Below are 112,197 nucleotides of genomic sequence, written 5' to 3' on the forward strand. Positions count from 1 at the left end.
GCCTCGTCTGTGACAGGGCACCTCCATGGCATCACCCAGGAGCGTGAAGCCAGCTGGCGGTGCCGGGGGGGTGGCCAGTGACCCGGACAAAATCCAGAGAAACTGGCCTTGACCAGCACAGGGTCCGCTCTCGCCTCCCCTTCTCCTGGAGGGTCCCCAGCATCTCCTAGACCTGAGGACACTAAGTGCCCACGAAGACTTGAAGGGACCCCCCCTCCCCCCTCCCACATCGAGAAGAGAACGTTTCAAAAATGTTTTTATTTAATTAAAAAAAGACAGAACTAACAACCCAAAACCAGTAGTAGGTACGGGATTCACAGGGGCTTAACTGGCGAGACACACAGGGGCAGGATGGAGAGGGCGTGGGGTCGGGGGAGTGTGGGGGGCACAGGCCACCCAGTGCCCCCGTGGGCGCAGGTCTCAGAGCGAGGGCAGGCGAGGAGGAGGGGGCAACCAGAACCTGGGGCAACGGTGGGAGAAAGGCTGTGAAGACCAGAGGCGCTGAGGTGGTTCTGCCCCCTGCTCTTCTGTCCCTCCTGTCGCTTCTTTCTACTTTCTTCGTCCCGAAAGTGGGCCCTGCGTTCTCTTCCTGGGACTGGGCAAGAGGTAGGATTCATTGGAACACAGCTTTCTCCACGAAATGATGGAAACTTCCAGGGCAGCAGGTGGGAAGGTGGCTTACGTGGAAGAAAGGACAAGGCTGCCTGCTTTTGGAAGTGACCTTGCTGGGGATGAGTCCCCAGATTTTGCCCCCATCCTTCTAGCTTGGTGGGATGGTGTCATGGCCTGGGGAGGGGGAAGGCGGGCAGGGGCAGGCCACGAGCCCGGACACTCCAGCACTCACTGCTGTACATGCTTGGACAAACCACACAAAGCCAACCTCGACGGGAGGGAAGGGTTTCGAGCAAGCGCGGAGGGGCCCCGGCACGCGGTCACTGGGGGCGGGACATGTGGAGGTCCCCTCTGGGGGCGGCGGAGGATGGCGACGACCATGACCCGGATCTGAACTCCCGGGGCCGAGTCCGCCTAGGGGGTCCACGAGCAGGTGGCTGAGGTAAGAACTTGCTTGTCACTTCTGAGTACGACAGCTACCGGGGTTGCGGACAACTGCTTCAGAGGGATTACCAGGTCTCAAAAAGTAAGAAAGGATCTGTCTTCAGAAAGCACGTGTTTATATAAAAGAGGCTCAGCTCCGTGTTCCAGAAAGCTTTCCTTCTGAGCCCGGACACGCTTCCACATTCTCTGCTTGCCTCCAGAGGGGAGAAACGGTTGGAAAAATGTCAAGCATGGAACCTGCCGCCTCACTTCCCAGGTGCTTGGCCCTTTCATCCAAACTTCCTCGCTGAGTGCTTTCGGGGCGGGGTGGGGGCAGAAGAAGTGACAGGAACAGGGGCTGAGGCAGGGGCTGCTGCCACTTTTCAAGAGGGAATTGATGTAACTGCTCTCCTGGCATTTCTGCAAGAAATCAGGATGAGTGGCCACCCCGGAAACGGGGGTTTGTTCTGATCTTCTGGTCTCTGTTCACCCTCGGGTCTCCCTTTCTTGCACAAGGTTCGGGCTCTTGTTGCCAAACAGCTGGAGGGAAGGTCTGTCCCTATGGCCCCCCAGGAGGGGCAGAGCTGCTCCTCAGGCCAGTGCGCAGAGGTGGGGGGACAAAGTAAGAGACCACCCTTCCTCTGACCCGTGGAATCTTCCTGACTCTCAAGTACAGTCAGTGACTTCTGCCCTTTCCATGTGAGGCAGAACCTTCCAGAAGCAGAGAGGAGAGCCTTTACCTCACGCCCAGGCCAGCGAAGACGCCCCCAAACCCCACGGATTCCTCCGCAGGCCTCGACGTCCCCAGGCTGAGGGAAGCGGCCCCGGACAGCACAAAGGCCAGAGCACCAGGTGGTCACAGGCTCTCTCCTCAGCGTCAGTGTTACCTCAACAAGCGGCCGCTGCCAGAGACAGACAGACAGAGAGACAGAAGGAAAGGGGGCAAGCTTCGGCTTCCTCGCCTGCGGCTCACAGACGCCAGAACCTTGGGTTCAAAAGCAGCTGACCAGCATCCAAAGGCCCCTGCGGGCCTGGTGAAGCCCGGGCAGGGAGGGAAGGCCCCGAAAGCCTGTTCTTCTGGCAGAAGATGTGTTTCCAAGAGGAGATAATGGCTCGATTTTGTTTTCCCGGGTGGGGCAAGGCTGTGCAGCCTCAGGAGAGCTCTGGGGCCTCCTGGGAGATTTCGGAACCCCGGGGCATCAAAACACCCTTTTTGGGGATAAAATCAGCCTTCTTGCTTCTGATTCCCATCTCCGGGGCTTCGCTCCAAGCCAGCCCGCGACCCATTCTGGAGACCCGGGAGGGTGGGGTTTGGCCTCAGTCTGTTGTTGGTCCGTCTTACGGGTCAGATGCCCCCTGTGGGGTCCAAGCCGCCCACCTGGGGAGAGGCCGGTGCCGAGAGGACGGGGCGGCTCACACCGGGGTGGTCCGCCGGTTGAGCATGCTGATGTGCACGTCTCCCTTCAGGTCCTGCTGGAAGAAGTCGTGCACCTGCAGGAAGCCGGCCTCCTGGTCGGGGCTGTAGCTGGCGGCCGTGGTCACCTTGAGGGGCTCCCTGGACAGCGTGTACATGGCCAGCTCGCCCATGGGAATGGCCCCGGCGATCTTGAGCCCCACCGGAGACGCGTCCCTGGACGGGGAGGCCTCGGTGGACCTGGAGCTGGACCGCGAGTGCCGTCGCCGGTACCGGTAGCTCGGCATCCTGGCGTAGGGCGACGAGGAGGGAGCCTTAAGGAACTCCCGTTTGGTCTTAAATCTCAGCTCTTTGTTTTTCTCAATGTAAATGTTTACGGCCAGGACGCCCACGGTCTCAGCCACAATGAAAGACAGGGCTCCGAAGTAAAAAGACCAGCCGTAGTTGTAATGGTTTTTTTTGTCTTCGTCGCGCTTGTCGCTGGGGTCTCCCGTGTTGCTGGAAATGTACACGATGATGCCGATGATATTACTGAGGCCTGAAAGGGAAGCAGGAGGGGGGTGGGGGTGGGGGTGGGAACAAAGGCAGAGAGAGGTTAGACCCACAGCTGGGCAGGGGCAGGTGGGTGGGGCAGGGGCTGGTGGGAGGGGCATGGGCAGGTGGGCGGGGCAGGGCTGGTGGGCGGGGCAGGGCAGGGGCTGGTGGGCAGAGTAGAAGGCAGTTGGCAGAGCAGGGTCAGATGGGTGGAGCAGGGGATGGTGGCCACTCCCCTTTTTGGTGGGTATGTCTTTGTTCTGGTTGCTAATTTTAAGTAAAAGTAGTTGATTTTGAATGGGTAATGAAGTACAGAGTTTGAGTGAGTATATAATAAAACACAGGCTCTTACTACCCAGTTCCCCTCCTAAGGCAGCTACTGTTATCTTCTCTCATATATCCTTCTCATATCCATATCCAGTCTCTCTCCCTCCCTCCATCTCTCTCTCTCTCTCTCTCTCTCTCTCTTCCATTTTTTGCTTTGCACAATGCTCTTTGGCCCCTTGCCTTTTCACTCAACTGTCTCCACCCGAGAGACAGTTCCCTATCAGGACAGGAAGAGCCATCTCTGTCTTTCTAACTGCTCGTGGCGCCAACCCCGCCGCAGGGGCATCTACCCAGGCCTCTGCTCCGGACATGCAGGTGGCTTCCAGCCCTCGGCTATGAGACAGCCTTATGTCTACACCACTCCACACACACGTGAGTAAAAATGTGATGACTTCCTTGAAGTGAAACTGCTGCCTCACCGGGTGTGTGCATTTAAAAACAAACTTTTATTTGGGGATAATTTTAGCTTTATTGAAAAGGTGTGAAGTCAGTACAGAGAGAGCCCCTTTCCAACTCCCCGTTCCGTTTTCCCCCATTAACTTCCTAGGTTACCATGTACATTTGTTACAACCAGGAAGCCCATCTGGCGTGTTACTATCCATTTACCTTCCAGACTTTCCTCGGATCTCACTGGGGTCTCCACTAATGTCCTTTTTCTGTCCCACGATCTTGAGTTGTGCTTAGTTGTGTTTGAATTCAGAGTCCCAGCCCAAGCACCCTCCATAGTGGCACAAAATGTCTCATCAGCCTATAATTCATAGTATCAAACTTCTGGATCTTTGCCAGTCTGGGAGGTGAAACCCGTTAGTGTGTTTATGTGATTTTCTCTCATTATAAGTGAGGTTGAGCAGAGCCGAGCTGCCTGGGTTTGAATCCTGGTTCTACCAACTCTCATCTCTGGCACTTTGTGCAAATTACTTACCTCTCAGGGTCCTCACGTGCAAAGTGAGAATGCCAGTGGCACGCACTACACTGGGTGGGTGTGTGGACTCAACGAGCTAATGCATACAAAGCACCGCGCCCAGCACACAGAGAGCATGCTTTGAGTTCTATTACAGTCTATTGTGTTTTATCGTAATGTGTTGTATCATCTGTGCCCTGCCCAGGTCCTCTGTCCATCTTCCTACTGCACCAATCCCAGCGTGGATGGGTTAGAGTATTTCCTGCTAAGGGCTCAGTGATCCAGCTGTAGGTCTGGACTCCTCGTCCCTTCCGCTGTGCCCCAGAAGAGCCCCCACTGACACGGGTTTTCACAATCACGGTTTGCTTCCTTCCGTCCCTCCTCTCCCTGCCTGCTGGCTTTGTCTCTCCTTCCCCTATTCTGCACAAGTCATAAGAATGCTCTGTAAATCACATCCCAACTGATTCCATGTTCCCAAAGAAGTTACCGGCGTCCTCTTCTGACTCTCCCAGCCTTTAGACCACACTTCTCCTGAGGCTCCGATCATTTCCCACCTAGAATTATGCACGGCCTGTCTCACCTCACCGCCGGGCCCTGCGCGTGAATCTGGGTCTGCGCTGCCTTGGCCCACGATCAGGGCTCCGTGATCCAGGGAATAAACGGGAACCAACGAACAGCCCCTTGCTTGCCTGCACGGCCATTGTGTTACCTCGCTGCCACGTCCTCTCCTCTGTGGCTAGACCTGTGCTTTCAGCTGAGTGTCTCTGCACCCCGGGCGCCACAGCCCCTCTGGAGACCCAGGGCATCTGGAGATGCCTTTGAGAAGGTTCCTCCGGGGGGAACAGGCAGTGCAGGGGGCAGCACGCTTTAGAGGCTGACAGCCCTGGGCTCAGCCTGTCTTTGCCGCCGGGTGACTTCAGGGAAACCGCCTGGGGCACGTGACCACCTCCTCAGGAGCTGGGGTGATGGGGGTGCACTTCCTCGGGAAAGGAAAGGGGACGGGATTCAAACGGCACAGCAGGATTCAAGTCCACACCTTGAGCGATCTGCCTGCTTGGAGGAGGAGAGAGAATGGGGTGTGTCCCTGCCTTCCTGCCTTGGCGCCCGTTCTGGGCTAAGGTGAGGAGAAGGGACAGGACGGGGACCTGGCCACGAAGGAGCATCCTGCTTCTCCCTAAGGAGATCCTCCTTCTCAACACATGCTCACACACACTCACACACACACACATGCTCACACACACATGCTCACACACACGCTCACGCACACGCACACACACACCCCGCAGATGCGCGCGCACACACACACACACACACATCCCGCAGATGCACACATGCACACTCACACACACACACACACTCACACATACATCCCCCGCAGATGCACACACACATATATTTACTGCCCTGGAAGGAGACAAAGACTGAAGTGGGCCGGGAGAAAAAGCACAGGAATGGCAGCCAGGAACCCTGGCCCTGAGATTCTGAGCCGGTCCCTGAGTTGCTGTGGCCCGCAGTTCCGCGATGCAAACGGCAGTCACCTTCCTTCTCCAAGAGAAGCCATGAAAAGAGACGGGGATGAGATGACCTCTGGGGACTTACGTGGGCCGCGCAGCTCGCAGGCCCCTTCCTGGGCCAGTGAAGGACGCCCGGCCCCGTGGCTGGGAGTCTCACTGCCACCCCCATGGTGCCACTGGGCTGACTTAGGGTTCAGAGACCAGGCACGGGACCCTCGCGCCGCTCTGCCTCACGGGTCCAGTGTGAGAACAAGGCTCTTGGAAAGCGAGAACGCCGTTAGGACAGTGCAAGGAGCTTTGATGACAGTTCAGGAAAGAGCTGCGGGCGGAGCTGTGACATTGCTCACGCTGATACACGGGGACGAGGCCTATGAAGTCAGCGGCTCCCGCCGCAGCACGACCAGCCCTGCTGCACCGTCTTCATCCCGCCGGGCCGCCCGGAGTCTTGAGGACGCCACTGGCCGAGCTTGGCCCCTCAGACGCCCCTCCACGCCCCCAGCCCCAGCGACTCAGGCCACTGGGTTCTCCCCTGGACCAGGCGTGAGCTCTGACCCGCCTCCGGCCTGCAGCGCGGTGTGTGTGGCTAGGCTCAGAGGAGCGACGGTGTCAGGCCCTTTCGGACCCACTGGGCAGGAAGCGGGTTACTCTCACCTGCAGCTCTGGGGACTGCAGAGGTGCTGTTGCCTGCCTCGGAGCCAGGAGACTCGGGCGGTCAGGGTGGGCAGGTGGGGCTGCCCCCTCGCTCACCCTGCCCCGGGCGCGCGGGCTCCTCTGCTCCTGCACCCGCGCCGGCCCTGTGCCCCCCCCCCCCCCCCGTCTTCTCCGGGTCAACTCCTTCAGGCCTTGGCCCCTGAGCGTCCCTCCAAGGACCGCCCGACCCCCAGCTCAGCCAGCTCCCCGACGGGGGCTTTTGAGGCACCAGCGCTGCCCCCCTGTGGCCTTCCGCGCACCGGGGCTAGTTATTCTTATTTTTAATTGAGATGGAATTCCCGCAATGTAAAATTAACCCTTTAAAGTGCACAATTTAGTGGCATTTAGTTCATTCACAGTGTTGTGCAACCACCACCTCCGCGTGTTCCAGAACATTTTCATCACCCAGGAGGAGACCCCGTACCTGTTAAGCAGCTGCTCCCCACTCCCTGCCCGGCACCCTGGACTTCTGACCTGCGTCACCCGCGGCGACGTTGCGATCTGCCCCCCGTCATCCCCGCCGCGCGCCGCAGGCGAGTGGTCTGTGCAGCGGGGACCAGAGCGGACGGCTCACCTGCGGCCACAAAGAGGATGCCGGCGCTGAGGACGATGTTGTTCTTGCGGCTGTGGAGTCTCCCGGCGCCGATGCAGAGCCCACCGAGCAGGAGGAGGACGGTGCTGAGGATGGGGAAGACGCTGGAGGCGCGCACGAGGCCTGGCCGGCGGGAGACACAGAGAGAGGGCCGTGGGGCTGGCCATCCTCCCGGCCTGGCCGTGGGCGTCGGCCCCGAAGCTCTCAAGGCCCTTCCGCTGACTTTGAAGATTCCCATCCCGCCCTGGAGGCCCGAGGTGGGTAGGGAGCTGGGGTGGGGCAGGGTGGACCACCAAGTGATGGCCCCGGCCTGCTGGTCAGTCCCCCTGGGCGCCACGTGGCCTGGAAGCACATCTGCCCACGTCTCAGGCTCTCCCTGGACGTGGGCCCCGCTTCTGCCAGCAGGACGGGGGGAGACCCCCTCAGCGCCACCAGGGAGACCACAGCAACAGGCACGAAAACACTGTCAGACGGCCCGTCACAGCTCGTGGACCCCGTCTCCGTGAAGCCTCCGGGATGCTGGGAGCGGATCCAAGAGAGGCAGCTCGGATGGGCGGCCGAGGGCACGGGCTTTGCCTTCGGTGGGGCTGGGTACCCTGCTTTGTGACACGCTGGCTGTGTGGCCTTGGCCAAGGTGGGGCCTCCCTAACACTGGGTTTCCCTAGTAGTGGAATGCAGTTCATAACAGGCCTACGTCTAGGGTGGGTTCTGCACACCTAACAGGCTTGTTTAGCAAAGGCCCTGCTCACAACACACACTCCTTAAGTGACAGCCTTGATCTCCCATCTCCGTCAACACCAGCGTTATCACCCCAGACCTCGTGAGGTCACCGAGGAGGAGGTGGCTGGACCGAGGAGCACGTCCACGGACTGCGGGGTCCCCCAGAGCCAGATCTGCAGCTGTGCACTGCCCAGCGGGGCGACCAGGGCAGCTAGCTTCAGACCACTTCACTCCCCTCTTTTATAACCTGGGGAGAGTAGTAATACCTACCTGTAGGGGTTGAACTCTGGCCTCCCAAAATCTATGTCCACATTCTAACTGCTGGTACCTATGAGTGTGACCAGATTTGGAGAAAAGTCTTTGCAGCTGTGAGTAAGTTAAGGCTCTTGAGATGACACCGTCCTAGATTACGGTGGGCCCTAAGTCTAGTGACAAGCGCCCTAATATGAAGAGGAAGCGACACAGCAGAAGAGCCCATGGGGGGAAGCCATGTGAGGACGGAGGCAGAGGAAAGAATGATACAGCTCAAGACAAGGATGCCGGGGCTGCCAGAGCTGGAAAAGGCGGGAAAGATTCTCCCCTAGAGGCTCTGGAGGGAGCACAGCCCTGGCAACGGCTGAGTGAAGACGTCTGGCCTCCACTCTGTGTGAGGGTAAATTTCTGTTGTTCTAAGCCCCCCAGTTTGTGGTGATTTATTACAGCAGCCTTAGGAAAAGAATACACTACCTGCAAGTGTTGTGATGAGAATCTGGTGGAATAAGGTACATCAGGTGCTTAGCAGGGCCCTAGGGGATGCGGGTCCCCCTTCCTGAGCATCTGGCTGGGAGAGGAGGCAGGAGGAAGGGAAGGGGCACGCGAGCAGAGCCCCGAGCTCGGCCTCCCAGCCCAGGAGAAATCCCGGCTCCGTGGACCCTGGGGGCACTGGCATGCCCCCCTCCAGAGCCAGCTGAGTTCGTTTGCGGCCTTTCAGCCTCTGAAGGCAGCGTTTGTCTCCCTGTTTGTAAGCCCACCAGTGTGTGCCCTGCTGCACAGAGAGGGGCTTGTCCGGGGCATTGAATGAAGCTCTTCTCTCCGCCTCCCCCTCCTCCTCCCTCTGCCTTCTCACAGCCGCAGGTTTTGGGCGGAGGTTTCCTGTGGGCTTTTGAAATGCGCCTCTGATCTGTGCAGGCCCGCAAAGGGGGACCGGGTCCCCCTCGATGCCCTCGTTCTGCAGGTGGGTCAGAGGGGTTGCAGGGAGGGAAGCCTGGAGCCTCTAACATCTCCGAGGTCGGGCCTGGCCCAGAGCCGTCCATCCTGCCCACGTAAGTCACGTGAGCACCATCCTTTGCCACGTGGGCTCACCCGGAGCTCTAGACATGCAGGCACCAACCGCGGTGCAGGCTGGGCCTTGCACAGAGCGGGGCTGAGGTCCAGCCCACGGCCCTGTGGCTACATCAAGCTCTGGCAAGGATCTGTGTTTGCCCAGAGGGGGGGCATCTCCTCACTCGCCCTCAGGCTCGCCGTGGGCTCCCAGCAGCCCTGACACCAGCATTCTGGGGTCAGCACAGAAACCACCCACCAAACCCAAAATGCGGCGCCTGGAGAAGGGGGACCAGGCCCAGGGCAAGAGGGACGGGAACCCCTGAGGCCAGCGGGGTCAACAGAGGGAAATGGCAGGGAATCAGGGAAACTCAGGCCGGATGGCCGCAGTGACCACGACCTTGCTCTGTCCTGGAATGTTGCCCACCCCCTCTGGCTCCAAGCTCACAGGTGCCTGCACTGCGGGGCTCGATTTCAGGGCCAATTCTCGCTGTTTCTGCAGCCCGAGCGCCAAACCACCTCCCTGATGGAGAGTCAGCTCTGCCCTCCCCACCACCTCCACCGGCAGCCGAGATCACAGGCCCCGAAGCCGTCACCCCTTCTCTTCCTTGGGCTCCTTAATGAACCCCGCTGGCCCCCTGCAGTGCACAACTGAGGAGACATTTCCTTCCCAAATGAGCTTTGATTGCTGATGTGCAGCTGCCATCATTTTATTTGGGGAAATCGCTGCTGGGGCCCTCCCAGCCCTCACGCCCTGCCCGGGGCACCGCCGGTGGGGTCTGAGGACAGCAGGAGCCTGAGGCTGGATTGGTGAGCGTGCAGCACACGCTTGGTTTGCCCCTCCCGGACCTCGGACCACCTCTCTCCATCCTGCTCTGGGCCCTGGGAGGCTGAGGCCAGGGGCCGGGTCATCGGGGTCCCCTGACTCCGGCTTTGGGAGGAGAGTGCAGGGGACACGGTTACTCCCCCGGCTTCCTTCCTGCAGGTGAGGACGAGGAAGAGGCGGCTGCACCCCGTCATAAAGGCCACAGCCCCTGCCAGGCCGCCTGTCCTTGCAGCTCCCCTGGCACAAGTGTCCACACCTGCCTCTCCCACCTGTTCAGGCCGAGGGCTGTACGGGGTCCTTCTGTTGCTAGCTGCGGTGTGTTCACCGCCCCTTGTAGGTTTCCCTCAGCCCCGCCCACACCTCTGTAATTAGTCCTTCACTGAATGCCCTTCCTTCATCCATCCGAGCACCCCCTCTGCTTCCTGCTGGGACCCCAGGAAGCCACATCGTCTGACCTCTGGGCCGATGTGCCACAAGGCCCATCCAGAAAGAGATCCCAGCACTCTGGGGACCATGAAGGGGAAGGGCAGGGGAGCAAAGAGGCAGAGCCCGCGCCAATTAACCTCAGGCAAGTTCACGTGGGAAGTGGGGAGGGAATGGCGTGTTTCTCCAGGAGCTGCTTCCGCGCAGTCCCAAGGTGACCAGGGAAGCAAATCTGCCCTCAGAGCCTCGGGGACCATCTGACTGCCCTGGGGCGGCAAACAAGGGGAGGTCCCGCGTCAGGGCTGGCTTTCACCAGCCACCGCCCCAGATGGCTGTGCAGGCCACGCACCATGCAACTCACAGAGTGTTATGTATACGCTAGTCTATGCAAATGACAGCCCTTGAGTTGTGCAGTGTGCAACCTGCACAACCATCTGTGGCGGGCCTATGGACTATCATTTGCTGGGTTCAGTGGTGGCCTGCAGAAAGCAGAAAGAGAGTACAGGCGTGAGGAAGGGGAGAAGGTGAGGGAGGAGGAATGGGGGCAGATCTGGCTAAATTATTTCAGGTTCTGGGCCTGGCCAGAGCAGCCTGACGCTGCCCCAGGCTCCAGGGGAACCACACGCTGTTCTACTTCACTAGATGACTCAGAACCAAAATCCTTTCTCTTAGAAAAGAACGATCCATAAGCAGGTGCAGAGTGAACTCTGCTCCCTCTGAGGACACTGGTATCGATTCTCCATAAATGAAGCTGGCCTGAGCCCCTGGGGGAGCTGCTGGGAGCAGCTCTGCGTGCGTCTTGGCTCATGCAAAAGGGGAAAATGACTTCAAAACGGTGCCGTTTTTTCCATTTCCAGGTTCCTCCCCAGGCTGAGGCTCCATCCTGTCTCCCAGGGAGGTGCCCACGGACGAGATCTGGATTTAGGGTGTGGGGCTGGGTTTGTCCTTTGAGTTCCGGGTTCCAGTCTGGGGGCCAGCCCCGCTGCAGGACCCGGGCAGGGGCAGCTCATGGGCTCTACCAGTCTGTGCCGGAGACACTTAGGGCCACATACCCGAGGCCGGTCCCGGCACCTTCCTCACTTTCTCCCACAGGCTGCCTGGCACCCAATGGCTGTTTCAGCGCGTGACTTAATCTGATTTTTCAAGACTAGAATGCTGGGTGCAGATGGGGAGGGGTGGGTAGGTCCAGGGCTGGCCGGGCCGTGTGCTTGGGGTGTCACAGCCCCCAGGATGCTGGGCCCGGGCAAGCCTACGTCCTGACCTCTGGACCAGCCACAGCAATCAGTTCCTCTGAAGACAGCGGCCCTGGGGAGCAGGGATTCCCCACCCTCACTCCATCTTCCCGGGCCGCAGCCGGGCGTGGTCCTATCAGCCAAGTAACTCCACCGGGACACCCAGCACATCGCGGCAACCGTGAACAACACTCCATCCTCTGGACTAACAATTCGGAATCAGAAAGGGAGGGAGGGGAGCACCCAGGGACCGGCCCCCTCCACCCCCACGGGGCCCATCGGCCTCCCCGCCACCGGCTCCCGCTGCACCCACGGAGGAAGCGGGGGGTCGCCGGCACTCACGCAGGAGATACTCCGAGCTGTCGTGGTCGTAATCGTTGTCCTCCGGGAAGTGGTTGATGCGGAAGCAGTGCCCCTTATAGACCCCTGCGGGGAGCGAGGGAAAGAAGGGCGTTAAGTGTTCCGCGGGCTCCACGTCCTTGCGCCCCAGACTCGCCGGCCGGGTGTGCCTGGCTCTGGGCGTGGAGGGCGCAGAAGGGCCGCTCCGATGGGGCGTGGGGCGCAGAGGAGCGCTCAGCGGGGGACGCGCCCCAGGCTGACCGCACCGTTACGCTCCGCGTCTGGACACCCGCGAGAGTGAGGGGCACCAGGACACGGGGACAAGAGGCCTCAAGCAGAACATCCTGGGCCAGCAGGACCCAAGGGGACTGCGGAGCCAAGGCTCGAAAAGTGACAAAGACCTTCCCAGCGGGATGGCGGAGGGGCCAGCCGGGCAGAGGCGGGGCTGTGAAGAGGCAGGGCTGGGGCCGTGTGTCTGGGGAGGGTGGGAAGTCCAGTGCGGCCAGAGGTGAGAAGGACCCGCGCAGGGAGAGGGGCCGTGGGCCAGGATGAGATCTGCCGCCCACCTCCCTGCGGCAGTGTCCGTCTGTCTGTCTGTCTCCCCTTCTCCCGCGAGCACACAGTTACGGTGAATCTCTCCTAAGTTACAGGCCGAATCTGCACACGGTCGGCAACGTGACTGTAATCCCCTCACTCGGTGTGATAGAAGGAAGAGAAACTTCCGGAAAGGCCCAGACCCTCTCCTGCCCGGTTTCCCTCCCCGCTCAGAGAAGTAGCCTTCGCGGGACACCCTGAGTAGCTTAGTGACGGCAGGAGGACTGCCCAGTCCTCCCTTCTGGAATCTTCCACCAGCTCTCCCAGCGCCTGCTCCCCTGCAGTGTGGGAGTGCCCGGGGCAGAAGCGGACACAGGTCGGGGGGCACAGGGTGCCGGGCTCTGTCCTGCCAGCCCACCCCTCACGCCCAGGCCGGCCCCCCGGCCCTACAAGGAGCTCGTTCTGACCCCCGCACGGGCCCACCTGCTTTCAGCTGGAGGCCGTTCTCGTTCTGCAGCTGCTGCTGAGCGACTCGCTGACCCTCCCACGTCCCGGCCGGGCCTCCTGGTCGGGCACACGGTGCAGGAAGCAGGGCCCGCGCCAGGCCAGGCTCCGTCCCCGTCCTTCCCAGGGAGAAGGGCCTCGACGAGCTGGGGGCACCTGCAGCGCCTCCCGTTTACCAGTCAGCTGCCCCCCAGCCTCCCCTCAGCTGGGCCCATGAGCTGCTGCCTTCAGAGAGCTCGGGGGCTGGTCTCCAGGCCACTGCTGGGCAGGCTGGGTTTGGTCAGGGACAGTGGGGGACAGTCTGAGGGTGTCAGAGGTGGCGCCTTGAGTGGGATATGCTTCCACAGTGTCGTCTGAGCCGGGTCAAGTGTGAGCGTTTTAGCTTCCTGCCTCAGTCTCCTGCTCTGGAGAATGGGGACAACCACAGGCCCCCTCTAGGGATCTCGGGAGAGTCATGTGAGACGCTACTGAAAGGCACTTCAATGATTCTTGGCCGGCGCTGACGGCTCAGGGGAGATTTGCTGCTTTGGGACGCAGACGTCACCCACCCTTTGCTCCATGGCTCTTACTCTGGTGGAGAGCCCTGAGTACCTGTGAGCCAGAGGAAGGAGCCCAGGGCAGGCTGGTGTCAGGATGGCCAGAGCAGGCCGCACCCCAGATTCAGGACGTTCGTGGAGATGCCGAGCAAGCGTCTTCCAGGCATGGCTGGGCGAGGTGGTGCCCTCTGCCCTTCTTCCCTCTCCCCCTGCACACTTTTGGGGCTACTTTACAGGTCTAAACAAAATCACCAAGTCCCCCGCGCTTGTGGGAACAGTCAAACATTAAGAGGCTGAAAAAGAAGTAAATAATCTCTCTTCAGAGTTGATCTCCGGGGTCGACAGTCGGCTGTGCGTCTTCCCACGTGTGCACGTGCGTGAGGCTCCCCCTGTTTTTTAAAAATTAATCTTTTTACTTGGAGATAATTGTAGATTCACACGCAGTTGTGAGAAACACTGCAGGGCGATCCCGTGTACCTTTCACCCGGTTTCCCGGATGAGAACATCCCAACCAGGATCCTGACATGCTACAGTCAGGAACATTCTACCACCTGGAGGATCCCTCGTGTTGCCCTTTTATAGCCACACCCACCTCCTCCCGGTCCCCAGCCTCTGGCCCTGACCCGGGGCAACCACTAAGATGATCTCCATTTGCACAGTTTTGTCATTTCAAGAAGGTTCTATACATGGAATCTTACAGCATGTAACCTGTTGGGCTGGTCTCTTCCACTCAGCATAATTCTCTCGAGAGTCACCAAGTTGTGGTAAGTATCAATAGTTTGCTCCTTCTGACTGCTGAGCAATATTCCACAGCACGGATGTACTAGAGTTCATGACCTCTGGATTGTGTCCAGCGATTACACCTGTGGTTTCCAGCTATTTCCAATAACGCTGCTATGAACAGGTTTTGGGATGAACCTAACTCTTCATTTCTCCGGGCTAAATGCCCAGGAGAGTAATTGCTGGGTGACGTGACGGCTGCGTGTTTGTTATAAGGGACTACCAAGCTGGTTTCCATGATGGTTATAGCCCTTATTCTGAAAAAGGAATAATACAATACACTTTACTCTGTAACCTACTTTTTTCATGTAATAATGTATACACACTTCTCTAGGTCAATACCTATAGATTTTAAAAACTTGTTTGTTTTTAATTAAAAAAATAATAAGTTGATACTAATCCAAAAGTTGCTGGCAATCTTAGAAGGAAATAGCACAGGGACTAGGGAAGTAAAGCTTTTGTTCCACCACTGACCATGCTAAAACAATGCTTTGCCAGGAAACCACATATTTACATATTCGATCAGAAAACAAAGCAGGTTTTGAAACTAGCTTGCATGTAGACACGTTAGTTCCAAATGCCCTTCCAATGTATTTTGCGAACCTCCACTCTGCATTTAGGGTGCTATTTTCTATTTGATAGAAACTGTAAATAGGGATCACACTGCCCAACATATTAGCAGATTTTCTGACACATTCTTCTTAGTGGCTGCGTAACCATGCGTACTTATGGCTCATCGATCCAACTATACGATAGGAAGAGACATTTCCCTTTCTCGGGGCCGTGTGTACACACTGCAGATCCCACGGCCCGGGATTCTGCTCAGAGCGTGCTGACAGCCCGCTCTCCCGCGTCCCCGCCCCCGCCCCTCCTCTGCTTTCCTAACTCCCCTCCGTTCCTCCTTCCACACCAAGCTTTTGTGCACAGACTGAAGGAACGAGCATTGCCTTGGGTTAAACTGTGTCCCCCCTGCACCCCACCTCTCCCCCCGGAAAACTCATGTTGGAGTCCTAACCCCTGGTCCCTGTGAATGGGACCTTATTTGGAAACAGGATTTTGAAGATGGAATCAAGTTAAGATGAGGTCACACTAACTTAGGGTGGCCCTAAATCCAGTGACTGGTGTCCCTATAGGAAGAGGGAAACCTGGACCCAAGGGAAAAGGCCGTGTGAAGACAGAGGCAGAGGTTGGAGTGATGCGTCTACACGCCGGGGGATGGCAGGGATCGCGGGCAACCAGCCAAAGCTAGGAAGAGGCAAGGAAGGAACGTACCCAGAGTCTCAGAGAGGGCAGGGCCCTGCTGACACCCTGATTTCGGACTTCGGGCCTCCAGAACTGTGCGACAACTGTATTCTGTTGTTCCAAACCTCCTGGTTCGTGATGGTCTGTTCCAGCGGCCCCAGGACACTAACACAGGAGCACTGCTGGGTGAGAGGAAATGCAACACGCCTCGTTCACTCACTGGGGGCCAGCCTTGCAGGAAGGCAAGCAGACGTGCTGGCCCTGCCTGCTCCTCTGTCAGCGGCAGGGGCCCCCACGCGATGTTCAGGAAGCTGCGTGTACTGCATCCGCAAAAGCATCTTCCTGTTGCAACAAGACTCGTGCAGTCTCTCAGGCTCACGCTTCCAAAGCCCCTGGAGCAGGTTCCCCACCAGGGACTCGAATCCTCTCCCTGTACCCTCCAGCTAGCGACAGGGACCTCGCCACCTCCCACCCAAGGCCTTGTTTCCAAACAGCTTTAACTTCCAGTTCCTGAGAGGTTGTCCGCCTCCACAAGACCCTATCCACGGGTATTACTTATAATCCCTGGGAATAAAAGAACCATCCTATCGTGCGTCAACCCTTCAAGCCACTGAAGAGAGGAATTGTATCCAACAGGATGAAGGACAAGCTAGTTTCCAGCCATCCAGGGTTTGCGCAAAAAGTGGGGCCCAAGGTCGAGGATGAGAGGAGGCTGGCAAGCTGCCAGCAGTCGGGACCAGACGCGTCCCCCGGCCCCAGTCTAAAGAAGTGGGGTCTGAGGAGGAGGAGGGCGCCTCGAGCAGAGAACGTGGGTACCTCCCCTAAACGAGCGTCCTCTCTAGGTCCACTATCCCCATTTACTTCAGCCGTTTCTTTACTGATGCTTCCAAGACCCTCGCCCGGCCCCGCCCGCTGCTCTGGGTCAGCCCCGGAGCGCAGCCCTGCCCCTCCTCTTCTCGGGGTCCCGGCTTCTGTTCTCGGGACCCGCTCTTCCTGGACTCGGCCTCCCAGGATGTGTTCATGAGTGGCCTCACCTCCCCCAACCTGTTCAGTTGGACTAAAGTCCTTTAGTCTGAAGGACTTCACATCTATCCCTGTCAAATTGAATTTTGTGAGTGTTGGCCTCAAGGCATTTAATAGGGGAGAAAATTAACGGCTGATGTGAGAAGAGAGAACGCCATTTCCCATCCGTTTCACACGTGCTCTCTCGGTAATTGGGCCATTTGCTGCGTTATCTGCTAAGTGATGAGCAGGGGGGGCGGCTAATTTGGAGATCCCAGACGGACCACACAGCGGGAATGCCGCAGCACTCCCGGGGTCGTGGCCTGTGCTCCCGGGGACACGGGGGTCCTCTCCTTTCGCGGGACAGGGAACCACTGCGTGAAGAGACTTCTTGAGACACGTGGCCCCAGACGAGTTACTTCTTCATCTGTTAAAGCTCGGGAACTGGGCCCAAAGGCGTCCCTCCTGCTCTAAGATTCTAGGACTATTTTGTGTGCCGATGTTAACATATCCATTCATCTACATACATCATACTAGAGGTATTTCTCTAAGCCTAGGAAACATCTGGAAAGAAATATCCTAAAAGGTGTCCACTGTTTCATTTCTCGGTGAATTCAGATTTTCCTCTTTACATTTTCTCTGTATTTTCTAAATTTTCTACAGTGTCTGAAAATGAACCAATGAGGTTTATTGAAAGAAAGAAAAGAAACTGGATCTTTGACTCCAGGGAAAACGTGGGGCTGTGTCTGAAGTGACTGCAGGGCCGCCCAGATGTGGAGGCTGGTGAGTGGCGGGTGACCCGCCGGGGGGACGTGTGTGTGGGTGACGTTTGCCCCCGTGGGGGAACATCCCCATTGCTTGCCTCTGGGCGGTGACGGTTGTGCCCTGGGGTTACGCCCTGATAGACCGCGAGGGTGACCGACCCCCAGGACTCAGGCGGTGACGGGCACGTAGGACTTTCAGTGCTAAACCCAGGAAAGTCGCAGGCAAACCAGGACGAGTTGGTTACCCTGTGAGTCATTTCAGGGTGTGACAGAAGCCTCCATAACAGGCCGCCTCAGAGGTCGGTCGCAGTTAGGGGAGCGCTGGAGAAAAGGATGTTGGACGGTGACTTGATAATAATGGCGATCTTCGTGTCATCCCTACGGCTGCTCGCAAAGCGCTCCCACAGGCACGGCGTCTCCCGCTCCTCCCAAGCACGGAAGCAGCGTCGGTGCCGGCTGAGCGCACAGACGCCCCGGGCCCACCTCTCACTTCTCTGCCCACCTTTATCCCAGCCGCTCCTCAAAGCCGCGACCAGCTCCCTGTGGCATCACCTGCCCGAACCTCGACTCAGCTGCTCCAGTTGCTTCTTGCTTTTTTGCCCGCGGTACCGGGTAGGTCACCTGGGGGGAGCTGCACACACACTCACTTGCTTGCGGAGCTGGAGGTTTGGGGGGCGAGGGCCCCCCAGCACCGGGGTGACCTTGGAGCAGGAGGGCGGCAGCCGGCAGCTAGGCGTTCCCATCCTCCACCCATTCTACCTGCTTCTGGGGGCGCGTCCCGGCAGGACCAGACCAGTGATGGTCAGCTCAGGGCCGCCCCTCGCACCGCCTTTCCCTCTACCTGGGTTCCCTCTCCCACCCTCCCCCAGGCCCGCTCCCCAGGACGGCCACCCGGGACACCCCGCCTGCACACAGGCCCTGGCTTGGGCTCAGATGAAAGCTGGCCCATCAGCCCATCTCATCTTTGTGAAAACACACCTTTGAAGATGCAAGAAAGAGGCGTAGAGGTGTCACAAGCCCTGCTTTCCCAAGTCCCAGGGTAGAGGCCCAGCTCGGAGAACTAGGCCCTACCTTGGGCCGCAGAGGAAAGACGTCTCTGCCTCGTTTTAGAGAAGAGGAGGCTCGGGGCGCCCATGGCACAGCAGCTGCTGAATCCAGCTCCTGACGTCTCACCACACGTTCTTCCCAAGCGCCCGACGCCAACGCCCTTCCAGGAATCCTCGCGAGTGCGGGAAAGGGCTCTGATGCAGGGAAAGGGCTCTGATGCAGGGTGGGTCCTCCCCAGACACATCAGGGAGTGAAGCCAGCTAACAACCGCGAGTGCTGGGTTAGCTTTAAGACAACGGTTTCCTGACAGTGAAGCAGGAGGCAACTGGCGTCTCCAGGCTTTGGAAGAGGCAGCTCCGGGCGGCAGGGTCGGGGAGGCCCGGTCGGCAAGGCCCCTTTGGGCTCCAGGACGGGTGAACGTGAGTCGAGTTGGCCCTCTGTATGGGTTTCCAGCTGTGCCGTTTCAGGGGGAGATCCGGTCGGACAGCAGGGGAGGGATGTGAGGCGGTTTCGGTCCTGGGCTCTCATCCCCGAGTTGAGGCTGAGCTCCGAGCCCGAGGTCGGGGCTCCGGTGGGAGGCCCGCACCCGGGAACAGGTGCTTCTCAGCGTGGGCTGTGGGGAGTGCTCAGACTTGTGACTTCAGAACACCCCTGGTCACCAGAGGAATGGGAAAGCCCAGACGAGGCCCGGCTGCTGGCGAAGGCCACCCAGACCGGAGAGGAGGTGAGGGAGAGAACCCCATGTGGACCAAACATTCCAGCAGCCTTGTTCGAATCATCTTACGTGTGGGAAAATAATCAAACTACATTAAGCGTTCTAAATAGCTATCAATTTGGACTTTATAATAATTCGAGGTGGCCGTGTCCTAACTAGTCCAGATCAGGGAGGTCTCACTGGACCTGAGTCAGACTGTCCGTACCAGCCGCAGCCCTGGTCCAAGGGCCAGATGGACCAAGTCCCTGTCTCAGGCGGGCAGTGGGAGGAGCTCAGAGCCCGCCTGAGCCTCCGCTGCCCCCGTGTTTCCCCAAAGCTGCCCGGCCCCTGGCCCCAAGCCCCATGGGAAGGGCGGGAACAGCCCGGCAGGCCAGGAGGCCTGTACGTTCCCAGGAGGGCACAGGCCTTTCCAGAAAGGACCCAGGGCTTTGTGGAGGAGGTGGGGGCTGAGGGGTACGGGGCTGCGCTGATGGGTGAGGAGGGGAGGGGACAGTGTTATCCTCAGGATAAGAATAACATCAGGGGTTCACTCAGCACCTGCATGGCCAGGCACTGTTTAAGCACCTGACATCTGTCAACTCACTTCGTCTTCATACTAACCCTGTGACGCAGAGACAATTACTGACACCATTTGCTACCAAGCGCCCTAGCCGGGATTCGAACCGGGGCCGCCCAGCTCCAGAGTCCGGGCCCTAACCCTCCCTCCCACACTCGGGAGGCAGAAGGGCATGGCGTGGCCTCAGGGCTACGGGTAGTTCTGATTGGCTGCAGCGTGACGGGGAAACATGGGTCCTCGACACTCTTTATTGGTGGGAAACCTGTTCTTCCAGAGTCTTGGGCCAAGGGCACTGGCTCAGGTTCGAGGCTGGGTGAACCTTGCACTGGAAGTGGAGGTTTTCAAGAGTGGGCCCCCTCCAGTCAGGACAGAGAGGTCAGGGAGAGGTGGAGGAGGGCGCGAGGGCAGAGCTTGGCTACGGTGGCAGCTTAGGGTTTTCCAGAGGTGCTGATGTGTATAGAGGGGCGCTACAGGGGTCCGCATACGCGAAAGGGCAGAAGTGGACAGGCAGGCCGGCCTCGTGTTCTGGAGCCCCGGGTGGCCTGGCCTGGGGGGAGAGCGGCCGTGGGGGTGCGGTGGAGGTCCCGCAGGGAGGCTGAGGAGATGGGGCCTAACCGCACAGCCGCCAGGAGGGCGACGGGGTTGGAAGGCTTGAGCGGCAGCCTCTCCTGAAGGGAGCTGCCTGGGTGAGGGCGGCAGGCAGGTGCGAACGGAAAGGGCAGCCCAGGACGACGGCGAGCGGCGCGCCTGTTTGGGGGAGACCCTGGCTCCTGGTCTTAGACGTGTCTGCAGATGAGGGACCGGAGCCCAGGATGGAAGTGACCTCGACCATTCCAGCACAGGGAGGCAGGGGGGCTGCCGTTACAAAGCACCACAGACGCATTCACGGTCTCGCGGTTCTGGAGGCCAGAAGTCCTAGAAGACGGTGCGGGCAGAGGTGGTCCCTCCCGGGGCTCGGGGGGCATCCCCCGCACCACTCCCCGTCCCCAGCGCCTAGTGGCGTGCTGTCCACCACTGGCACCCTGGGCTTGTAGAAGCATCACCTCGATCTCTGCCTTCACCTTCACACGGTGTTCTCCCTGTACGCCTGTCTGTCTCCAAATTCCCCCTTTTCACAAGGACACCGCTCATATATGACCAGGCCCATGCTCATGACCTCATTTTAACTTGATTAGCCTCTATAAAGACCCTATTTCCAAACACGGTCACACCCTGAGGTACCGGGGTTAGGACTGCCGCATACGAATTTGGAGGGACGCAACTCAGCCCGTGACACCGGGTTAGGGGCAGACGCGACTGGCCAGGCGTCCGTGCTCCCGGCTGCCGCCGCAAAGCCAGGCTCCAGGCCTCCCCGGCCCCGCCCCATCTCCAGCTCCCTGTAATTCCCCCTCTGAACGCCCCCTCATCATCGCTCCGCTTCCATGCTTATCTCCAAAGAACCTCCTAATAACTGTGATTTCCCGGCTGGCACACGCTGGTGTTCTCCTGAGGGCTGGCCTCTCTCCAGCTGTAAGGCGGCAGGCTGTGGGAAGCCTCTCCCCCGGGCTCCTGCAGAGAACTGCCAGGCTTGGAGTGGCAGCGAGGGCTGGGCTGGACTTTCCTGGGGGAGCCTTAGCTCCCTGGCTTGTAAGTGACCCTGTGAGACCCTGTTAAGCATTACGACCTTATGCATTATGAAGTTCCTTCATCCAACTTACATTTTTGAGCACCTGCTACGTGCTAGATGCTGGGGACTCAGATGTGGCAGAGTATCTGCTCACTATCCTTCTTCCTGGGCTCAGGGCTACACTGGATCTCTCAGCTTCCTTTGCAGGTAGAGGGGCCACGGGACCCAGCTGGCCAATGGGGAGTGGGCGGAAGTGATAGGCGTCCTTCCTGGAGAGGTGGGTGCACCTCTCCCTCTGCACGGCCTCCCCCGCCAGCCCGGGGGGTGGTGGAGCCACAAGACGGGCACAGCCTGGGTCCCTGAATCCTTTGTGGAGGAGAGCCATCCCCAAAGAGGACAACCCACCTTGCATCGAGGGCAATAAGTCCACTTCGATTTCGTCTCAGACAGTCTACGTTTTGGCGTGTTTCTGTTTCATCAGTAATCAAGAAGTCAAGAAGAGACAAGACAGGCGTGGTCTCTGCCGTCCTGGAGCTTTCCAGGTACACAGCCATCCAGTGACGCCTGAGGGCGGGGTCTGAAGGCGGAGGCCAGAGTTCCAGAGAGCACGCCATCCGCGGCTGCAGAGGAGCGGTCAGGAGAGCTTCTCCTCGTCGGGAAGGTGGGAAATGTCTTTACCACCTTTCAGAGCGGAAGCGGGGCCTAACCCTAACCCTAGCCCATGCCGGTCAGAGCACTTTGAGAAGATCGATTGTGATGATGTGGAGGGTAAGTCTATAGTTTGAAACTTCTCGTTTCTCGGAGCTGCCTTCAGACCGGACTGTGGAGTTTGGGGAGGAACCCCCGTGTCCTCCCCACGGCCAGGTGCTTGGGCCTCACAGCCTGCGCAGTTGCTCTGAGCCCCAGCGCCCGGGACAGGTTTCCCTCTCGCTCTTTTCTCCTTTCTAAAATGAGCTCGTAGGTCACTGAAGGGCCTTGCCGTCCCTCTAGGATCTGTTTGGGGTCTTTTTTTTGATGTAGATGTCGTTTATCCATTCAACCCTTTGCCCACTCTTTCCTTTAATTCAGTAGCCATCTACCGATGCCAGGCCCTGCGGGGGCCCAGAGGCGCGGGTCCGGCCGGCAAGAACGCATCGCCTGGTTGGGGAGGTGAAGTGCCCACATCACCTCAGAACAGGGAGCTGGTGACACGTGCTACGGGGGAAGCCGCAGGTTCAGGGGGCTTCAGGAATGAGGGCTGGTGCTGGACGGGTGTCTGGGCAGCTCGGGGGACGGGCTGCGTTCACACAGAGCTGAGGAGTGAGCGTGGCAGCTGGGGGTGGCAGCGAGGGGGGAGCCCAGAGGCATGTTTGGGGAGTGAGCTTCCGGAAGAGAGCGTGGGCGCAGGGTGGGTGGGTTGAGGGAGGAGGGACGCATTTAGACTTTGGCTCAGAGCCGGCAGCTTCCTGCAGCTGCCAGACAGACTGTGGCAGCCTCAGGGCCCGCGGGGGCAGGAGCGTGGGCCGGGGGGGGACCTCGGGGCAGCCCGCCTCACCCCTCGCTCACCGTCAGTCATGAGGAGAGAACGTCTCAACTTGCATCGTGTCAGGCCCAGCAGGGGAGAATGGATTGCGCAGACACCTGGACCCGCCCTCAGCTCCGGGCTGTAAGCAGGTGGCAGACAGGGGCTCCCGCTCCGAGATCCTTCCTAACTTCCCCAACAGTCTAGGGGAGCCACCAGGTCCAAAGGGCGTTTCCCCCAACGGGACGGTCGGAGTGGGGCTAGTGGAGGATTTGGGAAAGAAGTCACCCTTGTCATCGGCAACAGGAGAAAGATGGCACCCGTTTCAACGGGGCCGGACTCTGGTTCAGTGTCCACCAGGGGACTGGGGTCTGTGGTGCAAGCTCCTGCCCCCAGGCGGTGGGATTCACAGAGGGACGATTTCTGTCCCCAAATTCTGTCTCTGTAAACCCGGAACCTAGAGATCACAGTCTGGTAAATGGAGGCACCTCTCGAGGTCCTAGACTCTAAGGATCTTGTGCTGAGACAGGTGGGCTGGGGCAGGAGATGGGGAGAGAAGGGCGGGCCATTGCCGGTGCTCAGCCCATCCTGAGGCTCTGATGGCCCCCTGGGGTATGCCCGTGGAGCCCCTTGCGCTGGGAATGGGTCTCTCACAGAGTGCCCCCCGCACTTCCCAGCGGCTGCATCGCATGGCCCTGCCCCAGCCAGGGATCCTGGGCACACATCCAGCCCGAGCTGGACCAATCAGAGGTACTCTCAGGAGTTTGGAGTTTGGATCAGAAGCAGAGGAGACCCAAGGGCAGAGAGACTTTGGGGGTGCTCATGAATGGGGAGTTCTTGGTGGTCCATGAGGCCAGTTACGGAAGATTCTCCCCTTTTTCAGTCTTGGCTGTTAATCTCGTTTAATTCCTTGGGACCCTCCACACACTCCCAGTAAAGTCTTCCTTTGGGATTAAGTCAGAAGAAGTTGGTTTTTTGCCTGCAGGAGAGCTTGACCCACAACGAGCTGCACCTTCATCAGAGATTCCAACCCAGTTCTCGCGGGCCCAGGTCATACTTCATTCCTCAGGGCAGGTCTGTGATGCTTTTACGAGACGTGAAAATGACTGCAGGTTTCCGGGCGACCACGGAACCCCGGGGAGAGAGGGTAGAGGATACCGGGGGACGGCAATGCCGAGCGTCAGCCCCCAGGTTCCCACGTGGAAGCACGTGGCCTGTGAATTTCAGCCTCTTGAGATCACCGTCACCTGGGAAAACGCTCGCTGGGCTGGTCGGTTGGTCGTTTCCTTTCTCCTCGTCTATAAAGTGGGATCCCCACAGATCTGGCGCCGTTGCCTTGAGGAATAAGGGGAGAGTGTGTGACCAGCACGGACAATGTTCCCATTCGTGGTGGCTTCTCCTCCATCTCCATAAAACAGAGCCTTCCGGGCTTCCCTGGTGGCGCAGCGGTTGAGAGTCTGCCTGCCAATGCAGGGGACACGGGTTCGAGCCCTGGTCTGGGAAGATCCCACATGCCGCGGAGCGGCTGGGCCCGTGAGCCACAACTACTGAGCCTGCGCGTCTGGAGCCTGTGCTCTGCAACAAGAGAGGCCGCGATAGTGAGAGGCCCGCGCACCGCGATGAAGAGTGGCCCCCGCTCGCCGCAACTGGAGAAAGCCCTCGCACAGGAACGAAGACCCAACACAGCCAAAAATAAATAAATAAATAAATAAAATTAAAAAAAAAAAAAAAAAAGAGCCTTCCTACCTGCTGGTGGCCCACGAACCAAGCCCTGGACCCAAGTCTCCTCCCATATACGTGCTGCTGTTTCAAGGAACGCCTGCTGTGAGGACCCCAGAGCCCCACCTCACAGCCCAGCTCCCTGGCGCTTGGCTGCAGGCGGGACCCGGGCCTCCCTCTCTCATCATCCGTGTCCCTCGTCTCACTCTCCAGCCTCACACCTCCTTCAACCCTTCGCCCCGGGGCTGCCAGGATTTTCCAGGCTTCCTGCCGAGATTCATAATTGAACGGAGCCGGGGAGATTTCCCCGAGAGCTCGTTCTCTCTCCTAACACAGGGAAGTGGGTGTGCGCTTATTGTCTCTGTGATTTTTCTACTTGAATCTGCTTGATAACTGCTGCTTGGATGAAATCTCAATACCAAGGTTCAGGGTTTTTTCTTCTTGTTTCTTCCCTTTAATGAGCAAATATGAAGCTCCAAGGGGCAAAGCAGCTCGCTGCAGATTGCAGGCTTTTCTGCTGGTTTGGCTCTGTGGATCTCTGGAAAGTTATGTTCCAATAACCTGAGAGTTTTAACTGAAGGGCTTGGGTGAGGGAAGGAGGATCATAGTGTGGAATTACAAACTTCTAGAAGGAACCCTTGGGACCATCTACTTCATCTTGTTCACTTTACACATAAAGAACCTGATGCCTGGAGAGACGAAGGGCCATTTCTATGGCGACAGGCTGGTTGGTGCCAGAGTCAAGCCTAGAACCCTGGTCTCTGGACTCCAAGTTCAGTGCTGTTTGGCCCATTGTCCTCACTGCCTGCTCTGGTGCAAGGGTTCACAACCAGGGAAGACTTTGCCTTTCAGAAGGAGACAATGTCTGGAGACAGTTTTGATTGTCAGAACTTGGCGGGGAGGGAGGAGTGGTGCTATTGGCAGCTAGTGGGCGGAGGCCAGGGATGCTGGTAAACACCCCACCGCGCACACAGGACGGCCACCCCCAGCCCACAGGGAACGATGCCGCCCAAAATATCAGCAGTGCTGTGGTTCATGACGTGCCGGTGGCCTGCACAGAGCTGAGTCCTCCCTTCCCAGGCCCACGGCAGACTCTGCGAATCCATAACAGCAGTCTTCTCCTTAATCACGGTCTAAAGGCTTCTCAATGCAGTTCTCCATGCAGGAGCTACGTGTCGAGATGATACCTTTCGATCATCCCAGCGCTAGAGACCACGGAGATGGTAGGTTCTGAAGTCGTTCTGCTGGGTCGAGTCCTGGCTCTGACGTCACCTACTAGCTGTGTCATCTTGGGTCCTAACTAATCTCTCTGTGCCTCATTTTCCCCATCTGTGAAATGGGGATCATCCACGGGAAAAACTTCAGAGGGCTGTTTGGCGGATTAAACAAGTTCATGCAGTCTGTAAATGTCACCGTGCCTGGGACAACATGTAAGCTGTTATTATGATAATCAGCCCTGCTCTAGTGACAAAGAGGCAGCTGGTCCTATCACAGGGGAGCAGGCCAGTTCTGTACCCTGTAGGACTGACATGGACTCTTCCTTGTCCTCATATGCCCGTGACGTTGCAGCTCAGAATGTGCAAAGCCCCCCAACCCTTAGAAGGCCCAGCAAGATGACTGCTGCCCCCTAGGCCCATGGCCAATGGACTGACCGACAAGGGCTGGCTCCCCCTGGGCACCGACTCCCTGCAAAGCCCTGTGCTAAGCTCTTTCCGTTTTCTCATTTACGCCTCAAAATAACCTATGAAATAGGAGCTGCTAGGAACCTATTTTACACACAAGGAAGCCGAGGCTCTGAGAGGGCAGGTAACTTCCCCAAGGTAGCAGAGCCCCAAGCAGCCGAGCCGGATTCTCACCTGCCCCGGGCTGACTCCGGAACCGGGGCCCCAGCGCCAGTGTCCTGAAGGCACACACCTGCCCGCCGACCAGCAGCATTTTCTGACAGTCTGGGCGGGGCTGGGGGCTGCAGGGGCTGCATGTCCGCTTCCCGAGTCTCCCCAGGTCGGGAAGAGCTCCTCCTGGGCAGCCAGAGACTGGGTCCAAACCCAGTTTTCAAGACCGGCACCTGCAGTCCAGAGTGCCAGGTTCAAATCCTCCCTCACCTGGTGGAACCGGGGCTGCCAGGGCACTCGGTCAGGAGACACCAAGTCGTGGGCTGAGACCGGACTCGGAGCACCTGGGCTAATGAGCCACACCCCGCGCCCCATCCATTGTCGCCAACCCCCAGAGCGCCCAACGTCCGGCCTGTGCCCCGCCCACTGTCGGCGACTTTCCAGGGAAGGCGTCACGATTTTGGACCCTGTGCCTTCCGTCCTCTTTGGAGCCAGAGAGGGCGTGTCCATCCCGTTCCCGCCCCCCACGAGGGCCCCCGATGCTGGCAGAGCAGCTGTGGACGCCCAGCCCCCCTCAATTCAAGTCTGCGCCCACACTCCGGGGCCTGCACGTGCCAGGCCCCCGGCGGCGCTGGGCTCCGGCGGGGCGTCGGCCGGAATCTCTGACTTGGCACCAGCGTGCTGGGGAGCCCGTAACGGGGTCAGGAAAGCCGCCCAAGGAGCTGGCACTCGAGCTGAGCCCTGAAGGATGACCGCGAAGGCAGCGCGGACGCTCCAGGCAGAGGGAACGGCACTGCCAAGGCCCAGAGGCGAGAGGTCAGGAGGTCGGGCTGCGTCTGGGGAGGTGAGAGGAGGCCAAGCAGTGTCTGGAGGCGGAGGCCGGGGAGGAGATGGGAGGTGGCGGGTCCTCGGGGTCAGAGGGAGCCTTGGAGAGTGTCAGACCAGCCATCAGGTGGGATCCTCAGAAGGTCTGTCCCTCCCCAGGGAGGGGGACAGGGCGGCAGCTGGAATCCAGGCTCTGGGACAAAGTCTCACCCAAGGTCACCCGCTGGTCTGGGGCAGAGAGGGGGGATGCCCCGCCCATCTTCAGAGTCACCCCCCACCCTGCCCCCGGGGAAAGCAGCCTTGGCCCCCTCGCAGTGGCCTTCCCAGGCTGCTGTGCCCCGTTCCTCCTGGCTGTGCCCAGACTCAGGGCCTGGAGGACTTGGCCACCAGCCCTCACTTGTCCTGTGCCCCTCCCAGCGGGTCCCAGAGGCCACACCCGCACCCTGTCTCTGCTGCTGGCTCGGGTTCCAGGGCAGGTGCCCTGCCCCAGCCCCAGGCCCTTTCATTCCCAGGCACAGCTTACCTTCCCTCCCATTCCTCCAGGAGGCTTGGAGCTGAGGCCTGGGGCTTTTGCTTGCATGAAAGCAAACAAACTGCAAAAGCCAGCTTCCCTCCCTCCAGGGCCCAGCAGGGCTGGCTGGGGCATTGGTGGGCCGGGACACAGCAGGTCCAGGCTGGTTGGGAGCGAGAGGATGACAGAGAAACGCCCAGAAACAGAGCAGAACAATTGTGTGAGTCAAGCAGTCCATTTACGGGGAGGATACAAGTTAACGGGAAGCCGTAGTGCAGCTCCTCAGCATTAAGCAAGAGAAATGCTGTCAAGAGACACAAAGAAAAGGCGAAGAGGCTGGGAATGCAGCGGGATTCTGCTCAGAGGGAGCCCGGGGTCAGGGTGGGGAGGAGTCCCAGCCATCACCTCATTAGGAAGCAGTCAGTGTTTGGACATAACTCAATTATATGTCATCTCCGGGGGCTTCTCAATCTATTACTCACCACTCCGTCCCAGGCCCACTGAAAGTCGGGGGCGGAGTCGGCCCTCTCCTTCCATCATCTACGGAAAGCCCTGCTCCCCAGAGGGCGCCCTGTCAGACAGCCTGAACCTGGAGCCTCCCCCAGCCTAACAGTTTGCAGGTGCTCCGGTTTCTTACCAGACGCACAAGGGACACGGGACAAAAGTCTGCAGAGGGGACCCTCGGGGGTCAAGCGGCTGCTCCCATGCTAACTACCCCCGATACTAGGACAACTACCACCATCCCCAGCAGCTTGGTCCTCACCACAACCCTCTCCTGTGCCGGCTGCGATTATCATCGACTCCATTTTACAGATGAAAAAACTGAGGCCCCAAGAGGTTAAGTGACTTGCCCAGGGCTGCCCAGAGCTGGCATTAGGACGCAGGCAGCCACCCCTCAAAGCCTGAAACCACTCAGCCCTACCGCCATCCACACACTCTCTATATCAGGGGTCCCCAACCTCCCAGTACCGGTCTGTGGCCTGTTAGGAACCGGGCCGCACAGCAGGAGGTGAGCGGCGAGCGAGCGAAGCTTCATCTGCATTTGCAGCCGCTCCCCATCGCTCGCATTACCGCCTGAGCTCGTCTCCTGTCAGATCAGTGGCGGCATTAGATTCTCATAGGAGCGCGAACCCTACTGTGAACCGCGCGTGCGAGGGATCTAGGCTGCGCGCTCCTTGTGAGAATCTGATGCCCGATGATCAGAGGCGGAGCTGAGGCGGTGACGCTAGCGCTGGGGAGCGGCTGCAAATGCAGATTATCATTAGCTGAGAGGATTGACTGCACAGAGACCATAATAAATCAATTGCTTGCAGACTCATATCAAAACCATCCCCTGCCCCCGTCCATGGAAAACTGTCTTCCACAAAACCAGTCCCTGGTGCCAAAAAGGTTGGGGACCGCTGTGCTAGGTAATACTTACGCACGGGCACCCGCTGGCCCGGCAGGGGCCGAGGGAGGCCCAGCCGTGTGGTGGAATGTCCCGCCAGCCCCGGGCCATCTCAGGAGGGCTGCCTCTCACTGGCTTCCGTTTCAGGCAGGCACCAAGTGGACCGAGGTGACGGGTGTGTCTCTTGGGAATGTGCGCAGGAGGGTTCTGGGGGAAGCAAAGCCCCAGAGGGAGGACGCACACGAAAGGGACCTGGAGACTTGGAGCAGGAGGCACGGAGGGGACTGGGCAGGTCCCCAGGCCGGGCCCCAGGTGAGCCCAACCCCACGCTGCTGCTGGCACGGAGCTGCCTGCCTCGGGGGACACTCAGGAGGCACGGACCGCAACGACCAGAACCGATCGGGGCTCAGGAAAGCACACGTGAACATGCCTCTGAGACCTGACCCTGGGGACGCCCAACGCAGGGGCCTCCGGATGGACGCGCCCCCCGCCCCCCGGCACACTCTGTCCAGAGGAGCCCTCGAGTGTCCTGGACCCCGACCAGTCAAGCGAGGGGCTCAACACCCCTGACCCAGGCAGCTCCTCCCGGGTGTGGTTCCCTTGCTGGCTTCCATGGCCCTTCTCTGCCGCGCTCTCTCGACTTCTTCCAGATGGTCCTGCTCGGGCCCTTTCTCGGGCTCCTCCCTTGGCAGGGGCGGCGGTCGGAGTTTCTCTGCTGCCCTCACTTCCCGTGCTCACAGCCCCTGGGTGACGTTCCACCACCCTGGGGGCTCCGGTCCCCCATCCATCCACAGCTTCTCTGACTTCAGACCCAGCCTGCAGCAGCAGGTGGACACTGCCACCCAGATGTCCAACAGGGACCAGACCATCGCCCTGCCCTGGGCGACCCTCGTCCTCCTCCCTGTCTTCCTGCCCCCGCCCGCTGGGGGGCGCTCTCCTTCCTGCCTGCGTTTCACCCACCAGCCAGTCTTGCAGCAGTTTCACCTCCTGAAGATGCCTCTGACCCCTCCCCGCCTGCACCCCCATGACCTCGCCGGGGCTGGGCTTGCACGGCCTCCCCCTAACGGGCACCCTGGTACAGCCTCCCTCGAAACTTCCTGCCGCGGGGACTCTGACCACAGCGCCGTCGGCGACTTTCGGGGCCCCCGGGATGGAGTTCGGGCACGGCGGCCACCTCGGGCTGCTCCCTCTGGACCCTGCGTCCCCTGCTGGCCGCACCCTCCAGCCACCGCACAGGGGTCCTCGCTCCCGTCCCGAGCCATGCTCCGCTTCCGGCTCTCCCTGGCCTGGAGTTTCCCCCGCCCCTTCCGCCTTGTACACTCCCCAGGTCATCAGGGCCAGCGCCGCCTCTTCCCAGAAGCCCTCCTGGACCTGCTTCCCTTCCCTTTTGAGCGGCCATAATGCTCCGCGCACTCCCCCGTCACTGCTGCGTTCTGCACTGTATTGAAATTGTGTCTCCCCCGAGCCAGAAGGTCAACAGGTCTGAGACTCACCTGTCCTTGGACCTCCAGCTCCTGTTCCCAGGTGCCTGATTCATGTCGGCGAAACTGCACTGAACTTCTGCCGCCCAAGGGGGCTTCCATGGGGCCGGGGAAGTCGGGGAGCACTGCTGTCTCCTGGCCCCCTGGCTCCAGGCCCACGTGGGAGGGTGGAGAGAGTACCCACGCTGCACTGCCCTGTCTTCCCCTCCAGCGAAGCCCCCAGAATGCCCCATAACAAGTCCTGAGAAGCGGTGGGAGGACGTGTGCAGTGTCTCTGCTCATGAGACGCCAGTCAAAGCGCTGCTGTCATCGACCCTCCTGGGCCAAGACTTCACTGCAGGAAGCGCGACCGAGGGTAACATGGTGAATGTGACTGTTCTAGAGGAGGATCCCCTGGAGATCCTCCCTCTGAGAACCACCGTTGTGAATCCAGCATGACCGGCTGTCAGACAAGCTCCATTTTAATCCACTCCGAAACCAAAGGTTGAAGTGAGAGCCGCAGGGAAAAGGAAAAACTCCGAGGTCTGTCTGGATCCCATTTTCAACACAACACAGACTGTCCTAAATCCTAGAGTCTTGATGTTTCACAAGAAACGCTGGCCCCCACGGAGAGGCGCGGACTCACAAATCCCGACCCTGGCAGGTCTGGAAGGGTCTGGTCCTCCCACCTTGCCCTCCCCATGCCTCCCCTTTTTCAGCCGGCACCGTGAGAAGCCGCCCCGGGATGGCAGGGCGCGGGTCACTCAGTGAGCCGTTTCCCCCCACATTGAGACCCAGATCCAGAAACAGGAACATCAGGCACATCCCTCAGCGCCTGGCAGGACTGCTCCCGTCTGTGGACAGAAGCCCGCGACACCCACTTCCAGGCTTCAAGTAACGGCGGGAAAATGAAGCTCGTTCAGGTGCCTCGACCCAGGGCAGCACAGCCGTGGAGGCCTGAATATTTTAGATCTAATGCCTCTGAGTTATGGCCTTTATACCTTTAGATACCAGAATAAACTTGATTTGAAATCGCCCTCAGGGGAAATTCGTTAAAGAGAAATAAAGATGTCAGATGGAGTCTAAGGTACTTTGCAAAGTCGCTCTCACCACCGGTGCTCATGAGGCCATGAATCTCTGGATAATCTGGGGGGGGGGGGGGGGGGAGACTATTCCCACCCTCCTCGTATCGATGCCCTGACTCCCCCATTCCTCACCACCTCCCCCCTGTACTGGAAATATCACTTCTTCACTCACCCTCTGCCCCCTGTCAGCCTCTGAGAAGGAAGGGAAGCCGAGAGCTGGGCGTGTGGCCCCGGCCACGCTGCTGTTCTACTTACTGCCTGTCCCCATTTTACAGAGGAGGAAACTGAGGCCCCAGGAAGTGCTATGAAGAGCAAGTGGAGAGAGCCAGGACTTCAACTCAAATATCTGGTTCCAAAGTGCATGCTTTCTACTGACATGACACCCAGCTCAGGGCTCACCAGGACCCGGCCACCGGAGGAGCCAATTTGGCAGTCAGCTGAGTCTATTACTGTTCATACTCAGCAAGTGGCTTAACTCCTCTGTGCCTTGTTTTCCTGCTCCAAACGGCCTGGATAATCCCAGGCCCCACCTCCGCGGGTGCGGATGAGGTCCTCGGGAGGACCTCGGCACAGGGCCTGATGTGGCTTCTCCACGTGCGCCTGCGCCGGGAGGGAAAGCACTTTGTAACGTTATCCCCAACCTTAAAAGGCTTCTGTCCTCGACGGACAGGACGTGCCCAGCTGCCTGTGTGTGGACAGGTGTGTGGGTGAGTGGGTGCCCGGAAGCTCCAGCTGGACGACCATGCGGGGTGGTGGATGGACAGACGTGCACCCGCCCAGGGCCCAGCCCAGCCCCAGCGGGGCTGAGAAGCTGCCTTCTTCCCCAAGCGCACGCGCTTTGCTCTGCGTGGACAGGCACTTCGGGTGCGACCTGCAGGCAGGAGCAGACGGGGCAGATGACAAGGCCCCGGCAGCAGGCGGCCCGGCCTGCCCAGCCTGTCAGAGCCACGACTCCCACGAGCCCTAACTCACAGGCTGCTGCCAGCGCTCATTCATAAATGATGGGAAGCCACTCAGCAAATGCCGAGCCCGGAAGCGGCGCAGCGCGGCCCCCGTGAACCCAGCCCGGCAGCCTCTGGGCTGCGAGGCCGGCCCGAGATCTCTCCTGACCCGTCCACGCCCGGGCCGGCGACCCCAGGCCAGCTGCTGACACGTGGGGCCGCTGGGCGCGGGGCCGGGCGTCCCCTCGGGGGTCTCCCTGCGGGAGTCGGAGGCAGCCAGGTTCCGAGGGCTCCGTTTGCTGATGGGGATCAGGACGGCGGCTGCAGTCGGAAAGGTCAGCCAGGTGTTTTCCAGATGTCTGGGGAGCCGCAGAACAGAGAAAGGAGAGGGAAGACCCACAGTCCTTGTTGGGAGACCCTGCCTGGTCTGGGGTCTGGGGGCAGTGAGGTTACAGGGCCAGCGGGCTGGCTTCGGCCAGGAGGCGCCCCCGATTCCATCCAGAGAGCCCGGCCCTGTTTCAGTGCCAGAAGCCCCCATCCCTGTCCTCATATAACTGGATTTAGGAAGACCTTCTGGGGGACAGCGGGCTCCCCCCAGAGGGGTGCATGTACTTTCTGGGCCCCTGAACCTTCTTCCATAAAGGGCCTCCTGGTGTCGCCACAGACAACGACCCCATCTTCCAGAGGGTCCTGCGTGGGTCACGTTTCCACCTACGGCCCAACTGAGACAGAACCAGATTTCGTTGGGCCCTGAAGTTTGTGTAATTAGACAGGCCCTCTTAAAGAAAAAGAACACACAATTACACATACACAGTTAGAATCCGGGACTAGGAAGGGCCCCTGCAAGGCAGGACCTGAAGCTTTGGCTTCTGAAGCCTCAGGGTAAGCCCACTTCGTGCTGATCTTGTCGCGAGAAAGCAATGCAAACACCCCCCTCCCAGCTGTCACCTGTTCAGGAAGCCCCCACTAGACCGGTGGTCTCTACGTCAGGCTCTGGGAGCCTTGGGGGGCCTCAGAGGCGTGCACACAGGCGGTTCCTGTCTGACGCTCTCCCAACCCCTCCGTGGCAGGGCTGCTTTTAGCTGGCTTCTGAACACAGACCCCTCAGTCTGAGAAAGATGGGCATGGTGGCAGGGCTGGGTCCGTTTTGTGCAGCTGGGAGGACTTTCTTATTTGATATACACCCTGTGCTTGGGGGAATCAGTGCTAGGTCAAATGCACGAATGAATGAATGAATGAATGAATGAATGCGGTTAAGGCTTCGTGAGGAAGGCCGCCTCTAGGTGAGCCTTGAGGACAGAGTTGGGTGGGCAGGCAGCTCCCTCGGGGAGGGCCCCATGGCATTCTAGCAGGCGTGGAGGGATGTGAGGCTGGAGATGTGAGCAGACAGAGGGATCTCAGCCTGGAACTCTCCTCTGAGGTGCCCCAGAAAGCTCGGCCTGCAGACTGTGTCTTGGTACCTCTGATTTCTCTTCACTTCAAAACCTCAGGGCCGGGCTTCCCTGGTGGCGCAGTGGTTGAGAATCTGCCTGCCAATGCAGGGGACACAGGTTCGAGCCCTGGTCTGGGAAGATCCCACATGCCGCGGAGCAACTAGGCCCGTGAGCCACAACTACTGAGCCTGCGCGTCTGGAGCCTGTGCTCCTCAACAAGAGAGGCCACGATAGTGAGAGGCCCGTGCACCGCGATGAAGAGTGGCCCCCGCTTGCCACAACTAGAGAAAGCCCTTGCACAGAAACGAAGACCCAACACAGCCAAAAATTAATTAATTAATTAATTAATTAATTTAAAAAAAAAAAAAAAGAACAGGTTCCCCAGGACATAGTAAAAAAAAAAAAAAAAACAAACCTCAGGGCCATGTCATGCCCTAAACATAGAAGGTTTCTGGCCCTCGGACGGCAAGACGCCTTGCTGGTTGCCCACTTGCCCAAGAATCACCAATGAACATGAGGTCAGGAGCGGTCAGGTCCTCTCCGGGGCTAATGCCTGAGGGCTGCCCAAGGAGGTCCATGCCCTGTCCAGGTGGGAAATCTCTGGTCCGTACAAGACTCTCCTGAGGGTCACGACAGAGAACGGGCTGAAGGGGCCAAATGCACAACGAGTGATCACGCAGGAGGAAAGACACCTGCCGCCACTTCCCCGCCGCCACTGCCTGGCTCGGCGCCTGCAGGGGACAGCACCCCTCCCCCTGTGGGATCTGGCCTCTGGGAAGAGGGGAACCAGGCTTCACACTGCACAGGGAGGAAAGCCTCTCCGGAGTGTCTGTTCTGTCTGGGGATCTCATTTCAGCTTCACTTTTCCAGACAAAGCTGCAGTGATTCTTACTGTTTGGGAGCAGGGGAAGGGGCAGCAGAAACTGAGAGACACTCGGGCCTGAGATCAGGCTGGAGCCCGGCCAGGCCTTCTGGCTCCAGGGCCAGGTGCCTTCCACGTGCTCTGCCCAGCCCATGCTTTCCTTTGTGAAGGAGACACCCTTGCAAAGGGAGGGGAGGGAGCTGCCATTTACCGAGCTCCTAGCAACTTCCAGCGCTTGATGGTTTCACTGATCTCATCCTCATGACACCCCCTGGAGTCTAGTATTGTCATCCCGCTGTTGTAAACAAGGAGAGTCAGACTTAAAGGGTGTGGGGAAAATTCTCCAAGGTCACACCCCAAGTCAGGGGCAGAGCCAGGGCTCAAGTTCGCCTTGGTCTCCAGGTCAAGTTCATCTGAGCTTGGTAGGCAGAATCCTAACATAGCTCCCGGAACCCCACCCCTCGGTGCGCTCCCCTCGAGTGTGGGCAGCCTCTGTGAATAGGATGATTGGGTGCTGTTACGTAAGGCTCTACCCGGGCAGGCTGGAGGGGAGAAGAAGGCAGGGGGACACTCCTGGTGGCCTGGAAGAAAGCAGATTGTCAGGTTGTGAGCTGCCAGGGGGCCGTGTGACAATGAGCTCTGGGCACCCCTAGGAGCCGAGAGGCCCCTGGCTGACGGCTAGCAAGAGAACGGGGCCTCAGTCATACAGGCACAAGAAACGAATTCTGCCAGCAGCCAGTGAGCTGGGGAGAGGAGCGCAGCCCAGGAAGGAACACAGCCCGCAGGCACCTTGATTACAACCTCGGGCGACACAAGCAGAGGACCCAGCCCAGCTGGCACAGGCTCCCAGTTCGTGGACACCGTGAGACAATCCACCTGTTGTTTTAAGCCGCTAAGCTCGTGGTAATTTGTTAAGAAGCACAGGATACAAACGTATCTCTCATCCAAACAAGTCCATTTTGCCCAGTGCAGCCTTCAAAATAGCCACAGAGCCAGAAAGGAATAAAAATATTCATGTCGCCTTGGGAGAAGTATTTCGTCTCTCTGAGACTCAGTTTCCTCAACTGTCAACAGGGATAATACTGGTGGTACCTACGTCGCAGGGCTGGTGGGAAGGTTCAACGAGGCGACCCATATCCCTTCTCAGCCCACCCCGCGAGTTCTCAACACACCATTGCTCACAAAACTGCATTTCTTTCGTTCAAGGTTCCCCACTCCTGGAGAGTGGCCTGGGCAACACTTTGGGAGGCTGGTTGATTGGGTAGCCATTTGCGGGGTTGAACTAACTTCCCTGTATTCGCTTCCTAGGGCTGCGTAACAAAGCACCACAAACCGGGGTTAAAACAACAGAAACGTATTCTCTTACTTTCCCAGGCTAGAGGTCCAAAATCAAAGTGTGGGCGGGGCCCTGCCCTCTCTGAAAGACCCAGGGAAGAACCTGCTTCACGCCCTTTCCTAGCTCCTGGCGTTTGCCAGCCATCTTCGGTGCCCCTGGCCTTGTAAGCTCCATCACTCCCATCTCTGCCTCGGTCTTCTCGGGCCTTCTCCTTCTGTGTGTCCCTCCTCCTCCTCTAAGGATCCAGTCTATGGCACTATAGCCCATCCTGGTTATGACCTCATCTTAACCTGATCACATCCGAAAGGACCCTGTTTCCAAATAAGGTCTCATTTACAGCTGCCAGGGTTAGGACTTCAATCTGTCTTTTGGGGGACACAATTCAACTCATATCGCACCCCAGTGCTAAAGATGCTGGGAGGAAAAGTCCCTCAGCATCCTCCTTTTCTCTTTCACCGCCTGCCTCTTCAGTGCCTTTCACGTGACAGACCCAGAAATGGGGAGCCTCCACCCAGGCCTCCGTAGGACACTGTCCTGGAGCCGTGAGGAGCCCCGCTGAGGTCCCCTATCGTTGGCGACCCTCTGAGGAGCAGTGGAGACCGTGATCTGTCTGCCGCTGCCCGACAGCTGCCGGGGCCAAACCAATCGCGGAGGCGACGGGAGACGCGGGCCCAGGTGCCGGGCGGCAGGCCCCGAGGGAGGCCCGGCCGAGCTGCAAAGTCACAGGCAGATGCGGCAAAACCTCCAGAGGTGGAGCTGGAGCTCGGAGGGCAACAGGAAAGCTGCTTCCTCTCTTCAGAGGAGAGCGAGCGCCGCAGGTTCGGGCCGGCTCCGCCCTCTCTCGCGCCCGGGGGTTACAGCGGGAAGACGCACGCGTCCGGCCGGTGGCTCAGCTGAGCAGCCCAGCGGAGTCGCGGCGCCCTGCGCCCTGGTGCTCGTGCCCCAGCCGGCTCCTCCCGACGGCGCGGGCGGGCTGCAGGCGGGCGGGCTGCAGGCGGGCGCCGTCCTCGCCGGCACGCGGCGCCCGGGGCTGGCCCGCGGCACTCGTGCGCTCCGGCTGCGCGCTGGCGGCTGGGGGCGCTGCCGGCCGCTTCCCCGCGGCAGAGCCGAGCGCGCGCTCGCCAGGCGCGAGTCTACCCTCCGCAGGCCCGCGCGCCTGGCTCGCCCTGTGACTCCGGGCAGCTCTGCCCGGGGGGGCCTGGGACGTGAGGGAAGGAAGTGGGGGGTCGGCGCGTCCCTCCCCGCTGCCTCGGGCAGGGTCTGCGGCAGCCGCTGCGCCGCTGCGCCACTTCTGGGGGTCCAGCCCCTCCCGGGAAGTCCCTCCCTCCGTGGGCCCTGCTTCCCCCAAGACCCAGACGCTTGCTGAATGGCCTGGCCTCTGGCGAAGCCACCTCCTCCTGCCGTCTCGCCACTGTCCGGCCGGCAGGGCCTCCTGTAGTGACTCACGTCCGGGCGCCCCACGGCTCCTACGGTCCGCTTCTCAGCTCTTGCATCACCTGGGTCGTCTCTCCCTCCGTTACAGTTCCTCTGTCTAAACACACAGAGTGGCTTCTGTGGTCCTGGATGGAGCTCGACTGATGGAGGAATGAAAACGGCGAAGCACTTAGGCCGTACCAGCGGCTCTTACGTGCACGGGCTCCTTGCACTGGCACGTGGGTAGAGGCTGGGGTTGATATATGGACTCCATTTTGCAGACGAGGAAGATGAGGCTCGCAGGAGTTAAATAACTTGCCCGAAAGAAACGTCCGCCTGAACCCAGTTGTAGTGGAGAGAACACGAGCCACGGGGCAAATCCCATCTTACCCACTTAGCAGCTGTCTGTCTGCAGGCAAGCTACCTAATCTTTCCAAGCCCCTGTTTCCTAGTTCCAGAACGCGTCCATCACCCCAAATAGAAACCCCGCACCCATTAAACAGTTACTGCCACTCCCCTCTCCTCCCAGCCCCTGGCAACCACTAATCTGCTTCCTGTTTCTACGAATATGTCGGACATTTTGTGTAAAAGGAATAATAACACGATATGTGAGCCTTGAGGGTTGGATTGTGTCCCTTTCCTCCCAAATTCCTGTTGGAGTCCTAACTCCCAGGACCTCGGAATGCGGCCTTATCTGGACATAGGGTCACTGCCAAGCCAGCTAAGAAGGCCATTCGGATGGGCCCTAATCCACATGACTGATGTCTTTATAAAAAGGGCGCATTTATACACAGACACGCGCACACAGGGCGAATGTCCTGTGAAGACGAAGGCGGAGGTCGAAAAGCCAGGGGACACCTACGATCGCTGGCGGCCACTGGAGCTCAGGCAGAGACACAGAGAGATGCTCCCTCCCAAGCCTGCCGACACCTCGATCTTGGGCTTGTGGCCTCCAGAACCGAGACAATACGTTTCTGTCGTTCAAGCCACGAGGTGTGGCACTTTGTTACAGCAGCCCCAGCTTCTGCGTCTGGCTTCTTTCACTTAGGATGCTGTTTACGCGCTCCTGCGTGCTGCAGCGTTTCTCGTCACTGGGTTCCGGGTCCTCTGCGGCTTCGTTCTCGAGTGTTGAGCACTTCAGTCCGTCCCAGCGAGCACTGCGGGACGGAGGCGTGACCAGTGTGGGGAGGCCGGCTGGAGGCCTCCGTGAGAAGCCACGCCTACGGGGGCCTGGGGGGCGGAGCTACCCCTGTCCTGCTGAGACACAGCTCCCAGCCCACAGGGCTCCTCTCACTGCCCCAGAGAAGTTTCCAGCTCTCACCCTGCGTCCCGGGGGCGGGGGCCTCTCCAGGGTTGCCTCGCAGTGTGATTGGTGGTCAGGAGCTTGGGCTCAAAGCCCAGGGCCAGCCCTGCCGTTTACACACTCTGCCACTTGGGAGAGTTACGGTCAGCCGCTGTGCCTCAGTTTCCCCATCGGTGAAATGGGGATAGTTAAATAGTGGAGAAATTAGTTAAGACACGAGAGCCTTGTATGGTCTCGTATAGACCAGCTGCTGTAAGGGGCCCCGCTGTTCCCCTCGTGTGCCCCGCGCTTTTGCCCTGGAGCTGGACTTTTCATAAGGTCCAGCTCATTAGGTCCTCTTTCCTCCCAGGTGTTCCGTCTTGCTTGGTGACACACCGTCCACGGTCACCCTGTGATGGGCTCTCCCCCCGCTCACCCGTCCATCTCCAAGATGCAACTCACATGCATCCTCTTCCCCATGCCGTTGTCCTCCTTCAGGGTTCATCACCCCTGGTCTGGACTCTCCCCGCATTTTCCTAACAGGTCTCCCTGCCTCCAGCCTGGGTCCCTCCTCCCCGTCTTCTGTCGTAGAGCCACAGAATCTGGGTGCCCAAGGGCCGAATGCAGGCCCCTGACATGTGCAAAGGACTCCAGCTTTGGGCCCCGCCTTCCTCCTAACACTGGCTCCTGGGCCTCTTCCCATATTGGCCTTTGGTTTCAGCAGACCCAAAGTTCTTTGGCTTTCTAGAACACACTGTGTCCCGCGCCTCTGCAGTGCCCACTTGGGACCTGGGATGTGGGAGGCCTGTGCCCATGCTGGTGCTCTGCCTGGAAATTCTCCTCCTTCCTGTTTCTCAGTGGATTCATGCTCATCTTTCAACACTGGCTCAGATGACCCGTTGTCCAGAAAGACTCCTGTGACCGCACCCCGGGCCACGGAGGCCGCTCCCGCCCGCTCTGTGCGGCTGCAGCTCCCTGCCGCGTTTCCTCATGGACGTGTTATGGATCTGGCTGTCCCTCTGTCTTCCCACTCCTTACTGGACGCTGACTTCTTCGAGGAACAGGGCTGGATTCTACTTTTTACCCAGGTGCTCAATAAAATGTCCTCTGAATGAATAAAGGATGAATAGATGAGTGAATGAACTTGTGAACGAACGAAGACGCGTGACTCTGCATGTTCAGCTCCCCCTGCCTGCAGACTCGTGCGTGTTCTGCAAGACACAGACCAAATGTCACCGCCTCTGGGAAGCCTTCCCTGACTTCTCTGTGGAATCGAGAGCACCATGACAAGTTTCTCTTAATTAAGGATCCCAGAAGAGCCCCACCCACTTAAGAGCCACCCAAGGGCAGGCCCCACCCTATTCAACATGATAGCCAGAGGTATCCTTTTGGAATCCAGGTGGAAGCCCCTCAGGCCTCTGCTCCAAGCCCTCCATGGCTCCTCCCTCAGAGTAAATGGCCAAGTCCTTGCCAGTGGCCGCGGTCCCCTCTCTGACCCGCATCTCCTGCTCCCTGCTCAGCCGCTCAGGCCTGGGACAGGCTCTGGAAGGGCCGTGACACCTGCTGTCCCTCTGCCGGACACGATGGTCCCCGAGGGCTCTCCCTCCGAGGCCCCCCCTAGCCACTCTGTCATCACGACCTTCACCCTGACGCTCCTGGTTTTTCTCGATTACTGTGTGTCTCTCCTGTGACGATACAATCATTCCGTGTACTGTTGTCTGTTTTATTTATTTACTGCTGTGAAAGAAAATTTCCCCACCACCTGAAAGGCTGCCTGGTAAGTAGCAGGCACTCAATAAATGTTTGTTGAGTGAATAAATGAATGAATCTTTGGGTGCCCATGACTCAGTCTGGGGTCTGGTTTTTAAATTCCCAATGAGTATATGCTGGATTTGAATAGAAACTTAAAACATATACTGGCGGAGCTCTGGGGGCCGATGGGGCAGGACGAGGGCTGGTGGCCGAGTCCCCCAGGGCAGGGTACCAAACAGTCTCTCAAAATCACAGCGGCTGGGCCAAGAGAGAAGGTCTCCCTAGGGGTCTTGAAGGTTCCCGGAGAGGCTATAGATCATGACAGGTCCAAGTGGGAGGTCTTGTCATTCTGAGCAGCTCTGAACCACAGAACTCGCTGAAGCAGGAAGACTTTTTTCTTTAGCAGGTCACGCAGCATTTCCAAGAGGTCAGGCACCAAAATAATAGCTGAATGAATGAATGAATCAATGAATCAATGAATCCTTGAGTCCTCAGAACTTAGCACGGGTAAGCGCACACATTCCCAACGAGTATTTGCTGGATTGACAAGAATTGAAGAAAACACAGGCCAGTAGGTGAGGAGCCATGGGGGCAGGTGAGGGCTGGTGGCAGGCCACGTGAGGGGTCTTTGTCACCCCAGACCTGTATTTGTCTGTTTTCAATTTTTGTTGAGGCTAATATACACTAAGTGCGGCTTGATGGTTGTATGTCCACATGCATGCAACTACCACCCAGATCAAGGTACAGACACCGTGTTCGCCCTCCTGGAGGTTCCCTCTCGCCCCACGCCCCGGCAGCCAGCCTTCACACGGGGAGCCACACGGCTGACCTCCATCATCCCAGATTAGTTCTGCCTGCATTTGAACTTGATATGAATGGAAGCATACAGTAGGATCAGACTCTGCTTTTTTATCTGCCTTTTGTGAGCCGGGAGTCACCACGTGAGTGCCAACAATCGCAGTCTGGGTGTGAAAGCCTGCTGACAGGTGGCATCCCCTGCAAGACGTGGGTTCCGGGGGCTTGAAGTGCACACTTACTGCCTCCGTAAAGGAGCTGTCTTGAGCAGAACAATTTTCACCTTCTTTGCTGAGAGCACCCCGTCTTAAGAGCCGCCCTCGGTCTGACAGCTGAATCTTTCCTTTCCAGGCTGCATGAGTCAGCCCCAGGGCCCGGCATCATGCTCTGTTCTGGTCACGATGCTGTGCCCACCTCTTCCGAGAAGCCTGCCGTGCCAGCCCGGCCCACAGCCAGCATCTGGCAACCCCTGGGCTGCGCCTGTGGGGTGGGTATTGCTCTGTCTTCACATCCAGCCCTCCGCCCCCGTCACCCCCGCCCCCAGCGTCCGTGTGGGCCCTGGGTTCCGGGCCCTGCGCCACCCACAGCCTCTCCTCAGGGAGCCGGAGGCTGCTTCTCTCCCCAGCGTGCAGCGGGCACAGGAGGTGTCAGCAGCGGGCTGCAGAAAAAGCTGGGGGCGGGTTTTGGAGTCAGAGACTGGGGCTCAACTGCTGGCTGTGTCCCAGGCGGGTAAGCCTGCCCCAGCCTCCCCACTGCCCACACAGGAAGTGTTACCCTCGCTACGGTGCACAGATGAAACAAACTGTGCACATAAGAGATATTCAGATGTCATAGCTGCCGCTGTCACAGCCCAGGGACGAGGAGGGTGAACCTGGAGCTAGACTGCGTGGGTCTGAATCCTGATCTCAACACGTGCGGGCTCTGGGGCCTCGGGCAGGTTGCTTAACCTCTCCGTGCCTCAGTTTCCCCACGTATACAACGGAAGTAGTGATAGCACCTCACTCATGGGGGACTGAGGATTAACTAAGTCAGTCCATCTGGCTATCTAGCCGTCTATCTAGCTACCTGGTGCCTGGGACAGTTCCTGGCACATAGTAAAGGCCGTGTAGGTAACAGCTCAAACTATAACGAATAGTTTGACAAATAATTAAGTAGTATTAAATCATGGCTGTTATTAGGATGACATAACATGTGGAAAGTTCCTGAGATAATACATGTCATGCTTGGTACACGATGAGTGCTCACCAGACAACCCTTCGTGCTTTGGGTCCTACATGGAGAAGTGGGCGGGAGGGTGTGGGATGGATAAACAGGTAACCGGGTCGGGGGAACAGGGCGCCGTGAGGGCTGAGTAGGGCTGGCCCGGCCACCTCCTGCTCGTGGGCAACTCGACGCCCCACCTCCGATAAGGAGAGGGTCTCCTCCGGGTCTCTGGACCCCAGCCCCTCCCAGAGCCCTTTGCACCGGCAGGCATGCCCCAAAGGCTTGCAGACTGAAAGCCAGAAATGAGCTAGAGAAAGCACCCAGGTTTAAAAGCAAAAAGCAAGAAAACCAGGTAGATTTCCTTCCCGATCCTCCAGAGATGGGGAGACCAAAGGCGGGCATAAACACCACTTCCGAGAAGGTGAAGGGCTTTCAAGGCTGAAGATGAGTGTTTTGTTTTCAGCTCCAGGAAAGACTGAACAAGAAGGAACAGACATCACCATTAGAGGCACAGAGATTCTGATGAGATTCGAGAAACAACTTTCTAGTTCAAGTATTGGCCGTCTCAGCCACAGACGCCAGATGTGGACCTCGCTGGTGCTTGTATCTTAACCACAACTGCCGCTAATGGCTAAAAGCAGCATTAATGAGCAACAAGGACCATTAACCTGGCAACGAGGACCCCTGGAAGCTGATACCCCAGCATCCACTGGCATTTGACCTGTCACCTGACTCACTGGCACAAAGAGCAGGGTGTGGTTACAGCGGCGGTACAGGTCACAGTGGAAACTGCCTTTCCTCCAATATCCACCAGGCAAAGACCTTTTCTAAAGAATTTACACAAATGGAATTGGCAATGGAAAAATTTTGACACAGAAGAATCCTTTATTTTAAAGCATTTGAGGATTTTTTCGTGCAACGGAGCGTGCTTAAATTTGCCACAGGGTGATTTTTCAGGGAAGAAAAAAAAAGCAAGCATCTTCTGTTCAAACTCCATTGAATTCGTATTTTAAGAAACCTTGGACAGTCTGGCTCAGGCAGAAAAATTCCCCCAAAGGAAGATTTCATGGCCAAGCTTTTATATTAAGTACTTGGTTTTACATATGTGATAAAAGTTTGTGAGAGCATATATCTGGGTTTTATTTGCTTTTCACTTACTGTTGCAGTCACTTTGGGCACTTTTATTACGTGAGATGGATGTCTAAGAATGGAAACCCAATGTGTAAATTGTGCTTACAGGAAATAAAGATTTGATGGTGGATGGCTCGAAAAGGCTTTCATCCAGCAATCAATTTGGTTATAAGTCAGGGGCGACCCGAAATAAAACACTGACAAAAGGTGACTGGGCGTGATGCCTGGGGCATGTTCCTGGATGCGGTTAAGGAGAGAGAGAGCAGACACCATGGATGCTGAATGAACATACTGAGCCATTCACCTGTCTGCGGGCTGGAGACTGGCCCTGGTGCTTTTTAAAATTAAATATCAGGTTCATGTATTGCCCTCCCCCCCCCCCCCAAACAGGGTAGAAAATGAGAAAAAGACAGAAGGAGATAAGATAAATCACTCAGAGTTCCCATGACCATCATTAAGAAAAACCATTTTGGCGAATTTTTTCCCAATATTTTTTGCAGGCCTCGGAGAACAGCCATAGCCATATTCACATCTATTTTGTACCAGATAACCTTTAGAGGTTTCACATCTGTGGGTGTCTGACTCACTCAATTTGCTATTTAATAGAATTCTCCTCATGTTTAATAACCCTCCTAATAATCGCAGAGTTAAAAGAATACATTTTTATCTAGTAAATGTCTCAAGAACTTTCAAAAAACTGCCTTGAACAGGAAGGAGGAGACGGCGTCTGTGCTTTAAGTATGGCAGACTCGAAAGGAAAAGGGGAAGAAATAATCAGAAACACAAGTTAGAGAGAAAGAAACAGAAGGCGGGGCGGGGAGAACTGGGGGATGGGCGGGAACAAAGGAGCTGGGTTTCGGAGGAGGGGGTGATGGTGGGGACAGTGGGGATGGAGGCAACCCAAACAAGGACCCTGGGGACACATCACAAACAGCCACTGAGTGGGAAGAGGAGCTGACCAGCGTGAAGGTGGGGGACAGGCCAGGGGCCCGCAGGCAACGCCCCGGGAGCCGGATCGCCAGGGCCGCGGCCACCGGCCACAGGGGCGGCCTGGCGGGAGAAGGAAGACCCTCCCAGTGGTTAAGCCGGTGCGGCCTCTCCACCCCCCAGGCGTCTGGCCTTGACTCGAACGCAGGAATCCGTGGGCAGAAAGATAACAAAAGCTATTTTTCATGCAAGAGGAGTTGGACATCAGGGGAAATCAGAGCCCCTTTGTATGACATGCCAAACTGCTGAAGCGAGCAAATGTCTCGGGCGAGGGCTCAGATGCGAGCCGGAACGGCACGCTGGCCCCGGGGAGCCGGCGTCAATGTGCGCTTGTTATCGGCGGAAGCAAGCCTGGGGCACCCTCCCCCCACTGCGCGGCCGGACGAGCTGGTGACACGGCCTTGGCTGGACTGTCCCGCCCCTGGAAGGAAGCCTGGGTGTCCTGAGATGTCCTCGGGGAGTCCCGTTCCCCTCCCAGCTCGCAGTGTGGTCTGGGCGCTGCGGATGGGCTGGACGCGCCCCTCGGGCCCCACCCTCACGGTGGGCCCTCCTGTAGCCCCAGGCACAGGGCAGCCTCCGGGGCGTCGGGCATGTGTTCCAGCCCCAGGCCGACCGCGGACAGCTCACCTCGGCCCCCCCAGCAAATCTGCACAGGAGGTGTTGCTCACGTACCCATTTTGCCGAGAAAGCAACTGAGGCTCAGAGACGGTGCAACGGCCGGTCGGAGGCCATTGGGAGGTAGAGCCTGGACTCAAAGCCCGACGCACCCGGGCTCCGGGCCCTCCGCCTCACGTCCACCAGACGTCCTCCAAGACACCACTCATAAGCGCTGCTGTGTATTTTGCGCCTACGGCGAAGCAGGTGTACGCAGAGCGCCGTGAGTGTTTCCCACTTGATCCTCCGGACGACCCTAAGAGACAGGCCTTAGCGGAACCCCTGGGAGGAGGCCCTGACATCCGGATGTGTTCTGAGGCTCTGTCCTCACTTTGCCACCTCTTCTCCCGTGGCTTCCCCAGCACCGGACAGTAAGCTCCCCAAGGCCTTTCTGTACCCACAGGGTCCAGCACGAGGCCAGGCACTCAGCAGGTGCCCCATAAACGCTAACAAGGCGCTCTCCAATCTCCAAGGCAGCCCCGGCCCTGCGTGCTGTTTGCGGGGGCCCTTGGAGGAAACAAGAGAGAGGTGGTTCCAGTAACAACCCCTGCTCCCCCCCCCCCCCAGCCACCAACTTCCGTGCAAACTCAGGACCCTCCAGCATCAACCCCTCCAGTCCCAGCTTACCCGGCCCACCCTTCCTCCAATCGAAGTCTTCTCTGGGGAGAGAACAGGACACCCAGGCCTGGCTATGAAATTTTGGGGGGGTCCAGTGCAAAATGAAAATGGGGGTCCTCTCGTTCAAAAATCATTAAGAATTTCAAGATGGCGACAGCAGAGCGTGAAATGATGCAAAGGTGCATGAATACAGCCCTGGTGACACCAATCATTCTATATCCTTTGCACGTGACCCATTATTAGGGTCTGGGTTTTTTGTTTGTTTGTTTGTTTGTTTTTTAACATCTTTATTGGAGTATAATTGCTTTACAATGGTGTGTTAGTTTCTGCTGTATAACAGAGTGAATCAGCTATACGTATACATATATCCCCATATCCCCTCCCTCTTGCGTCTCCCTCCCACCCTCCCTATCCCACCCCTCTAGGTGGTCACAAAGCACCGAGCTGATCTCCCTGTGCTATGCGGCTGCTTCCCACTAGCTATCTATTTTACATTTGGTAGTGTATGTATGTCCACGCCACTCTCTCACTTCATCCCAGCTTACCCTTCCCCCTCCCCATGTCCTCAAGTCCATTCTCTACGTCTGCATCTTTATTCCTGTCCTAGGGTCTGGGTTTCTCTAGGGCAGTTTTGATTTAAAATTTTCTGGATCGTTCTCCCTTCTACGCCACCATCTCCCCACCAAATCTAAGAATGCCAACATTTCAGGATCTCAGTAACACTTCCTACACCATATCACCATATACAACAACATGGGAGAATTTGTCCTCTGCTCTTTTGTCTAGAACTTTGGTTCAGACAATACAAAGGCCCCAGTGCCATTGGTCCCATCAGGGAACCGAGACACTGGGGTCAACAGGCACAGCCTGACATCCCGTCACAAGGGGAGCTGTTTCCATCCATCAAGCAGGTGACTGCCATGTCCCGGTGTCCAGGCCAGCCCCGCCTCCACCCTGCAGAGGGGGGGCCCTCAGCCTTGTGCACTCAGCCCATCTGAAGCTGAGGAGTCTCTCAGGGCACTCCTCTTTGGTTGTGTCTTGGGGAGTGGCTCCATCGGCTGGGGGTGTCTACCGCTGTATCTCCGTTTTACAGATGAGAAAACAGAGGCTCAGAGAAGCCAAGGAATCTGTCCAAGGTCACAGAGCTAACACAGGGCAGAGCAGGATTCAAACGCAGGTCTCGGTGACTCCCCTGCCACACACCCAGCCCCTGTCCCATTAACCATCCCGCAGACTTGGTTCAGAGATCACCTGACCTGACTCTTCAGTACAGTGAAGCCCCTGGTGGGAGGTGTCAGAGGTGTGTGGGGCTAGATCTGCGGAGCTTCACAGATCAGGGAAGGAGCCTGACTTTATCCCAAGTGGGATGTGGCCCCATTGACGGCCATCGAGCTAGGGAATGACACGATCTGATTTCCATTTTTCCAAGCTCTTTCTGGCTGTGTGTGAAGAAGGGCTAGCATGGGGGCGGGCGGGAGGGAGGGGCGGGAAGACGGGTCAGGACACTCCTTGGGGCATCCAGGCAAGACATGACAGCAGCTGGGAGCCAGGTACAGGGAAAGCTGTGGGTGGGTCTGGGCGGTCTATAAGGAATCCCAAGGGGATGTCGCAGGAAAGGGGTTTTTTCTCATCTCTGCGGTGGCCAGCTCTGGGCTGAGCACAAAGCAGGTCATCAGTGTGTCCTGAGCACGAATGATCAAGTGGGTGGGAGAGGGGACCGGCTGACTCTCTGGAGGTGAGAACAAAGTAGCCAGCAGCAGTGCATCCGATGGGTGAGGCTGCCACCAGCATGCGGGTCCTCACTGAGGTGTCAGGGTGAAAAGAGGCCAAGCCGAGTGTTTCCAAGAAAATGAGCCCGAAATCCCGTACCCTCTGCAGCGCCTCTGTGGGAGCCCAGCCACCGTGCTTTTCACGACACTTTCCCAAGTACCCTCTCATTGGGTATTCGCACAACCCTGGGAGGGCACGGGAGGATGGAGGGAAGAGGGGGAAGAACAGATGCAAGGAGAGAGGAGGACAGAGGGAAGAGGGGGAAAAAGATGCAAGGAGAGAGGAGGATGGAGGGAAGAGGGGGAAGACAAGGTGCAAGGAGACAGGAGGACGGAGGGAAGAGGGGGAAAGAGGGAGACAGAGGTAGAGAGGCGGGAGGATGGAGGGAAGGATGGAAGGAGAACGGAGGATGGAGGGAGGGATGAGAGACGGATGAAGGGAAAGACAGGTGTCATTTGCCCATTTGACAGCCAAGCAATCAGAGGCTCTAGGAGGTTAAGGGATACCCAGAAGACTGTCCGGATGTTAGTGACAGAACCAGAACCAGGCACAGGTCTCCTGACTCCTGCCCCAATGTTTCCACACCCGGCACCCTCTCCTCCTTTATCACAGACAGCCCTGATCCCCCAACACTGGAGGTCACAGCTGTAGCCCCGGTGCCTGCCAGGAAGTGGGATGGGGGGAAGCGCAGTCTGGGTGGCTGCCATCAGCGCTCTGGGCGCTGCCTTGGTGCTAGACCCTATTTCAACTCTTAATTGAGAGCCCTCTGGTTCTGATTTTGTGGCTCCCAGAAGCCATTCAGCATGGTTTTGCCTCTGAGAGGTGATGAAAGAACACCACGTTCTACAGTGGCCTGAACATCCCCGGGGACACTCAGCTTCCTCCATTCCCAGACCCTGGAGGCCCGTGAGCTGACCTGGGGCCCCACTCAGCTGAGCTGCAAAGGTTGGGTGACTTATTTTTTCTGGGAAAACTTCCAAGTTTCAGGAAATATGGAAATAAGGGGAAGGCAATCACACCTTGAATATCTACAAGATGCCAGGCACCATGAGGGTTATTTTGCATGCATTTTCCCATAAAACCTTTACAACAATCCCAGGGGTTGATTCAATGATGCCTCTATTTTACACTGAAGGAACTGCAGTTCAGAGAGGTTAGCTAATTTATCTGAAGACACACAGCTGACTAATGGCAGAGCCTGGACTCAAACCGAGGCCCATGTGACTTCAGTGCGAGCCACCTGACACTGCCACTTCCACGTGGACTAACGCAGGTGGGGGAAAGTGAGCTGAGACAAGCGCGCAGCCCCTGTCTGTCTCCCCAGGGCCAGGAGGTGACAGGCTGATGGCGGGGGAGCTAGGGAGGCAAACAATTTTTAATCATTTGTTTTCCTTCCAGGCTCTGGAGCTGGGCTTGAGTCCAGAAACTCCCCTGGGCCTCTGCACACTCTTTTGTAAATGGGGCAATGGAGGGGCAGGGGGTTGTAGTGGGGTGGGGGAGGACACATAAACGGCACTTTCTGGGCACCTCTGCCTCCGTGGGCTTGGTGAGGTAGGAGGCACAGAGGGTTGGATGCTGTGACAGTGGGGACCTTGCTCTAGTTCTGCAATCGCAGAGGTGGGGGAGGGGAGTGACGAGCGGGGGAGGGGCGAGAGCAGCTCCAGTTAGAATCCAAAGCCCTTTCAAGCCCGTGGGCAGTGAGGTCCTTTGCAGCTGGGGGACAGAATGCTCAAGGAGCCCGAAGAAAGAGCTGTGGTTAACTTTACGGAGGACGCTGACTTGAAGGACAGATAGAAGTTTGGGGTGGGTAGACGTGAGGGTGATGGAGAGGTCCTGATGTTTTGGGGAGCAGAAACAGTCAGAGGGTTCTTCTGACCCAAGCACAGCTCTGGTTCCAGCATCCCAACAGGGCGGCTCCCCTGCCTCCATCCTGGCTCCGGGGAAGGGGGAGGGGCGGAGGAGGCGGCCTGATGCCAAGGCCAGGCATGGCTAAGTGTGAGGTCACACCCCACATCCTCGGGCCAGCTGGGAGCCGTGGGTCTCAGGCGAGGTGCCGTCTGCTTTGCAAAGACCCTGGAGCTTCATTTGGTGTGTTGTCTGGACCCCAGCCCCGTCCCGATGCTCAGGGAGCCCTCGAGATGCCATGGGGCAAGGACAGCAGAGAAAGGCCCAGGGGGAGGGAGTCCCCTTCGTCCTTCTGTATTTCTTGCTGCTCACCTCGCGCTACGGTGGTTGCTAGTTGCCTGGTCTTCACCCAGGTGCCGGCCCACAGGGAGACTGGGCCGACAGAGCCCTAACCAGACGGCCCCAAACCTCCTTCTGCCCCCGGCTCTGTACTAACCAGCTGTGTGACCTTGAGAAAGTCCCTCTGTCTCTCCGGCCTTGGTTTCCTTTGCTTGCAGAGTGGAAGGATCCAGCCACATCTGCAGTGCCCACCCGTGTAGACACCTGCTGGGGCGTGACAGGCAGGGTGAGCTGGGTCACCTGCAATTCACGACTCTTAAGAAAGGAATGGAGCCGGGTACCAGTTACATCTGCGGTCACCTAAAGCAGATGCCAGGTCATCCCCTTAACAGAGATGCTCCCCAACACCCCCTTCCCCCCACCCCCCGAGGTTCCGTGTGTTTTCTCGAAGGAAAGAGAAATAAGTGGAGTTCCTTTTAGTTGCCGGGAATCAGATCAGCCCTTGCCCTCAACCGAAATGACACTTCCCTTAGAGCAGCGGTTCTCCATGGGGGGCAATCTTGCCTGGGCCCCCTCCACCATCCAGGAGACTTTTGGCAAAGTCTGGAGACGTCTGTGGTTGTCACAACTTGGAGAGGCGGGGCTGTAGCTGGCATCTAGTGGGTAGAGGCCAGAGACGCTGCTAACCTTGTACAACACACAGGGCAGCCCCGCAGAAAAAACGATCCCGTTCAAAATTTCCAAGGTACCGAGGGTGAGAAATCCCGCCCTGTCGTGAGGGCAGCGGTGGTGAACCCACAACACCTGGACGGGTACGAGCTACTGTGGCTCCCCTGAGCTGTGCTCTATGGAACTTTCCGGCACGCTTTTGGCTGTGGGGGCTGGGCAGTAGTGTGAAAACCTGGGACCCCCGCGGGCTCACACTTGATTTCCTCTCCCAGCCGCGCTCCTTCTTCCATCTTCCCCATGTGGACAGAGCACCGCTGCTCGCCAGCTACCGAGCCCCCCGTCCAGGCAGCTATGCTCGATCCCTGCCCCCGCCCCAGCCTTCCCCCCACGTCCCCCCATCTCTGCTGCTCCCACTTGGCCCCAGGCTTCCAGTCCGGGCACCTGCAGCAACGCCCACACTGGCCTCCTGGCGGCCTCCCTGCCTCCTAGAATCTCTGTTCTCCACAGGTAGCCAGCGGACTTTCTGAAAACGTAAATCAGATCCCAACGCCATCCCCTCCCCACCCCAAGCACAGATCCCTTGTCATACAAAGCAGATAAAGCAGGGTGCTGACCCTGACCTCGAGGCCTCTCCCAGCCCCTCCGCAGGGATGGAGCCCCGCCCCCCCACTCCTCGCGCTCCGCCACCCGCACCAGGTTCTTTCCTGCCTCGGGGCCTCGCCTGCTTCTTCCTCTTCCTGGAAGTGCTCCCTCCAATCCTCCTCTGACAGCTCCTTCATGTCCCTCTGACCAATGGCCACCCTCCCCAGCCTCTCCCAGCGCCCCCGACCCGGCTCTGTTTTCGTCAAAACACTCATCAGCACCTGGAAGCGTCAGCGACCCCATTAGAACTTCGGCTCCAAGAGAGCAGGGGCCACGTCTGTCCTGTGCCCCCCTGTGACTCAGAGCCCCACACGTCTGACACAGAGCAGTGCTCCGTGAGCATGAGTAAATGAGGGGGTGGGTGGATGGATGGATGGATGGATGAGGCATACCCAGCAGGCAGGTGACGTAGCCTTTACACGTGTGTCTTAGCAGAAATAAGGTGGAGAGGCACTGAACTAATCTCAAAGGCTCTCCCAGCTGGAGAACCTGGCTTCCTGTGGGCCACATCAAGGCCACGCTGAACCTGGTTCTAGCTGGAGGCTGTGGGCAGGGCTCTCTGGGGCTTGTGTGGCTGAAAGACAAAGGTGGGAGGAATGTTCCAGATCAGCCAGGCCCCACTTTCAGATGAGGAGACAGGGGCCCACCAGGCTCTCTGACACCCTGGATCTGATGACCTGAGGCCCCTTCCTACTCTGCGTCTGTTACTACGTCCTAGATATCCCCAGAGTCTTGGTCATCTGAGCAGACTGACACCAGGAGATTTACTTTAAAGAGCTGCTGGTTTCCTACTGAGCCTTTCTGAAGCCCTGGACACGGGGCTCCTCCAAAGCCGGCTCTGCTGCGAGACCATTAAGTCAGGCTGGGGTCCACCAAGATCCCCAGCTTCTCTTCACTAAGTCAGCTGGCTCCAGCTGGGTTTTTCTTGTCAGAAGAGAGAAAAGAGTGAAGAACAGAGGAGGGTGAAGAGACAGAGCAGGACATTAAGGGAAGGTAGACATGAGAAGGGACTGCCAGGGCCCCTTCCTGAACGATGAGAGACTGGGCACCAGCTACAGAGCAGGGACAGAGGAAGAGCAGGCCTGTCACAGACTGAATGTTTGCGTCCTCCCCAAATCCATATGTTGAAGCTCTAACCCCCAACGGTGTTCAGAGGTGGGGCTTTGGGAGGTGACTAGAGAGATGAGGTCATAAGGGTGGGGTCCTTATGATGGGATTAGTGCCCTTACAAGGAGAGAACAGAGAGCTCTCTCTGTCACATGAGGACACAGGGATAAGGTGGCCGTTTGCCAGGAAGAAGCTCTCACCAGGAACCAACCGAATTGCCCAGCACCTTGATCTTGGACTTCCAGCCTCCAGAACTGTAAGAAATAATGTCTGTGGTTTAAGCCATTGAGTCTATCACATTTTGTTATGGCAGCCGAGCTGACTAAGGCAGCCCCCTTACCTGTCCCTTCCCAAATCTGTGTGGTTCAAACAAAGGGCATCCCCTGGCTGCGGGAAAGCTGGGCTCATCTGCTCAGCCTCAACCGTGATCCAGACAGAGGCAGGCATCCCTGACACCCAGGAGCCGTGGCTATCTTAAGCCTCATTTTCTCCACCTATAAAAGGCAGATAATTAAGATTTACCTTGCAGAGTTGCTGGCAATTATACAAACTAATGCTAAGTCCTGCACGGAGGTTGACGTGATGGCTGTTACGAGCAACCCTGGAGGGCAAAGGAGGGCCTGCGGACGAGGGGACCAGCTGATGGGCTGGGTGCTGCGGGAGGGGAGCCTGCTCTCTGCTCGCACACCCCCCGGGCCTCACTGGACAGGCTGCCTGTGAGTTACTGCAAGAGAAAATGAAAGACAGGAAGAGCGCCCAGCCCAGTGCCTGGCCTGGGGCAGGAGGGGAAAGGACGGCATTCAGATCGAAACCTCCCTGAATGGGCCTGTGTCCGGAATGTGGTATAAGGCAGAGCTTCCCAGCTGACCGGCCGTGAAAGGGTTCCAGATGTGCCAGAAAAGCGTGCCCCCCAGGAACTGGGCAGGGCCTGGGGTGGCTGGTGCCCCGGGGTAGTCACCGATGGCTGTCCTCTCCTCCCCCGCCCCCAGGGTGCAGTGCAAATACCTTCTCTTCCTCTGGGGGCCGTGGTGTGAATGAAGTTTGGGTACACTCATTGGTGAGAGATGCTGCCCGTGGGGGGGCGGGGGTGGGAGTGAGCATGATGGGGCAAAGGAGCCTCTCACTCGCAGGGGCCAGGGTCTCCCTACCCCCTCCCCAGTAGGTGCCCAGGACAGAGCTGACACAAAGCAGCAGGCCCGGGGCCACCCCTGGCACTGAGACTGCCATCTCAAGGCTCTGACCGAGCTGCAAGTGTGCTGACGGCAGCTCCGTCTATGGGGGACCTGGGCGGGTGGTACTGCTGAGGCTGAACTTTGCCAGGACCCTGTATTCTGGGCCCAGAGCTCTCCCGATGACAGCACAGTGACCGGCTCGCTCGGGGACCCTGGTGTCTGGCAGCCCCCGTGAACATCTCGAGCTCCCAGTGGGCACGGGGGCTTTGCCGCATAAGCTGCTGCCCTCGGGGCCCAGAGTCTCCCCTTCCCTTCCCGTGTCTACACGAGGTCTCCGGTCCCCGGCACACAGTGCGTGCTCCGGAATGCCTGTTTACCTTCTACACCTTGCCTGATTCCAGAATGCGTTAGAGACTGAACAAATGTTGGTGGGTGGTAGCTTTGGTGGAGAAGTCCACAAAGATTTGTTACTCCTTTCCTGTGTCCCCAGCCTTGGGCTGAATGTCACCAAAGATGCAAAGAAAGAAGGAGGTGGGGGTCTAGGGGATGGAGGAAGCAGAGGGCTGTTTGTGGTGGGAACAGGCTAGTCCAGAACGTGGTAGGAAAAGAGAGACAGACAGACAGAGACAGACACACAGAGACAAAGACAGAAACAGAGAGAAGCGAGAAGGGAGTGTGTGTTATGCAGTTTGTGTATCAGTTGTACATTCTCACTTCCAAATGCCTTCACGCTGCCGCAAGCCAGCCTCAGAGCCGGGCTCCTCCACTGGATAGTCAAGTACTTGGTTCTATTTTTAATGGTAACCCAGAAGATGTTTGGGAAAGGGCAGGACAACACAGTGGGGAGAGCTTTGTAGTGAGACAAAGGCTCGATGCTGGCCCTGCAGCCTCCTACCTGGGTGCCTCTGGGCAAGTGCCTTGCCCTCTCTGAGCCTCTGTTCCCCACGCTGCAGGTGGAGGTGAAGAGGGCACCCTCTCAGGGCTGTTGTGAGCGTGCCATGCGGTAACGTGTACAAGGCTCTGTGCGCTGGAGGATTTTGACACTTGTCCTGTGGAGGGGCAGCGGGGAGACCCGGCTTTGGGGGCGGAAAAGGGCCATGTCAGCCGTGGTGAGTCTGGGAGCGGCAGTCTTCTGCACGCGGCCCTGCCAGCCTGCACGGACACCTTAAGTACACAGAGGGCTGGGCTCTCCTGACCTCACAACATCATTCCTGTGAAACAGCCAGGGAACTGAATCTGCTGTTTGTGAGATGCCAGCAAACCCTTCAGAGTCCCACTGTCACAACTGGTGTTTTATTAGCTGCCCGCTGCAGTATTTCTTCAGTTTCAGCTTAGAGGTTGGAGCTTTTCATTTTTTCCCATGAAATGCTTTGGGGTACTTTGCTAGAGAGCAGGTGGAAATAATGCATTGTACACACAGAAGCCAATACTGAGGTGACCATGTCCCCAGGGAGCGGCCCGGGGTTAATGTGTCGTCCGGGTCTCGGCCTGGACCCTCGCTGGCAGGTGGAGACGTCATAGATGGCAGACGGCCGTCGGACTCTGCGATGTGCTTTTGTGAGATAAGCTGGCAGTTTCCACCCAGGCTGAAGGACTGCCAGGATGATTCTAGCGCACCCCGAGGGATCCGGAGCCAGCTCTCCCAGCCCTGGCTTGGTCCAAGGATGTCCTGGCCCTTGGAAGTGGCCTGGTTTGGCCCCCAGAACCCCTGAGCTCCTGGGGGATGACAGAGGCGGCCCAGTTCTTTGGGTGAAGTCCCCAGATGGCAGCTCCCCACCCTCCCTCCGCCAGCAGAGCCAGCTGCCCAGATCAGCTTGGGGCTCTCTTGATGAACATCGAGTGCAAACGGCTCAAGGCAGCTGGCAAGATGCTAAGTGCGGCATCAATCCTAATTAGGATGAGAAATTAATAAAGGAGGCATTCGAGCCACTCTGCAGAGGCCAGGCTCGCCGGCATGGAGGAGTGACTTCCAATTTCGACCGGGAACCTGGAAGGCCTGGGGCCCACATGCGTGGGCTTGGGTCATGACAGGGGCTCGACTTACTGGACCACATACGCAGCACCCAGTGGGGCCTGCGAGGTAGAACACGGGGGCCCAGCCGCCCTTGCTCTGTGTCTAACTCAGGTGCCCTGGCAGGCAGTGACGTGGGCACATCCTCCAGAGGAGAGGAGTAGGTGTTCGTGATCTGAGCATCTGCAACCAAAAATGATGTTTTTCCCAAAGAAAAGAGGGGGGTGTGATGGTGGGCCCGCCGGCCCTTTGTGTGGCTGTGTTTCCCAAACTACTGATTGCACATGCCTGCTCCTGGAAGACTCCACTCAGCCCGGGCAATAAGCTCCAAATTCAAAGGTCAAAGCACCTCCGTTTGGGAGAGAAAGTGGGGGGCAGGGGTGGGCAGGATTCCGGATGAGAATAGGCATCACGGGGGTGGGGAGAAAGGGAGCAAGCGCCACCTCACCTGGCGACCCTGCTTTACAAAGCCTCCTTTTACCCGACCCCAAATACGGCCAGAAGAAGGGCCATCTCTTCCAGAGCTCCCTACCAACCTCCAGGAAGACGCCACCCCGCCGAACTCTTCGCAGGGGCTGGAACTGCAGGAAGGAAGGCTGGGGGTGCGGGAGAACCTCCCCGACCACGGAACGCGGAGTTGACACACGCGGAAAGGTTACAGAAAAAGGAGGAGGAAACTCTGTCCAAGGATTTTTGAGAGGAGCCCTCCACCAACGTCCCCCACCCCTTTTCCAATCTGAAAGCCAAGACCAAGCGGCGAACCCGTGCACAACCTGGAGGGGAACAGACCGCCCGGACAAAGCCACCTGTTAGTTCAAGTTCCGCAGCGGGGCGGGCGGGAGGCGCTGAAGTCTGGCGCACGTCGCCGCTGGAGGAGTCCGGGTCCCTCCCCCGGAGGGAGCGGTCCCCGCAGTCCGGGGACACCCAGTCCCGGCCCCCAGAGGCACTGCATCCGTACACCACCTACTACAGGGCCCGGCCGCGCACCTGGAGGGCGCAGCGCCGCGTCCCTCCTGCCGGGACCCGGCGGCCACGCCCCTCCCAGGCAGTTCGCGGTCCGCGGGTCGCCCCTGCGCGCCCCAGTTCTACCGCAGATTCCCGGCCTTGGGACGACGGCGGCGGGCTAGCTGCCCTACTCGGGGGGGTGGGGGGGAGACTTGGTGACGCTCCCCTCCCCTCCCCACCGAGCGGGGAGGAGTGGGCCGGTGGCCCCCTGGAGGAGTACGTGGCGGAGCAAGGTCTCGGCAGGCGCCAGGCTCGGGCGACCCGGGTCCCCAGACCCGCTCGGAGCCCAGCGCCCCCTCCCACCCCTCGGCCAGGCCTCGAGCGAGCGCGGAGCGGCCCCGGCGCTCCCCGCCCCCGGCCGGCCCCGCCCCAGGATGGCCAGTTCCCATAGCAATCGCGCAGACACCGGTTGCCAAGCAACCTCTCCCCCTGCTCCCTCCCTCCTCGGCCGTCCGCTCCCCCCCACCCTAGCTTCCTCCCGCCCCCTCGCCAGCCTCCGCCTCCCCCGGGGGCGCTGGCGCGGCCCCTCGGGATCGCTCCGGTCTCGGGCTGCGCGCGCGCGCGTGAGTTTCGGTGTGTTTCATTGTGTCTGTGTGCGAGGGGGTGTGCGTGTGCCAGCGGAGAGTTTGTAGGGCCAGTGTGTTGGGGGGGGCGTCCCCAGTCGGGAGGGACCGCGAGGTGCTGCACAGCTGGCCGCGAGGGGACCCGCCCGCTCGCCCCGGCTCCTTTGTGTCTCGCGCGGAGCCAGGGCCGCGCCCACCCCTTCCCGGCCGGCGCCCCGAGCAGGGCGTGTGCGTGTGCGCGCGCGCGTGTGGGTGTGTGTGCGCGCCTGGGCGCGCGCGCGCGTGGCGAGGGGTGCCGGGGCCGGCCGTACCTTCGATGCAGCACACCCGCCACAGCCCCGAGTGGGTGAGGTCGCCGCGGGTGCGGCGGGGCGGGGGCCCGTCGTCCATGGTCAGGTTGGTGCCGTTGCAGATGTACGCGCTGGAGTAGAGCCAGTAGTCGGTGCCGATGGCGATGGCCATGAGCGAGAAGGCGGCGAAGGCTCCGGCCGTGGTCAGCAGCATCTGCAGCCCGCGGTCGCATCGCACCATGGTGGGCGCCTCATAGTCCGCCGCCCGCCGGCCCGGCCCGCCGCGCCCGCCCGCCCTCCTCCCTCCGCGCGCCGCTCCGGGGGCGCCGGGGCCGGGGGGCGCCGAGGGCCGGGGGGCGGCGCCGCGCCGGGGCTCAAACTCCGAGGCGCGGCGGCGAGTGCGGGCTGCGCGGGCCGCCGGGCGGCAGGCGGCGGCGACCGGGGCTCCTCCCTCTCGGCCCGCCCTCCCCGCTCGGCCCGCGCCTCCGCCCCGCGCCCTCCGCGTCGCCGCCGCCGCCGCCGCCGCCGCCGCCGCGCCCCGCTCCTCTCGGCGCCGCCCCTCGAGCCTCGGCCCCCGCCGGGTGTGCGCTCGCCGCTCTTCCCTCTCGCCCGGCCCGGATTTTCTCTCCCTCCGCGCCTCTCCGCTGCCCGCGCTCGCGCGCGCTCCTCTCTCCTCTCCGGTTCGTTCACATTATCAGAGCGAAGGGAGCCGGGGCACGGGTTCCCCAGGGGGATCGAGGGGAAACGGCGTGGCCAGCCTCCCCGCTTTCCCAGCCCAGGACACCCCGCCTTCCTTACATGGCCCTGGGGGCTCTTTAATATGTGGTGTGCGTGTGTGTGTCCCTCCTTCCCCGTGCCCTATCCGCGCCTTTACCTGGTGACGAATGAATAGGCGTGAGTGTGGGAGTGGGAGTGTTCAGGTCAGATTTCCAGAAGCCCCAGATGTGGGTCACAGCTGGGAGACAGGCCAGGCCCCGGCCACTTCCCTCCCCCCACCTAGGTGGCTCCGGGCCACCAGCTCCTGCAGATCCGCCGGCAGGGGCTGGAGGACCCAGACTTTACAGTTGAGGCCGAAGGGAGGTGTCAGCCAGCGGCCCTTCGGGAAGAACACCTGATCCCTGTTTTATGGACAGACGGGGAAACTGTGGTGGAAGCTGCGACGCTCCTCCCCCATTACACTTCGGATGGTCCATGTCTGCCAGTCAGGAACACCCCACTTGTACTGGATTCAAGCGTCTCCACCCCCAGCTGGTTCCCTCTCTCTCCCAGCTCCCTCTTCAATACCTTTATTTCTTTTTCCCTCTCACTCTACTCGAGCTTAACTAGCTTTCCCTCACCTCCTCCCTTTATTGCCAGACTCTGCCTCAGGCCCTGCTGGCTTCACTTAATTGCCTCTGCTGCTGGCACGATCCCAGCCTGGACACGCTCCCTTCTCCAGAGCCAACCCGGGCTCCTCCTCCTTGAAAATCCAACTCCAAACTCTTCCCTCTAGGAGGCTCTCAGAGACCAGCACCTGGATGTCCAGCGTGCCTTTACTTCATCCCCTCCCAAAGCTCACATCGTTGGCATCACTGACGGGTGTCTTGCGGGATGCAGCCCTGGACCCCAGGAAAGGAGGTCTACGGAGAGCTGCTTTCTCCATGCAAGATGCAGATTTCACCTCCTTTTGGCACTTTCCGTGGCCCCTACTACCCAAAGAAAGTTAATTACCCCATGCTGGAATTACTGGTCTCTCTTCCATGAGATTGTGAGCCTTTCCCATACCTGACATATATGAGAAGTGTTTAAGAAACATTTGCTGAGTGAGCAGTGTTTCTTGGCCCCATGGGAAATGGTAGTCTGAGTGGGGAAAATAGAGTCTGTAAATAAGAGGGGGGAAATTCCAAGATAGTATAGCTGCATTAATTAGCACTTGTTGGCCCCTTCTTCTGCCTTTGGGGTGTTTGTTCTGCTTCTTCCAAGTCTCAAAGGACAAGAGCCATCATGTGTATTTCACTGTCGCCCACCCACCACCTGGTCCCGGGGTCTGCACACAGCAGGTACCCAGCGTGTGTCTGAAGGTGTGCACCAGGTGTGAGACCGCTCGCTCTGGCCCAGAACAGGGCTGCCTACCTCTGCCCCTAATATCCACAAGGATAAATTCTGGGTTCTGTTCTCAGAAGCTCCCAGAAAGGCGGATCTCAAGCTTCTCTTTTCTTCTTCTTCTTTCTCTTCTTTTTTTAAAAAAAGCAGCAAATCTTTGCTTCAAATTAAATCTTAAACAGAAGCCCACTGTAAACAAGCCAGGTCTCACACCAGTTAGCCCTGTAGGCGATAGCTGGAGTTGCTCTGGTTGAATGGGGGACCCAAGGTACCTGTACCCACCCCCCACACCATCCCCTGCAGCCCCCAAAGCACCCCTGTGGACCTAGGCTTCCGTGAAACATGGTGTGAAAACTGACACCCTAAGTCAGCCCCTGAGTCACTCGGGGACAAGCACTCCCTTCTGTTCTGCTTGCAGCCTTCCTCGGGGACTTCGAGAGAAGCTGATCTGATCTGTGGGAGTGGGGGAGTGGGGCGAGTAGCCTCCCTCGATCTCCCCTAAGGTCGGAGAGGTGACATCTGGATGATGGGGTCCACCTCCAAACAAGCGACCTTTGGGTTGGTCCCACGGAGGCAGAACCCTGTTCATCGGAGCAGTGTTAGACCAGCTCCCACCCCGCCGTTCTCAGAGGAGGTGTGGGAGGGTTGAAAAAGCGCCCAGCTCGGAGCCAAGACAGTCGCCGTGTCGTGCTGGTTCCACGACTAACTAGCAAGGTGATCTTGGACAAGCCAGCACCACTGGGGAGAAGGACAGGTCTCCAGCCCCCCTTCCAGAATTGTTTTAAGGGTCAAATAAAGTAGGTTTGCACACCGCATCCACTTAGCAACCCTTCATGGAATGAGCAGTAGATGTTCCCTTTTCTACCTTTCTTTGGAGACCACCAAGCAAATTACTTCTCTGTGCCTCGGATTCCTGAGGTGTTGTAAGGGGGGTAATGGTGCGAATAACAGAAAATGTAATATACATCCCCTAGAGGGTAACTTCCTCAAGGTCTCACACCTTGAAAGATCCCAGCTCAGACCCCGATGACCTTAAGGCCAGAGTTTTCCAAGGACACTGAACAGCCTCTTTGTTCTTGCTGAGTGTTGCTTGATTGTGTTATTTTTACCTGTTAATTCACTAGAGGGGAGGGGACTCCAACGGGAGCTTGGTGGTTTGCTTTTCTATCTGTGGGCCCCCAGCTGGCAAGCATGCCTCGTCCTGAGGTAGTGAGGGTGCAGAGTCACAGAAGGACCTGGCCGCCAGCGAGGGGACTTAGAACCAACTCAAGACCGTCTGAGACCATTCATCATGCCTGGGTGAGCACAATTTAAATCCGGGATTTCTGCTGCGCCGGGTTAGAGAGCTCTAAATGGCAGTATGTAACTCCCACCTGAGGTCCCTGGAGTTTCTCCCGGGTGACATTTCCAGAGCTGAGGGGGGATGTGCCCTTCGCTGTCTCTGGAGGAGGCTCTGGACCGCTCTTGTTCCGGAGAGGCTGGATGCTCGGCCTCTTCCCCCAGGGGGCCGCCCAGGATGCGTTTTCCTGTTGGAGTGAGGGGACAAATCATCATACACATTATTACCTCTCTGGACAGCTGAGAAGGTGGAGGTATTTAGACCGGCCCTCCAAAGCTGTCTTTTTCAAAACAAAGTGGTTTCCTTCCCCCTCAGCAGATCACTTGGGTAGTTCCCACAATTCTTGGCTTTTTACTTTGGCTGTGGAGACAAAGCTTCAATGAGCTCAGAACCGTCTGACAATCCCAACTGCAGGGTGACGCAGCGGGCAGCGGCTGTGGGAGAGGAATACAGTATTAGCCAGCTCCCACCCCGTAAGATGCATATCAAAGCCGTGGGGAGGCTGCCTTTGTGGCCACAGGCAGAGGAAGGGGAGCAGGAAGGGAGCCGCCCTTGGCTGGTTTGGGGCGCTCGGTCGTTGTGCTGCAGCAGCGGCTCCGAAAGCCTTTATCAAAAGCTTGGTTCTCCCCCTTTGTCCTCCAGAAATAATGACCTTGTGTGGCAACGTTTTGTCATATCTCATTTCCATGCCCGGAGTGGGTGGTTTGGCTGATTTCACAAGGCTTAATAAGGGGATTTGGGGAGCCTGGGAGGTATGTCAGGTGAACAGACATAAAGAGTGATTCTGAGTTTTTATAGCGAAGGGTTGGGGATGAGTCTTAGAAGGTTCCGGGGCTTGGCTCAGTGTGGAGGCTTATCTGCAACACATCCAATCTGCTCGGAATCCGAGAAGAATGACCCCAGATCCCGGTCCTGACAGCCTCTCCCCATCAGATTAGGTATGCCACAAGAATGACCTTTTTGTTTTTTCTTCAGTATTTCAGCAGGATCCTTTGAGGGAGAGCGCAGATCAGAAAATGGTACTCGGCTTTATGTATTCGAGTTTATTCCATTTCATTTGCGTATCACTTCGGTCTCAGGCAAGGTGACTGGAGCTGGATACGTTCCCTTCCAGCTCTGCCGCACTGAGGCAGTGGCGGGCTCAGTCTCCATGCCAGGCCAGCCCCTAGAAGTGCAGAGGGAGGAGAAGCCGCCTTTCGTGAGTGCCCTCTGCGTGCCAGCGCCTGTGTGCACATCAATTCATTTATCACGACAGCAGCTGTGGCAGGTGGATGCTTTCCCCCGCCAGTTTGTAGAAGAAGAACCTGCAGCTAGACAGAGAGTAACCCACTGAGCCCGGGCACCACCAGGCTCTGTCAGCTACACACTGCACCCCACCCCCCGGGGGTGGCAGAAACTCAGGGTCTTCGAAGTCCCTCCGCCCACATCTGCTTCCTCCCCCACTCCTTGTATTTATCCAGATGAAATCGAGTTCAAAGTCACACGGAACTGGAGAGGTTAAGAAAGGCCTGCACCTTGCAACCCAGGTGGGACGAAGCAGAGTCCCCGTTTCCCCGGGAAGGCGGAGGTGAGCTGGGCCGATGGCAGGTGATGGGAGCCACTGGCCTCGGGAGCCCCCCACCCCCCCAGCTGCTACGCCCATCGCCCGTCCTGGTTGGCCAGAGTGGAGGACAGGGGCCGCCCCCGGTTCAGGAGCAGCGGCTTCTTCGTGACAGCTTTGGCCTCGGACTGCCACCCTCCTGGACCTGTGGGCTTATTCAAACCCATGTGTTTTCAGGCTAGATCCCGTCAGGCCTGCGCTCACTCGGGTCACCATACTGGGTGGCCTCCCCCTCTAGAATTTGTTCGGGAACCAGCCCCGCTGATGAGTGTATTGGTATTTACGACCTGACTTGGCCAAAGCTTCCGGCCCCACACGCTGACAGTTAGCCAGTTATTCTGAGAACATTCTTTTCAAAACAGTTGACATGACAAACAGGCTGAGAGGTTCCTTTGTCCACAGCCACCTCTGGAACTGAGCCAATGCTCAAAGAGCCGAGCCGAACTCCAGGGGAGGGGTCGGCAGTGCAGGCGGCGGAAACGCTTGAGAACGGGGCTGGGGAAGGTGGTCAGTGACCGCTTGTTCTGCCGCGAACGTGGATCATTGTGCTCTTAGCAAAGCGGAGCTTTTCATTCCTAAAATATAACTGCCCTGTGCAGGAGCTCGAAGAAAAGGCAGCCTCTCCAGCAGAACTTTGCTGCCAAGCGCCCTGCCGTGGAATGAAGGCTTTGGATCAGGGTAGGTCTGGCGACTTCCGACACCACCTTTCTTTTCATCTCCGGCTTCCTGTGGCTGCGGGCTGCCCGCTGGGGTAGGGGCTGAGGCTGCCCTTGGCCCCCTTGGGGCTGCGCTTGCCACTGGGTGGGAGAGCTTGCTTTATTCTGCAGACACCTTTCTGGATCATGGAAACCGACCGAATATTGGCACTCTGCTTCCTCTTTTGGCGATTCCCACTCTCTTTGTTATGGAAGAGCTGCTGGGTCTTTGCTGCTTTCCTCTCCGAGGCCGTTTCTCATGAAGAGGAAAGGGAAGGTCATTGGAGTCGGGTCACTGAAGCTTTCCGGTCCTGCTCTGCCACTGGCTGCTGTGTGGCCTTGGGCTAGTGGCCACACCTCTCTGGGCCCTGGTGAAATGGGGAAGGAAGCACCTGCCTCATCGTGGGGCTGTTGCACAGATTCAAGAAGCCCAGGCAAGGCACTGACAGGAGGCTTCCAAGAGCTAAGGTTTCCTCAGCACTTCGTGAGCGTCAGTCTCCATCCTGAATGCCTAACCCATACTAATGCACCTGATTTTCTCCAGAACTCCTTGAGATAGGTACTATGATTGGTCTCGTCTAACCGAGGAGGTAATGAAGGCTCAGAGAAGGTGAGTCCTTCTCCCAGGGTTGTGCGGGAGGGAGCCTGATTCTGCACCGCGGCAGTCAGCTTCCAGAAGCCACACTTATAATTTTGACTTTACTAAGTAAGTGGTATCATTCTGTCCCCATAGGAACCTATGACTGTGGAGCTTCTGGGTGACAAAGACATTATTAAAGTCGTTGCCGTCCTTTGCGAAAACCCTCTTGGAGATCTTGCTGTGGCCAGAGAGCTGGGCCGGTGGCACACAGTGGGGTAGGGAACAGCCCTGGGGCATGTCACTCAGTGCTCCTCCGGTACCACCTCCTTGTAGGGCTGCTGTCAGACTGGAAGGAGATGATCTCTGAGAAGTGTGGTCCCAGCTGACCCCAACCACACCCCTCACCCATCTCCTTCAAATCTGATGTCACTGCTAGATGCACATAACACGAACTGAGAAGTCACGTTTATTGTGCAGATAAACAAGGCAGCCGAGACTCTGGGGCCCTCTTGAAGCGGTCCGAAAAATCACTGGTGTCTTCCTGGGCGTGTCTGCCACAGTACCTGTTTCCCGGCACAAGGGCCGTGCCCCTCTCAGGCCTCCTCCACCCACCCTGGCACAAGGCAGCACCAGGCAGAGTGAATTTGCAGATGCTTGCATCTGGCTCCGTACTCGGCTGGATCTGATAACAGGCCGTTTCCACATAAACAGAGGATGGATAATGAATTGACTTCCTAGAGGAGCTATTTCAAATGCTCTAGATCTTTTAAAAATTCAAGGAGAAGGCTTCTCTGGGCTGGTGCGGTATCTGTAGAGAGTGCTGTCGCCTGTGGGATGGCACTGCCAGGGGGCTGAATTGCCTGCCCTCAGCCTCCACCCAGAGACAGTTCTGCAGGGAATGGTCCTGTGCGTCTCAGCTCCCTGACCTGCGTCCTTGCTGGGCTCTTCTGCGTGTCCAGCTTCAACAACCTCTGTCCCACAAGATGGGTTCATGATGGGATATGATTAACAGAAGCTCTAATTTACTGAGCAGTTAATATGCCAGGCACTTTATAACAAGAAAGATGTTGTCATCCCCATTTTATAGATCATAAAACTGAGGCTCCAAGAAACTTATTCAAGGTCAAAGCTAGTAGATAGAAGAGCTCGTGTTCCAGTCTAGAACTGGCTGTCTCCATGGAACATATTCTTCCCACAGTGCAATAGTTTTCAACACTGGATACCCTTGACAATGGCCTACCCTAGAAATGTACGCCCCACTCCCAGAGATTCTGACCACTCTGGACACACTCAGGGCATCAGTAATTTTTAAAGCTACCAAGGAATTCCTAATGTACAGCCTGGGAAAGAATCAGGGCACAGGGCCAGCATGGCTTTGGACCCAAGTTCTCCTGGAAAGTGTTTGATTCTCAGCTGAATTCATCGCTGGCACCTGCAGCCTGGCTCAGTCTCTGTGCTAACTAACAGGGAATGGCGGGAGGGTGTGTGTGTGGTGGTCCTGGCATCAGCTGGGCTGGCTATGCCCTCGGATCAGTGGGGAAGGTAGCTATTAATCGGGTGTGATCTGGGAGATTCTATGAGGCTCTCCCTCCGCCCTGGGGTGGGTCACGCTGTCTGGCCCTTTGTCTGCCTTTCCGCCCAGCAGGTGGGAAATGCTCCTTGGTGAGGACAAGGGGGCTGTGGCTCTACCTCCAGGCCACCTCCTGGGATGGGAGAGCCTGGGGAGAGAGCCAGCCCCTCCCTTCCAGCACCCTGCGCCACAGGTAACGAGGGAGCCGGTTCCCACCCGCGTGGCTTACCTGGGAGAGTGGAGGAACTCTGGCATCAGATCAGAGGGCTTGAAGGATGAGAAGCAGGTGGGGTTGCTCTGAGGGTCCTGTGCCTGGGCTCCCACGGGGGCTCGGAGCTGTGGGACACCAAACGGCGGAGGCACCCTGCTCTCTCGCAATGCCCGGACCCCATGCGCCAGGGCATCCCAGAGCTGGGTGCCCGGGCTGGGGGCTGCGGGGCTGCCCACCCTGGTCTCCTCTTCCCTCTGCCTCGGCCGATTCCCAGCAAGCTGCCCGCTGCACTTGCCAATGGAGCCAGATGCTGCTTTGGGGAAAATACCTTCTGGAGTTTGTTGTCTGAGCCCTCCCAGCTGACACCCACGGTGGAGAAGATGTGTCAGGATAAATGGAAAATCTCTTCATAAATATTTGGAAAAAAGCAAAAAGGAAGAGAAAAAAGGAACTAACCTTTTGGGATGCGTTTGGAAGCATCTTAGTGATGGCCCTAACAGATGGGGGAAGCAGGTCGTTAACGTTCGTCACTTTGCAGGACGGTCCCTGCAAGAGCAGCCAGGGGCCGTGTCTGGCTCAGGCTGCCCGCACCGAGGGGCCCGTGGCTCGCCCGCGGCTCCGGGGGGAGGCCGGGCCTGCCTGGGTCGCCAGCAGACGCCGAGCACACTCAGGTGCCGACTGCCCTTTATTCATAATGCACAACTGTGTCTCTAAACCCAGCCGCCTGGGACTTTCTTACAAGTGCAGCACGGGCTGAAGAGGCTTCTAGGGGAGCCCCTGGAGAAGAGTAAAGAGGCCCTGGGGGCTGAGGCGCTAATAGGGTAGAGCTGGCACCCGTGCCAGGAGGAGAGAGCCGCACACCTGAGCTGGGAGGCCCCTGAGCTGGGGCCTCCACCTCCCCGGGGACTCGGCTGAGGAGAGACAGGGCGTTTTAAGGCCGGTCAGTGTCGTCAGCAGTCCCAGGCCCTCCCAGGCCTGGAGACCACCTTCGCTTCACCCCTGCCACTCCCAGTTCCGGACACACCAGCCCGTGCGTCCCTGGAAAGAGAAGCCGCCGCTCCCAGCTCCACGAGGCCTTCCGGCTCCTAGCATGCTCTCCTGCCTGCCCTCCTGCAGGGTCACCTGCCCCACTCAGGGGCCCGATGCCCGTCCGTCCTGGGTCACAGGAGGCGGACCCGTCATACCGGAGGAGAGGATGGTCCGCCGGGCAGCCACTGGGATGGGCAGGGTCTCCAGAAGACAAACCCTGGGGAGAACTTCCTTGGGAGGAGTGGGGGTCCCTAAATCTAAGCGTCGGTGCCTGTGGTTAACTTGCGAAGGCAGACGTGCTCCGGGCACCTTTGCCCGGGGGGTGGGTGCACATACTGCCCTCCCAATCTGTAGTGACTGCCGTTCTTTAGTCTCCATGGTTGGCGCCATCGCACCGGGAGAGGGGCTTCTGCGCATCTGCAGTCGGGGCCGGGGGCTGGCGGAGGAGGCTGCGGAGGAGTGATGGGGCGTGAGGAGATGTCTGTCCCCCAGCATGGAGTGGAGGCCCCGGGGACCTTGACCGAGACATTCGGAGGAGCATTTCCTGTTACCTGTGTATCAGTCAGGGTCCTGCAGAGGAGCAGATCAATAGAGCACATACCTGTATGTGTGTAAGAGGAGATTTAGTGTGGGAACTGACGCACAAATATAGAGGCTGAGAAGTCCCACGATATGCCATCTGCAAGCTGAAGAACCAGGGAAGCTGGTGGTGAAAACCAGTCTGAGTCCCAAGGCACAAGAAACCAGGAGCTGTGCTGTCTGAGGGCAGGAGAGGACTGATGTCCCAGCTCAGCAAGAGAAAGAGAATTCGCCCTTCCTCCACCTTTTTGTTCTATTCGGACCCTCACAGATTGGATGATGCCCACCTGCGTTGATGGGGGTGGCTCTTCTTGGTCTCCTGACAAGTGCTTTGCTTTTTTTAAAAAATTTATTTATTTTATTTATTTTTGGCTGCGTTGGGTCTTCGTCGCTGCACGTGGGCTTTCTCTAGTTGCAGCGAGCGGGGGCTACTCTTCGTTGCGGAGCGCGGGCTTCTCATTGCGGTGGCTTCTCTTGTTGTGGAGCAGGGGCTCTAGGCGCACAGGCTTCAGTAGTTGTGGCACGTGGGCTCTAGAGCACAGGTTCAGTAGTTGTGGCGCACGGGCTCAGTTGCTCCGCGGCATGTGGGATCTTCCCAGACCAGGGCTCGAACCCGTGTCCCCTGCATTGGCAGGCGGATTCTTAACCACTTTGCCACCAGGGAAGTCCCGACAAGTGCTTTTCTCTTCAGGAAACACCCTCACAGACACACCCAGAAACCATCATTAACCAGCTGACTGGGCATCCTTCAGCCCAGCTAAGATGATGCAGAGAATTAACCATCACAGCCTGTCTCTTCCTCAAAGTGCAGATGTTGGAACTATTAACTGCTTCCGGAAGGGTTTAGAACCTTCGAGCTGGCACTCGTTTCTCTGTCCATCTCGGCAGGAAGAGGGCTTCAACCACAGGCTGGGTCTGTGTCCACCGGTGGGACGTGAAGTCTGCCTTTCTGCGTCAAGTTCTGTCCGTGTATTGACAGTGAGTCAGTTCTACCAGACAGAAATTCTGGGCTCTGGACACAATTCTAAAAGATGGACTTAGAGAAACTGATGATGAATTAAAAACACCCTGAAAATAGGGCTGGTTGAGAAGCAAAGGATTTGCTTTCTTTCTTTTTTTTCTTTGTAGTAATACATCATTTATATATATATTTTTTAATTGAAATATAGTTGATTTACAATGTTGTGTGAATTTCTGCTGTACAGCAAAGTGATTCAGTAATACATATATACATTCTTTTTAAAAAGATATTCTTTTCCATTACGGTTTATCACAGGGTATTTGACACACAGTAGGACCTAGTTGTTTATCAGGATCGGCTCTCTGAGGGAGCGCCTGACTTACACTTGGCTGTTCATTCAGCCGACCTCGTCCCACAGGTTCCTCCTGGTGTCTGGCCCTGGGCTGGTCGCATTCTCTCTGATGAGTGATTAAGCAGAGCAAATGTGATGCATTTATTTATTGACCCAGGTGACACATGTTGTGGGTTGCATGGTGGCCCCCCCAAAAGATACGTCCGTGTCCTCACCCCCAGAACCTGTGAAGGTGACCTTATGAGGAAAAAGGATCTTTGTAGGTGTCGTCAAGGACCTTGAGACGAGACCATCCCAGATGAGGGGCAGGCCCTAGGTCCAGGGACAAGTGTCCCTACAAGAGAACGGGGAGAGACAGAGGGGCAGAGGACAGTGGGGGGCCGCTGTGAGTCCAGGACGGCCAAGGTTTCCAGCAGCTACAAAAGCTGGAGGAGAGGCATGGGATGGGCTCTTCCTCAGAGCGTCCAGAAGGAACCAGCCCCGCCAACACCCTGACTTTGGACTTCTAGCCTCCAGAATGCAAGAAAATACACATGCGACGTTTAAGCCACGCAGCTGGTGGCAACTTGCAGCCCAGGAAACTAACGCCGCGCACCTGTGAGGCCCAGAGGCAGGAGGCGCTGGGCTGCCCAGTCGGAACCGCAGGGCCCGGCCCTCGCAGACCTTCTGCTCTGGAGCAGGGACAGACCTGCAGGGGACACTGTGCCCAGGGCGCTGGCACCACGGAGTCTGTCTTCTTCCAGAGCTGCTTCTTCACCTGAACGGCATCGCCCGCTCTGGCTGACTCACCTCCCCCGGACGCCCTCGACCTGCGTCCTCTGCAGTCACTCACCCTCGGCAGCCAGAGGGCTCTGGACAAATGCTAGTGACTTCGCTCCTGCTGGACGCCAGGTCCCAGATCTCCCAGCCCGGAGAGTCAAACACTAAGGCCCGACCTGGCCCTCCCGCCCCTGCTGTCCTCTCCCTGCACTGCTGGCCGAAGCTCACCTTCCCTTCTCAGCCTGCAAGCTCTTTCCCAGCTCAAGGCCGTCACACACCTGGCTTGCTCTCTATCTAGCAAGTTCTCTCTTCTCCTTGCGGGTCTCGACTCTTGGTCTCGACTTCAGTGTCACCTTCTCAGAGAGGCCTTTCCAGACCGTCCGGCCGGGGTTGAGCACCTCTTTCTTCTTCCTCATGTACTTTTCTTCTCGGCTGTGATCGCCACCATCACTTAGTGATTAAGAGGGGAGACGTTTCATGCCTGTCTTTTCCACACACGGCAAACCCCAGGAGGGCAGCGGCCGTCTCTGTTTTATTCAGTTCTGATTCTCCACCACCGAACGTAGGACCTGGCAGAGAGAAATGCTCCATAAATATTTGCTGAGTGAAAAGGTAAATGAACAGCTTCCTTGAACCATATGGGGGAGGGGAGGAGAAAAAAGAGCCCCCACTTAGGTGGCAAACTTCTCCCGAGACCCTACAAGCTTATTGTCTCATGACAGCAGGCTTGGAAATGTAATTACTTTGTTTTTCTCTCTCCTCCAAAAGCCTTTTTTTTTAAGTTTGTTTTTTTTTCCCTGGGGAGTAAATATGTGCATTAACCCTTAAGGCAGCAGCAGGAGAAGGGTTTGCGGGTTTAGAGCCAGCTTGCGGAAGTCAGTCCCCCAGAAGGAGAAACTTCCCGTTCAACAGAACATTGGATGAAAGTTAAAATGCACTTGCAGAAATAAATTGGTTGCTATAGCAACTGGTCCTGGTTCTCCCTCACAAGGAAAACATAGAAAGACGAAAGGGGGAAAAAAAAAAAAAACAGAGTTACCTAACTTTGGTCTAGGCTTGAGAGAAGGAGCTGTCCAAATAGAATCAGCGACAACATTGTGAAATGTTCACATCACCAGCATAAAATGACGTTTGCGTGCTTGCATCGGTCTGGCTGCTGGGCTGTCCTCCCCAGCCTGATCTGTCATTTCCATTGCTTCCCTGGCTCCTACGGGTGGCAGAATGTTTGATGCCCGCCTGACAAGGCTTCCCGACCCTCTCAAAGTGGTACAGTTTAATACAGCTCCTGTATTAAAACGCTCCTCTGTGCCAGGTCCTTTGGTAATGAGTAATCTACTTCTAGAAGACTCTCCTGGTAAATTCAGATTTTTATCGATATATGGTTTCCCAGGGTGGCATCCACCCACCTGCGCTGGGAGAGTTCACCGAAAGTATCAGACGGGGGAGTGAAGTCTCAGAGGCGATTCTCAACGGTGCGTTTGGGATTCGTGGGGAACAGTGACCTGCTTACGGGGGGAGGGCAGCGACGGGAGGGTGCGGGCAGGCACCCTGACCTGGCCACGTTGTTGGTGAAATGCAGGGGTCCTCGTGAGGGGACAGCCCAGCCTCGGCTGGTTTTCTCCGAGCAGATTATCTGTAGAGCGTGTGGTTCTACAGAAGCACTTTTAAGTGACAAAGAGGCACAAAGAATGTTCGTGATGAAGGCAGTTGGGGGTGGTGGTCCGTGACGTTTGTAGGTTCATTTCACCCTTCGTCTTTGTTCAGCGTGCGTTTATCGAGCCCCCTCTGTGGGAAGCAGAATCACGGCTCCGCGAAGAAGCCCACGTCCTAATCTCTGGAACCTGTGAATATATGTATATGTTATGAGATAAGGGGGTCAAGGCTGCAGATGGAATTAAGGCTGCTAATCAGATGACCTGCCCGCAGGGGGTGATCCTGGATTAGCAGGGTGAGCCCAGTGTAATCACACGGGTCCTTGAAAGCAGAAGAGGGTCAGAGTGACGTGATGTTGAAAGAGCTGAACCCGCCGCTAACTCTTAAGATGAAGGAAGGGCTGAGCCTCGGAAGGCAGGCGGCCCCTGGAAGCTGGAACGGACGGAAACGATGCTCCCCCAGAGCCTCCGGAAAGGAGCACGGCCCGGCCGACACCTTGACCTCAGCCCAGGGAGGCCCGCACAGCTGTAGGATCATAAACCCGTGCTGCTTGAAGCCACGAAATGTGTGGTGATTTGTTACAGCAGCCCCAGGACACTCCGAGTGCCAGGGAGGCGTGCTACCCACATCCCCACCCCGGCGTTACAGTCCAGAGAAGGGACAGCCGGGCCTCTTGGGGGCCAGTGGGAGAGGGGCAGGGGGAGGACAGCCCGGACCAGGGAGCCGGCAGGGGTCGGGGGCTGGGAAGGCCGCAGAGACGCGTAGCCCTGAGCCCGCAGCAGGGCTGGTGAGCTCGCCTAAGCGGCTTGAATTCCCTCTGAGAGCTGCAGGGGGGCCTCGAAGCTTCTGAGCAGGAAACTGACATGTTTTGATGAACCCGACCAGAGGAATCAGGCAGACGCGAAGCAAGTCCAAAACAGAGCCAAGTGGATGGAAATCAAAGCTCGTCGGGGCCCTGGGCCGAGCCGGGGCGCCCTCCCCTCTGCTCGTCCCAGCTGAGTCTGGACACCTAGGGTTGCCTGACCTGCTGCAAATAAGTCCTACAGCTCCGGGGACCGTCCTGCACCCCAGCACACGCTTTCCTCTCCTCAAGGGGCCCCGAGGCAAAAAGGCAGTGGGCAAGGAGCCGTCGTCACAGGCCGAGCACTGGGCCTGCCGGCCCTTCATAAATTAAACGTGAACTGTAAAAATTGAGTATTTAAGGCATAATTGCCATGATTTTCTAATATAAAAAAAGCAGGAAATGGATCACCAGCCAGAATGAAGACAGGCATTTAATGCATTTCTCGAGCCTGCTGACAAAGCAGTCCCCGGGGAGGGGGCGGCCTCGGGCCACTCGGGGCTGCAGCTGGCTCTCCCAGGCGGACGGACACCCCCAGGCCTGGGGGCTGCTCGACCGGAGCCTGTCCTTGGCGGGCTGAGGCCTGGGTGGCCCGAGCCGGGAAGGAGCAGCAGGTTGCTGCCCTGGTGAAGCTCGGGGCCCTGGGCTGGGCTCGGGCTCGGACTTCGTGTCCGAGTTTGCGTGGCGGCCAGAAGGGCTCTGGGCAAGTGGGAGGTCGGTGGAGAACCGCAGTCTGGGCTCTGGAAGGTTGAGGTCAAGTGCAGACGCTCAGCTGAGCTTCTTGCCCTCAGCCGAAGCCACGGGGCCCACAGGTGGGCCTTGAGGAGGAGCCCGAGTTCACTCCTCCTGTGACTGAGCTCAGGGACCCTCAGTCCTTCTGAGCAAGTTCCCACTGTCCTCTGCGGCTCTACTAGTTGGGTCCTGCCTTGTCACTCCTTCTCCAGTGTGTCCGGGTCCCTGGGTCACCGTGGTGACACCACCATGTGATTCAAACCCCACCACGACCCCCAGGTACTATGATAGCAAGTGCTCTGTACACACCCTCGAAGGGTTCGGCAGTTTTCCACGTACACGCTGTCAGGGGCACGGTGAGGCTTCAGACCCAGGTCCCTGGCATCTCCTGAGCCAGCCTCTCCCCTCTGTCCCAGCCACCGTCCCAGCCTCCTCCCCGCAGTCCCCAAGGGTCCTTCTTAGACCCGTCCTGGGGTGGGCTTGCTCTACCGAGAGGGGAGATTTCTGGGGTTTGGGGCGGCCACTTTTGGAAGCAGCGGCATTCAGGAGCGGCGTTTTGCGGCCGCCTTCAGAGCTGGGTTGTCTCCCAGCCAGACCTGCTTCCCGAGTCATCGCGTGCTTGCCAGACTGAACAGCAAAATGCAGGTGAGAGGCCTGGCCTTGCTCCTGGTTTGGGGGGCCCTCTCTTTCCCTGTCTTCCTCTCCTGTTTCCATCTGGCTCACACCGTCTCTCACCGGCACCCTCCAGCACCAGGCCCAGAAGACACACATTTTCCTTCGCCAGAAGCCCCATCCCTTCACAGACAGCGATTAAACTGAGCTACAGGTACCAGTCAAAGGCTGGAGTCTGCCTTCAGAAAGCTCCCAGCCAGGAGGGGAGGCAGACAGGTGACAAATTCTACATCCAAGTGCTGTGACGGGCAAGGCAGGGGCTGAGGGAGTCCAGCCTGGGCGGAGGTGTGGGGAGGGAGGGGACAGTTATGCAACCCCCCACGATGAGCGGAGCACAGGGGAGACTTCCAGGCCAGGCGCTCAGCACAGGTCTGCTCAAGGGAGGGAGGAGCGTTTGGGGAGTCGGGGGTGGTGGGGACAAGCTGGCAGGAGGGGAGAGGGCTGAGGCTGGCACGGACTCAAGAGTTGGGTCGAAAAGGATTTTGCATCTTTTCTTGAAAGGGTGGGATGTCATCGAAGGAACTTAGGAGCAAGAAACTGAGCGACATGGGCAAACCTTTTGGAGAGCTGAAACTAGCATCAGCGTGGAGCAGAGAGCAGAGGGTTCTAGGAGACCCTGAGCTGGGAGGCTGTGGGCCTCTGGGCAGGAGAAGGTGCTGGCTTGGGCTGGGCAGGGGCAGTGGGATGGAGAGGGGGAGAGACTTGAGCTTGGACCGGGTGGGGGGCGGCACTGGGAGTTTGTCCCGGACAGAGGTTTCCATAAAACCGAACCGAGAAGGAAACAGCAGAGGGACAGCAGCCACTTACATCCCAGACCGTTTCCCGATCCCTTCTGGTCCCGGGACACACACCGTGTTTATTTTCGTGCCCAGCTCCAGCTCTCAGGATGCATCACTCAGAATTGAGTGAACAACGCCACCCTGACACTGTGTGATTCATGGCCCCTGTGAAGGGCGCTTGGGAAGCTGGCGTGGCCTCTGTGGCCACTGGCGTCTAATTGATTGAATACATCAGCTAAGGAACTGCCGTTTCCTCAATGAAACCTAAAATCGCATTGACACTGCAGCTGCAGCTGAGAAGGGCTTCAACCGTCCAAATGCTTCAACAGAGGTGGGCTTGCTGGGACTGTCGCTGGAGTTTATCACCGCGCCCTTGAGCTGGTGTCGCCTGCACTTCCCCAAGGGGAGGAACAGACACAGGGGAAGCAGTGAGCTGTGTGGGAGACTCTTTAGAGGGTGACGATGGTCACTTTTCAGAAAACAGGCCCCCCTGCCCCCAAAGCACACACGCACGCGCACACGCATGCAAGCACACACACGTGCACACACACACACGTGTGTGGCGGGGCTAAGACAACGAATGTTCTATGAGCAGCTCTCATCTGAAGGGAACTAACTGATCCCACTTTTCGTTTTACCAGTCCATTAATTCTTTATTAAGCCTTCTTTTACGACTTGGGAGGCTTTGGGGCCGTGTGGTTGCATCACAGGAGAGCTGTGTAATCCACACGATAATCATTTATTCACCGGCAGGACAAAGGGCGCTTTGTATCGTTAAGAGTAGCCCCTGCTCTCACCCCGTCACTCCTGTCTCACGGGAGACCGGTGTGCCAAGCTCAGAGCTCCCTGAGTCATCTTCCCCTCTGAGAAGAAAGAAAGGGAACAAGATGCCTCAGAGGAATCTCAGAGATGGATCCCAACTCGCCGTCACCTCCCCTCAAGCATTCCAAGACAAATGGTAACATTTCCGGGAAAATCGCGCTTCAAGATGGTTCCCTGATGGCAGGTGGCTTGAGACAGAATTTGTTCCAGGAGAAGGGACTCAGCTCTGTCTGCACGTGGGCAGGGCGTTCTGCTCCCCGGAGCTGCTGGGCAAAGTTCCAGGAAGCCGGGTTGTTAAGCAGGTTTTCAGAGGCTGAGGTCACTGCCGTTCTCTCCTCTGCAAAAGCACAAGACGTCAGCTCCCCCCAGCAGCTGACTTCCTAGCTCCTGAACGCACGGCCCCGTTCATTCACTCACTCATTCACTCCCTACTCCACACAGTTTATCACGTCCCTGCAGTGTGTCAGGCACTGGGGTACAGAGATGGATAACGCACGCGGTCTGCTTGTCAAGGAACTGGCTTTCTGGTAAAGGAGGAAGGAAAAAGCAGGCCAGTAAAAGAGCGATAGAGCGTGGCGTGAACAGTGAAAGAAGCGGGTCCAGATCCCACCTGGATCTGGGCCGGCCTCTGCCCCGGGGCCGGGGGGACAGAGTATGCCAAGGCTTGGGGTGCGTGGCCAGATGGCGACTTCAGGGAACCGTTAGCAGAAGTTCAAGGAGAGGAATGGCTGAGGTTCGCGAGCCAGGTCTTGAGGGCTCTGTCCGCTTTGCTAAGCAGTTTAGGTTTTATTCTGGAGGCAGTGGGGAGCCTGTACAAGTTTTGAAGCCAAAAAGGGACACTCCTCAATGTGCAATGTATGCATTTTAGAACGATCCCTCTGGCTGCAGTGGGGTGAGGCTTAGGAGAGGGAGACGGGCAGCATGAGAACCTGACCTTTGATGTGGGCAGTGAGCGTAGCCAGGAGAGAGGAGGTGAGATCTCCAGGTGACTTATGAGACATGGAGGGTGAGGAAGGAGGGGGTGGATTTTATTCCTGGGATCCCGGCTTGGGGAGCTGTATAGGTAAGATTGCCCCTATCTGTTTCGGGAACGCTTTTGGTAGCAAGACATAGAAACCTAACAGTGACTTAAGCAATAAAAGCATTTAATTATCCCATACACCGAGAAGTCTGGTGGTGAGCCATCTAGGGCTGGTTTAACATCTTGATAGTGTCATTAAAGATCTAGGGTCTTTCTTTCTGCTCTCCCATCCTCAATGTATTGGCTCTTTAACCTCATGGTTGCAAGATGGCTGCTGTAGCTCCAGACGTTTTCATGGCACTCAAGACCAGAAGAAGGGGAAAGAGGTGGTCACAGCCATGTCTGTTCCCTTTAATCAAGAAAAACAAAGTTTGGGGCTTCCCTGGTGGCGCAGTGGTTGAGAATCTGCCTGCTAATGCAGGGGACACGGGTTCGAGCCCTGGTCTGGGAAGATCCCACATGCCACGGAGCGGTGGGCCCGTGAGCCACAACTGCTGAGCCTGCGCGTCTGGAGCCTGTGCCCCGCAACGGGAGGGGCCGCGATAGTGAAAGGCCCGCGCACCGCGATGAAGAGCGGTCCCCGCACCGCGATGAAGAGTGGCCCCACTTGTCGCAACTAGAGAAAGCCCTCGCACGAACCGAAGACCCAGCATAGCCAAAAATAAATAAAATAAAATAAAAATAAAAGTAGCTATAAAAAAAAATTAAAAAAAAAAAAAAAAAAAAAAGAGAAACCAGTGAAGGAAACTTTTCAGAGGAAAGACCCTTTTAAAAAAAAAAAAAAAAAAAAGAAAAACAAAGTTTCCAGAAGATTCTGCCTATAGGTCAATGGCCATCCTTAGCTGCAAGAAGGCTGGGAATGTGAGTTTTTAAATTTCCAGCACCAATAGTGAAGGCAAGTAAGGAAGAAAGGGATTGGGAATGGGTATTGAGTCAGCAGTGTCACCAACCAAGATGGAAAGGTTCAGAGGAAAAAGCGGCAGAGCCCCGTGCCCTGGGGTGAGTGGGTCGCAGAGAAAGGGCAGCCTCTACCCAAGAAGGTTATGCGGACGTGGGTGCTGGGTGGGGGGGTGTTGATTTCCGGCCTCAGTGTCTCCTACCCACGGCTTGCCCTTCCCCTGTCTCTGAGGCTGTGTTTCCTAACTCATTCCGCCAATGGGACGCACCAGAGGGGCCTGGAGGGCAGGGGGAAGGGAGAAGCAGGGGTCTTCCCCTTCTTCTCTGTCTCCAGGGCCTGCATCTCCTTGCTCCGGTCCCAGGTTTCCCCGCTTGACCCCAGGCCCTGTTCTCCGTCCCTTCTGCCCAGCGGTGAGGGCGGCTCCCTGCTCTGCTGGCCTCGGGCACCCTGACTATCACAGTTGACTTCCCAGTGACTCTACCTCCTATGGAACCAATTCCCTGGATTCAATTCTCTCTATTTTAACTATTCAGAATGGTTTACGTTTTCCAGGTTGGACCCCATCTGAGCCGCCTGTCTTTGAACAGGCAGGGGATCAGTGGTGGTGGGAGGAGGGTTGTGTGTAGGAGTTTCTTTCTTGAAACAATGGCCCCAGTAAATAGAGGCAGAAAGAGAGCAGCGGATAGGGCTGGGTCAGAGGAAAGGGGAAGAGGGACGATGTCCTGGGGGTGACAGGATGAGAGGCCTCTCGGGAGGGACCCACGGTTGGAGACATGGCTGGGCTGGGGGCAGGGGGTGGGTACCGGGTGCAGGTCCAGCCGCTTCCAGGTTGTGCTGGAATCTGCAGTCTTTCGACCCTCCTGGAGCCGGTGCTCATGGAGCTGCAGCCACTGTTTACACCCAGAGTGAATCCGAGACATGGCAGCCGTCCAGCCTGCCTGGATGGACAGAGCAAGGGAGCAAGGCAGGAGTTCTGCGTTGGCGTTCTCTGCCTAGGGACCTACTTTCTTCAGTTTCTGCTTCCTGTGGACCTGCTAAGACGCAGCTACAGAGAGGAGACCATGGAAGTCTCTGCAATGCCCCGGCGGCAGGGGGTGGGGGGCATTTATCCATCAGTGCAGCTCGGTCACACTGCCATCATAGGCAACCCTCAAGTCCCAGATTAAACCAGTGGTTTAATGCCACAGAAAACCTATGTCTCTCTCACGCTACCAGCCCACTTGAAAGGCCGGCAGGGAGGGCAGCTGAGAAGTCCCCACAGGGGCACTGCTCCTCTCTGTCACCAGGGGCCTGCCTGGTCACAGCATCCGTGAGACCCAGCGCTGTGCACTGGTTCATAAAGCTTCCACCCAGGACCCCATCACTTCTTCTTTCTTTTTTTAAAAACTTTTTAAAATATTTATTTATTTATTTATTTATGGCTACATTGGGTTTAATATTTATTTTTTTATTCATGTATGTATGTCTGTCTGTCCGTATTTATTAAGACCCCGTTACTTCTGCTCGTGTTGCTTTGGTCAAAGCAAGTCCTGTGTGCCCAGAAAAAGCGGTGGAATCTTTGTGAACAGTCGTGATGAATGCATACCAACAGAGGTGCCCTGGAGCTGCCAGCCAACCGTGCTGAAAGTCACTCACACTTTAGTAAGAAGTAGAGCACCTACCTGGTGGTCATGGCTCTGTTTCTATCCACTAAAATGTAAGCTGCATGAGCGCAGGTGTCTATTTTGATCACTGATGTATCTCAAGCACCCAGAACTGTGACCAACACATATGAGATGCTCAACAAATATTTGTGGAATGAACGATTAACTCATCAAACCTCACAACAGCCCTGATGAAGGAGGTGTTATAATCACCTCCATTTTCCAGGTGAAGAAGCTGAGGGTCAGAAAAGCGAGTCAATCACCAGAGCTGAACACCCGGGCTCAGAAATCAGCACAGAAATCATCAGGGAAGTGAGCCCCCATTGGTCTGGAGACCCCATCACCCATCCCTCACGGACACTGCACTCCTCTGAGGCAGAATGCTGCTGCCCCCCTTTGTCAGTCTGGAAATTTCATCTGCGCGGGGATTGCTTGACCGTCTCCATCGGTTGGCTCCTATCAAGGACCTGTGTGTGCTGGACACTGTGTCAGAGCTGAACGCCAGGAATTCCCAGCGAGTGGGATCCTCCAAGACAGAGCTTTTTGGTGATGATGGAAAACCCACCCACAGAAAGTGACCACGGGGAGACACAGCCTCTCAAAGCCTCAGCAGCAACCGGCCTAGTTTTCCCAGGTTGTTCATCATCTTGGGTAGAACCAGAAGTCAGAGCTTCCAGACCTCAGTCTCACCACCCAGGGGGGTGGGTGTCTGCTGGTTCTGCCCCCAGGGCTCTCGTTCTCCTCTGTGGGCCACAGCACCCCACCTCCCCTGGAGGACCTGGTCTCCCCTGAGTGCAGCCTTGGGGTCCGGTTGATCTGGGTACCCTGCTCTCTGCTGGCCAAGGAGTGGGGTCTCCTGAGGGTGAGGTGAGGACCCAGACCCCCTGCTGGTGCTGGTTCCCTGGAGAGGGTGTCAGTGGGGTCCACTGCCCTGATTTCAGACCCTCTCTGGTTCTTGCCCCCCAGTTCTGTGAGCACCCCCTTCCCCCATCCCCTTCTGCAGAGCTCAGCCAGAGTTGCAAGTCTGCTGCATATAACCAGAAAAACCTAACTGATGTACGCAGGGTTACTGGAGGGCGACTCAGAGAGCATCTGATCCAACCGTTTTATCCTACAGCTGACCGAATTGATGGACGTAATGGCCAGCAGCCTGAGTGCTCTCTCTGAGTCAGCGCTTTTCCTAAGCATCCCAACAACCCAATAGCCCAATACGGGGCGAGCCTTTGTATCCTAGGGACAGGAGCCGTAGCACAAAGGTGCCAGCAACTCTCCCCACCGCTGTGAAGTGGCAGAGCCAGCGTCTGCCTCTGGGGTCTCTGCTGTCTTCCTGTCGTGGCTTCCCAGGGCTCCTGGGTCCTGCACAGGGGCCCATCACAGGTCTTCATCGAATCCATGGTCAACAGGCTGATGGCAGACTTGTCTGTTCCTTCCCTCCCGCCCTCCTTCCCTTCCTGCTCCTCTGGGTCCCGTGCGGTCCCCACTTTTCTGTTTTGAAGGCCGTTTCTTGAAAGCCTGCTGAGCAGTCAGGGAACGTGGGTGTCCGCTGCCCCCCACGCGGGTCCCCTGCCACCACGGTGGAGAGATCGTGCCCGTCCCCTGAGGGGCCAGGTCTCCCAGGCCCCAAAAGATGACCGGGGAGCAGCCGTGACCTCCCCTCGGGGGCCCCTGCATCATGCCCGACTCTGTAGAGTGCGCCACTGGGTAGGACGCACAGGGCAGTTCCCAGGAGGAGGCTCACTGACCACGTGGCCGCGACCGCATCCCGCGAGAGGAGGGCTCACCCCACCACGGAGCCTTTCAGGGCTCTTGCTGAGCCCCCTCCTGTCTGCCCCAAGAAGCACGTGCCCCTCCCCAGCAGCTGTGCTCTTCCTCAGCGGCGGCTGGTGCCACCTTGCTCGGGGAGGGGCTGTCCCTCTGTTAGCAGGGCTTCGACGGTGCCCCTTGTGAAGGAAGCACGGACCCCAGGATTTTCTATCCGGGCACAGGGCACTGTATAGCTGTCTATCTACGTGGCTCTTTCAGTGCTTTCCAAGAGAGGGGAGCAGAGCTGAGGGGGGTCGTGCTCTGTTCTCTGGGGGGTGGGTGGCTTTCTGTTACCTCTGCCATCACCATCCACTTGTCGGGTCCTCAGGGAGAGAGGACGGGGTGTGTGACAGTCCACGAGGCAGGTCTCACCTCCGTTAGCACCGAGCAGGGCAGACAGGCAGAAAACACACAGTGACAGGTAGAGGCCATGAGCATCACGTGACACACCGCGGGCAGCTGGGCCGACCTAGCGGCTGGGAGGCCTCCCTGGGGAGGGCACATTTAAAGTGACATCTGGGGAGATCAGGGCAGTTTAGTAGGACCTGACAGGCGGGGTGGAGAGAGAACAGGCCAGGCAGAGAATGGGTCCCCTGATGAATAGTAAATTAACATACCCTTCTGCCCTTTGCTTTTTTTCACATAACACTAAATCCTAGAAATCCTTCTATTTCAACACACAGAGAGCTTCCTGGTTATTTTTAAACACGCATATCATTCCATGGTATGCGTGCACTATAACTGATTTAACTAGTCCCCTTTAGATGGACGTCTAGACTGTTTTGCTGTTTCAAACAGCACTGCAATGAATAGCCTTGTACAGATGCCATTTCTCACTTCTGACTTCCCAGAATGGTAACAGCTATGTCCTTTGCTCTCTCATCTCATGATGGAGGAGTAACCGAGGGGCAGTCCTTGGGAAGGCTGCCTGCTGTCCTCTGCCGCCCGATGTCACAGGCAGGATCTGAGGCCCAGGGCCGTTTCAGAGGACATCCTGCATCTCTGTAAAGCTGGAGGGTGGCTCAGTGTGAGATCACGAGGATTGGACTAGGCAGACCTAGAGACCCAGCTCCCTGACAGTGTGACCTTGGGCAGGTCACTTCACCCCGAGAGCTTCGGGGTCTTTTACCCTGAGACGGAGGTCACACTACCCAGCACCCTGGGGCTTCCCGTGCATCGCCTCACTGAATCCTCACCACAGCCCTGAGAGACTGGCATCCTCAGCAACCCCATTTCGCAGAGGAGAACACTGAGGCTAAGAAAGCCCCCTGACTAGTAAATAGCAGATGCCGAAATCCAACCAGGCCTGTCTGACTCCAGAATGTGGGTTCTGTCCCATCACAGTCTTTTCCACCAACTGAAGCCTTTATTCATCGTGAAGGCAGAGTCCGCTTGGCCAGCAGGTGGACGGTTGGCCAGAGGCTGGAGAGGAGTCCGGGGCCGGTGGGCTGGAGGGCCTGCCGTTTCTGACGGCGCCGCCTCCAAACAGCCCAAGTCCCTCGGCACCCTCGGGCAGCTGGCAGCGAGCTGGGGAGAGATACAGTCGGCAAGACACGCTACCATCTTCCTCTCTGCTAATCAGTTTTGTTAAAAATTATTTATTTGTCTATTAATTTTCACCAGAGAGCAACTGGGGCTGCGGAAATGTGGTGACACGTTTTACATGAAAAGGAAAGGAAGATGCCACTCAGCCAGAGCTCGAAATCAGCTCCCACGTGGGTAACAAGCAGGGGTCTGGGAGGCCCACGTGCAGGGGAGTGTCGAGGAAACGGAACCATCCCCAGGCGTGAATAAGGGGGGTGCCCACACCGCAGGGGCTGGAAAAACAGGCCCACAGCCCTGGGCAATGTCTGCCCAAGGGTCACACGACAGGTGTGGAATTGACGGCCGTCCCCCACCCGCTGTCCTGTGAGTGCTGTCCCCTCTGCCTGGACCACTTTTCCTCACCTGTCTGCCTAGAAAACGCCTCTCCATCTCCCAAGTGCCAGCTCAAGCAGCATCTCCTCCGGGGAAAGATTTCAGACCCTCAGGAGTAGAACACAGTCTTCCCTTTATATCCTTTTCTAAGTCCCTCTGGGCCGTCCTGGCACCTGGAAACACGTTAAGCATCTCAGTGGTTTCCAGGGTTGTCTCATGACGGAGCATGCGTGGTGCTCTGTAAATGCTGGTTGGAGAAAGGGCAACTGGGATGAGGCCGTGCCTGCAGGCTGAGCGGGTGAAGGAGGGCTTCCCAGAGTAGGAGGCTGGGAGCTGGGCGTTCCGGGATCGAGGGACGAGGCCGGGTGGCCTGCACACGGCACCGGCCGGCTCACGAACCCAGGGGCCCTCCCCACGACACGTCGGCTTCCTGAGGACAGCAGCGAGGTGTGACCCTGGGCCCCGCCTCAGCACTGGCCTTGCTAGCGGAGCCGTGTGTCTGAGAGGCCCCACTACCGTGGGCGTTCACTCAGCACTTGTGCTGAAAGAATGAACAGAGACACTGATGGAACCAGAAGACACTGCCCAGGAGTCAGCGCGGGGGAAGATGCTGGTCGCGACCTCTCACCCTCCGTGTGATGCTGGACCAGTCCTTTCCCCACTCTGGCTCTCAGTTTCCTCGCCTGCTGATGGAAGGCGTCAGGCTCCGTGCGGTCTCTAGGGTTCCGTTTGTCTTGGTGAGGACCGCCCTTCCCATGTTTGGAGAGCTTCCCGCACTATGAGGTCTCCTCCCCCGCCCCGGGGAGAAAGCAGAACTCACTTTCCCAGCCTGCCTTGCAGCGCCAGTGCTGTCACGTGACCTGGACCCCGCGATCAGACGCACCTGCGCGGCTCGTCCACTGGCGAGCAGCGTCAGGCAACGGAGAGGCGCTGCCTGCAGCTGCCGTTCGCTGGGGAGAGGTGGCGCTCTCCGGGCAGAGCAGAGGCGCAGGTCCTGAGGGGGGCGCCCGCGCAGGGAGGGCGCGCTTGTGGTGTGAGCCAAGGTGCCTGTGTTGGCGGCAAGAGCATCTCTACCCGGAGCCTCTGAAGGAACGTGGCGCCTCCTCCAAGTCTGATTCCCTGGCCTCCTGCAGAATTTGTGATTTGCGTAATAGTCCGTAACAAATTCCTCTTCAGCTGAAAGCAGCTAGACTGGGTCCTGGTGCTCGCGCCTGAGGACTGCGGTGGGTGCACCCACTGACTTGCAGATGCCATGCCTCCCAACAGGACCTGGCGGTCTAGGACGAGGTCTTGTAAGAGAGACACGGAGTAGCTGCTCCACGGTATTGATTTACAGCAGGCCTGCTAGCCAGCTCTCATTACCCGTTAGCACAGACTTCCTGGTCATCGTCAAAAGTTTGGGTAGCTGTGTTTCTGAGAGACCACACCGCCACTTCAAATCAGCAATTTTGAGAAAATGTCTGAGGCCATGATTTTGACCTTTACATCTCACAGAGGGCCAAGGCCAGTGCCATGTAGTTTTCTGACAAATGCATTCAGTTTCACGCAAGACCAGAGAAGGACATGCATCCCCTCTCTTGGAAACCTCATTTCTTTACACATACAGGCGTCAAAGCTGTGGGTGCTGAGCACTGAGCCTGAAACAAAAGCCTTTGGAATTTGACAGCCCTGAGTTCAAATCCCACCTCGACCACACACAAGCTGTGTGACCCTGGCCACGCAACTTAAACTCTTTGAACCTCAGTTTCCCTATTTACAAATCAGAACAGTAATCCCTACGTCAGTGGTTGTTATGAGGAGGCTGAGTGCTGCATGTATCCTTCAGAGCTAGTCTCTAAAAACAAGCAAATATATTTTTCTCTTCCTTTTTTTAAAGAAAAATAACAACACACTATAAATGATATTCTGTATCTTACTTTTAAAAACCTTATCAATATATCTTGTAAATGATCCAATTTCTGTATATAAGATCTTTATTATTCCTTTTTAATGGCTGCATATTATTCCATCATGTAGATGTATCATCATTTATTTAAGTCCCTATTGATTCGATGTTCCTAATCTTTAGTCAACACAAATAATGCCATAAAATCCTGTACATATGTCGTTTCACACACGTGCAATTCTGTAGTGCTGATAGTGGGCAAGTGCGTTTATAATCTTGATCAGTGTTGCCACGTTGATCTAGACAAGGTTGTACCGTTTTACGTCAATGTACAAGAGCGTCTCCAAAAGTGTAATCAAACTTTTACTTCTTTGCCCATCCTCTAGGTAAAACATGGTGTATCAGGATAAATTTTCTCGTATTATGAGAGCAGGTTCATAAGAACTTTCAGTGCCTTTTCCAGCGAACGCTCTGATCAAAGCCTTTGCCTAGTTTTCTACTGGCGTGTAGGCTATTTTCTTGTTGATATGACAGAGTTATGCCTTCAGTGGGGAGCTTGCAGCCCTGCCTGTTGGTCCTCTCTGACTTCCTGGCACGGAGTCTGGAATCACACAGTGCTTTGAGTCTCACTGCCAGTGTTGTCCTCCCTGATCTTTATTTTCTTGGAACCTCTCTGTGTTGTGATGTGTGATCGGCGTTTATGTATGTAGACCACCCCTAGACGGACCCACTAAGGCGGGAGCAGGTGGGGGGCGTGAGGGAACGGGAACCCACACTTAGTCTCTATTTCCCTCGGTCTAACACGGAGCCTTGGGTGAAGTGGATACTCCACAAATGTTTCTGAAATAAATAAATGAGAGAACAGATAGACGGTGTTCTTGAGGCGTTTCACATTTGTACATCTCGCCCACTTTTGTGAGCAGAGATGGTGTCATCTAATTCTTCTGGGTCCCCGACAGCACCCCTGCAATGGACAGTAATAATTTCTTAAAATCTATGGGGACCGGAACTGAACCAACAAAACCTCCTTCACAGGGTGGTTACTGAGCGATCCGAATGAGTTGGAGAATAGTAAATGCTTGTAGCAGGAACTCAATAAATAGTTGACTGTTACAAATAGTGACAATAACAATAACAGTGCCACTTACTGATTTAGTTGTCTTGACTGTACAGAAGCTATTTATTTCATGTCTTATTCAGTGCTTTTATTTCACTGTCAATATTAATACATTATTTATACCAGTTAGCTTTGGCTGTGTAACAAACAACCCTGGAACTTAGTGGTTTAAAACAATAATGATTTATAGACTTCAAATGGGTACTTTATAGTATGTAATGTATATCTCAATAAAGGTTTAAAAATAGCAATAAAGAGATCCTACTTTTTGCTTAACAAATTAGGTTTTTTCTTTCTTTAAAGATAATGTTCCATGGACTGCCCCCCGCCACCCCAGGGCTCCCAGGGCTGAGCTGTCATGGGGTGCAGCCCAATCCAGTACAAGGAAAGTGCTGCCTGCTCCACTTTAAGAGGAGAGAAAAAGGCGAAGATCTATTCATTTAGGAGAAAATCATTATTCTGGCTTGAGACACAGGCAGACAAGCATATGAAAAGAATACATTTCTTCGGTGTTGCCACTGGTACCAAGCCTAGACACCCCGGAAGACAGCCTTGCTAGGCTGAGTATCACAGACAAGCTTCTGAGAGAGGGGGAGGCTGGGGAACGTGTGTGCGAGAGAGAAGGAGAGAGGAGAGAAGTGGGAAGCTTCAAATCTTTTCACTTCTGAGAACAGCACACAGAATGTCTCTGAAGATGTTGGTTTACTTTGGGTTTTCTATTTTTAAAAACTGATGACTTCTTCTTCTCCAGGGAGAAGGTGCTCGGCACAGCTGCTCCTGAGTCTGCCGTCTGCGTCTACCTCTCTGCCTGCGCCTTCCGAGGCAGCCGTTTGTGGTGGCCGCAGTCTGTACCCCAGAAAGCAGACTCTCCCTCCCTCGGAACAGCCCACGGTGTCTCCTGGAATAGAGAGACGCTCAGCTATGACCCGTTCTGTCATGGTCCTCTTGTAGCCCATGAATGCAGAACACGCCGCGTTTCTTGCAAGGCAGAGAGGAGGAGGCTGGTTGGGAGGAGTGGAGGGGTCTCAGGCTGACGAGGTACCCAGGCAGGACCGCGGGTCGTGGTCAAGAGTATGGACTTGGGACCCTGGCAGCTCTGCCCCTTACTGACTGGGTAAACTTCGGGCAAGTTACTGCACCTTGCCAGCCTCCGTTTCCTCACCCATCAAAGGAAGCAGTAATTGTACCTATTGAGCATATAGTAATTGTCTATCTAGCATATAATAATTATTAGCACATACTGTTAGCACATACTAAGTGCTCAATAAACAGCCGTGCTAGTCTGCATCTTTGTGTCCCCTCAAAATTCGTGTGTTGAAGCCTTAACCCCCAGTGAATGGTACGTGGAGGTAAGGGCTTTGGGAGGTGATTTGATTTGGGTGAGGGGTGCGGGTGAGCTGCTGTGGCGGGACTGATGCCCTTAAAAGGGCATGCAGAGAACCGTGCCCTCTCTCTCCAGCGCGCACGGAATCCAGGAAGAGAGCGACCCCAGGACCGACCAGGCTGGCGTCGTGCACTCAGCCTCCCCAGAGAGTGAAAAGTGAATGTTTGATGTCTGTCACCCAGTCTACGGTGCTCCTGTTAGAGCAGCTCAAACTGAGACAAGCAGTCCCAGTGCCATAGGACACAGCACGCGGTAGGGTGCAGGGAGGGACCCCAACATTCAGGTCTTTAAGACCCACCTTGGCTTTGGGTTCTCCACCCTAGACGTGCATCCTGCCCCCTTTTCCCCCATCCCCAGGGGCTGGCGGGTTCCAACTCCAAGGGCAGAATGAGATTAGGAAACTTGGTACATGTGTTTATGTTACCTTTCAGCCATGCGGGGCTCTCCAGAGCACAAAGGTATTTCCCTGTGTGGTAGTGAGTCTCCCATCCCTGGGGATATTCAAGCAGAAGCTGGGTGACCAGTCGGCAAGAGTGTGTGAGGGCGATTCGAGATGGTGGGTGGAGAGCCGCTGCCTTTCCCTCTCTAGATCCCTAACTAGGTGAGCAGTGCCCAGCGTTGAGCTAAATGTTTAATAACTGATTCACGTCCATTTTACTGATTCATGAGTTTAACTCGTGCCCCCTGTGCTCCATGTGAGTCCCCATGAGTTCCCCAAGCCTGTCCCTCCCACGTGAGCTGGCGATGAGGTCCTGGAGATGTCCGCGTTCGTGATGGGCTTGGAGAAGAAGCAACACCCCTTGTTTCTTTGTTTGCTTGGTTTTTAAATCACAACTAGCACTGTGTTTTCCTTTGTGGGAAATAATATGTTAAATTGAAGTTAGGATCTCGAGTCCTATTAGCTCTATGTCCAGACACACTGGAAGTTCACGCTGGTCTTGGGAGCTGGACACAACCCACAATTTCAGGGAACCTAAGAATCTTGCACGGGGCCATTTCTACTGGAAAGTGTCTTCTAAGCTCTGAACCTGCCTCGGAGGCAAGAACTGTCTGTAGACAGAGGTAGGTACGGACTTCAGGTCAAGGTCATGGGTTCAGCACTTGAATGGCCCAGTTAACTTTTCTCTTCCCTCAAACCACAGGAAGCTCCTCCAACCTAGACCAGCGTCTTCCCCTACTTGGACGCTTGGTCCCAAAAGAACCAGGCGCCTGAGTCCTGGTGGCTTATCCCATCTCGTGTGCACCATTCTGTCCCACGCCAGCCCAGCTCATCCAACCTCGCCTCACCCTTCTCCTGGAGGGAGAGCTAATTTTGAGCACCTGCTCTCTTGAGAGACACCCAGTCCCACTGACGACCAGATATCACCTGGGCTCACGCTGCCCCTTAAAATTAAGACGAGACGTGCTTGAATCCCTGTCTCACTTCCCTGAGCCGTTTGCAGGTCTCATCCGGCTCCTGGTCTGCGCCTGTTGTCTGGCAGGATGGCCTCTAGCTCCACCCTGAGCTTGACCCCACCGTGGAGAATCACCTTTTCACCTGGGGTCCTTCTCAAACTTCCACTGACATAGACTTTTGCGGGGTATTGAAGGTGTGGCAAAAGGAAGGCACATCTCAGCACCACCAGAAAGATCATTGCAAGTTGACTTTGCTATTTTAAATGGTCCCTTGGTTGTTTCCACTAACCTGGGCTACACTGTCCTGCCTCTGTCCTGCGTGCGGTCCTCCACACCCCGTTCTCCATGCATACCCACCACTAGACTTCTGCTCCTCTTTGGCTTTTGTTCTCTCTCTCTAATCCTCCCCCGGGCTTCCCCTCCCCCCACCCCCAAAGTGGTCGATCCTGGTATTTTCCTAATCAAAGGCTGCTCTTCCTTCCCTCAGAGCAGCTCTGGTGCAAACTAGTGGAAAACGTTCCTTCCCTCTCTACACTACCATCTTTACCTGTAAATAACAGTATTTACTAATCAGATATTTATTGGTTCCACCGTGGCTTCTGGGACAGTAAGTAAAATTGGATCTCTGCCCCAGACAGACTGGTCAAGTAGCCTTTGGAAACACGGCTCACATTCTGTGCCGGCGACCACCAAGGAACCAAAGGACGACCAGTGGTCCACGGGGCAGTTTCATCAGGCGGGCCAAGAACCAGCATCCTGAATGAGGGATGAGGACAGAAAATCCATTCCCTTGGGGTCGTGGCTGCAATTTCCTAAGTATTCATTCCAGACACACAAATACCCAATTAAGATGCCAGAGTAAAGGATGTGGGGACTGAACGGATCACGTGATTTCCTTTCTTAGTACTCTAACAAGTTATTAGCTTCACCCCAATTAAGGAGCCCAAGTATGCAGGTCCCAGCTGACTCCCCAATGATGGGCTGGGTTCTCTCTCCACTATATCACCTGTCAGGACCAAGGTTCCGTGGGTCACCCCTGTGGCTCCCCTTTCTCCCCAATCACACCAGCACTCATCTTACCTCTTCATTCCCCTGGACCAGCCCCCAGACTCTGTGCCCAGCCCTGCCGTCTTCACCAATACCTCTTTTAACTGTCATAGCAGGGCATCAGGCAAGGAGGAGGAATTAAACTGGTTTTCTCCAAGCCAAGACCACGAGTGGTCGAGCAGTTTATTTCGTATCCTATGGGCAAAGGAGAGCCATTGGAAGTCATCAGATTTGTGTTGTGAAGGAGTCACACTGATGGAGACAGGAAGGAGGGACTGAATGGGAACACAACTAGAGACAGAAAGGCCCAGAGGCACCCATGGATATACCATAGGATCAGATCTGGCTGCAAGGAACAAAGAAAAAAAGCCAAAATAATAGTTTAACAAGGTAGAATTATACTTCTCTTTCATAGTCAAGAAATCTGGAGGTATGGCTAGTGTGTTTTTCTTGGTGTCAGGGCCCCAGACTTCTTCTATCTTGTTGTTCCTCCATAAATGGTTTCCACTCACACAGTCATCTTGTGATCCAAGATGGCTGCTTGAGCGCCAGGCTTCACATCTACATTCCAGTTAGGAGGAAGAAGGGAAGGCGAAAAGGAAACAGGTGCCATTGCTGCAAAGAGAGGCTAGGAAATGTCATCTTTATTCATGGCAGCCACGTGTCCAGCCAAACATCAGGGGCTCTGTGACTAGGGAGGAAGGAAAGAGCAACAGACCGGCTTTAGCTGGGAGTGGCATCCGTTACCTTGACCACGTGAACGTATTCCCCTCCCTCCTTCTCCACACAAATCAGGCTGTGGAACCCATCTTACTCCTCGCACTGGTCATCTCAGGGGATGGAGAAAGGCAGAAGGCACTCCTGGTGTCTCATCTTGTTGTTCACAACTGTATGTCCTACGGACAGGGGTAGTCGGTGGGCAAGAGATGTTTTGTTTTTAAAGACTTTATTTTTTTTAGAGAGAGTTTTAAGTTCACAGTTGAAAGGAAGATACTTTGAGGGGAGAAGACAACAAAAATCACTCTGGCCCACTTAATTGAAGAAAACCTGTTGGAAGGATACAAGGAACACAAGATATTTGGATGACGGCTAGGAACCGGGTTTCAGCACAAGCCGCCCCCCCCCCCCCCGCCCCGGGGTTCCACCTGGGTCTCTGTCTTTCCTCTGCCCCCTGGATGTCTTAGCCTCTTTGCCTGCCTGGCCAAGGGGCTGCCCATTCTCTACGGTCCAGCCCAAGCATCCACTCCTCTGTGACCCGCCCAGGTACCTCTGACAGCCCACTTGTGGGCACCCATGGTGCCCAGTAACTGTGTTAGAGCCTCTACCCCCCGGGGCTGCTCCCCACCCCCACCCCCTATCCCCAATGGACGCTGAGCCCTTGAGGGCAGGGCCTGCAGCTCCCTACTTCTGGCCGCCCTGGGTGCAGCACAGCGCCTGACACACCACAAGTGCCGCCGCCTGCTAGCGGGACACCGATTCTCAAGCACTAGCAGAAATGATTCCGATTGATCCTAGAAGGCCACCCCTAACTGCTCCGGGACCATGTCCTGAAGGCTGATCTTGGTTCTCCGTGTTGGGCCCGAGGGCCTGAGGAGTGGGCGTGGGCAGCGTGCAGGGCTTCTGGGTGTGAGGAAGTCTCCTTGTGACCTGTGTCTCCAAGAGGTCAGAGCAAGTCGGGGGCGACAACTCCTAGAGAGGACGGGGAGAGGTGTGCGCGGGGCAGGTGCGTCTTTCTAGACAGGGAGGAGCCGCAGGGGTCTGCGGGGTGAAGGGGTTGGGAGAGACCCTTCCTGTTCTGTGCAGACACACATGTGTGTGCTGGTGGGGAAGGATCAAGGGCGTGAGACGCCAGGGTTTGTGCTCGTGCATTTACTTCTGTGCGGAGGGAGGAGGGGTGTGTGCCCTTTGTGTGTGCGAGGGAGAGGGGTGGGGACGGATGACTGTGGAGGGAGGGGGAGGGGAGAAGCAGCAGCACAGGAAAAGGGGGAGGGGGAGGGGGAGGGGATGAGGGGGAGGGGAAGGAGAGGGAGGGGAAGGAGGGGGAGAGGAAGGAGGGGGAGAGGAAGGAGAGGGAGGGAGGAGGGGGAGGGGAGGAGGCGGAGGGGGAGGGGAGGAGGGGGAGGGGAAGGATGAGGGGGAGGGGAAGGTTGAGGGGGAGAGGAAGGAGAGGGAGGGGAAGGAGAGGGAGGGGATGACTGTGGAGGGGGAGGGGAGGGAGGGAGGAGGGGGAGGGGAAGGAGGAGGGGGAGGGGAGGAGGGGAGATGAGAAAGGAGCAGGGAGAACGCACGTGAGATGCAGAGCCTGTGAGATGCGCCGGCCGTGTAGGACCTCTATGACCTTTCTTAACGCGAGAACGAGAACCGCTGGGCTTTGCGGGTCATGTGTGGGTGGTGGGTGGGCGTCTCCTTATTTGGGAGGTGAATTCACCAGTTACCGGGGTCGCGCTGTTTGTGCACAAAGGGCACTTTTCCTGCCCTGTGTCCCGGCCGGGAAGCCGCGCGGCGACCTGGAGCAGGGCCCCACCATCCCTCCCTCCGGCCGCCCTCCCCGCCCACGTCCCGCTCCTCCCGCCTCCCCCGGGCTTAGCGCTGGCGAGGGGCTCCCTCTCCTGGGCCCGCGAGGCGGCGCGGAGGGGCTTCTGCTCCAGCCTCCCTCCCCTGCCCCCCTCCCCGGGGTCTCTCCCCAGGTCACGATGCCCCGGGGAACGCTCTTCCAGGCGTGCTCTCTTCGACCCCTCCCCGTCCACCCCGGCCAGCGCGGAGAGGTGGTGAAATACCGGACCAGCCGCGCCTGGGGGCTTCCTAGGAGTGCGGAGACTGCCCTCCTCCCGGACCTCCCGAATCCGAGTCTCTGGGCTGGGGGCCAGCAGTCTGTCCAGCCGGCCCTCGGGGTGATTCTGACTCTTGCTAAGGTTTGTGAAGCACTGTTCTGGGCAGCCTACGGGAAGCACAGCGGGGCGAGGTCACCTGCCCCTGGTTCTACTCACTCACTCATTCACTGAGGATTTATGGAGCACCTGATACCTGCCCGGCACGGGGGATGCATCAGTGAGCAGAGCAGACAGAAACCCCCAGCCTGGGGCTTATCTTCTAGTGAGGGAGACACTCAACATAGAAAGTTAGGAAGCAGAGTGTGTAGTTTGCTAGAAGACGGAGGGAATTCCACCAGGGAGGAGAGCATCGGGGCTGGAATGGGCCAGAAGAGAAGCTGGCCGAGTTGGTGAGGAAAGACTTAAGGAGGTGAGAGGAGAGGGGTAAGCCTGGCAGACACTGGTGGGAAGTGTTTCCGGAGAGGAAGCAGCTGGAGCAAAGGCCCTGGGGCAGGAAGGCTGAGGGCCAGCGTGGCTGGCAGGACTCACAGGAGGAGGGAAGGGGAGGGCATGAGGTCAAGGAAATCACCGAGGCGCAGGTGCAGACTTAGGACTGGCTCCTCTCGCTGCCTCTGTGTCCCATCCAGACCCTGGACTTGTGTGCTTGGGGACAGCCCGGGAACCCAGCCCGGATGTCATAAGACCACCAGGACCCAGAGTGAGATGGGAGGGCTGGCGTGACCCGGCTTCACCCAGGTGCCCTGGCTGCTGGGTGGATTCGGCTCTGAAAGGAGGCCGGGTGCAGCAGGAGGCCCCGGCGACAATTCAGGCAAGAGATGTCGGTGGCTGGGACCAGGGCGGTAGCTGTGAAATGGGTAAGAAGTGCTCGGATTCTGGGTGTCGTTTTTTAAAATTTTAACTGTGGTAAAATACACGTAACATAAAATTTACCATCTCCACCGTTTCTAAGTATACAATTCAGTAGGATTAAGTCCATCTGTTGGGCAGCTATCACCACCATCCATCCGCAGGACTCTTTTCATCTTGCAAAACTGAAACTCTACCCACTAAACACGAACTCCCCATTCCCCTCCCCCCACCCCCTACTTTCTGTCTCTATGGATATGACGGCTCTCGGGACCTTGTATAAGTGGAATCAACGCAGTGTGATGTCCTCAAGGTTCGTCCACATGGTGGCATGTGTCACGTTTCCTTCTTTTTTTAAGTCTGAATAATATTCCAGTGCGTGGATAAACCACATCTTGTTCAGTGTCCGTCAGTTGGTGGACAGCTTCTGGATGTATTTTGAAGATAGAGCGAAGAAGACTGGATTGGGGGAGGCTGGGGGGAGAGAGAAGAGCTAAAAATGACTCCAAGGATGGTGCTGACATCACCAAGATGGGGAAGACCAGGAGGAGGAGGCTTGGGGGAGCCGGAAGTTCAGGTTGGTACAGTTACCTGAGTGATGTCTACTCGCACTCCCAGTGGAAGTGTCACCAGGCACTCGGGGTTCAGAGCTCACGAGGGAGGTCCTGGGTGAGATACTCATTTGGCAGGTGCCAGTGCACGTATGTACATGGCATGGAAATCCATGAGACCGGATGGGGTCCCCAAGGAGCTAGTACAAAGAGCAAAAGTCTAAGAACTGAGCCCTGGGACACCCTTGGCATTTAGAGTTCTGGAGAGGAGAAGGAAGCAACAGAGGAGCTGGACACTGAGTGGCCAGGAGAGGGCGGCGTCCTAGAGGCCACGTGAAAGACACGCTTTGAGGAGGGGCGCTCCTTAATCCCGTGAATCCAAAGCAGTTGCTGGGTCTGAAAATCTGGAACCATAAGCCCTGAGTTTGAAAAAGACACTATTCAGAAAGAGAAAGACAAATACCATATGATACCACTTGTATGTGGAATCTAAAATATGACAGGAATGAACTTATCTATGAAACAGAAACGGACTCACAGGCGTAGAAAACAGACTTGTGGTTGCCAAGCGGGAGGGGTTGGGGGAGGGATGGAGTGGGAGGGTGGGATTAGCAGATGCAAACTATCATATACAGGATGGAGAAACAACAAGGACCTACTGTACAGCACAGGGAGCTATACTCAATACCCTGTGATAAACCAGAATGGAAAAGAACATGAAGAAGAATATATAGATGTATAACTGAGTCACTTTGCTGTACGGCAAAAATTAACACAACATTGTGAACCAACTGTACTTCAATAAAATTTTAAAAAAGAAAGACTATCACACTAAAAAATAAACAAGTCCTGAAGGTGGAGTGGGGACCCCCTGTCCCCAGGCCCCCTTGGAATGTGGGTACTATTTTCATGAATGGTTGAAAGCAGAGGTTCCCAAATGATGGGCCACAGACCCTGAAGGGACAGTGACTGATTGTCAGGGTCTCAAAGTCGACTTGGAGAAGCAGCTCTGCCCACAGACAGAGTAAATGCCGTGTCTCGCATGCACAGGCAGAGCTCAGAGAGACTGCGGGTTCAGTTCCAGACCAGCGAGATAAAGCGAATATCACAATAAAGCAAGTCACACAAAGTTTTTGGTTTCCCAATACATATAAAAGTTATGTTTACATTATACTGTAGTCTATTGAGTGTGCAATAGCTTTATGTCTAAAAAAATATGTGCATACCTTAATTTGAAAATACTTTATCGCTAAAAAGTGCTACGCATCATCTGAGCCTTCAGTGAGCTGTAATGTTTTTGCAGTGGTAACATCAAAGATCACCGATCACTGATCACCATGACAAGTACAGTAGTAATAACGAAAATTTTGAAATATGACAAGAACTACCAAAATGTGACACAGAGACGTGAAGTGAGCAAATGCTCGTGGGAAAAGGGTTGCCACAAACCTTCAGTTTGTAAAAAAAAAAAAAATGCAATATCTGTGAAGCACAATAAAGTGAAGTGCAATAACACAAGGTCTGCGTGGGTACAGATTACTGTTTTTTGAAATTGTGTAGATGCCGTTGTGATGAATCAACCACATGTATGTTCCAAAGCACTACGGAATTCGTAGTCACTTTCAGTGGACTCTGTACGTTCTCAGTCAGCGCGTACTAAGTGGCAACCACCAGGATGTGTGCTCTGAAAAAACAAGGCACCTTCCAAATCCAAGAGGCTTCTCGTCCAAAAGCTGTAGAAATGTGAGGTCTTCACAGGCCTCTCCTGCCCTCTTCCTCCACCGGGAAATCAAGGCCGTTGTCCTTTTAGATTCTGTGTTTTCAGAGCAGAGTTGGGCAGACAGAGGAGCAGACAGAGCCAGGTGATGTGGAAATCTCATTTTCCGGCTGCCAGATCGCGGAGTTCTACTCTCTCCCTTGGAGAACACCCAGAGATGGGGGGAAAGAGCCAGTCTTGGTCTGTATGGCACCCCCTGCTCAGAAAAGTAACCCTGTGGCAGACGAGACGTACAACCTGATCTCCTTCAGTCTTCAGAATCTCATCTTTAGCTTCCTGACCTTGTAGGCTGGGTCGGCTTTTTCTGTTCTTATTCCCAATCAGATTTTTATAAGCAGATCCTTTGCTTCTGGAGATTTATTTATTTTATTTATTTATTCATTTATTCGTTTATTCATTCATTCATTCATTTATTGGCTTGTTTGTTTACTTACTTACTTGTTTCGGGGTTGAGAATACGCACCGTACAGTCTCTGAATTGCAGGGGGCTTATAAAGGGTTGGGTTTCTCTTGCGCGTGTGGATGTTAAATGCGCCGAGCCTGCAGGCGCCATCCATGCAGTTGCGGGATCCGGCCGCTAGATGGTGCTCTCCCCTTGTGTCCAAGCAGGTAGCCTAGACAACGGCTCCGCACCGAGTTATGCCACCATTTTCTGAACTTAATCCAAACCTTTACTTCTAACAGATTCCACAAATGTCCCCTACCGTACAGGGCTCAACCCAAATGTCACCCCCTCAGAGAGGCCGCCCCCACTCTCTTAGCCCTGATCCTGTTTTATGGGCCTCATCGCACCTGCACCTACCTCAGGTGTGTGTTACCGGGTTCCATCCCCAGCCCCGCCCAGTGGAAGGTCCGTTCCTGGGGGGCGGGGGCTCTCGCCGGAACGGCCTCTGGCGCGCAGTGGGCGCTCAACAGGTGCCTTTCGATTAGGTTAAAGCTTAGTTGAGGGAGGCAGGCGATCCTGGGAGCGTGAGAGCACTCAGGCTTCTCCACCTGCAGGCTGGGTGGTTTGGGGCAAGTTATTTGTTTTCTCCAAAACTCCAGCTTCTCGTGAATGCAGTGGAAAAAAGAGTCACTATTCCATCGGGCCATTCTGAAGAGAAGGCTGGAGACCATAGACCTGAAGTGGCCCCTCCAGCACCTGGCAGATGGCCGACACCTAACACGTGTGAGTGACTCTCCACCTTTTCCTGGGGCAATAATTCAGAATAAACACAAAATTCACACTAAAAACGTGACAACATTGTTCTCTGCTGAGTTCTCTTGCAGAGTGTTCAGAAATAGACAATTAACTCAGAACACCCGGTAGAGAAGGACTGAAACAGGCCCTTGTGAACTAGTGTGTCTGGTCCGGGCAGTTTCGACTTGACCATTTTTACGGAAAGTGGTTCTGTAAAGTGCTTTTTTTTTCCTCTCCAAAAAATACCAAGTAGTGTGTCCAATAGTTATAATCTGCACCCTTACCCTGTCCCTAACGCCATCTCTTAGCCCCTCCACCCTCCTGCTCGCTGACCTGGGCTTCCTTCAAGTTCTCAAACACACCTCAGAGCCTTTGCACGGGCCGGTGCCAGCCTGGAAGCATCTGCCTGAGGCCTTTCCCCAGGAACTCTTACTTGTCGGGGCTGGGTTTCAAATGCCACTTCCTTGGGAAAGACTTCCCTCGGAAAGACTTCCCTCATCACGGGCCCCACTAGCTCAGCTGCCCCTTTAGGCTCAGCCCTTTAAATTTGTATTTACAGCCTCCATGTCTAGCTCTCCCATCCCCTGTGGACCCTCACTTGCTAGTGGACAGTATCTGAAAGTTGAAGCGGTTGGTTCTCACCCACAGTCAGAGTGTCCACAGCACCAAGATGGCTGCATCAGAAGAGCAGGGCACTTATGTTCCATCCCAGAATACGCCAGAACCTACATCTGTGCACTGGGCGTTTCCATGGCAACCAGCTGGGCCCTGCTGCGGAGGATTTGTTTCTCTAAACGGACCCCCGAGTTAATTACAGATGTGCCTCTTTAAGGCAGGGAACTTCCTGGGAAGTCATGGTTTGTGAATTCATAGAGCTGGGTCTCTGCTGTTGAGAAGTTCATTCTCAAAGACAGAAAGACTGCAGGGGGGGACGGGTGCATGCCCGCATCCGAGGTTGTGAGCCCCAAATGGGAGAGGCTGCAGCACTGCCCTCCCCCCACCCCCAGCCTCCTCTCCCGCTGCCCCAGACACCGGCTCAGACCTGGTGCCCAGGGCCTGTCCTCTCCCCGCCTTTCCCTCCGCCCATCACCGGGTACGCTTTCAGAGGTAATTGCTAGATTCTCCACATTTTCCTCTTTCTAGCTAGAGATGATGGGATTTCAGAGCAATCTGCAATGTTCTCTGGCCAAAGAACTGTCTCCATACATATCTGCAGCTTAATTATGAGCCTCCTGATTGCACCGTTCTCCCAGCGGGACACACCTGCTCTGCCTTTGGAAGCTTGGCATTTGTGTGTGTGTGTGTGTGTGTGTGTGTGTGTGTGTGTGTGGCAGCTATCTTTTTTCTTCCTGCTATAAATGTTCTGTCTGTTCAGGTAAATGCGTTTGAACTATGGTGGGCTTTTGGTGCTTCTTTGAAAGAAATGAATTCAATCCTCTTTGGACTGCTGTCCCAAAGGAAAGCCCTTCCTCCTATAAGGAGCGTGTGCCAATGACTGCAACCAGGAGACTCTGGAGGCACGGCTTCCTTTCTGCCTAGCTTCCCCTCTGTGTCGGAGCGCACCAGCAGACTCCCTGGGAGCTGAGATCGCGCTGGGGCTGTTTTCTCCTCTCCCCAGGTTCCAGGGGTGGGTCCACCCTGAGCCTGAACCCCAGGCTTGAGTCCTGAGGACCCCGGGGATCAACGGGAAGGTCTTCTGTGCTCGGAGTGAATGAGAGACACATGACTCTGTCTCACGCTGTCCCTTCCTCCCCCGCTTCACGCCTGCCAGCCTCTCCCGACTCTGCCCACACCATCCGTCCGGTCTGCTACATCCTGGTCCACCCATGGCCTCTCCTTAGTCTCTGCCCCTCAACCCACCCCCTCGAGTCAAAGCATCTGTTGACCACTCTGCTGGCTTCTGGATGCCAGCCTCCCTTCTGGAATCTTTCCGCCCCTTAGCTCCCCATCCTGCCCCTTCCCCGTCTCCGTCCAAGCTCCTGGAGCCCAGCCCAACATCCTATTTCTTAAGAATTTACTGATTAAACAAATTGTTGGTCCTTATATTGCCTCTGATGAAAGTGACCCCTTCATCAGGACACAGATCTTTCAAGAGGTGCGACATTAGCTAACATTTATTTTACTATTACTCTGTGCCAGGTGCTGGCTAAGAACCAGTGTCTTCATTTAATCCCCAGTGTCTTCATTTAATCCCCATGACAACCCAGAGAGTGATTCTTTTGGTGGGTGAGGAAGGGAGAGCATGATGGAGCCTGGAAGCAAACACAAGCCGTCTGACTTCAGAGCTTCCAGAATTAACAGTGATGTTATGCATCCTGAGAGCTGACCTCTTCGCTGCTGCTTCGTCTAGGTTCTCAGATCTGCATTTGGACACGCCTGCTTGGAGACCATCAAGTGCATGTGTGTGGAGCATCTCCTGCCGTGAGGTGAGCCGTGCAGTTTGTGAGATAAAGCAGAGGACTGGCCTCCATCCTCATGGGCCCGGGTGGGGTAAGAAGTCACCAGGACACGGCTCTTTGAGGGGCCATCACCCCTCCATCCCCGTTGGGCCTCCAGTCGGCTCCACCTGGGCAGGTGAACAGCCTCCCACTTGTCTCATAGCCCAGCCTCTCTCCCTGTTCCTCCCCCCATCTGGGCTGTGGCCTGGGGGACCACTGTCAAAAATGTCATACAACTTATAGCAAAAAAAAAAAAAAAAAATCAAAAAAATAGGCAAAGGATCTGAATAGACATTTTTCCAAAGAAGACATACAGATGGCCAAGTACATGAAAAGATGCTCAACATCACTAATCATCAGAAAAAGGCAAATCAAAACCACAGTGAGATATCATCTCACGCCTGTCAGAATGGCTATTATCAAAAGAACAAAAAATAACAAGTGTTGGCAATGATGTGGAGAAAAGGGAACCCTAGTACACATTTGTGGGAATGTAAATTGGTGCAGCCACTATGGAACACAGTATGGAGGTTCCTCAAAAAATTAAAAATAAAACTACCATAAAATTCAGCAATTCAATTTTAGTTCTGGGTATTTATCAGAAGAAAATGAAAACACTAATTTGAAAAGATATATATATATATCCCCACGTTTATTGCAGCATTATTTACAATAGCCAAGACATTGAAACAACCTAGATGTCCATTGATGGATGAATGAATAAAGAAAATGTGGTATATATATATATATATATATATATATATATATATATATATATATATATATATATATACATACAATGGAATATTACTCAGCCATAGCAAACAATGAAATCTTGCCATTTGTGACAGTATGGATGGACCTTGAGGGCATTATGCTAAGTGAAATAAGTCAGACAGACAAAGATAAACGCTGTATGATTTCACTTACATATGGAATCTAAAACAACAATAAAAAAACAAAAACCAAAAACAGACAACAAACAAACAAAAACCTGAGTTCATGGCTATAGAGAACAGATTGGGGGTTGACTGAGGTGGATAAAATGAATACAGAGGGTCAAGAGGTACAAGTTTCCAGGTATAAAATGAATACGTCCTGGGGATGTAACGTGCAGCATGGCGACTCTAGTTAACAACACTGTACTGCACATTTGAACGTAGCTAGGAGAGTGGATCTTGAATGTTCTCAGTATAAGAAAAAGAAACGTAGAACTGTGGGTGGTGCTGGATGTTAACTGGATTTACCGTGGCGATCATTTTGCAGTGTATACAAATATCGGATCGTTACAGTGCACACCTGAAGCTATTATAATGTTATGTCAATTACACCTCAATGAAAAAAAAAATGAGTCCGGCCTGAAGCCTCTTTGGCTCCCCACTGCCTCCAAAAGGACATCCAAAATCCTTAGTCTGGAGTTCAAAGTTCTTTGGTTTCTGGCCCCAACCTATGTCTCTAGTCTCTGTGCCCCAGTGAACTCACAATTCCCAAATGCACAAAGCTCCCCACTCCACATGGTGTGGCTAGAAAGCCCCTCCTACTAGGACACTCCCACTCACCCTTCACCTAAACGAAGAGTCCCACTAGCCCTCCTGGTCACTCCTCCTTTAGTCCACTGCGGTCCTTTATCCTGCCCTCCATGGTGGCACTTGGACGGTAGTGATGTGTCACTGTGAACTCTCTACGGTGGTGATTGCACTGGGCTGTGTAGGGCAATGTCCACTTCTGTAGGAAATGCACAATAAGAGTTCAAGGGTGATGGGGCATCAAATCACCAATTTACTGCCCTGGGACCACAGTTCCCAAGCTGTGTACCGGGGTGCCCCAGAGCACTGCAGTGAACTCCCAGGGATGCCACAGGATATTTTAAAATCTGAGGGAAACACGGCAGCATCTATCAGACTACTGCTATTATGCCTCCCTGGAAATGGCCTGCCAGCTTTGCTCTGGGCCTCTCCAAAGCTGGCAAAGAAGTGACCATTCTTGAGCCATTTAGCCAGGGAAGGCTTCTTAGAGGAAGCTTGTGATCTGTCTGTTTAATGTCCTTGGAGCTGAGGGAAAGCACAGGGACCAGAAAGCGTAACAACATTGATATTCGCTGCTCGGAGACAGGTCTTGAAACTGAAGGTAAGATCAAAGATAAGAAAATGAAAATAGGGGAGGCTTGGCAAAGTGTTACTAGGAGATGTTTTTGTTGGAATCAGCCCAAATGTTCACAGGTTCCTCTGCACTTCCGCAAGCCAACGTATGTTATTCGGAAGCAAATACACGTGAGGCAATGTCAAAGTCACAAAGGGAATAAGCTTGGTCCTTTCTATCCCAAGGCAATGTATTAAAGAGAAGAAAATCAATAAATTGGCCATAAGAGGGCAGAGTTGTTAGCTTTTTTTCCTTATAAAATTGGAGAAGCGTTCGAAATTTGAAAAAAAAAAAATGCTTCTTTGTAGGTGCAAGTTCTAGGTTGAATGGACAAGTGAATAATTTGATAAAGGCAGGCGGTAAATGCCAAGTACAGACTTTCAACTCCCAAAACCAATACTCCAGGTACAGGCTGCTAAAGATAGGCTTAAGGCCGGGAAATCACCTTAGGTTACAGGTTTATGTCATCTTCTTGACAAACCAAACAGACAAATGCACAAGGCCCACGTGGAGGGCAATGACGGTCTCCAGCAATCGGTGCTGGAGTTTTGAATCAATTCTTTAAGAAGCCCTTTCCCTTGGTGTACCATAGGTGTAAAGCTTTTAAAAGTGAATGTCAATAAAATTTTCCACACTTTCACCTTCATCTATCAAAAATGCAGTTTAACCACTTGCACCTTTAAAGCCTATGGAATCCTCCCCTAAGAACACATGGTTTAGTGGTTCCCTTGTAGGGCCCTCAAGGAAGATCTTAGAGTAGGATGGTCTATAGCTACCTAGACAAACTTTGACTTGTAGATTTGGTTTAACCGGTATTCCTTGTATTTATTTGACTGCGGGCCCCCTTCCCTTTTCCCTGTCATGTAATGCCTGTTAATACAGCACATTCTTCAAGGAAAAAAAGACATTGCAATCTTACAGGGTCTACAGGGGGCAGTTACCAGGATGATGAAATAGCCCAGAGTCACAGCGCCTACAGATTGGGAAGGGGACGGGGACATAGTTCGCCCGGAGAAGAGGTGACCAGTCAGTGGGGAGCGACGACTGTTCTCAGCGGCCGCGCTGCGAAGCAGAGCTTCTTTGGCGCGGTCCCCTAAGGGCGGAGCAGAGCCGGCGGACCGCAGAGACCCGAGGCTTAGAGCTGCGTGCAGCACCGGGCATCGGCTACTCAAGAGGCGGCTCCAGAGCCACCTCTGCGGGGGTCGGGGGCGTCATCATGACGCCGGGGGCATCCCGAGATGCCGGCCCAGGGAGGTGTCCGCCCGGCGCGGGAAATCGGTACAGGTTGCGCTGCCCGCCTGGGGGCGGCAGGGGGCGCCCCACCTTAGCCCGTCCGGTGTGAGGGACCATAATGGACCCAGCTTGGGCCCCTGACCCACTCCGAAGGCATGTTCCCGCCGCTGCCTGAGAATCCGGTCGGCCAGGCTCAGCGGAAGGCACCGCCCGGGAGGTTTAGCAGCAGTTGTGTAATTACAGCGCTGCGCCCTGCAGGTGGGATTCCCGGGGAAGCACAGGGGTTCGGGGTGTATCCGTGGGCCCAGGGCTGGGCTTTGGGGCCCGACCGCCAGGGGGCGCTGGAGGCAGGCAGACACGCCCCCCCGCCCCCCAACAAGGGAGCCTGAGCCGCCCCGCAGAGCCAAGCCTTTATATCCCCCCAAAATGAGCTGTCAGGGATGCGGGCCGCCCGGGAAGGGTGTGACAGCGGGTGAGGCAATTCCCAAAGGAGGGGGGGGGGCGTGGAGTGTCTGGTCACGGGCCTCCCAGTGGCAGGGAAGGTCCTTCATTGAAGGGGGCCCTGGCGCTGCTCACAGGGTCCACCACTTGGTAATAAGAGCCGCCACGCGGTCTGCATCGTGGTCATGCGCTCTGCTCAGCTGTGAGCGTCTTGAGAACAAAGGGACCAGATCTGGGCTTCACCGCCGCTGTCCTCAGCCCCAGCTCCAGCCCAGAGCTTGCTCTTGGGACGGCCCTGTGGCTCTGCCCACCAGACCCATGACCACCTCATATACACACATCCTTGGCAGAATCCTTGTCACGTTTCTAACATGTAACCTAGAGGCGGGCGTCTGACCTCCATCTGATGGGTGAGGTGGAGGCTGAGAGAGGTGAAGGCACCTGCTGGTCAGAGGGAGGACAGTGCACCAGCTCCGGCCGTCACAGGCCACCGTCGCCAGACAGGCCAGCCTGGTGACCAGGCAGATCTGTGCTTGGGCCACCCCTTCCTGAGCCTCTGTCCCCCTGCCAGGACCTGGTGTCCTCTAGCCAACTTGCCAGGAGGCCAGCCTCTGCTCGAGCCCCCTCCTCCCTCCATCCCCCTGGTCTGTCTCCTTGGAGAGATCTTGGCCTTGGGGCTGAGCTGAAGCAGTGGACAGGCCATGAGCAGAGAGACACAGAGCCTGCTTGGGACAGAGCCAACTCTGAAAGCCATCGCCCTAGGCAGGTACCTTGATGTGAGGTGTCTGTAGGGAGGGGGAGGGGAGGCTGGGGAGATATTGTTCCAGGAACATTTGGAGTGGCAGAGCAAACAGCAAAGGGCAAAGGGCATGGGTTTGGGGGTTGGTCAAAGCCAGGCTTTCATATCTACAAGTCCAGTGAGTGGAAGGCAAGTTCCATGACCTCTCCTAGACTCAGTTTGCTAATCTGTCCAATGGGAATAACAATGCTTCCTTCATTAGAGTATTCTGAGGATTCAGTGGAGTTCCATGTGTAAAGGGCCTGGCACATAGTAGGTGCCGAACAAATCTTAGTTCCCATCCTTTTCTTCTTTCCCGAGGAAACAAAGAGGTTCTGGGAGCTTGCTTGGGGCCTCCTTCCGGAAGGACCAGAGGAGCAGGAGCAGAGACAGCCCTGTGTTTAGGGCACAAAACGGCGCTGAAAGCTCCAGACTGAGCTACTGTCTGGGAGTAATGACGGCTGCTGTTTTTGCACATTTGTTTAATAACGTTAATTTGGCGGCAGCCTTATATTATAACACCTTCTCCCACACAGAGGTGGCTTTAGCTCCCTATTCACCATAATCCATTTGCATGGTTCCTGGGCCTCAGGAGCTGACGACTCACAGCTAGAGGGGGCCCCCAGGAAAGGCCCCTTCTCCACGTGGGGGCAGGGGCAGCGGGCGCGTGGGCCCCCGGCAGCGTTGCCCTGTGACATGAACTTGACACCCGCCCCCGGTAATGATGTAGCCTTGCCCTGGGCATCTCCAAAAGCTGAGCCATGTAATCAGGGCAGGCTTCTTAGAGGAAGCTAGTAGTGATGTGGTTTAATGCCCTTGGAGCAGAGGGAAAGCACAGGGGCCAGAAAGAATAACAATGTTAATATTCACGGCTGGGAGATTTGTCTCCAAAATGAAGAGAAGGTCAAAGGGCGGCTTCTGGGGGAGGGCTGGCAAAATATTGGTAGTGGATGTTATTGCTGGAAATAACCCAAATGTCCCCCCACTGGGGACTGGGCATGTGTCTACAACAGGGCACGTGCAGCTACAGAGGGATGACCGAGGGACCGAAACCACAGAGCAGAGGAGGGGAAGTTTCTCTGGGCCGCCGGCTTCCACCTCGTCCATGACGAAAGGGTGATACTAGAACGTCAGCATTCTGCAGCCATCACAGTAAAATAACGGACTTGGGCCGTGACGATCATTGGTCACTAACGTCACAAAGGAAAGACAGCCGGGTTTTCAAGCCTCCTGAAGGAGTGCTATTGCCAGTGGATCAGACCTGCATCCCATCAAACCTCAGCATCCACCTACCGATTTACAGGAAGTGGAAGGAACAGAAGAAAACATCCACCGTTGTGTCTGTAGGGACCCACCGAGGGAGAAGGTGGAATGTCTTCCCAAGGGGGCAGGTTGGAAGGAAGCCCTCCACTGTGGGACAGTCCCAGGCCGGGGAGGAAATGGGCCAGGAAGAGCAACTGGTGGCTTCCAGGAGTCGTGCAGAGCAGACCCCTTGCGGCCCGGGGGGCGGGCAGCCGTGTCTCTGAGGACCGCGGACGCTGCCTCTGCCACACCTCCCCTGTGGGGCTGTGATTTCCAGCTACCTGGCGGCCTCTGCGTCCCCTCCCCGCTGGCTTTCTGAGCCGCCCTCGGGGACTTTGAATTTCTCACCAGCCAGCTGAGTCGGGGCTCAAAGTTAGATGTAATTTGATTTAGAAGAACAAGGTGGCACTTGTCGCGTTTAAGTGTGGTGAAGGGGAATTCATCTACACGCCACATTTTTTCTTTGCACCTCATGCAGCCACTCGGACAAGAGCTCACACATACGGCGCTTCCAGAAATGTTGTGCTGAGCAAACGAAAATGTCCTCCCTCCTTTCCAGCCAGCCGGCGGGGTCTCACTGCCCACGGCCATTGCCCCAGGTGTCCTGGGAGAATGAGGTCTGGGGGCCAGAGCCGGCCGTGAGCTCATCCCCAGGATCTGAGCCCGACGCTTGGATCAGCTTGTGAGGATGCGACAGATGAGCCCTGGTCACGTGCTCGCTGGACAGTCCACACGTGGGCTGTGAGCCCTCCTCCACGTGCTAACAAGCAAAAAGAGTGCGGTGAGGGTCCACCCCTGACTGCACCACAGCCAAGAAAATCGGGACTTGTTCTGCGGCCACTTCCAACACTGGTTGTGTGACATAGCGGGAAATACATATACTGGTCTCCGCCCCCCGTTCCTGGCACAGAACTCCTAAATCCCTTGTGATTTCCTGTCCTAAGGACACTAGGAGCATCCTGTGTACCTGATATTTGGTCTTTGACCCCAGTTCCTGGCACAGAGCTCCTAAAACCCTGGTAATTTCCTGGGTGACCGGAGTGTCTTTTGTTCTAATGAGGCGGCTCTGGGTGGGCTCCTGGGCAGCTCCAGGATGGGGGCTGGTCCCCTGAAAGACCAAGCCATGATCAGAAGCCGGGAACTTCCAGCCGCTCCACCCTCCACCCTCCGAGAAGGGGAGGGGGCTGGAGACTGACTGAATGATCCGTCGTGCCTAAGTGATGCAGCCTCCGTAAAAACCCGGAAGTACGGGCTGTGGAGGGCTTCCAGGTTGGTGAACATGCCCGCGTGCTGGGAGGGTGGCGCACGCCAGCTCCGCAGGCACAGCACTCCCTGTGCTCAGGACCCTTCCAGATCTCACCCCTTGTATCTCCTCATCTGCTGTTCATCTAAATCCTTTTTCATATCCGTTATTATGTAATAAACTGGTAAGTGTAAGTTAGCGTTTCCTTGAGTTCTAGCAAGTGATCAGATCCAAGGAAGAGAGTCATGGGAACTTCTAATCTGTAGCCAAGTCAGACAGAAGTTGTGGGTCACCTGGGGACCTATGTCTCGTGATTGGCGTCTGAAGTGGTGAGGGCAGTCTTGTGGGACTGAGCCCTCAGTCTGTGGGGTCTGTGCTGACTCTGGAGAGTGTCAGGAATGAGTTGAATTGTAGGACACTCAGCTGGTGTCACTGAGAGTTGTTTGGTGTCAGGAAAACCCCACAGAGTTGGTGTCAGAAGTATTGTGTATGGGTAAAGGAAGAAACAGTGAGCTTTTCCTACACAGGCTGGCATCATGAGTAGAGAGGGGAGACAAAGACTCAGGATTAACAAGCAGCTTTCAGGGGAACAAACCTCGCTTTTCTTTCCCACTTAATGAGAGCTTTCCTTCTCTGTCTATCTTTGGATGGAACCTGGACTCTTTCTCTGATTGTGGAAGTCGGTGCTTTGGCCATGGTGGGCGCTTAGCACTGCAGACACCAACCATTTGAAACAGGACTTGCAGAGAACTGCAAATGTTATACTATCTGTGTGATCGTGAGCAAGTCCCTACCTCTCTCTAGGTCTCAGTGTCCTTCTATGTGCAGAATTGAGAGTGTTAAATGAGATAATGCTTGCGAAGTACCTACTCTGTGCCTAGCACTCTAAAAAGGGCTTTACATGCCTGTTGATAAGGCCGACATCTGGTGATGCCCATTTGCTGGAGTTGAAGCTGAAGTCACAGTGTTTAAACTGACAAGAAGACGAAACTTTGCAAAAAAGCGTGTCTGGATTCACGATGGCGAATCCATTTTCCCCAAACCTATGACTGACCTTGTAGGACAGCCATCTATCCATCCTTAATCACTTAGGGCACCGAGAATTGCTTTGGATTTAGTTTGTGGTACTCACCTGGAGCCTCTTGTGGGGTTTAGACTTTAATTTAGTCTTTGTACTATTTTGTTATAAAAATAACTTAATCCAAGGAGGACTTTACCATTTACATTAAAAAAAAATAGACTTCATAGCTTTTTCATGCAGATTCTCTTGTATCTGAAATGGAGTAGGGGGCTGATGTGTGAATGTGAGTGGATTTAAGATAAAAATTGACCCAAGTGCAATCTGCTGAGAAGACTGTGATACCTGGCCTCCTTGTTGCCTGACCAGAAACCTCCAAAGCCCTCAATCCTTGTTCTTACAAGTGCTGAGCATGGAATGAATTATTCAAAGATCAGTGGTGAAGATCGGTTTAAACCCTGCACTCTGAGCCCAGAGACTGCAAGGTCATTTCTGCGCCTCCATCAGATGTCCTCGGGGCCAGAGGCCCACCCTCGGCCCTGACAGGGGTGTGGAGAGCACATTGCTCCAGAATGCTGGGTGCTGCCGTCCTCCCTCTCAAGGGCAGGCTCCTGCTGCGGCCCGGCGGACACCAGCTCCTGAGGGAAGGGGCCCAGGAACGGAGACGCTGGGCCTGAGCCCATGGACTTAACATCTGGCCCAAAGCACAGCCTTGTGTAAGGAGGCGGAGCCTGGGGGGGCCGGGAGGGAGCAAGGAGAAAGCCTTGTACCGTTTCCCCTTCCTTTCCTGCGTTTCGTTTGGGGAGCCACTACTCCCTGCCTAGACTCAGGAGAAAGGGCTTTACTCCCGCGTCCAAGGCAGATCTAAGCCAGTGGCTCTCAACACTGTTTCGTGTTATTACTACCTTGGGAGCTTTAAAAAGTTCAGCTCTCTGGAGCACAGCCCCTGGAGCCTGGAGCACTGCACAGCCTGACCTTTCCTGGAAGCTTGTCAGAGAAACAGATTCTCAGGTTGCACCTCAGAACAAAGTCAGAATCTCGGGTCCAGGAGAACAAAGCCAACCATGGTGTAGCAGATCCTGTTTTCCAAGGATGGCTACCATGACAGGTCCCATCTCTCCTTCTTTCCTCCCAGTGGGAACCCTCCTCACATTGTGAACCAGCAGGACCTACGTTCCCTCCCCTTAAGTCTGGGTGGTCTGGTGATTACGATGGAAATGACACCAGGTAGCTTCCCAGGTAACTTTAAAGAAAGGCAATACAGCTTCTGTCTGTCTCTTGGGAAGCTCCTTCTTAAGACCCAGCTGCCATGTTCTGAAGGAGCCCAGGCCTTCTGAAGAGACTGTGCATGGGTCTCTAGCCACTGATTGTAGCTGAGCTCCCAGTGGGACCTTGCTCCGTGTCCAACTGCTGGACAAATGAGCAAGGAAGCCTTGGAGATGACGGTCACTGCCACGGCCTGAGATACCCTGAGTGAAAACCACCGTGCTGAGCCCAGCCAACCCCTAAAACCGTCAGAAATAACCCTGATGCAGTTGTGACTGTCTTGAGCGCCTGCGTTTTGGGATAATGTGTTATGTGTCAGTAGGTAGCCGGGGCACACTCACCCCTCCCCTTGCCAGACAGTGGTTTGAAAATGGGCATGTGACCCAGTTTTGGTCAATGAGACATGAGGTAGAGCCTTATGGTTGGGTTGCTTCTGGGAAAGTTGCCTTTGCTTCTAGAAGGACGTAGAAGAAGACACAGCCTGTCTCTTCCTCCTGATGCTGTGGCATCTTGATGTGACCCTGGAGTTGCTGCTGCCGTCTTGCTGCCACCCTGAGGGTACAGCCACCCCAAGGATAGCACAACCGAGGGATGGGAAGAACTTGGGTCTTTGAGGGCGTCCCTGAGCCACTGAGTCAGCCAGCCCTTAAATCCACACCGACTCCTGCCTTCCTCACGTGAAGGAAATCAATGCTTTTACTGTCTAACACAGTTTGAGTCAACTGCTACTCGCTGTTGAGATGTCCTATCTGCTGCAGTGCCTAGGCCAGAAGCCAGTCGCCACCAGCTTTGAAAAGGGCAGAGCTCAAGGTCAGGTTCAATGGGCAATGGGGTTTCAGATATCCTGCCCCAAACCACCCCTCCTGCAGGTGAGGAGAGAGGAGAGGGGTGGGGAGAAAGCCAGGATGAGGGCAGGGCTCAGGCAGCACGATGAGCCAGCGAAGCTTGGGTCACAGAGGTGGCGGCTCCAGGCCAGCGCTCAGCCCGCACCAGCACATCCCCTCCACCGGCACCACCAGAACCCCCAGCTAGGTTCTCACTGGGACCCACTCCTTCTCAGGGAAGGGGGCCTGCGGAGGCTGCCCATCTCGTGGATGGAGAAACTGAGACTCCAAGTGTGCCGCCTACCAGCTGGCCCGGAGGGAGGGGCTGGGGCAGTGGAGGCTCGAAGCCCAGCTCCGAGGGCCTGTCCCTATGCATGGGGCTCAGCAGAGGAAGCCGAGATCGTACCCCCGAGTCCTCAACCCAGCGGCGTAACCGGCTGGCACCTTGCCTGATGATCCAAGGCGGAGGCCGAGCTCTTCATAGCCTTTCTAGGCTGAACTTTTACAGGGAACCACCGACTCCCTCCCTTCACCCAGCTCCCACCTGGACGTTTTCAGCTCCTGACAGACACAGCCACGACCTGGGTACCTTCTCGCTGGGAAGCGTCTTTCTGCCCCTCCTGTAGCATGAAAGTGGTGCCGCTTGACCTTGAACCCGCCCCTGAGCCTCTGCAGTGGGCTGAACGAGGGCGGCACGCGCCATCACGCTGCCCGGGGCAGCAGCCGCCGGGTGGAGAAGCCCCTCCCCCTTCCCCGTGGCTGAGAGGAAGGGATCGCGTGGCCGCTGCCCCCACGTCCCCCGTCCCGCCCGCTGCTCTGGGGCTGTCACGTGCACTCCATACCCATCTCGCTCTTCCTTGGGCTCCTCAAGGATCTGACCTTTTATGCAAATTCCACAGTCTTCGGGGTGTTGCCTGCTTGTTCCTGGCAGGAGGTGGGGTGGGGGTCCCTCGTTTGGGCTTAGCTGGGTTCTGCCTCTAACACCTGCAGTCTTTAGAGCTGGAGACGAAGCATGGGGGCAGAGCACGGGGACGATTTTATCCAATGCCCTCATCCTATGAATGAAAACACTGGCGTCCCCTGGCTGCTGGCAACACACAGAGGGTGGAGCGGTGCCCTGAGGATAACTCAGGCCCCTGACCGCTGGGTCTATTGCTGCCCTGGAAGGAGCAGGGCAGAGGGCTCCTCGTGTGCAAATACCCCAGGGCAGGGCCACCCAGGCAGAAAATCTTCACTCCAGAACAGACGGGGAGCTCAGGCTTTACACAGACAAGAGAAAGCCTAGGTGGACCCTGGGAGGGTGTGACCTGTCTAAGGTCACAGAGCAGAGGTCTAGGATCCCAGTGCAGGGGTGTGTGGGAATCCAGGGACCTTAGTTCTGCCAGGAGGGGAGGGGCTCTGGCCGGGTACAGCTCACCGCCCTCTACCCAGCGGAGAGCGCGGGGGCTGCAGGTGGTGGCCGCTGGGCCCCCCCACCATGGCTGAGCTCACGCTCCCTGGGCCCTGGCCTGCCTGCACCTGAGCGCAAGTGCACTCAGCAGAATCCACTCATTCACCCACTTCTGCATCCGCTCTGGACGTGGAGAGTTTGTCCCAAAGGCTAATTAACTTCCCAAGCGTCACATTAGCATGTGAGAGTGCATTCAATGCGTGTGGGATAAAAGCCAAGGCTGGGGGAACTGCAAACAGGTTCCACGCACTCACCAGGCAAATGGCCTCAGCTAGAGGGGCAGCCTGTGAAGGAGCAGTGCCCCCAGCATGGCCGTGCCTGGCTGTGCGTGGCCGTGCTGAATCCCCTATCCACACACCTGCCACCCACCCTGCAATTCTTAAGGCGGAATGCTATTTCCCCTGCCCTTTATCCACTTGTGCGGGCTAATTACATGTGTCACTTTGGCTGGGCCATGCTGCCCAGATATTATTCCCGCTGTTTCTGTGAAGGTGTTTTTTAGATGTGATGAACATTTAAATCAGTGCACTCTGAGTAAAACAGATTGCCCTCCATAATGTGGTGGGCCTCATCCAATCAGTTGAAGGCCTAAATAGAACAAAGACTGACCTCCCACAAGCAAGAGGGAAATCTGCCAGTAGACAGCCTTCCCACTCAAACTGCAACTCTTCCCTGCATCTCCAGCCTGCTGGCCTCCCCCATCAGATTTTGGACTTGCCAAGTCTCCACCATCATGGGAGCCAATTCTTTAAAATAAATCTATGTATGTATCTTCCTGGTTCTATTTCTCTGGAGAACACCAATACACCACTTTTATTTAGGGAGGAAGGAGTTACCCAAACATTAAGGAGGGGGCTCCCTTACATGTGCTCCTTGGGTACATCACTGATAAGCTGGTGTGGACTTGCCCCCAGCTGCTCCCCTCAACTCCGTGCAGCCCTGAGGATGACCATTTCTTTGAAGGTCATCTCTGGGGGTGAGGCGACAGCACTGACCAACCCCCGGAGGAAGAAGAAGGCTGGCGAGTTCCAGGTGAGAGGGAACAAAAGTCAGAATTGTCCCCCACCCCAGGCTGGTAACCCCGAGTAGTTTTATTCCATAATGCAGCAGACTTTGGTGTATTAGTCTCTCCATCTCATATTTTGAGGATGAAAAAATAAAAACTCATGTCTTTTTTTTTTTTTTTTAAGTGCCTGAGGAAACAAAAGTGTATTGGGGAAGTGGACCCTGATTTATGGTTTATGAGTTGAGTTTATACACTTTAATGCTTGAGAAAAATCTTTTGATTGTGGAGAGGCTGCAAAGGTCCCAGTTCTGAGATGAATTTATAGACAGAAAAGAAACTATCACGGTTGCACAGTAATTCATACATTCACCCGTCACCCAGGAGGGGAGACACGGACCCAGAACCTGTCCCGAAGATAGGTGTAAATTGCACATTCCCAGGGTAAGAGCTGCCTGACTTAGCAGCCCAGCATCTAGGCCGATAAAGGCCCATCCTAATGATGTCACTCACAGTCAACCATCAGCTTGTGTTCAGGAGTGGATTCTATTTTTTCCATGTGCACAAAAACAAGCCTGGCACATGGACAGAGAGAGAGTACTTCAGGGAGAGAAAAGTGCATCCGAGGACCTAATTACATTGACAACGATTGGAGTAAAGCACATCTAAACAACTGTCCAGTTTGGAAATGCTACCTAACGGTCTCCAAGTACGCTAAACGAGTCCTTTGCTGCGGGGAGCACCGGTTTCCTTGTGAAGCTGTAAGCGGTTACCAAGGATACAAGTCACGGCAGGTGCCTGTGGAGTGGAAGGCAGGCTTTCCAGCTGCCATCAGTGTACAGGCGAGGGGTGAACAGCCACACAGGAGGGCTGTCTGGAGCTTTCTGCACGAGGCTGGATCATTAGAGTTGGGGGTGGGGGTGGGAGGAGGGCTTGGAAATAGTTTAGGAGCAGAAGGGGGTTTCCCCAGGACCCACGCGGGGACAGTGGCAGGACAGGGACCACAGTCGCCTTCCCTCGTTTCTCCTCTATTATCCGTGGAACAAGGGGACAATCCAGCTAGGAGGCAATCTGCCTCTTATGGGCGAAACTGTCCCCCTCCCCCTCCCCAAAGCCCCATATCCGTATATTCAAGCCCCCCCTCCACGACTTAGAATATGGCTGTATTTGGAGACAGGGCCTTTAACGAGGTGATTTAAGTTAAAATGAGGCTGTTAGCATGGGCTCTTATCCAGTCTG

At 56.3% G+C, this 112,197-nt stretch overlaps 1 protein-coding gene across 1 annotated transcript; it reads right to left on the minus strand.

Moving 5' to 3' along the window:
* Positions 1–243: 243 nt before the first annotated feature.
* On the minus strand, positions 244–57,530 carry CACNG4 (calcium voltage-gated channel auxiliary subunit gamma 4). Its single transcript, XM_059908018.1, has 4 exons — positions 57,294–57,530; positions 11,850–11,933; positions 6,990–7,130; positions 244–2,987 (listed from the first exon to the last, which is right to left on the minus strand). Exons 1-4 carry the CDS (start codon positions 57,511–57,513, stop codon positions 2,449–2,451), a joined length of 984 nt encoding a protein of 327 aa, XP_059764001.1. The 5' UTR covers positions 57,514–57,530; the 3' UTR covers positions 244–2,448.
* Between the last annotated feature and the right edge of the window lie 54,667 nt (positions 57,531–112,197).

The sequence above is a fragment of the Balaenoptera ricei genome, chromosome 20 (assembly GCF_028023285.1).
Source record: "Balaenoptera ricei isolate mBalRic1 chromosome 20, mBalRic1.hap2, whole genome shotgun sequence".
NCBI lineage: Eukaryota > Metazoa > Chordata > Mammalia > Artiodactyla > Balaenopteridae > Balaenoptera > Balaenoptera ricei.

What these genes read in the sequence shown, in the direction of transcription:
- CACNG4 (XM_059908018.1), bottom strand. Translation starts at nt 57,513, where the DNA reads ATGGTGCGATGCGACCGCGGGCTGCAGATGCTGCTGACCACGGCCGGA. An exon ending in GCGGGTGTGCTGCATCGAAG is followed by an intron (nt 11,934 to 57,293) that starts GTACGGCCGGCC and finishes CGCTCCCCGCAG; the next exon opens with GGGTCTATAAGGGGCACTGC. An exon ending in CAGCTCGGAGTATCTCCTGC is followed by an intron (nt 7,131 to 11,849) that starts GTGAGTGCCGGC and finishes CCCGCCGGCCAG; the next exon opens with GCCTCGTGCGCGCCTCCAGC.